This window comes from Ctenopharyngodon idella, chromosome 22, assembly GCF_019924925.1.
Source record: "Ctenopharyngodon idella isolate HZGC_01 chromosome 22, HZGC01, whole genome shotgun sequence".
Classification (NCBI taxonomy): domain Eukaryota; kingdom Metazoa; phylum Chordata; class Actinopteri; order Cypriniformes; family Xenocyprididae; genus Ctenopharyngodon; species Ctenopharyngodon idella.
The window spans coordinates 25,773,237-25,906,562 of record NC_067241.1 but is presented as its reverse complement, the minus strand read 5'-3'; the positions used below and the strand labels follow the sequence as shown (position 1 = coordinate 25,906,562).

Sequence of the window (133,326 nt, the reverse complement as noted above, 5' to 3'; positions counted from 1 at the left end):
TTTTTTAAGGTTTGTTTTTGGTTAGCCAGGAAGGTTTTCTTATCGGAAATAGAACGTTAAGAAATAGAACGGAATTTTTTATTTTTTTTTTTTCAACCAACGGCTCAGCACCGTGTTCACCCCACCCTTTCGAAGCACTATAGAGAAGCTACGGTGGCCGACACAAAGACAAAAATGTTGTTGTCTGAGACAGCAGATAGCCAGGCAAGCAGTGAGGTATCTTCTTAATTCTAACAAAGAACGGTCTCTGCTTCTGATAAACCAGATGGCTACTACTGCTACTACTACTACTGTTGCTGCTACTACTACTACTACTACTTCTTCATACGTATTCAACGTAGTGACAATGCAAGCTGCCTCTAAAAACACCAATGAACATAGAGACGAAACACGCTCAGTAGAGCAGTTTGTCCGTTTAGGGCTACTGTAGAAACACGCCGGTGCAAAATGACAACTTGACATGGAGGGGGACCCGCGGTGTATGTAGATAGAAATGGCCCATTCTAAGGTAATACATAATGGTTCATTATATAAGGTCTTTATACACCACTGAAAACATAGTTATGTATATTATATTGCATTTCTGTCAATAAATCCTCCTACATTTTACACATGGCACCTTTAAAGGTACGGTATGTGAGAATGACAGCTAGTGGTTGAAATAGGTACTGTAGTCCAAATTCAAAATATTGTTTGCCCCGCTCCCTCCTCCTCAGACTTGACGCTCACGCGTGTTGCCAGTTTGAAGACACGCAACAGGAGCGAGCTCAATTGACATTGGAAGGCAAGAAGACTTATACACTGTAAGTTGATGAGTTGATTTATGATGAGTTGATATCGTGTTTTAATATGTTCCTGTTTTTAGATTTTTAGATGGATGCTGAGGCTTTTTAGGTCGAGTAGAGTCTGCGATCTCTGACCCAGTTTGTTCGCTGGCTTCCATGGCTACAATTTGCTGCATGTGTTTTCCGCCAACTGGCAACCCGGGGTGGCGAAATACTATTGGGTAAATTGGCAACGCGCGGTCTTGCACAGAGCAAAACAAAAACAGATATTCTGACACGCACATTTCAAAGTAAAATAACTGGCTGTAGCAGAAACAAGTAAGTGAACTCAGCATGTTTCCTAAATATCTGCAAACATATTATGGTATTTTTTTTCTGCTTTAGTACAGTCAAAAACTTACATACAGCACCTTTAACCTTACAAACATTTTTACACATTTTTTACACATTTTTTTAACTGGTAGTATGTTATTTATTTATTTAGTTTCCTATTTTACAGCACTTTATAAATAAACTTGGCTTTGCTTGACATGATATCCTCCAACACTCGCAGTCTAAGCAGTGGATACCACTCCAGCACTTAAACTGAGGTACTCTCAGTTAGTTCCACTCATTTCCACAGCTTTTCACACTCATTATTACTATAGCTGCAGCCAGTCAGGTCCCTCTGAGTGCTCACTTAAAGCCATTTAAACCAAGTCTATTTAAACTGCAGGGTCTGCGGGACACCAGTGAGTGCACAGCTGAAAAGTGCTTATCCCACTGGCTCAGAATTCAGAGGCCTTAATGTGTTTGTGCACCTATGTTAGAGATTTTATGCTCATTTTTGCAGGCAGGGTGCGGAGGTGCTGTTCACCTTTCACGAGATGTGTAATTTACTTTGCTTACCCAGGCTGAACATAAACTAGCAGAGGTCAACATTATGAGGGTTTCCAAGTGTTTCTCAGTATTCCCTGAATTACCTTTAAAAGTGAATATGAATGACCTTAGAGTGTCAGGAACCACTAATCAGAGTTAAAAATGAACTCTATTATACGTAACATGCTGTAATTGCTTTTTAATCTTGGTTCAGGAGGGCAGTTAATGTCCAGCCATGCACATAATTGGTCCTTCTGCTTTCCCTTAGTTATTACATGCAATGGCTGGACAGCTCTGTTGGAATTTTATCACAAAAAAATGTTGTGATTCATAATGTGCAATTACAGTACTTTACTGGATGATCCGCTTCAGTATAACCCTAAATGTATTCATGTAAAGTTTTTCCTCATATTTGGTAAGTATTGATTGAAAGCTGAAAGTCAGTTTGGAAAAAAAAAGTGTTTGTCATTGTTGTGAAATCTCATTTTGGTTCTACATGCTAACTAGTTTTGATGAATGAATCTATTGCTGATATATTGTATTGTGGATTTTTACATTGTTTTTTTTTTTTTTTAAATACAAACCATATGGTAATGATGTTTATTTTCATACTGTGAAACAATGCAGATATTTAAGTGACTTAGTAAGTCACTTAGTATTTTCTGTCCGCTGGAGATCGCTAGAGGCCTATTCAAAACAAAGGTGTAGCTTGATGACGCCAAGTTTGACCGCGGAAACATGTGGTCTTCACCTCAGCGGCCGGTGGAAAAGAATTTGGATAGGACTCGGGAAGAAATCATGTTCATGGATGCGATTATTAACGTTACTGTAGTATGAAGCAGAGCAGGACCGAGTGTTGTGGGAGCTGAACGAGGCCGCTGGAGCGATTGCGCAACACACGCCTCACGAGCAGCGGAACTTTTATTATGTCACAGTCGCCGGCGCCACTTCTGCTTTTCTGGTCATGAGTATGAGGTAACACAGCTCTGTTTATCATTTGAGTGTGTTGAAAATGTTATAACGTTACTCTGTGCGTTCACTCGGCGGCTGCTGCGAGACACTGTTGCACACTGCAGTAAGATAGATCGATTATAGAATATCAGATTAATAAATGCTGGATGGCTTGTGTTGATAAATGGCATGCAATTAATTTTAGAACGTATGATGGAGAAAATGCTGTATTACTGTTACTAAAAATAAAGCTGCATCTGATTATGCTATGTTAGCTACTTCACAAAATAGTGTTTTTCTCGGAGGCATGGTAAAGCATGGTACTCGCAAAAAATCATTTAAACAAGACTAAACGTGTTGAGCTGTATAACAATAATTAGTTTTCTGTCTATAAATATATCAAAACAGTTGTTCCCTTGCCTATTAAAACATGTAAATATTAAAGAGTCTTTGGTGTTTCCATGGTTTCTACAAAATAAAACCGGAAACCGAGGGTAACGCGGGTACAACGCAATTGACAGGCGACTACTCACACGTCCCGGAGCCTTGGTTAAAATTGCAATTTTCTCACGATTTACAAATAGTTGCAAACATTTGGGATATTGTAAGTACTCAAGTGAACAAAATATATAACACTGGCCTAGTGGTTTTTGGATATTTTACTGCAAAATTCTTACATATTGCACCTTTAACTAACTAATGAAACCTTATTGTAAAGTGTTACCTAATTATTATATTTTATCTGCGTGACCCCTCAGGATCTAACGGAGCCCTTAAAAGGGTCATAGTAATGGTAAAAATAATAAATAAATAATTAGTTGAAAAAAAAAATTAAAATGCTTTTGTTTACTCTCGCAAAAAAAGAAACTGCGTTTGTTTGCAAAAAAAAATTGTGGTGGAAATAATGAGCAGAGAGGGAAACAATATTTCAGTGCTTTTGAGAGCGAATGCAAAGTTTTGCAAATGTTTTGCAAGTAAATGTATAGTTTCCTTGGGGCAAAGCAATACTTTAATCAATCAATCAATAAGATTAATAAGAAAGGAAAAGAAATAAAAGATACATGATTTGGTTGGACAATTCACTCTTTTCCAAGCATTGCTAGGAAAGAAAATGTCCCCTTATTCCACCCACCACCAAAAAATTCTACCCCTGTAATTATGGATAATGCAAATGTGTTTCTCTCTTTTGTGTTTTGTATGGCAGGCTGGGGTTTAGACCCCCTCGTTGCGGATTATGGTGTGGAAAGACAATTTTGCATTAGAAGGATCAGAGTGCACACGAGGGACGTTCTGAAACCTCATTCACTGCCTAGGACACTATTGTCCTAAAAGATGCCTTTTTTGTTGTCATGGTGATGTTGACTCTGTGAAATGCACAAAGTCACTTAATGAGCTGCGCCGCTGGTCTCATTCCATTGTAAATCATGTCTGATGTCTGTATTTTAAACTGGCACTCGGACAAATATAGATAGTAATTAAGACACATCAATCACAGCATTCGAAAAAAGGTCTCGATCTTCTACATTTAAGAAAAACCTCTTGTCTTTACATATTTCTGCATTTCGAATATCTCTCAGATGTTGCAGCAAGACTGACAAGGACTGTTTTGCATTTCTTTGAACTTAGACCTTGAGTGGGCCACTTTGCCTATCTTTTAGTAAAGAACAAAGAGTGACAGCTAGTCAAAGGTGCAGTCAAGTTTCAACAGTAAATGGAATGGGAAAAAATAGCTGTTTTCATTTTATTTTGTTCATTTAAATGAAAATGTTTGAGCTTTACTCACCCTCCAGCCATCCTAGGTGTATATGAAATTGCATGAAAGGTAGTCAATGACGTCCTGGAAAGAAAGGAGGTATGCGTTTAAGGGTTTAAAAAGACACAAAAGTATCACAGAATGATCCCATGTGATACATGTCAGATATTCCAAGTGTTCTGGGGTATACAATATGAAATTTAGTGTATTATTTAACGAAAATCCCAACCTTGGCCATTGGTCTTCTGTGCACAGATACGCAACGTGCGCTTTTGTGAGACTCAGTTCACTCCGTCTTGTCCAGAAAAGGCACAGAAGTTGTGAGAAATCAAGATTTAAAAAGAATGTACCTTCTTCTCTGAGGTGAATATATCCATTGTGTTCGTCATAAGAAGTTATAGCGTTCACATCTGTCAACTGTCATTCTGGCTGTCATCAGACAAATCTTGATTTATCTTGATTTCTCACAACTTACAGAGTGAACTGTGGCACTAATAGAGTCTCACAAACACACACATCACATAGCAATACACTAAAGACCAATGGCCAAGGTTGGGATTTTCGTTAAAGGTGCAATATGTAAGAATTTTGCAGTAAAATATCCAAAAACCACTAGGCCAGTGTCATATATTTTGTTCACTTGAGTACTTACAATATCCCAAATGTTTGCAACTATTTGTAAATCATGAGAAAATTGCAATTTTAACCAAGGCTCCGGGACGTGTAAGCCATTCAAGGACGTGCCTGTCAATTGCGTCATACTCGCGTTACCCTCAGTTTCCGGTTTTATTTTTTAGAAACCATGGAAACACCAAAGACGCTTTAATATATTACATGTTTTAATAGACAAGGGAACAACTGTTTGGTTACATTTATAGACAGAAAACTAATTGTTGTTATATAGCTCAACACGTTTAGTCTTATTGTTTAAATCTAATTTTCTTGATTTTTTTGTGAGTACCATGCTTTACCATGCCTCAGAGAAAAACACTATTTTGTAAAGTAGCTAACATAGCATAATCAGATGCAGCTTTATTTTTAGTAACAGTAATACAGAATTTTCTCCATCATACAATACGTTTTAAAATCAATTGTATGCCATTTATCAACACAAGCCATCCAGCATTTAATATGATATTCTAAAATCGATCTAGCTTACTGCAGTGTGCAACAAGTGTCTCACAGCAGCCGCCGAGCGAACGCACATAGTAACATTATAACATCATTTTCAACACACTCAAATGTATCTAATATGTTAAACAGAGCTGCGTTACCTCATACTCATGACCGGAAAAGCAGAAGTGGCGGCAGCGACTAATAAAAGTTCCGCTGCTTGTGAGGCGTGTGTTGTGCAATCGCTTCAGCGGCCTCGTTCAGCTCCCACAACACTCGGTCCTGCTCTGCTTCATACTACAGTAACATTAATAATCGCATCCATGAACATGATTTCTTCCCAAGTCCTATCCCAATTATTTCCACCGGCTGTGATGTGAAGACCAAATGTCCCAAGATTCCGCGCTCAAACTTGCCGTCATCAAGCTACACCTTTGTTTTGAATAGGCCTCTAGCAACCTCTAGCGGACAGAAAATCTTACATATTGCACCTTTAAATAATACATTAAATTTTCATATTGTATACCCCCAAAACACTTGGAATATATAACACATGTTGCATGGGATCATTTTGTGATACTTTTGCATATTTTTTAAAAAGACTGAATCTGGTCACTATTCACTGCTATTATATGGATGAGCGCAAGCGAGACATTCTTTAAAAATTCTCCTTTTGTGGTCCATAAAAGAAAGAAGGGCATATGGCATTAACAACACCAGGGTGAGTAATTCATGACTAAATATTTCATTTTAGGGTGAACTATCCCTTTAAATAACATAATTCAAACTGTAAAATAATTATGAAACACAAAACAATTCAAACAATAGCAAAAATGTTAGGTAAAAAGCTAAGTTGAGCTAAGATCATTTGTAATTAAAAAAAAAAAAAAAAAAAGTTATTTTGACAATTTTATTTTGACAATGTGCCCTAACAAAATGTGACTTGTCCCAACATAATATTAATAATTAAAAAAAAAAAAACAATAGGCTACTCATCTTGAGAACTCACTTCTATTAGAAGTGTGTTCTCGTGATGAGTTGATTGTTTAGTTTTGTTGTTGTTGTTGTTGTTGTTGTTGTTTTCCCCCTTATTATATAGTTGACCTTTGCCTGAATATTTGCTCAGAAGCCAATATTAAGCTCAGTAGTCTCAAACATTAATTTAGAAATCTTAATGACATGCTTTGCCTCCAGTGATATAGTACTGCCCTCTAGTGTAAGTGTAAGAAACAAACCAAGCGGCATGGGAGCACTTGAGCATGTACAGCACATCCTGGACGCAGCACTTCCATTCAGTATCAACAATCACACCCGCCTCCAACATACTAGAACTGCTCAAGGCTTTAGTAAGAGCAGGCTGTTGTTAGAGATAACGCAGTCAGGAGACTCGCGATGCCTGCAGTGTCTCTGATGGTGGTTGGCACGTCTCACTCACTCATGTAGAGAGGGACAGAGAGCTGAATGTGTGTTTATACAAGGCTGTTGAAGCTTTTGAAACCTCAAGCACTGAGATGAGGCAGTGAGGGGAGGCACAGCATTGGAAAACAGTACAAACAAGGTAATATTAAAAATGTACTCGAGTCATTTTCCTTAATGATAGTAGGCCTTTCTGATTTTTTTTTTTTTTTTTAAATAATGTACACTCATGTGAGATGAAGACTGCATGGTAAATTTGTTACTGGACACTTTAGCTCTCAGAATAAATTAATCATATTTGAACTTTTGCATGATGCTGCATACAAGCTAATAGGTGTCAATATTTATTTTTAATGTAAGAGCAGGTGCAGCCATTTGTAACTTCATGTGTTGAGGTGTAATGGACATAGGCTGGTAAGAGCTATGCATATAAACCTCACTCCCCTGATCTCAAGAGGCACTCTAGCAACTGACACTAGAAACTGTGGTCTTTAGCCTCCTTGTTAGAGCGTCTGACTCCCATTCTGGCAGACCTGGGTTCAAGTCCCGCTCAGAGTGGGTGGTTCAAAGAGGAGGATTTAAAGAGGCTTCTGGTCTCATCTGCTTCCAGTTATTTTCGCTGTACAAAAATTGTCTGTTATGCAGATTGATGTTGCAAACTGTTGTTATCATGCTATTTTAATTTACTATTGTAATCATAAACAGACTGGTTTGTACTGCATATTATTTTACCATTTACTCAGGGCTCACAACTTTTGAGTTCACCTTGGAGTGAGAATTATTCCTGCTGGGGAATAATTATTCATAAGAATGTGATTACATATCGCTTCATTAGGACATACATACTGTATAGTACATGTTAATTTAATTTAAAAATCTAATGTTGTAAACTATACAGGGAACCCTGCTCTTATAGGTTAAATTTCACAACTGATTTGTATACAATTGCACATAGTATCGTAATAATAACATTATAGCTAATACTAACTTTTTAATTATGTAAAAGTAAATATATAATATGTTTTCAGACAGCACCAATGACAATATGATTTTCTCTTTTCTGTATTATTCTTACTGTTGCTCTGTCAACTTTTGTGGCACCGCAAAGCTCAGCCAGTCCTCCAGCCCTACCACTGCTGGATGTCTACCGCCCTGCGGCGTCTCCGGGAAGTCCCTGTTACGTCGAGCCGCAGGTCATGCACCCACCTGCAGCGCCCGTGCGAGAGGATCCTGTGGCTCCGCCTTCTGCCTCTGACCTCTTCGCTCCATCTCAGCCTGTTGACCTGACGGCTCCGCCTTGACTCCTCCTACCCTCGACTCAATCGGAGACCCTCGTCCTTGCAACTCCACCGGGTTCCCTTGTCCCACCAGCTCCCCCTTGGTCTATTGTCTCTCTACTTCTGCCATAGACCTACAGGCCGTTTGCTGCACTCCGTCCCTCCACCTCTACATCTGCAGTGGTTTCCTCCTTCCCCTCGGTTTCGCCTCTGTCCTCAGTCAGAGATCTCCAGAGCCAGCGATGTTGATTGAGTCCATCGGCTCTCCGTCTGCACCTATAGATCCATTTGCTGAGTCTCTGTCGGTCGTCCCCAGATATCGTCAGTCACCACTACACCATCTTGGCTCCTCCCCTCCTCGACTCCACCGTGGGCCGTTGGCACTGGTGAGCTCTGAGTCTGCGCCACCAGGCATCCTACATCTGCGCCTCAGGGACTTTGTCGTCATCCCTTCACTATCCCGTCACTTCAACCTCTCACCATTACTTTGCCATCTCTGCGTCCACCTCCAAAACCCCCTCCAGACCTCCCTTTGTTGTTTCGTTATGGCGCGAGGCCGCGCCTTGCCCCGAGGGGATGTATAGTACTGTCACAGTCACCTTTGGTTTGTCTTAGTTTTCGTGGTTACCTCGGTTACCATCATTATTAATTCATTCGTTTCAGCTGTGTTTGATTAATTATCTTGAGTTTGTTATATTATTGTACCTTTTCCTGCACTCTTTGTCCAGTCACGTTTATGCATATGTGTGTGTTAGTCTGCAACCTGTATAGATCGCTACCAGTTTGGATTAATATAAGTAAACTTTGTGTTGGAACCTTACTCTTCTGTGTCTTCATCTGCCTGCCTGCACACACCGTAACAGATGACTGGACCAAACATGGATTATGCGGCGAAGTTTCATGCTGAGGCTCAGATGAACCACAACCTTATGGATTTTACCCAGTACGACGACAAAACCCTGAAGTCACTGTTCTGGATCGGGGTGAATTACCATCACCCCGTGGACCTCCCGGACCCAACTGGACTAAACTGGAAAGAAGCTATCATCTGGTATCTGGAGAGCGTTGTGTCCTGGTCCAGAACACAGCCAGACCTAGAGCCTGAATCAATGGAGCACTCGTGTGAGCCCCCGCAGACGGCTAATAAACTTCAAAGTGGAAGTATCAACTCCCACCCTGTCCCACCCGGTACCTTCATCATCGCTGTTTTCAGACAGCACCAATGACAATATGAACTATGATTTCCTCTTTTCTGTATTATTCTTACTGTTGCTCTGTCAACTTTTGTGGCACTGCAAAGCTCAGCCAGTCCTCCAGCCCCACCGCTGCTGGATGTCTACAGCCCTGCACCATCTCCGGGGAGTCCCTGTGATGTCGAGCCGCAGGTCTTGTACCCACCTGCAACACCCGTGCAAGAGGATCCTGTGGCTCCGCCTTCTGCCTCTGATCTCTTCAGTCCATCTCAGCCTGTCGACCTGACGGCTTCGCCTTGGCTCCTCCCACCTTTGGCTCCACCAGAAACCCTCTGCCTTGCAGTTCCACCAGGTTCCCTCGTCCCAACAGCTCCCTCTTGGTCTATCGTCACTCTAAATCCGCAACGGACCTACAGGCTGTCTGCTGTGGTCTGTCCCTCCACCCTACATCTGCAGTAGGTTCCTCCTTCCCCTCAACATCGCCTCTGTCCTCAGTCAGAGATCTCCAGAGCCAGCGTTGTCGCTTGAGTCCATCGGCTCTCCGTCTGCGCCTATAGATCCATCTGACGAGTCTCTGTCGGTCGTCCCCAGATACCATCAGTCACCACTACACCATCTTGACTCCTACCCTCCTCGACTCCGCTGTCGGCACTGGTGAGCTCTGAGTCTGCACCACCAGGAATCCTACATCTGCGCCTCAGGGACTTTGTCGGCATCCCTTCACCATCCCGTCTCTTTAACCTCTCACCATCACTTTGCCATCTCCTCGTCCACCTCCAAAACCCCCTCTTTTTTGCTAGAGTTTATGGACAATGAATGGCTTTTCTGAGGTAAATGTAATGCTACGTGGCATATTGTTTACAAGTTGTTTTATTGACGATGCTCCAATTAGATGCTCTAATTAGCATGTTTGTGATGTCATCACATCGTATTTGCATTATGCCTAATGTCGGTACGTTCCATCTGTTTTCTCTCCTAATCTGAGTCCGAAACTAATAAAGCTGCTCTTATTTACATATTTTCTGTCAGACAGCTAGGTGTTTTTTTTGTTTGTTTGTTTTTTTTCACTAAATTTAGCGACAAAGTGGCAACATTGGCTAATGTGATACTGAATTATGATTGGCCTGAATGGTTACCCTTGATAATGATTGGCTATATATGCAGAAAGAGCCAAATATTTCTATTTTTCCCTATTGTGACATATAGTCTATCTGAGTGAAACGGCTTCTTAAACAAGAAAAAATGTAGGGCAGAACTTGATTTTGTCTATCGGAATTGATTGGATGGTTGTGGTTTGCTATTGGTGGAACTCATGTGAGTGACAGGTTGCCCTGCCCTCACTCCAGTAAACATGTCATCAGAGAAGAGAAGAGATGTCACTGCAAGAGGGAGGGGAAGTTGTTTTGATTAAAGATTATGAGGGCACATGAATAATATGAGCAGATAAATCATTTATAATAAACACTGCAATATTTCATTAAGTGAAAAGGTTTTGATTTCATGGTGACTTTAGGTGTTATCTTTCTTCTAGTCATAGCGAATTTAGTGCGGCAGTAAGCACAGAGTGCAGTGAACACTTCTATATCCTTCTTCTCTCTGTTCCAGTGAAATCACAAAATAAAGTACAACTATATACTGCACCATTTTTGATATACATATACAGTACACTGATATACAGATGCAATTTTGACTGGTTCATTTATAAAAACTGCCAACATTTTTCTCTTAAAAAAACTGATGTCTTTCTCCATGCCAGTGGTTATAAAGGAAGTAGAGAGGTGTAAGTGATAAGGGTTGAATGGAACAGAAACAAAAATTAAGCAATCAAATTCAAGTAACCAAGACAGCTTTACTTAGAGCTGTCTGCTGTCTTTAACTGTCATTTATCTCCGTCTTTGACACATGCTGCAGAAGGTTCACAGCTAAATTTAATTCCAGGCAATGTGTTTGTGAATTCCGAGCTGTCAGTAACGCAGAACTCGACACAGGCGCCAAAGGCAAAGATATTGCACACTAGAGGGCACTCATTTGCTTTGAGTTGGTCTTTGACAGTCTTATCCCTATGCTTAGTTGAGAGGATACTGCATACTTTGGTTTTCTATTCTTTTTTATTTTTGTAAACTATTAGATATTTAAGAAAAAACTATTATCTAAGTTAATTTTGTTACTCAATACATGTCCAGCTTAAAATGGTGGTCTTGATCTTCTTGTCTATCCAACCTTAAAATTTCAAGACTCACAAGTAACAATTATTGTTGTTACTACAGCATGGTGGAAAGTAAATATTTTTCTATTTTCTCAATATTTAAAAAGATTGTTCATATACTCAACCCTGTTACAGAATACAAATATGATATTTTCTTTTGATCCTAAATGTTTTTTTTATTTATTTAACTTTAACTTTTTTTATTTTGTAACGTAATGTCCACTGAAGGCAAGTTGAGGTTGAGAACCCATGTGCAGTTTTATTGACAAACAGTGAACCAGATGCACAACAAACAAGGAAGAGGAAGAGGGCCTGGATTGTGGCCTTGATCATGGAGTGGAAGTGGGCTTGGATTGTGGCCTGGACTATGGAGCGGTGCCAGGTCTAGACAGTGGAAAAGTGGAGGGGCCTGGTCTGTGGAGCAGTGGACGAGACCATAGATTGTGGACCAGTGGCAGGCCTGGACCGTGGAGCAGTGGTGGGCCTGGTCCGTGGAGCAGAGGCGGGCTTGGTCCATGGAGAAGTGGAGGGGCCTGGACCGTGGAGTAGTGGCAGGCCTGGTCCGTGGAGCAGTGGCTGGCCTGGTCTATGGAGCAGTGGCAGGCCTTGTCCGTGGAGAAGTGGAGGGGCCTGGACCGTGGAGAAGTGGGTGAGACCATAGACCGTGGAGCAGTGGCAGGCCTGGACCATGGAGCAGTGGCAGGCCTGGACCATGGAGCAGTGGCAGGCCTGGTCCATGGAGCAGTGGCAGGCTTGGTCCGTGGAGAAGTGGCGGGCCTGGTCCGTGGAGCAGTGGTGGGCTTGGTCCGTGGAGCAGTGGTGGGCCTGGTCCGTGGAGCAGTGGCTGGCCTGGTCCGTGGAACAGTGCAAGGCTTGGTCCGTGGAGAAGTGGAGGGGCCTGGACCGTGGAGCAGTGGACGAGACCATAGAGTAGCAGGCCTGGACTATGGAGCAGTGGCAGGCCTGGTCCGTGGAACAGTGGCAGGCTTGGTCCGTGGAGAAGTGGACGAGACCATAGACCGTGGAGCAGTGGCAGGCCTGGTCTGTGGAGCAGTTGTGGGTTTGGTCCATGGAGAAGTGGACGAGACCATAGACTGTGGAGTAGTGGCAGGCCTGGACCGTGGAGCAGTGCATGAGAGCATGGTGGTCATGGTGGAGCCGGCAGTGACAGGGACCACCAGGGTGGAACTTCTGAAGGGGAGTACCACCTCAGTAGAGCCGGAGACCACCATAGTGGAGTTGGTGGATCAGGAATCCATGTCTGAGCAGAAACACGGATAGCCTCCATGGCCACGACAGAGCGGTCAGGAACAGCCCCTGTGGCCATGGCAGGGACGTTTGTGGACAGCCTCCGTAGCCGTGACAGAGCAGGCGTGGACGACCTCTGTGACCATGAAGGAGGCCCAGAAAGTCAATGAACGGCCTCTGTGACAGGGTGAGAAGACGCCTCAGGAGGAACAGTAATATACTCCACCGGCTCTGGTCTGGAGGAGAAGTGTGTGCGGCCCACACACACAACATAGCGCTTGCCATCAAAGGAAGTGGAGTCGACCAAAACCAAAAACAGATGTGACATTTAATTTTAGTCTATTTAATTATAATATTTATTTATTTATTTATTTATGTATTTATTTTTTAATGGTACAAAAATACAAAATTACCTTTTTCAGGTCCTATTTTGTCTTCCTTTTCATGCAATGTCTTTGCCATTGTGTGCTCACATAAATTCTTTGTTGCAATGTTAAGGATTTTGGGAAAAGGATGTTAAGGATCATGAAATACTGTTGTTAAAGAAAAAGCTCACATACTCATATAGAGCATGCAAGTATTTTAACTCAATAAGAGTTTTAGTTTTTGTTTTGTTAATCATTTACTTTAAAACTTTATTAATGTTAAAAAAAATATTTTATATTACTTGTGACTATAATGCATCTCAATTTTATTTTACTGTGCTGTATGTTATTCATGTTTATGTAAAATGTTCAAGAATGCATGCAAAAAACAAACAAACAAAAACAGTAGTATTATTCACCACACAGCAGGACACAGATATGAATCAGACAGAACCGTCAAGTTTAATAAGTTATTTAATGAAGGATTTTGTGAGTTAATAATTCATCTACAATTAAAGTACAGCAAATGAACATTCAAGCCAGCCATTGTGCAGACTTCAGCCCACTCCTTCTGCAAGGCACTGAAGCATTTAAGACTGGATAGAGAGCATTCTTATTAGCTGCATGCTGATGAAATAAAAGCACTCCCGGAGAGTGGTCTCTGATCTGCCTTTCCGCTATTGTGTTTTTGCTGAACAGGACCACCAATGCTGCTTGTAATTATTTTAACAACTGCTTAATTAATTTGTTCTATTGTTCTAATTTTAACCAATCAGTGGCCCGGAAATCATCAGTAATGATGGCAACACTCCATATCCCCTCAAATCTTCACCTGAAATATTCTTAACCCTCTCTGAAACAGAAAAGAGAATGATTGTCTTACTGATGAATTCTATTAGTGCTACAAATTCCGCTGGCACTTGTTCCGTCATTGTGCATTTGCAATTGAGTGTTTGTAACCTTAATATTTGCGGCAAATATAATGTTTGATCCAGGCCATCTGTTGCTTGAAAGACTTACAATTCAGTATTTGTTTAATTCAACCCTTAAGGGAAGAAACCATGGTAACAAGTGTTTAGGTGGCAAATATGATTATCTCGTCAGCCCTTATATACTATTCTTTGTGCACAAAGGGTTTCAGAGCTTGCTAGCATATATTAATCAATAATTTCTTCTCACTAATGCATTGTTACACTGGATAAAGCATGTTTACATTCGGTCATTGCAAATTATAGTTTTTTTATTTTCTCTAGATGGCTTTCATAAACTGATTTACATGAGGATTTGAGAATTGGTGGTGCTTGTTTGTCGAATAAGAGTGTTTCAGTGACTTAACAACCAGCGCAAGAAAGCAAACAACTGCATTGAGGAGGCCATTCATGATCTTATGTGACCGTTCATTGTCGCTGTCAAAAAGCTTTTAGTGTCAACCCTTTGGTATATGGCAAATGAAGCTGCTCTGTACTGAACATGTAGGCTAAGTGTGTGGCAGGATGATTGACAGCTCTCTGGCTGCCTTGTAACCTCAATTTGATGATCAGTGGCTCCAGCATGTAGGAAATAGATCATGTTTACCCTTTTTGATATTGGAGTCTTTTCAGAAGAAAACTACTTTCATGTCAAGTGGGTTGGACGAGACTTAAATATCTTGAACAAAAGGAATAGAGATTTGTTACATAAAAATAACTTAAAGTATGGAAAATTCCCTAACACTGGGTTTAAATAAGCCAGGGGTTCTCAATTCTGGCCCTTAAGATCCACTTTCCTGCAGAGTTTTTCTCCAACCTTGATTAAACTCACCTACCTGCAACTTTCTATAGGTGCGTCTGAAAGCTTAAAAATTCTGTATTCGGAGGACACATTCCAAGGTAGGAAGGCATCAAGGCACATCCGACTCCAGTGTTAGCTTTACTTCCTGTCTCCTGAGATATCTTCATCTGATATATTTTTGAAGGCAACATAGATGTATCCTTTGCTGCCTTTGATATCCCACAATCCTGCTTTCCATTCTGTGACAGTTGAGCTAAAAAATAAAGATGGTGTCTGAAAGTTGCAGTTGGTGGTCATTTTCTGTGTAAATGTACGTTTTTTTAACTAAGTTGTCCACTTTTGATGTAATTTCTAGTGAGAAATTACTATTGTTCTTAATAACCAAAGTTCACGCTATTTTATTGTAGATTATTAAACTGTTAAGGTCTTTGCACACTGAGTCCGAAATGTTCTTATGCGTTTTTTCATATTCGTCATCCTAAAAATCATCACGCATAGAAACCTTGCACGCCGAGTCCGATGCGTATTAATTAAAGGTGCACTATGTAGTTTTTCCATCCGCTAGGGGGCGTCTATTCAAAACAAAGGCGTAGCTTGATGACGCCAAGTTTGAGCCTGGAATCTTGGGACATGTGGTCTTCACCTCACAGCTGGTGGAAACAAATCGGGATAGGACTTGGGCAGAAATCATGTTCATGGATGCGATTATTAACGTTATTGTAGTATGAAGCAGAGCAGGACCGAGTGTTGTGAGAGCTGAACGAGGCCGCTGGAGCGATTGCACAACACACGCCTCACGAGCAGCGGAACTTTTATTATGCCACAGTCGCCGGCGCCACTTCCTCTTTTCCGGTCATGAGTATGAAGTAACGCAGCTCTGTTTATCATATTAGATACATTTTAGTGTGTTGAAAATGATGTTATAACGTTACCCTGAGCGTTCGCTCGGTGGCTGCTGCGAGACACACTGCAGTAAACTAGATCGATTTTAGAATATCATATTAAATGCTGGATGGCTTATGTTGATAAATGGCATACAATTGATTTTAAAACGTATTGTATGATGGAGAAAATGCTGTATTACTGTTAATAAAAATAAAGCTGCATCTGATTATGCTAAAAAGAGAATATTGGGTCCATCCAATCTTGAAATCGCGTAGAGAGGAAGGAGAGTTCCACCTCCTTATCAAGGAGCTGCGGGATTATCCCGAGCAATTCAAAGTTTACTTCAGGATGTCAGTGGCTCAGTTTGATGCTTTACTAGCGCACTTTGTTTGTCATAGAGTCGCCTTGTGCTGCGAGACTAAGTGGATCAACTTGTCAGACACCATTCTGGATTTTGGCGTTCGCTTGTACGTTGGCTCTGAATTGTCAAAACACCTCTCAAAATGCTTGCTATGGATGCGAAAAATGTAAAAAATTGAACCCGATCTGAATTTTTTTTATGACGGACGAAAGTTTTCAGACAATTTCGAATGCAGCGTGAATCATTTTTAGTGTCTTGCTGGGGTGGTTGCTAGGGTGTTCTGGGTGGTTCAAAAGAGCCCAAGTCTATTAGATAAAAAATATCAAATATATTTCCAGGATGTTTCACACAATTATAAAATGTAACAGGAGGACCTTGCATTGTGACAGCAGAGATATTGTTTTTGGAGAGCTTTCCAGAACAGTCCGTTCACCACACATAAGAAAATAATAAAACTATTTTTGAGAAATAGACGCAATACAGTCTTTCTTTATGCAAGCCTCAAGCTGCTCAATGCTTGCACCAATATCCCAACCTTGCACCTCTCACTGAGCCCTGGGGTCATTTAATATGGAGATTATTCACGTAATTAATCTCGACTAGAATTTAATCGTGTGTATATCAGGTTACTCAAAGTTGCATCACACTAAAATTGCGGGCGATAGACTTTTACACGAGACAATATACAATTTCCAGCTGTGAATGCTTTTATGAAACAAAAACTCCAAAGCTAGATTTAGCTCCAGTGAATGCAGTCTGTGAGGCCTGTTTTTGTTGTAACACATTAGCATATCGATCCTATGGTCTCAACACTTTGTGCTCTAGCCTCATTGTTTCGCTCTTTAGAAATGCATCCACAAACATCCTGCCTCAGCAGTGAAGCGGGGAAAAGAGCACTCTGTTGAAAAATAAGTGCTGAAATATTTATCCATGATGCATATTCAGCTTTTTTGACCACAGTTTGACTGTGATCCATCTCCATGAGCAGGTGGATTAATAATTGAGCCCTAGTTAAATAACTGACAAATGAGATGGCCATGTGAACAAGGAAAGATATTATGGAGGATGAGGTGAGACTAGACAAGAGAAAGAGAAAAGCTGATTTTAAAACATGAGGAGCAATATAACAGCCAAAATTGGTTGCATCCAAACCGAACCAGCATTTATACCACCAAAATGTGTTTTTAACACTTTTTTTTTTTTTTTTTTAAATGCGACAGAAGCATCCCAATTGCAGAATTTTTGTTGGTTTAATCTCCCATGCTGACTTAATGCAATTTAACCTGTCATTCTTAACACGCAAATGAGAAGCGTATTGTTGCAAAGGCTGAATATTTTCTGGTTTTAATGAAAATGCTGGTTTTATATATGGGGTTGGTAAGATTTTTTAATGTTTTTGACAAAAGTCTCTTACTGTATGCTCACAAAAACTGCAGTTGTTTGATCAAAATTACAGTAAAAACAGTCATTTTTGTTAGATATTATTACAGTTTACTCTCTTCTGTATTACAGTCACAGTATTCAATATCACATGATTCTTCAGAAATCATTCTAATATATGCTGATTTGGTACTCAAGGAAAATTACTTTTTATTTTTAATGTTAAAAACATTATACTTTTTTGATTAATAGAAAGTTTAAAAGAACAGCCTTTATTTAAATCAGAAAGCTTTCACATCATTCAAAATGTTATAACTGTCACTTTTACTCAGTTTAATCAAAGTCCCTTTCAGACGACATTTCACTCGACAGCCAACTTTGAAATGCCTCTTGGGCATGCAAGTGCAGCTCCTATCTCTTTGAATGGGGAAACATCAAATTCCCCAAAGCTGTTCGCCAAGCTTTCGATTAAATTTCATATTTGAAATCACCAATGAAATCTGACAACTGTCTCATTAATTTTGTTTCTAAATGCTCGAATCATGAAAAAAACAGTATTTTTCAGGCTGGATCAGAGCGCGTCTCTATATAGGGTATGCATAGATGTCACTTTCCTGCTGGAACGTGTTCCCTCAGCTGGATTGAGTGGCAAAAGAACCTGCTGCATGACTGGATTTAATAGGGGAAACTGCGAAAACACAAGTAAAACAAACGATTATACTAAAGGTTGGGCTAGAAAATGTTCATTATGACATGTCAAAGAAACCTAATCCAAGGATATTGACATGCAGCCAGGAATCGTGTTTCCTTACATTTATATGTGCCTGATTTCGACGCCGGGGAAATATATAAAGCAAATCTGCCTGTGAACACTTTACATAACTACAAGGTAGGTCTAAATTGGAGTGATCACTTATATCAATGTTACATATATCGTCATATCATCATGTATAGTTTTTGTCAGTGTTTATTTAAAAACACCCAGTTATGCAGAATATAAGATGGTAAATATTAAAATTGATGAGCTGTCAATACAATATATAACAATAAAATATATAGGGTATGATTTTACCTCAAAATCCAACATTTTGACATAAAATGATAACTGAAAATCCATGTTTCTCTACCTGGAGTCCAGTTGTTTCTGTGAATTGCAGCAATCCATTTGCTTCTTTTTTCTATAGCTTTCGGCAGTCTGTAAAAATATTTCTCAGATTTTGTGTCAAAGCTGTTTGTACAGTCAATCGCAAAGCTCTTTCCCATTTTAGATGTGTTTTGTGTGTTTTTCGCTGCATTCACGCTGAAAACCAATGCTGTCTTTTTGCCACTCAGTGGGCGTAACCGCAGTCATAACGGTCGACAGTGACGTCACGTCCAACCCTCTATAGGAAGCGTGCATCTGACTGTTTCTATAGGAACCAGAGCTTCTAACGGCCGCTGCAGTGATGCGATGACTTTACCAATCAGCGATTGCCTCTTATTAAGAAGGCAGGACTTTTTCCGCCATATTGCGAGTTGCACTTTTTCCCATTCAAAACAATTCTATAGTCTTTGATTTAATGCGCCTTTGTAAAATAAAAGTATTTCTTTCTATTTCGTCCCAAAAAGTATTATATTATATTACATATTGACAGTTTAGGCTTGACTGACAACTTAACAGATTTACAATGATGTGTTTCTGCTTTCTAACCATGTTTTACCATTGTTTTACTATGTAAAAAACAAAGCACTTCGAGCAATTACTGTAGAAAACAACTCTGGTCTCTGTGTTTTGTCACAAAACCACGACACCAGGTCTGACTTAAACAGTGTTTGGAGAAAAGATTTCAATTAAGAGCGGTTTGATTAAATCTCAATTTACTGGAGTCAACGAAGCTTTGCCTGACTCCCAATCATGTTGTGCCGTGAATCTCAAGGCCAGATTGACATTTGGAAGTGTTTAGACCCGCCACCTGCTCCCTTCTCATTTCCCTTCTCATAACTGGAACTCAGGCACAGACAGAGCCGCGGTCTGTCTGGGATAAGTTATCGTTGTCATGTGCCTCCGCGGGCCACGTGGTCCGACTGTCATCCCGCATCCCACCAACTCCACGGACCAACTGAATAAGGATTTATGTCTAGGATGCTGTCCTCTCATTAAAGTCCACGATGGACTCTCTTGGAGAAGGTAAATTCAACCTGCTCAGGCGTAATAGACCCCTCCACCATTGCATGGCACTGCGCAATGAAAGGCAGAGAGGGCCATTAGTCTTATGCGGCCCGACTAGCAGCAGGCAGGATAATGAACTAAGGAGAGGGTTAGGGCACCCAGAGGAAATAAGGCTCACACTGCAGAAGTAAATTCTCCATAAGAGACAAATACTGTGAGGAGAGTGGGCCTCAAACTGACAAGGAGGAACATAAAAAGTTTTTCAGTGCTTATTGAGTGGGAATATATTTTCACATATTTATTTATTTGTTTGCTTATTCCTTCATTTAGGGGAATTTCAGATGTTTTACCAGTGAAAAAGCCTCGTCTTGAGAGCATATTTTCATTTAAGAGCGTAGCCTTAAGGCAAGGCAAAGGCAAAGTGCTGTGACAGGAGATTTAAATTGCAACACGTCTACAGTGTGTAAAGTGTCTTGCTCGGTTTGTTTATGAATGTGTATTATATCGGCACTTAAAGCCAAAAGTTGTCCCTATGACGTTTTTTACGCATTTGGGAACGTTATTAAATTGCTGTCATTTTTAATAGGGTAGGAAGTGATATGTGAGCGCTCATCCGGTTTCTTCAGGTTGAATGCATATTACGCCCCAAGAAAATGAGCTACATCTTTTTCTGTGAAAATAAAGAACAGTGATAAAGCAAGAGACTGGAATTTAGGAATATATTCAGACTGTACTAAATATGATGCATGATGTTTTCCATTAGGCAAACCTGTCTGAGGAACGAATACGACTACAGTCAAACAGCAATTCAAAACACAAATTACCATCCAAAACCATTTTCAGAATACATATCCGCCTTTGGCGAGTACAAATAGATAGTTTCCATGGTGCTTTGTGGGTTCCACAAGAAATTGTCCTCCTGTGGTCATAACCTAAGAGGCGAAGAACAAAAATGAGATGTATGGTCAGTATTGTACAGTGATGACCTTAGGTGCATTTTCTTTAGTGATGCTGAGTAAGCTTTGCCTGGAGCGCGGAGGTTTCTCTCTATTCCTTCCAAACTGGATGAAGACCAAGTCCCTGTCTGCGTTTGTTTTTGTCACCCTGTTCTCTACGCCAGATGGTTTGACAGTCTTGCCAGGAGCTGTTATTGCCTTCATAGATATGCTTCTCTTGACAGCACGTAAGTAAACTTAAGCTAAAGGCAAGAGAGGGTAATTACACATAGACTAAGCTGAGCTCCATTCCAGTGATTATGGCACTTGGCACGCATTGATGCGAACTGGATTTGATGGGATTGAACTACAGAATGTTGCAGTTGTTGTTATATTTTGTAGCGATGCCATTTGTTATGGTTGTGTATGGTATGTGTATGTTTTTTCATTTCTTACTTGAGGTGCACCTCATAAATCCACACTATTCTACCACATTTTGTAGTATAAGCATAATTTTTGCTTATTACTTTATTCCATCATTTCAATGGGAATCTACGCAATCTGGAATTCCGAGAGGGAAAAATTTTCCCGTGCCGATTTCGCAATGGGTTGATGTTGGTTGCGTGTATTCACTGTGTTGACCAATATTAAGCTGCTTGGTTTAAAAGTTTGAAACTGTAAATCTCTACACTATTGACAATAGACAATAAATCTTTTTCCCCTCAAAATTTTGCTGATATGACTGCACCTTACCTCGATTTAATTTGTATGTATATCTTAATTAAGTGGTCACATGAGCAAGAACGCTGTTGTTCTTAATATCAGATATCTAAAATTCAGAACATCATAATTGCAACTGAGATATTTCTTTAACAATTAAGTTAAAAAAAGAAGTTCATACTGATTAACTTACATTTTGACCCACGATATGACCTGTTACTTTTTGCTCCACCAAAGGAAACAGTTACAAACAAAGTCAATGCAGATTGTTGCGTCTCTGAGAAACACGCTCAAAGGATGCTCTCTGTAGTCCAGAAAGGAGCACAGAGAGATCCCAGGAGAGGATGAGACACGGTCTGGGAGGATTTAACCTCCTAATGCCTCGTGGGAACCTGATGTCCAGTTCATGCTTTCCTAGTGACTTACCATCAGGGAGTAAAAGAGCGGGTAGTGGGAGGAATCCCCGAATCGACTCTAGATAAGCTGGACCACCTGGGGATGGAGTCCTTACTCCCGTGCTATCGTAAGAGTGCGTCGGTCAGAGTGACCTGAGCCACTGCTGACTCCACAGGAGGAGATGGTGGGCGAGTTGTGACATGCGACGTGAGCGTACACCGCCTTGGCGGTTAATACACGCAACCATTGCAGTGTCATCCATCCTGACCAACACTTGCTTGCCCTGAAGCAATGGCCGAAACCAACACAGGGTGAGCAGCACTGCCATCAACTCTAGGTAACTGATATGCCACTGCAGTCAAGGTCCTGTCCAGGAGGGAGAGGCTGCCCGTTGCATACAGTGCCCCAGCCCATTCTGGAGGCATCTGTTGTAACAACAATGTGCCTGGACACTTGTTCTAAGGGCACTCCGTCCCTTAGAAATGCAAGGTCTGATCAACGGGTTCAAAGATCGGTGTAATGGTCACACGGAGTATGCCACAGCACCATGCCTATTTCGGGACTCGGCTGTGTAGCTAGTGCTGTAGCGCTCTCATATGCATCAATCTGAGCAGCATGACCGTGGCTGCGGATGCCATATGCAGCCAGGAGCCTCTGAGTCTGCATTGCCTTCCTGCGGGAGGCTCAACGTTGTGGCCGAGGTGTTGCTTCTGTCTGCGCCAGAGCAGGTGTAGAAGCCAGGGCTGCCATCTTACAGGCCTTGGACGGGAGACGTGGACGGTTCCGCCAGGTACTTTTCTGGCGGCACTTTGCGGGCACAAGTGCTCTGCAATTGCAGATTCCACCTGGGGAATCTCCACATACCCCCTGGCGTCCCCACCATTGAGGGTAGCGAGAGTGGAGGAGGCTGTGAAGCGGCATCGGGCAGTAAAAGGTGAACCTTTTACTTCTGAACCTCCTCTTGCACTTCCAGAAAGAAAGGCACTGAACCGTGCACCACACCCAGGAACCAGTCATCCAACCGTGAGCGCTCAGGACAAGGTGGATGGTTCTACCTGAGTCCGATGCTCACGGTGGCCCGGGCAAGCATGGTCATCAACTCTGAATCCAACTCAGCCTCATCTTCCTCTCCAGAGGACAACAGCCCACTCTCCGATGCAGCTATTAACATCTGATCCTCACCCAGAGCGCCGAATGACATGCTGGGTCCCTGTGAGAAAGACCGGCACCATCACCTGGCAGCTCAATGGCACACACCACCCTAGAGGAGTGAGAGGTCCGTGGGGACTGGCCCGGTAAAACGCTCCCACTGTAACCCTCAGGTCTCCCAGTGTGTTAACCATATTCGCGGCTCTGCTTTGTGCAGAGGCAGTGGGCTGGGTAACAGCAGAGGGGACTCGCAACCGCAGTGTCGACATGGTCATGTTCTCACAGTGAGGACTTGAACCATTCACGAATGCTGTCTCAGCATGCTCTTGGCCCAGACATGTGAGACAGCGATCATGGCCATCAGATGAGGACAGAAACACACGGAGGGAAAGGCATCTTTAAAAAGACGCTTGTCGTCTGTTTTGCTGTTTTAGGAAAACTGCTCTTTATGTTGAAGCGTCCAGGGGGGAATCGCTGCACTTATCCGTGCAAACCTGAATGTGCCGTAAACCACCAGCAAGAGGGCTTCCTTGTTGTAGAGGTGACAGGTAGAGCAATCATTCAGTAGAACAACCACTCGGCTCTGAACCAAAAATGCATGCCGCTATTTTATATACCCGTATGTATGGGGGAGTGGCTCAGCATGCAAATTCCACTTGCAATTCCATTGGCCGTTTTTCTAAAACTGGTGATTGGGGCTCCCAAGTTAGACCCCATTTGTCAGTCTTCAACATAACATTGAACGTGACTGATAGAAAAGGAACTGAAAATCCCCAAAATTATGAAATCAAATTCGAGGACTAGAATTAACTGCTGTAAAGGTAGCCTACTTATACATGTTTTCTGTAAAACACTTTGATTTAAAAGGGTGCTATATGACAATAGTGAAGACAATAAAGTTACATTTATTATTATTAATAATAATCAAAGAAAAATCTGCTAAGTAGTGTACATTATCTAGCTGTAGGCTGTTGACAAGTAACATCAACACTGAACTAAGTGCATTAAAGGGGACCTATTATGCAAAATTTACTTTTGCATGGTGTTTGGCTATAAATGTGTGTTGACAGTGTGTGTACACAACCACCCTATAATGATACAAATCCAACCACTTCTTTTTTTTTAATCCCCATAAATCATAAGCAGTGTCTCAGAACAAGCCGTTTCCAGATCGCTGGCAGTATGACGTCACATTAGCCATAGGCCCCGCCCACAAATGTTGACAGACACTGCCTTTTTAACATACAACCGCCCTGAACGAGTTCACAGCGAGTTGTACAGTCCGCCATTGCTGCACTGACGAGAATGTCTCCCAAGCATTTTAGGTGTTCTGTAGCTGGATGGATTAATCCACATAGCTCTCTCCATTTACTCCCTAAATCTGAGCCGCTGAAGACGAGGTGGATTAATTTTGCTTTTGAAGAAAATGTTCCCTCAACTCTACCGAAATTCGTTTATGTCTGCGCAAATCATTTCACACCGGACTGCTTTGTGAACGAATGTCAATACAAAGGGACAATTCAAAACAAAGGTTGAGCTAAAAATTTGTTACTCAAGGATAGATCAGTAAACTGTTCGTGATCCAGCTTAAAGTCTCCAGAGTGATACTGGATACGGCAGTAATGAAGGTGAGAGCACTTTATTACAGTTCATCGGAGTTGATTTACGGATATAAAGTTTACCAGTTTATTAAGCACTCGAAAAGGCATAAGGTCTTTATATATTTGTTTACTGTTAGTTGTAACGAGTGTTTCTGTGTACTTCGCTGTGTATGTTGATGATAATGCAAGGGAGAGAGAGAGAGTTTACGGATAATATTTTAATGTTTTATTAAGCTCTTACAGTGATTTTCTAGACTGAAAACGGACACTTCATCTTTTGTGTGAAGTACAATAAATGTCATAAAACTCATCGGTAAAGGGGTCCGGTACAACAGGCTTGTACTAATATAGTGGATAAAAACAAGAAGACAATGTAAGTTATAACTGTAATTAAACTAAACTGTACCTGTTCTATCTCCATGCAGCATATATTTGCAGTTTTTGACATTGTAGTGCGTCCCGACTGACTCCTGACACCGGAGAATCAGCTCTTGAAGCTCCACCCTCTTAGGCTGAGTGCAGCAGCTCATTTGCATTTAAAGGGCACACACTGAAACGGCACACTTTTGCTCAACCCCAAAAAGTGGCAATTTTAACATGCTATAAAAAAAGTATCTGTGGGGTATTTTTAGCTAAAACTTCACATACACATTCTGGGGACATCAGAGACTTATTTTACATCTTGTAAAATGGGGCATAATAGGTCCCCTTTAATATAAAACATAAGTGTAAATGAATGCATGAACTGGTGATGTTTACTTTGAATGCAGTGTAAGTCTCTTTGGATAAAAGCATCTGCCAAACTGTGTTATTTTAGTATTATTTCAATATTATTATAGTTTTTATTAATATTTGAATTAGCTTTTATTTTTATACTTGTGGTTTTCATTTTTATTTTAGTTATATTATTAGAAATGTATGTATTTTTCATCTAATATTTATATTTTAAAATGAAATGTTTTAATAGTTTTAGTTTTAGTCACTGGTAATAAACCTGCTGCTAAATGCATACATGTAAATCTGAATGTAAATTCAGTCACCATTGCTTCTACTGCACAAAGGCTGTGTGGTTATAACCAAGAATGAAAACCTAACAAACTAAACGTACGGCAAAAATGACCTCCCAGTCACACAGATATAATTCTCAAAATATTTCTGACACGGTAACAATCTCAAACCTGTTTCAATTGGCACGTGTAAATCGGGGGCCTAATGGCTTCCCGGCTTAACACGCACAAATAGCAGTCATGCCTCCCAGCTTCCTCATTAGCATAGTTAATCCTGTGTCTTGAAGAGGCTTGAGTAAAATATTCCTCGCAGGCAGCTTCGCACAACAAGCGCCACTGATACAGTACATGAATAAATTACGGAGATAATTAAAGGAAATGTCAACGCGGGACTGGATGGAGCGTTATTAATGATGGCTGGGCTGTGTTAAAGTATCCTGAGCTGAAGTAAGCATGATTAATGTGTGTTTAATGGCAGTGGGGAAGAACATGGCTTCGGCTTTAATAAAGAGAGCTTATTTTACAGGGGTTTGTCTCTGGAATTGACCTGTTCTCAACACCCGGAGGAGCGCGTTCGACCTTTCCAAAGATCATCTAATCTTCCAGTCTTGTTCAGAGATTTATTTCCAACAACAATTATAATGGGGTGATGTGGATGGATATGTCTGGGAAGTGCTAATAAAACGGCATGTTTTTTGTGAGCGAACGTGGGTGTGTTTTACACTCCACTGCAGGCCGGTGGGGTCTATGCTGATAGACAGTGATGATTTTATAGACGTTCTTGACTCGTGCGCAAACGAAACACAGAAAGTAGCCTACTAAAGGCTAAATTCAAGTCGCTCTCCTCCTTGAATTATAGGTTTGTGCGCGTGCTGAAGTGAAGGGGCTCGTTTATTGCCGAGACCTGAATAACGTCTGCTGGTAAAAATTGTTAACCATGGGGAGCAAAGTTCAAGCAAAAGTGACACTCTTGACACCATCAGGTCCAACTGCACTTGTGGCACACACAGACTAGTCTTGTTTCAAGGTCAATTTGAGCACACTCAGATATGTAATCTTTCTCAAGGCATTGAGCATAACTGCAAGCCTGTCATGTTTCACATAACAAGTGCAGTACGTTTTGTGCTGCAGGTTTCAGAGATAAAGCATGTCACTCAGTTTTTTTATGTAAATGAAAGTTTCTTGACGAGATCAGCATATTCAGTGCAATAAAAATGTCTTGGTACAAATCCAAATAAATAATTATTTGCCAATGGGGAAAGAAATACACCGATCAGGCATAACATTATGACCACCTTCCTAATATTGTCTTGGTCCCCTTTTTGCTGCCAAAACAGCCCTGACCCGTCGAGGCATGGACTCTACTAGACCCCGGAAGGTGTGCTGTGGTATCTGGCACCAAGATACTTTGCAGCAGATCCTTTAAGTCCTGTAAGTTGTGAGGTGGATCCTCCATGGATCGGACTTGTTTTTTCAGCACATCTCACAGATGCTCGATGGGATTGAGATCTGGGGAATTTGGAGGCCAAGTCAACACCTCAAACTCATTGTTGTGCTCCTCAAACCATTCCTGAACCATTTTTGCTTTGTGGCAGGGCACATTATCCTGCTGAAAGAGGCCACAGCCACCAGGGAATACCGTTTCCATGAAAGGGTGTACATGGTCTGCAACAATGCTTAGGTAGGTGGTACGTGTCAAAGTAACATCCACATGGATGGCAGGACCCAAGGTTTCCCAGCAGAACATTGCCCAAAGCATCACACTGCCTCCGCTGGCTTGCCTTCTTCCCATAGTGCATCCTGGTGCCATGTGTTCCCCAGGTAAGTGACGCACTTGCTGCCTAATATATCTCGCCCACTAACAGGTGCCTTGATGAAGAGATAATCAGTGTTATTCACTTCACCTGTCAGTGGGAATGGGAAATACAAAAAACACAAATACAAATCAGCCACTGTGCAGAAAAAAAGTGCACTGCAATGAAGGGGGGACACTCTAAAATGTCAAGAGTGCAAAATAGACATAACAATATGGTAAAATGGGTGTAACAATATGGTAAAATTGAGCCAAAAGACTCAATTAAGCGGTTGAAATCAGATCAGACCCAGATTTATTAAGTTGTGATAAAATATACCTGTTCATTTTTGTTACATTTGTATTGAATTTGGCTGTTATGTGTAACAAAATGTCCACCTCTGTGTTCAGGTTTGACTGTAGTAAAATTAATGCAAAAACTGACACTTTAAATTAACATTTCAAACAAACAACAACAACAACAAAATCTAAACCTTGACAAAAAGTAGTCTTTGAGAATGTCTAAGTATAAATCCAAATCCACAACTCGATAAAAATAAGTATTTATGTCTAAAATCACTAGATAATTTATAAGCCATTTTATATAGAACTATATAGGAATCTAGTCCTTACAACATGGCATTACAAAAGTTTTTCTTTTTTTACTTCGACCAGATGTCACTAATCTACCTTCAAAAAATTTGATTTTAAATGCCATGTCTCTGTTTTAACATGGAACACTGCTTTAATCGAAAAAATAAAAAATAAAAAAAATAGAAAAAAATTGTGTATTATTTTCAATGGGGAAAAATAGCTAATAAAAATTGTATAAATATTGCATAATATCATTTTTATCATTTTTGCATAATATCAATTTTTGACCGTGAAGAAGCCAATTACTCCTAAACGAAGAGGACCAGAGCTCGTTAAGGGGAATCTAAAACTGTTAAAATTCCTCATGATTCCCTTCTGTAGTCATAACGGCGAGTTGTACGATTCGGTCGGAAGGTGGCGCTGTTGTTCATAAAGTGTCTCACTCCAGTCTTTCGCTATCATTCTGCTGATTTGCTGGACCCAGCGCTGGCTGGACACGCTGAATGTAAATCTGGCCGCAAACAGCGTCTCTCTCTCTTTCTCTGTATGGCTGTGAATCCAGCGAGGTGAGCTTGGCACAGGAGGAGGACTGTCTGGGTTTGAGCTCAGTTTGCAGACACATCGCGAGGGAGCCGTGCTGGAATATATTCAGGGGTGAAGAACCGAAGGAGAAAGGGCGAAACCCTCATACATCCTGAGCTTTTCTTCTGTCTCTATCTCTCTTTCTCTCTCTCTCTCTGGACACAGACTTGGGCAAAATGGTTTTTCCGAAATCTCAGTGACTGCGATGTCAGCATCTCTCATCTACCGCTTGTGGAACACAGACTGAAGAAATACACTGAGGAGCAAAAAGAAAACACGTTTTTCGGGTAAAGTAGAAATTTCTGATATCAGAATTTAGTGTTTTGTTATTATAATTATTGTCTGCTCATTTCACCTTGCATGGTTTTCAGGTGCAGCCGTATGTTTTCATTACATTTATTGCTGCATTAGAATTCACAACGAATCAGTGCTGATTGAACCAGCAGATGCTTTAATCAGCAGGTCAAATATTGGTTCATCCATCAGCTCGTGTTGGTTTACTGTTAAAGAGTGTGTGCTGAATGATGGTGATTGACAGGGTTTGATTTGACAGATTCGGAAATAAGAGCTCTGCAGCAGTGAAGTTCAGGTAGCTTTAACTGCGCATCTCCTGCAGAAATGCACAGGTGCTCTGCTGGTGTGTCAGGAAAGCCCCTGGAGAGAGTCTGACATTCAGAAAGAAGAAAAAAATGGGTAACACTTTACATTACAATGTCCTTGTTACAACAAATTGCATATATATATACCACAGAGCTGCTTGTAAATATTACATTTGCTGTATATATATATATATATATATATCTATGTATATATATATATATATATATATATATATATCTATGTATATATATATATATATATACACACACACACACACACACATAAAGGTATATAAAGGTAGGCCTATTTTATTTGTTAGTAAATTAACAGCCCTTCTAATTTTCAGAAAGGAGGTTAAAATGAACATTGTAGCTTTGTGAAGTTCTTGGAAAGAAGGCTAAATGAGTAAGAAACAGAGGAAGAAAAGCATTTTTTTTTTTTTTTTTCCCAAAATAAATTTCTGAATCATGTACACATTTGTCTGATGTAGTGTTGTATTTACAAGTAGCTCCATAGTAAGTAACTATATCCACAAAAGTACATGTTGGTTACTTATTATAATCATGTAACATGAATACTGTAATGTAAAGAGTATCTTGAATGTGCCCAAAATGCCTGTTTGTGTTTCCTGAAAGTGTGGTGATATTATATCAGCGAGGCATTTCATATTTTTCATACTTCTCATATGATGTAACATTTCACCATGCTCTGTGGTTGAACCGATATCATGCTCTCTTCGAGCATAACCACTTCCTCCAGGAATGATACTTGTAATATGGCTTTGCATTTTTAATGTGAACTTTTGGTTTTTAATTTCACTTGAATTATTCATCTGAAGTATGCATGCAATATGAGATGCTCATGGAATCACATGGAGTCAAGAGAAGTCAAGAAATGTCCCTCACTTTTCACACCGCTTAGAAGTGCCAAGTGTCCTTTCATCTCGCAGCCACAGATTTAATATGAATCTGCGATAAAATTCAGCTGAGGACTCCATGCATTCTGTATTGCATGTGAGGAAGCGCTTCGATTTAATGCAGCATTTTGCTCATTTCATTCCATATGTGTGGTGTAAAAATTCTTTGGACCTCTAATAATATTGAAGCTGCGAAATGAAGTCATTCATCGCCACAGTTACAGCCACAGACAACTCGCGTAAAATTCACACCTTGGAGAATCTTCAAATGACCTGCTTTATATATGTGCGCTCCCCTCAATTTATTCATGCCAAGAACTAAATTGCATTTCTAAATAATCTCTTGCGGAGTCTATATGGCACAAAAACAAGTAATTCAAGGTATCTGTTAGCGTAAGTACCCTTGTGGGTTGACATTTTTAAAAACGGTGTTGTTCTGAAAAATCCTCATGCACTGGGAGCAGCCATGATGAGACTTATTAGTCGTCTAGTCATGTAGGAGTTGGAAGAATTCTGTGTCCTGAGACCTCTTTCCAAAGCTGCCATTCGTTATCCTAATGAGTGTCTCTGACTTTGGGATTAAGGGAGCAAATAAATTAAGGACAAACGCATGCCTACTCTAATTACAACAGATCAGCACTTAACAACACAATGTGACAGAAAAATCCTGAAAGACACTTTTTTTTTCCCATGGAACGTTTTTTAAAAAAAACTAAAGATTTTATCATGTGCAAAGTATAGGTGATTATACCATTAAAAGTATTTAGTTTGTTAGTGAAACCAATTTAATAGTCCGTCTAATCTCCAGAAAGGAGGTCAAAATGGACATTATAAAACGAATAGTTCCGGTCCTTGATTCTGATTTGTTGAGCCACGTTCGAAGCAGTTGTAAATTACTCTGCCAACATATACCTGTAAAAAATATTTTAATAAATATGTTTATGGATTAACAGTTTTATAAATGCAATAAGCCCCATGAAGCCATTCAGCTGTTCTAAATTCACTGTAAACCATGGATTCACGGGGCTTATTGCTTTATTGTAGCTTTGTGAAGTAAAAAAAAAAGGCTACTGTAAATGAGGTCTGTACTTAAGAAAGAAGGAGAGGAAGAAAAAAACATAATAGCTATAGAAAGAATGGCATGTTTGCATTTGTCAGATGTAGACTTGTCTATTTTACATGAATGAAAAGGAAGAAAACCTTAACCCTAGTTAAGGTTAACCCTGTAAAGCCTTACATATGAAATGAAAAAATGCAACCGTTATGTGCAACACTTTATTTAACAGAAGTGTGTTGTTATATTTGACACATCAGGCTTTTATTGCTTATATAATATGATATTGGAGGATATGCAGCTCAAACTCAAGGAGGAAAAACACCTTGATATTACTCAGAGGCCCAAACTGAGAAAAAACATGTAATGTGGTGCAGTTGCTAATGTTTTTTTTATATCCAAAAAGTGAGAATTTCTGATATACTAAGATCTATTTAACAGTATAACAGATTATGTTCATAAAAAGCATATAATTTCATTTGTCACTCTGTATCTCCCAATGATATCTCTTATAAGTATGATATTTAAATGCTTAAGTTTTATGATCAGAACACTTTTTATTCTGGGGGACAAAGCAGATAATGCAATTTAACTGAGAAATGAACAAATAAACATTCCTCAAAGCCTGTTGAATTGTATCATTCACAGTGTTGGGGGTAACGCATTACAAGTAACCTGAGTTACGTAATCAGATTACTTTTTCAAGTAACTAGTAAAGTAACGCATTACTTTTTCAGTTTACAACAAATTATCCAAGTTACTTTTTCAAATTTATTGACTGACAGCTCTGCTGTCCTCATGTTGAGTGAAAAAAAAGTGCAGAGGTGTTGTGTGTGCTGTGTGAACATGATGGTTATTGTAGTTCTAGACTAAATGTGAACATGCATTTACTCATCTCACTTCCTCAAAAACATTCAGTATTCCTCAAAATGAATAAAAACAGTGTAATGCAATCTCAGAATTTTACGCAAACCTGTAATTAACTATATTAAATATACTTTATGTATTTAATCTCACTTTATTAACCAATGTCTTTGCTGCTGACCTTTAACCAAACTTATAAGCAAAAATGACTTTAGATTAGATTTAGAAATAAGAGTGTTGAACTTCCTTCTCCTGTATCCTATTCTTCTTTAATCCAATGGCAGCACAGCTGAAAGGTTTGTTTGAGCTGCGCCCTCTGCTGTACAAGTGTAAATATGCCAAAACATTTGCCAAAAAAAATAGAACTTTTTATTTTGTTGTTATTAAAAAACAAACAAGCAAGCCCAGCCCAGGTGAGAAAAAGTAACGCAAAAGTAATGTAACACACTTTTCATAAAAAGTAACTAAGTAATGCAATTAGTTACTTTTTTAGGGAGTAACACAATATTGTAATGCATTACTTTTAAAAGTAACTATCACCAACACTGATTATACGTAAATACATTTTAACATGATTTTTCTAAAAAATGATGTATGGATAAACCAAAGTTGCTTCAGTCCAGTAAATGTTCATCTTGACATATTACTAACAATATGAAAGTTATTCTTACGTTTACGGTTTAAAAATCAGTTAAGATTTCAGAGAGAAAAGACACGCGTACCATGACCTGAAGGGAGACATTTTTACAATTATACTAAAAACATATAAACTATAAATCAGATGACAGAAGGCATGTAGTAGATTGTGTACAAGTTTTTTCAGCAACATTTTGATCATGTTGATAATTTAGAGGCCTTAGAAATTCATGTATCAAATCAGGTTTTTTTAATCTCATGCTGACTGAAGTCCATGAAAATAAAATCTATTGAATCTCTATTCTTTTGTAATTTGTATGGTTTTGTGTTTTCCCTAGAAACGGGTTGCATTCATCGGCCTTCTCTCAGTTGCTATATTGGTCATCTCACCTATTGCTAAATACAGTCCAGCTGTTCATCAAGCTGTTCATCAAACATTTATTCATAATTTAAAAAAAAAAGAAAAGAAAAAACACACACCACATAGTGTTCACCGTTACAGTAATGCAATAATGTGCCGCAGACTGCACATTTATCCCAAATCTCACTTGTATCAGCGTTGGCACACAGCAGTTTCTCCGTCGGGAATGGTTTTGATAAGCTGTCTTCTATGCATTTGCTTAAACTAACATGTCACTATGAGATGCAGTTGTCATTTGTTTTGATGTAAAGTGCCTACAGGCAAAGGGACAGAGTGAATGATGATTATCACAAATCTCGCGCCTCTGTGTACTGGTTCCCTCGCCGCTGCCGCCAGCCTCATTTGCTATTTTGATGATGTGCTCCGGTACCCGTAGAGGCCACTCTTTGGTTTGAGAGAGAGAAAGCAATTGATAGGCTGTTATTAATGGCTTTGTGTTTCAGAGACAAAGCTTCACTCGTCACCACCTGAGATTAATGTTGTGAGGTCCACTACAACTGTGCCTCAAATCGGGCCTTGCTCATCACTGTATCTCAATATATGTTGGTGACAGTTGGTGCTAGTAGGTCAGTAGGACTGATATTTTTTTTTAGCGATGGATGCATGGATGGATGGATGAATTGATTGATTGATTGATTGATTCCTCAATTCAATTAAATTCCAAATCAGCTTTCTGTGGTTTGTAGCCACAGAAAATGCCATTTTTGCTACTGATGTTTCAAGTTCCAAGACAAATGAAGGATCTCTTAAAGTCCCCATGTAGTCAATAATTTTATCCTTTAAAACTCATCTTTGATCACCAAAATTACATATTAAAATGTTTTTTTCCTGTTGTTTTGCGTTAAAATAGCTTGAATGTAACTCTACACCCTTGCCTCATTTATTATACGCATATCTATGAATATGATAATTAGCCCCGCCTCCACTCACTTGCACAAGCTCAGAGATCCACTCCGTCAACTTACTGAGGTAAACACTGCACATTGGTATTGCTTTTTACAACGTCGGACACATAACGGTAATTAATAGTATTAGCCTTTTGCTTGACTATGTTATCAAACAGCTAATAATGTGTTGCTAATGTTACACAAACCATGTTCCCGTTCTTCATCTCAGAGTCAGACAGCTGCCTTCTAACAATCAATATCCTTAGAAACACTTTTAACAACTTAGAACATCAGGGGAGAACGGCACATAGTTCATCATAACATCATAATATACATTATACACCAGCTATATTGCTAAATCTACATGATTTTTCATATCAACAGAAAAATATACCAGGATAACTTGGCTTCTTTTGAGACTCCCTTGCGCAGTCAGTTAATGATATGTTAAAGCCCGCCGGCACTTTGACGTGATTGGTTACAATGTAGTTTGTGACATCACAAACACCAGCGATTTCAAACCGCGGGTTTGAGACCGTCTTTACATCACTGCAGTTTTAAAGAGAAAATACTCAGCAATGGTGTTGACTTATGTATTTGTCTTAAAGCATATTAAATACACCACATAGACATATAAACAAGATTAAAAACTTGATTTTCACCACAGGGGGGCTTTAATGCAAGACACCATAGTGTAAAAAAATGAACTAATAGTTAATATCACCATATTTCCCCAGTCGATTGATTACATTAAGAATTGTAAACATTTTGTATTACAAGTTTTCTGAAATGTTGTTTAAATATGCAAATCAGGCATTATCTAGTTAAATATGCTCTAATTTACATACATTTATAGAACAAAAATCTGAACATTGGATGAAGTCAGGTTCAAAATTCTTGTTTCATTTTTTTTTTTTTTTTTAAATATTGAGTAAAAGGTTATTACAGAGTGGATTTTGGATATCTCTTTTTATCACTCCATAAATCAGAAAATACTGTCAACAGCCAGAAAAAAAAATAAAAAATAAAAATTAGGAATAAAATGTATAAAATCAGGCAAGTTATATATGAACAAACCCCTCTGTAAAAACCTTCAGAATATACAGTGCACAACATAAATGAGTACACTGAAAAGTAACAAATTTAGCAATTTCTCTTTACTTAGAAGACATGTTAGGGTTAGGGAAGACTTAGCCCACTGACTCATTCTCAGACTTAATGCTGACAACAATGGAACCACTTGGGAGAGAACTGTCAGGAGACTTATGTCTTAGCACAAAAGAGGACAGTGGTACAAGAGGATTACCAAATCATTGTTTTAAGTGTGAAAATATAGCAAAAGTGACGCAGAAATTAAAAAACAATGGACTTGACAAGGCCCCTGAAATAACTAGGCCTTCATTTTTTAAGCTTTCATTTAGTGATGAGTGATTTTTTTTTTGCTAGACAAAGAGCAGGAGAAATACCAAGTGTCTCAAAATCAGCAAAAGCTATGAAAAGAGTGACTGTTTATCTCACAGAGTAAGATGCAGCCTGCAGAAATGACATGCATGGTTGTTGTTCTCACTGGAACTACCTACTGTAGCCAAAGCACAGTAAAGTCGATTAGCCTTATCAAAAACTCATATTTACAAAATATAGACTTCTGGGAATACATACTCTGGTCTCATGAGACCAAATCAATCATTTTGGATCTAACAGCATCCAAAATGTTATGATGTTGCTAGAGGAGGAGTACAGTGAGAAGTGCCTGGTTCCCACAGTGAAGGTCAGTGATAGTAAAGCTCTTATATACTGTAGGGATGTATGAGTGCTAAAGGTGTGAGGGAGGTGTGCTTTATTAATGCTGTTATGAACTCACACACCACTTTGTGATGTAATACACAAACCTGAAACAGAAGATGCTACTCTCTCCTCATTCCCTGCATTGATGGGCATTTTTTCAACATGACAATGAGGGTATGCATTCTCCCAAGGTGAAAAACCTTCTGTGGACATGTATTGCACTCAATTTTAACACTCTTGAGCACCTGTGGGGTATTCTGTAGAGACGAGTTGAGCAACACTCCCCATTAAAGATCAGGGCATTTAAGGAGCTCATCATCCAGGAGTTAAATAGGACAGATGTGACAACTTGTCATGAACTTGTACACTCCGGGCCAAGGAGGGTCAGAGCAGTATACCTAAAATTATGACATAATAAGTACTAGAATATTATACATTTGTTGAATTAAATCTAGGGTGTACTCATTTCTGCAATCCTTAATTTAAACAAAATTGGCTAATTTACTTATTTTATGGATATTAATGACATATATTTCTCAGTTTTTATTAAGTATATGTTTAATACATTTCAGTTTTGCCATCTTTCCATGATTTGTATTAGGAATCATTAAGAAAATACATCTTTTGTATTTGTTCAGAGGGGGTGTATTAATTTATGCTGTGCACTGTAGTTAGGAATAAAACTGTAAAGATTGGTTTATGTAAGTTCTGCTGAAGTAGAGATTTCTGGTTCAGTGTAGGAGAAGAAACTAATTTTGAGAAGACGGCCTTGAAAACAGAAAACAGACGCAAATAGATACAGTGCTATAAAACATACACTTAAAAGTGTATTTTGGAATTTTTTCTTTCCACTAGTCTGAAAAAAAAAAAAAAAAAACCTTTATGAAAAGCCCAAAATCCCAAAATTGACAGATGTATCAAAAGACAATGTTTTTGCCTGTAGTGTCTCACCTTAACTAGTGTTATGACATAGGAAAAATAGTTACCAAATAAAAAGTTATAATATATACACTATATTGCCAAAAGTTTTGGGACGTCTGCCTTTACGTGCACATGAACTTTAATTACATTCCATTCTTAATCCGTAGGGTTTAATATGGAGTTGGCCCACCCTTTGCAGCCATAACAGCTTCAACTCTTCTGGGAAGGCTTTCCACAAGGTTTAGGAGTGTGTTTATGGGAATTTTTGACCATTCTTCTAGAAGCGCATTTGTGAGGTCAGGCAGTGATGTTGGACGAGAAGGCCTGGCTCGCAGTCTCCGCTCTAATTCATCCCAAAGGTGTTCTGTCGGGTTGAGGTCAGGACTCTGTGCAGGCCAGCCAAGTTCCTCCACACCAAACGCGCTCATCCATGTCTTTATAGACCTTGCTTTGTGCACTGGTGTGCAGTCATGTTGGAACAGGAAGGGGACATCCCCAAACTGTTCCCACAAAGTTGGGAGCATGAAATTGTCCAAAATGTCTTGGTATGCTTAAGCATTAAGAGTTCCTTTCACTGGAACTAAGGGGCCAAGCCCAACCCCTGAAAAACAACCCCACACCATAATCCCTCCTCCACCAAACTTTACACTTGGCACAATGCAGTCAGGCAAGTACCGTTCTCCTGGCAACCACCAAACCCAGACTCGTCCATCGGATTGCCAGACAGAGAAGCGTGATTCGTCACTCCAGAGAACACGTCTCCACTGCTCTAGAGTCCAGTGGCGGCGTGCTTTACACCACTGTTTTGCATTGCACTTGGTGATGTAAGGCTTGGATGCAGCTGCTCGGCCATGGAAACCCATTCCATGAAGCTCTCTACACACTGTTCTTCAGCTAATCTGAAGGCCACACAAAGTTTGGAGGTCTGTAGCTATTGACTCTGTAGAAAGTTGGCGACTTCTGCGCACTGTGCGCCTCAGCATGTGCTGACTCCGCTCTGTGATTTTACGTAGCTTATACCACTTCGTAGCTGAGTTGCTGTTTTTCCAAATTGCTCCCACTTTGTAATAATACCACTAACAGTTGATTGTGGAATATTTAGTAGTGAGGAAATTTCACGAATGGACTTATTGCATAGGTGGAAACCTATCACTGTACCACGCTTGAATTCACTGAGCTCCTGAGAGAGACCCATTCTTTCACAAATGTTTGTAGAAGCAGTCTCCATGCCTAGGTGCTTGATTTTATACACCTGTGGCCATGGAAGTGATTGGAACACCTGAATTCTATTCCAATAATTTTGGAAATATAGTTTATCTTTAATATTCAATCCATAGCTTAGCCCTATATGTCAGTTATTATGTGCTGTATGTGTGTTTACATGCAGACAGTGAAAACTATTAAAAATTAGCTCATTCTCAACAACACAAAAAAGATTGACATGCAATTCTATCTGGATATTCTTGGTTATGACATCAAAACCATGAACCGAAATGTGAATTAGTCATGCACACACTGAATTAAACACCAAAACACAAGTGTTTACATGAAGAGTAAAATCAAAGCAAAAATCTATGCATACTGGTTTTTGTTTTAAACGGTAATGAGTAACATAACAGTTTTACATGACCTTACATGCTGTCAGGTTATTAAGCATAATCAGTGTAGGATTGGGCATGTCAACACACTTGACTTTAACATTAATATTAGAGATTATAGATTGATTTATTATTTCATTCAGCTTCTAATATTAAAATCAACATCTAAATAATGATATATTGCAGTTTGATGTCGGTCTAACTAAACCAGTCAATTTTTCAGCATTACAGCAGCTTTTTTTTCTTTCCATAAATCTTTGGATAAGTCACACCTGATGCCATTTATATGTGTCCTTACGTAAGGGACATTATAGATATTCATCTCTATTTCAGCCTTATTTCACGTGTCATCCACCCTGTAAAATAATGAAATAAATGAATACAAATATAACATCTGTCCCACTAAACTGCGCTCAACAGCTTCGTAATTGAGAAAATCAGTCAGGCCGGCCAGGGACACAGTAATCCCTCTTAGACCCCGCAGAGGATCATCAAAACATAAACCAGTAAGATCTCACCGACATATTATATGGAATAAAGTGCTGTGCCATGAAGACGTCAGTTAACTAACCTATAAATGCAATGTTACGGGACAGTAACAGATTTATTTGTCATAAATGGACTGTCTGTCTGAGTGTGTTGCTTATCAGAATGCTTCCTTTTGCCTTAATGTCTTTGAAATTTCAGTTTTCTGAAGCACTTGAGGGCATCGTAATACAGTTTGTTACAACTGCTATTGACAGAATATTGTCCTCAGGAGAAAAGAATACTTACAAGTCAATTTACGGCTACACTTGAACATTTTTCCATTACATTTGACATCTCACCAACATCTGCTGCACGGGTTTGACGGTTGCAGTTTGGTAAAGGTCTGGACGCATATACATGTTTTTGTATTGACCCTGATTATGTTGATCGAGGAACAAAGAAACATAATCAAAGGATCAGTAATGGAGTGGAGATGGCACTTTGAAACAGTCTTCGCTTCAGAGGGTTCGAACATTAAGCATCATTGATGCGGTTTTACATCTTCAGGGTGTTTTATTTTGAGGGATGTTGAATTGTTTGTATAAAAGGCATTAAATTAGGCTGGAAATAACAGAGCCCCTAATTACACAGCGCACACTTTCATTAATGGAAAAGAACTAGACGGTTCAGTGTGATGAGAAGGTCTCACAGGCTCACTGCCGTTGAGGATTTCGCTTCAAGTCTGCTTAGCAAGACAGAACATGACATGCAGTGTTCTTCGCACAAAATCCAGAGTATTTAAATCCCATTTTACACACTTACTCCTGCTAAAACCAGCCTAAAACTTGAAAGATGAGGAGAATCCTTCCTGAGGCGCCATGCTCTGACAACTACACGAGATGGCAATAATTATCATTCTTGGAGTGCCCTTATAAGTCTTCAGTGGCCTGGATATTACTCGGCTTTGTGCAAGTGTGTGTGTTTTGTGCGTCAGTGAATTGTGTGAACCGCTCCTCTGAAGTGTATTATGAGAAATTGACGTTGAGCATCTTAAAGCAGTGGTTCTTAACTGGTTGGCCACATCCCAAAAATGGGTCACAGGTCTGTTCTGATCAAATTCTGCGGTATGTGGGCGCAAATTAATCTGCCATTTCGTTGAAACTCGTCAAATAAGGCAGATATGCCAACATGGACAGATTGTGTGACTTGCTCTTATCCTTGAAAACCATGAACAAAACTATACAAGGTTAAAAAAATATGACCAGCACAACATTAAATATGCAGTGCAGCTAGGATAAACATGACTTGGTGCCATCCAGAACACTGAATGATTTGATTCTGTGAAACCATCAAAATTGAGGAAATTTAGATAGTTACCAAAAAGTAACCATAATGAATTCTATGGATGCTTGTTTCTGCCACCGATTAAAATGTAACGAAGGTAACTGCGACTTTTGATTTCAAAATTCTGACTTTTTTTTCCTCACTGTGCGTTCACACCGCCGCCGTCGAGAGCATCAAAATTCACCTTTGCTGCCCTGCCAACAACGCTGTACTGTGCATTCAAAACGCCGCCGACGGGAGGGTCAAAGTAAATGACAAGTTGTGGCAACCAATCGGAATCCTCTAAAGCGAGGACCTCTACATTCTGATTGGTTGCCGCTGAACCGCGTCATAGCTCATTACCATAAAGTTGACCTGACTTCAACTCTCCTCGACGCTCTCACCATCCAAGACGCGCCGTTCTCGCCGGAGCTCGCCGGTAGCTCGCCGCCGGCTCACATTGAAAATGAATGACTTCCTGTCACTTTGACGCTCTCGCTGGTGGCGGTGTGAACGCACGGTCACAATTGCGAGTTTATGTCTCAAAATGTTGACTTTTTTTCTCACAATTGTGAGTTATAAAGTCCGAATTGCGAGATAAAAATGTGCAATTCTGAGAAATAGTTGCAATTCTGAGAAATGAAGTCAGTATTGCAAGATATGAACTTGCAACTCTGAGAAATGGTCACAATTCTGACTTTTTTTTTCTCACAATTGCGGGTAATAAAGTCTGTATTGCGAGATACAAACTCGCAATTCTGAGAAATAGTTGCAATTCTGACTTTTTGTCTGAATTGCGAGTTTATATCTCACAATACTGATTTTTGATCAGAATTGCAAGATATAGTCACAACTGCAAGAAAAAAGTCAGAATGTGAGATATAAACTCGCAATTGCGAGTTACAGAGAAATAAACTCACAATTCTGACTTTTCTCGCTATTCTAAAATTATTTCTCAGAATTGCGAGTTTGCGCAATTCAGACAAAAAAAAAGTCAGAATTGTGAGATAAAAAGCTGCAATTACCTTTTGTATTATTTTTTTTTTTTTCAGTGGCGGGAACAAGCTTCCATAGGATAATCCTGTTCAGTTTAAAAATGTAAATGCTAAATGTAAAATGTATATGAACATTTAATATTTCATTCATATTAATTATATGTATAGTCAGTAAGATTTTTTTTTTTTTTTTCAAAAGAAATTAATAGTTCTATTCAGCAAGGAGACATTAAATTGATCGAAAGGGACAATTAAGATTTCTACATTGTTAGAAAAAAACGATCTAAAATTATATATTGCAGTCTCTCTGTTCTCACATCAACAGCACTATCTCCTTCCTTTTCTCTTGTTTTCTCTGTCTTTGGCTCTATAAATTGATTTAAAATGTTGCTTGGCAGATTGACATTGTAGAAATAATCGACTGAACACCATCCAAACCCCATAACTCACTGGCTGTTGTGAATAGTGTGTCATTTTTACAAAACAAGCACACCCTTCTGACCATCGTACTTGTAATGTGTACATCCTCTGACTCAATCAGAAGGTGATGGCCAATTGGCTTAGGTGAGGACATTACCATACAACTGGACTGAGTCTTCAGACTTTTTAACATTTTCGTGATTGATTAAATGGTTTTAAACACTTAAATAGAGTTCAGTAGATTGTACTTTTATTGATAACTGAAGGCATGAAGCCTGTTTCACACTTTTGTGCCTGTCACTGCATGCTTAACTTCTTTTAGCTTCTCTAACACCTTTTTAGGTGGGTGAGAAGTTGCTTCATAAAAAAGTAGTTGCTTTTAGTTGTTTCATGATAGCCTACATTAGCAAAAGATTGTTTTGGTTTAAAAACAACATTTCGGGTCTTAGAATTTGATAGGCTAAGCGAAATTCGCAATTTAGCTTCAGAAATGCAGTGGTTGATTTTGGTGTGGCTTTGTTTGAAACTGTTTTCATTGGAGGAGCAGACATAGTAACTGACCATATTTTGTCTGAAATGTAAATTAATCAATATTAACCTCTTAATTCATTAAACTTGTTGATCACACTCGCAGTCATGCTTTATAGGCTACGTCGCTCACACTGTCAGTGTTTGGGACTGACAACCATTTACTCTCAAAATGTCCCTTTCACACAGCAGCTTATAAAAGAAGCTCGAATGCTGTCTGTATAAATGGGCAACCTTATGCTGGGTGCACACCACAAGATAATCGGGCTGATTTTGGGCCGATTTCTCCCCTTCCGACAATCCTAGTAATGTCCCAATTATCTTGATGGTTCTACAGATTATCTTATCAGATTTTCTTGTGATGTGAGGTGTGTTAAGAGTGACTGAATATTTATGATCAGAAATCCTGATGTTTGGGGGAACTTCGAGGACAAAAGCGCGTATGCTCTGGAGATTATCACGTGAAACGAAGCAATATCCAATCAGAAAGTGAGCTGACAGAAGACAGCATAACAAACGCACTCATGGTACAGCACAAAGTTAAATGGATTTGGACAGCAGAGATGGAGGATCAGTTTGTCACAGTTTTGTGGCAACAGCACCTGTAAAACATAGCAAAATCATTCCAAACATTATCATCGCAATTTCTCCCTATCGTCCGCCGTGTTTATTCTGAAGTCTCGAGAGATTTTGCAAGGTTTCCTCGTGTTCACAGTCGGGACTCTGGTTGAAAATCTGTTCGTGTGTGGTGTGCTGTCTTTGTCACATCACGGCACACCACACACTATAGGAGCAAAATGGTTAAATCTAAGATTTTTTGTCCTCATGTTTGTGGTCTCTCACATTTTGAAAATCTTAAAAGATTTTAAAAATCTTTTAGTGTGTACCCAGCATAAGTCATGTTCGTATTTGAGTCTCATGCTAGCATGAATATCACCAGTAACCAAAGTAAAAGTAAATATTAAAGATAGTGGCATCTATAAACGTAAAATTGTTATCAAAATTGGCTAGGGCCGCAACAACTAATCGATAAAATCGATAAGTATCGATAATGAAAATCATCGACAATGAATGTCATTATCGATTAGTCGCGTCTACCCACCGTGCACAGAAAACTTCCGCCAGTCGCATCAAATTACAGCACTGAATAACGCATTTCTGTGGATAACATGCATCTAAAAGTAGTGGAGGAAACAGTGTGAACTGCTGCGGGAAAGGTACATGATCCAAGCTGCCCAAAACATGAGAATTATTTATTTTAAGTGTCAAGCTAATGCATTAGCGTAATGTTTGACATGGCTTGCCCTGTCAGGTGCTTTGACAGATGCGTGTGCTGTTTAATGTGTGATTAGTTTCCTAAAGTGCAAAACTTTAATTTTACGGTTATATCCTTATCTGCAAGTGTTACAAATTTACGCAAGTATTTCCACTTTGCATGATGGCTCAGAATGAGCACCGGCGCACGCATGCACGCCAAACAGAAGGGACGCAGAAAGGGAGGCAATTAATATTCAGCGCAAAAATATTAATTTTGATGATATATCATCTGTTGTCGGACGTTAAAGTTTAAAAGTAAACATGTAATTCAAGTATTTTATGAGAGTGGTAACTGTAGGGATAACATCTTACTGTGTCCAGAGTTCCTGCAGAACATTCCTCTTATCTGTTAACACTGATTATTTTTCTTTATTATCTTTATTATTGTCTTAATTTTTAATGTAAGTATTTAAACTGTTTTGCTTTATAGCTCTTTTGCACATAGCATAGATGTATTCACTATGTTTTCATTGCATTTAGTTGGCACATTTGTTTGAAGGACAGCATTGTCCTTTTTTTAAATAATTTAAAAAGGAAATTGAGCTTTTTTTTAATCCGATTAATCGAAGACATAATCGGCCAACTAATCGATTATCAAAATAATCATTAGTTGCAGCCCTAAAATTGGCACAGTGTGAGTTCATCCGTCAAGTCTTAAAGGGGTTGTGAAATGCACCATTGAAGTAGACGTTGAAAATACTTTTTTTCCAGTCAGGTTATAATCAATAAACATGGCAATAATTGTCACAGAGCTGCTTTATAGCTGAATTGAACTCATTTCATAATTGATGTACTTAACACAGTTATCGAACCGAAATGAATCAACACTGATCTGATTTCAACTGAATGTTTACTATTGTCTTTTTAGAGCTGCTTTATATCAGAATTGAAGTCTGTTTGCATCATTAAATCGTTATTTTTCCTGTTTATCACTGTAAAGCTGCTTTGAAACAATTGGTATAATTGTATAAAGCGCTATATAAATATAGGTGTCTTGACTTGATGTGAAACCTATGAATTGTAGTGTATTTTCAATGTGTTTTATTTTTTTCTTTTTGTTGTACATCTGTTCAGCAAAGTGTTTTACATATTTTGATATACAAGTGCCATGTTTATTGATTTAATCTGACTGGCAAAAAAAAAAAAAAAAGTATTTTCAACATGCCTACTTCAGTGGTGAAACTGTTTGCAGCAATATTTTTTTATAAAATCTGTGGAGCTTTCTGCAGATTTTTGATGATATAGAGATTCCTTAAAATTGTCAAAATCTACTTTAGTTACTCCAATAGATTATTTACATAAAATGTAATCTATCCGATCAATAGAGCTGGGCAACTTGCTTGCAAAATGTAATACATTATATATTACTAGTTACTGTCATTTGAAAGTAATTAGTTACATTACAATATTACTGTCTCTGACTTGTAATGCGTTACACTACTTTTGCGTTACTTTCACCAAAATAACCACAAAAGTATGACAGGATAAAATGTTAAAATGTAGTTTATTGTTGGTGTTGGTGCCTAAATACTTGACAAATGCGTTCACAACCATGCAACTATGTTATTGAATTTTAATACATAAAGTAATACTGTCAGGTTGTGTAGCAGGAAGACGAAGACAAACAGGTCAATATCAAAATACACCAAGTTTAATGAATACAATCTAAACAGGCAGACAGGCAGGAACAACACAACTTAGTATAACGGTGATCGGACAAAGAACACAAATTGGAACTGATATACACAAAGGGAGGTTAACTAATGACGTGCAGCTGTGATGGTGGTTAGTGTCCATGGTGATAGATGAGTGGCGGGAACATGGAAGCACGTGTGACGACAGAACCAAAACAAACAGGGTGACTGAGGGTGACTGTGACAAATACATCCTTTACATTCAACTTTTGGCCCTCAACAATAGAATAATAAATAATAACTATTTCAGTCAAAAATAATTCCAGTTGTCCTTGTGTTCTCTGGTATACTTTCCTGAAATCGTATTTAAGACGTGTTTAAAGTTGTTTTGTGTACACAGAAGCCCCTGCTATGTTTCCATTAAATTATATTTAAAACAATTTAAAAACTGAAAATTACAAAAAGTAATATATGTTTCACATTCTTTCTGGGAAAAGAAAGCATCACTACAACTTTAGTCATCAGTGTTATAGCATTCAAGTAGGAAATAAAGAAACCGCATAATCAAATGTAACACTAAAACAGCGTACTCACATTAATTAAATATACATTTTCATAAGATTCATAATAAACTAAAGTTAGAAAAGTTATTCAGTCAAGAGCAGTGAGCGATTTTCTCAGTTTCTTTTGTTGTTCGGCAGACAGCAGCAGGTTTACTGTATTAGGCTCACTTTAAGACCTAATTCACGGATCCTATTGGCACGCATCCGAAATATTTCCCAACTGTTAAATTTAAGACATAACTCACTGTTTACATAAATACTCGTCAAGACAGACATTTTGACATAACTGTCTGTGTGTGTATTTAACCGTTCGAGTATAATAAGGCGCGAAAGAGAACTGAAGGGATCACGCGCTGTCAGAGGGACGGCTTGTGCGCGCACATCCGGCAGATAGCGCGAGACGCGATTAAAGAAAGCAAAAGCCGAATCCCGGGCATTTTGGGCGATTTAGAAATCCCGGCCAGACACATTTTTTTTTAGGTCCAAAAAGAGGACATGTCCGGGAAAAAGAGGACGTATGGTCAGCCTACTCAAAACACCCAACCGCATCAGTAACGCCCCGGGTTACTTCACTGTAACCCTGTTACCTGAAAAGTCGTGAACGAGAAGCTGCGCTTAATTCAGCGCTATGGGAACATCTTTAGTCGTGACCAGCTGTGAATATATGTGTAAAACAACGTCAATGAAATTGACCTATATTTATAGCCTGCGTGACGTCATCAGAATGCGCCGATGCAAGGCTATAATTAGATGAACCGCAGGTGCGTCTGCAGATATTTTGTCTGAAGAGCAGTCCTGGGACATCCCAGTGCGGCAATGAAGCGCAGCTTCTCGTTCCCGCCTTTTCAGGGAACAGGGTTACAGTGAAGTAACCCGGGGCGTTCCCTTTCAAAGGCTACACTCGAGCTGCGCTTAATTCAGCGCTATGGGAACGAGAATACTCACGCCGCCGCACTGTGTGTCCGGACCCCCAGGCTGTGAAGTGTGTCACAAGCGCAGAGAGTCTCAGACACTAGCTTGTGATGTTGACTCAAGGACGCAAGATGAACATCCAAACTATAAAACTTTATGAATGTGTGCGGAGAGGACCAACCTGCCGCATCACAAACATTTTGTAAGGGGGCGCCCCCTAAGCTCTAGAAGAGGCAACCCCCCTGGTGGAATGAACCCTGATGCCTGTTGGTGAAGTATGACCACGTGCCTCATAGGCAAGGGCAATAGCATCTCTCACCCAAAGCAACATAGTCTGTTTTGTGGCGGCCGCAGCTCTGTTACGACCGCCGTGACAAACAAACAGGTGCTGTGACTTATGCCACTGGCTAGTGCAGTGGACGTAGGTCTGAAGAGGACGGACTGGACACAGTCTGTGAAGTCTCTCCTGCTCCGGTGTAGTGAACGACGGAGGGCAGAAAGCTTCGAGAGTGACCGGATGCAAGTTCGAGAAAGGAACCATAGGCAGATAGTCAGGATGAGGATGCAAAATAGCTTTCACCATTCCTGGGGCAAAGTCTAAGCAGGATGGCACAATGGACAAAGCCTGCAAGTCCCCAATTCTCTTTAGAGAAGTTATAGCCATTAGGAAAACCGTTTTCAGAGTTAACAGCTTGTCAGAAACTGACTCTGACGGTTCAGCCAGGCCCTCTAGGACTATTGCTAGGTCCCATGAAGGGATCCTGGTTCTAGAAGGAAGCTTAAGCTGCTCCTCGAACGAAGCGAGAAAGCGAAGCGAAAGAGCGGCCACATAAACCCTGAGAGTGGCGGGGCATGTGCCTGTTCATAATTTTCCTTGCAGAAATCCAGAACTGTAGTAATCTGCCAGTTAACCGGATCTGCGTTGTGTGCAATACACCATCTGTCAAAGACACCCCATTTGTTGGTATAACTTTATCTAGTGAAGGTAGCCCTAGCATTTAAAATGGTCTCAATAACATCAGGTGAAAGCCCTGTGTCCCTCAGTTGGTTCCCCTCAGGGGCCAAACATGAAGGTTTCCACATCTTCGGCAGGGGATGAAATATTGTCGACCTGTACCTGAGACAGAAGGTCCCTCCTCTTCGTTATCGCCAATGGCAAGTCGTCGAGGAGAGATTTTATCTCCGAAAACCATATTCCATTCAGCCAACGCGGCGCAATCAGTAAGAGGCAAGTCTCTTGTTGGCGAACTTTGGCTAGAACTCCTGGGAGCATAGAAACCGGAGGAAACGCATACAGGCGCATTCTGGGCCACATATGCGCATCACATCCAGACCCAGGGGAAGCTGGGTGACTCAGAAAGAAGTAGAGTGGACATTGGGCTGCCTGTTGGGGGGCGAAGAGGTCCATCTGTTTCATAAAATCTTTACCAGACTTGTTTCACTACCTCGGGTGGAGTTTCTACTCCCCCGTCGGTATGCTCTGTCTGGACGGTAGATCTGCTCCCACATTGAGATATCTTGGGATATAAATCGCCCTGAGGGACAGGAACAAGTTCCGAAGCACTCAGCGTGTGCCCTTGCCCTTATTTGCCGTGGGGAATTGCTTGGACAAAATCTACCGGCTCTGAGCCACAACTGAAACGGTCTCATATGCAAAAGGCCCATAGGAATCACAGAGGACGCTGACGCCATGAGACCTAACATTTCTTGATACTGCAAAACAGTGCAATCTTGGCCTTGTGCCCACATCATGGCCGAATCCCATATGACCCCTAAATATGTCGTTCTCTGGGTAGGACAGAGAACACTTTTCTTCTCGTTAGTCTCAACCCTAGAGATACTAGGTGAGCTAGTACGACATCTGTGTTGTAACGCCATCTCTTGTGACTGTGCTAGTATTAGCCACTCGTCTATGTAATTAAAAATGCAAATGCCCTGGAGTCACAATGGAGCCCGTGCTGCATCCATGCATTTTGTGTATGTGCGGGGTGATAGGGCTAGGCCGAATGGAAGAACCCGATATTGGTAAGCTTCGCCCCCGAAAGCAAACCTCAGGAACCTCCTGTGTTGTGGCAATATTTCTATGTGAAAATATGCGTCATTGAGATGGATGGTGACGAACCAATCGTGATGTTGGATTGTAACACGATCATCTTTACGGTTAACATCTTGAACTTGAGAGCTTTGACTCAATGTTTTAAGCCTCGAAGATCTAAGATTGGATGCAGCCCCTTGTCCTTTTTGGGAACTAAAAAGTATCTGCTGTAGTAACCTGACTCTCTCTCTAGAGGGGAAACATGCTCTATGGCCCCTTTCTCCAGAAGAGATTGCAGCTCTTGTGACAGTAAAGTCGCTTGCCCCGGCTTCACGGTAGTGGAGACCACGCCGCTGAATTGCGGAGGGCGATGAATAAATTGGATTCTGTATCCTTTTTCTACTGTCTTTAGAACCCACGCAGAAATCCCTGGCAGTAGTTTCCACGCTGCCAAGTTCTCTGAAATAGGCACTAATTTTGATACTTCCCTTTGAGGGGATGTTAGATGTTCCGCATCCTGGTGTGTTACAGGAATCAACGGAACACCTAACATTTCACTGAAAACCGCTGCCCCCTGAAGCACCAGAGGTGGTGGGGAAGGAGGGTTTATGTGAAGATATTGAGAAGGGGCAGGTGTTAGATATTATGAGGCTGCTGAGCTTGACGAGCTGGTCCCCAGTTTTTACGAGGGGAAGCGCAACTCGCCACAGTAGTCAGCCTGGTCCACCTGCAACACTGCCATAGTGTGCAGAGCAGAACCAGTCTGACACACTGATCGAAACGCCTTCCCACCAGTATGGATGTTATAATGCATAGCTTGGTGGGGAGTGCTGTCTCTTTAAGTAACTATGAGCTCCAGAGAAGAGATAGCTTGCAAGCCTCTCTTCGAACTGGAGCATCATCGTATAATCACACGCCCTTGCACCCACGATAGTCGAATAAGTTGACATTGAGGGCACAAAGGCACACGAAAAATAAGGTGGTTTTCTTTTTTTTTTAACTCGTTTTATTGATTATAATCTGACTGGCAAAAAAAAAGAAAGTATTCTCAACTACTTCAGTGGTGAAACTATTTTCAGCAATATTTTTGTGGAGCTTTCTGCAGATTCTTAATGATATAGAGATTCCTTAAAATTGTCAAAATCTACTTTAGTTACTTCAATAGATTATTTACATAAAATGTAATCTATCCGATCAATATCAGTTTGCATGATGGAAAGAGTATTTGTTCTGAGTGCAGGAGATCTTCTCACTTGTGATCTTTTAAGCCACATTAGCTGCATTAGTGCTGTAATTTTTGCCCTATAATGTGTATTGTAAGCACACAGCAGCCACCGCTCATTACCTCATGGCTTTCTTTTGCATAAAAAACACATTTTTGGAGTTAATTGAGAAAAATGGACTGTACTATAATAAAGTATTTCTAATTTGTCTCATAATCTGGTCCTCAACAGGTCAGGTGTTTTTCTCTCTGGAGAGCAGCCGTTCATCCACGGCGCACTGGATTCAAGTAACACTCGCCCCTGGCAGCTGAAGATGACGTTACTATGGAAACAGTTTTTGCTGCTATCAATCATGGAGTATCTTGCAGGTAAAATGAATTGGTAATTCCTTCCCTGTGTGGCTCTTGTGGCGTATTCACAACTGTGTCTCTATCAACTTTAACATAATCATTTTATAGGTAGACTATAGCGATGTATTGAAGCTCCTCAAAGAAAGCTTTACGGCCACAGACCACTGCATCCGATGTTCTCCTCTAGTTCACAGAAGCATTATGTATGTGGTCACCATGTCTGTTCATTTATTGTTTTGGTGTGAACCCACAGCAGACAGGAACAAATGTGTTGTTGCTATCAGCCCATATCTTGATTATGAGCGGAAGACAGTAATAGACCCTGACGCACAGAATCAGGCTTACAGGAACAGGACGTGTTTTGGATGTGGTGGAAGAGCTTTCAATTAAGCTGTGCAGTCACTTTGAAAATGAATTGCGTTGTGTCATAGAAGGTTTTGGAGGCTTCGATACAATATGTCACAATTTATGGCTCCACTCCCTACAGATGTGGGAGGGGAAATTATTTCTCTGAATATGAAATCGCTGGAAATTTTCAGACTTATATATACCAAATCATTCTTAGAGTTTAAGCTCTTAACGGGATAGTTCACCTAAAGATAAATAATTCTGTCATCATTTACTCACCCTACTCATGTCATTCCAAATCTATGATTTTCTTTCTTCTGTGAAACACAAATGAAGTTATTTTGAATAATTGTACTGGTCGCTCTTTTCCCCACTGGGTCTTTTAAGCTTCAACAGGGTGTTAAAGCACCAGAAAAGTGGTCTGTACAACATGTGTGCTGTATTATAAGTCTTCTAAAGACATACGATAGCTTTGTGTGAGGAACAGATTGAAATTTGAGTCATTCTTCACCTCCTGTGAGATGTTAATGGCTGTGACGGGATCATTGAGTCTGTGAGTTGAACTCGAGAACCAATTTGATTTATGAATGAATCATTCAGAATGGTTTTGCGAACTGAATCAACTGATTCTTTGAAAAGATCCAAATTAAAAATGATCTAATCATCTAAGTCATATTGAATCCATAAGTTATCCTTTGTTAACTATAACTGTGGTAATTCCAAGTACTTACACTTTATGTATGGCTGAATTTCACCGGTTGCCATTTTTCAACATCAGAAGTTTTCAAAACAACTCCACACACCTAATTGCGGAGACATTAAAAATGATGTTAATATGCAAAACTGTTACCCGAACACAGCAAATACTTTTATTAATAAATCAGTGTGTAATAATTTATTAAACACACATCACATTCAGTTAGTTTTTGCTTTATTTCTACAAAATAAACATTTACAAATGTATGTAAATCTTATATAAATCTTAAACACTAAATATGCTCTTTTCCACTGTATGTTCTTTTGCAATGTTAATTCTGTTCTTTTTTTAATATTAAACCCTTTAAATGTTAAATGATACCCATCCTTAATCAATACATCGGTAACATACAATAAGGTTTATTAGTTAACATTAGTTAACTACATTAGTTAACATGAACTAATAATGAACTGCACTTATACAACATTTATTAATCTTTGTTAATGTTAATTTCAGCATTTACTAATACATTATTAAAATCTTGTTAACATTAGTTAATGCACTGTGAACTAATATGAACAAACAATGAACAACTGTATTTTCAATTAACTAATGTTAACGAAGATTAGTAAATACAGTAACAAATGTATTGCTCATGGTTAGTTCATGTTAGTTAGTACATTAACTAATGTTTAACTAATGAACCTTCTTGTAAAGTGTTACCAATACATCATATCATCACATTCGGCCTGCTCCTTACGCAAACTTTTGTATTATTGTAATATAGCTCAAAATTTGGACTGCTTTTGTGGTCCTTTTATGTCCTTTTTGAAGCTTGACAGCTCCAATCCACAATTTTTGTAATTGCATGGACCAGTAACCAACACATTCTTCAAAATTTCTAGCTTTCTATTCCATTGTCAAATGACAAAATAATTCTTTAAAAGCAAAATAAAACTGAATGGAGACATTCAGATTAGCTGTTCATTTCAGTTAAGTTGAGGAGAGGATAAGAAACAGAAAGACACTGTATTGTTATGTATAACTTTACTGTGCATAATGTAAATGTCATTTGAGAGCGCCTTAGTTCTAATTTCTAAACAAATATGACACTTAAATGTGAGGATTTCTGTGATTTTGCCGCTTTGAAACCATCTTAAGTAGAAATTGAGTGATGTGAGCGTAGCAGTTGATTAGAATCCACACACCTGGTGTGATCTCACACATATGGTCTCTCTTTCTGCACTCTGTGTATGTGCATTGCTGTAAGAGTTCTGTCATTGCAGAATATATTCCCTCAAATTTTTTTAAAAAGACTTGAAGTCACCATGAAATCAAAAATGACGTTTCTTAATTTTTTTACAGAATGTTGCATTGTTTATTATAAACGATTTATCTGCGCACATCTTTTTTATTATTATTATTGATACGCCCATGTAATCTTTCATCAAAAACATTAACCTCCACTTCTCCTCGAAACTGCATCTGTTCTGTTTCATGACGTATGTCTCGGCGGAGGTGGGACTATATTAGAGATGTCTCGGATGTCTATGTCTCGGCGGAGGTGGGACTATATTAGAGATGTGCGGATCAGCTCAAACATCACAAGTATCTGCTGTTAAAAATAAACCATCCACCCGCCACCCACCTGAACCTATGATTTTCTCTGATTTAGATATCCGCACCCGATCGTCACATTACAATTATTCTAATTCTCAATTTATATTGTCACTGTTTCTGTCACTGCAACTTCCAGAACACACACAAGAAATAAAATACGTTCCGCCCAATCAAATGATGGATATAGGCTTTATTAGTTTATTGTCATGTACATACATCGCTTCACAGCCGTTACATATCACACTGGTAACCACGGTCCTGGTTAACTATTTCACCAAAACGCTCCCACATTTGTTTTGTTTCAGTTATCCTTTTTAAATTTATCTTGGATCTGTTTTGCCTCTATATTGCTGCTTAAACAACTGGACCCCAGTCTGCAAATCAGTGCCTCTAAACACGTTAATATTTCCATCATTATGTTGGAAAACACTCTAATCAGAATAATTTCTGTTTAGCTTTTGTATGTTTTTTTTTAGTAAAATGACCACTGGGAGGTGCTCTAGGCATATGTTTATCTTGATTGGTTTTTCCTGAAAGTGTTGTCTGCCTTCATTTAGTTAGCAACACCCAACTTCCTACAATCCAATCACTTCCCGAGGACGAAATCAAGTCCCGCCCTGTATTATTTTTTTAATTCGGATATACATCACAATAAGGAAGAAAAGACTATCGCAACTTTCATTTCATGCTGACTTTAAAGGGATAGTTCCCCTAACTAGGGCTGCCCGATTTATCGCACGATATGAAAAATAACATTGAATTTAAATGCGATTATCGCTTAAACTTGATTCTTAGTGCGATTATGAAATCGCAGAGGCTGCGATTTTTTTTTTTTTTATGCGCAGTTTGTCAGTGAAGTATGGCTCCAAATGCTAATCCATCTGAAAGCACTGGGAGTTTGAGTCGCTTATAATGTGCATTTGAAAAAGCAACACGCATCAAACATCTTTCCAGGGGCTCATTACAAGGGCTCATGAATAAAAAAAAAAATGGAGTACACAGATAAATCCTGCAATATCCTAAATATAAACAGATAACACAGATAAACCCTGCAATATTCTGAAAAAAAAAAAAAGAATTGTCAATTTTGAATTTATGTTGACTTATAGCGACTTATATTCCCCCATCAGTCATTGGTCAGACAAATTAACAGACATTCGTCCCACCATCTAACCCCACCAACAAACTCACACCACTGGTTGAGCCAGTGTCAATGTCAATGGCTGCTGGGGTTACTCAAGCAAACAGATCAATGTTTTGAAAGCATCACAGAGCCACAGTGTTTACATCTTTCAAAGGAATAAACCTACAGTATGGCTTACATATAATTGTCTCTCCTTATTAAAGGGATTGCCTGTATTGTACTGTTTATTTTTGGGTGAACTATTCCATTAAGATGAGATAGGAAAAAGTATTTTAACATCGAAAAACTGACACACTTCAGCTTAAACTGTGCATTAAGATACAAATATAAAATTGTACTCTGTTGTTTGCTCTCAGAGTGTCTGGATTATAAGTCTTTTAATGGCCCGAAATGGCGAATGGAGCCCAGTGACCTGACAGTGGGCTCACTGGAGGAAGAGGCTACACTGACCTGTGATGCAAAGGGCATTCCTCCCCCTCAGTACAGGTATGGGCCTGTTTGTTTTTCTTGCTCTTTAACTCTGTTCCTTTGCTTTCTAACACCTTCATATTCCATGTTGCCAATGATTCCATGCTCTAATAAACATAAAGCTACATCTTCAAATTTAGGGCCAGATTTACTAAACAGGGCAAATTAGCGTGAGAGCGCAATCCTGTAAAAGCATAGACAGGAGTGGAAAGTTCTGTGTGTGGTTTACTGACAATGCACACATTAAAGTACACGGACGGAGCCGGATCATTTCCATAATGACCAGCGCAATCTACCAAGAGCAGCTTAAATTAGCATCTGATTTAAGACATGCATTTTTGGGGCGTTAAATAATGGCGCAAATACCAGTAAATTGACTAGCGCAAACCTTAGTAAACCACCTTGCGTGATTCATGTAAATACTCTCCTCCAATAAATTTTGCGTCTGAAAGGGAAACTCCTACAAATGCATATGCAATAAGGTCAGCCGCACAAATAACCCTGTCCACGCCTTTTCAGTTCAAATTTTTTCAGTAGTCAGGATTGAGGGTTTGCGCTGGTGCAAACTGTTAGTAAATCTGGCCCATAGTGTGAAATATCCAATTTTATTAGTTGATTAATTTAGTGTCAATACTTGGTTTTTAATGGATAATATTTTTGTAGTTGACTCTTACAATCTTTATGCCCGCCATCTTGGGTGTATTTTCTTAACAGAGCTCATCGCATTATTACATTAGCTTTTCTGTGAAGAAATAACAAAGAAGCTGCTTTAAAATTTGGCCAAATTAAAGTAACTGAACGGAAAAATAAATGCTGCCTACCATTTGGAGCGGTCTTTGCACCTAGATCATGCCCATAACACCTTAATGCTGCCTACAGCTCACTTAGTTTAGGAACATTTTTCATCCTCTCAGTAATTTAAATGATTCTGCAACACCAATCATGCATGATGTTATGTTTATTCATGCAGCACTGTATGATATTATTAGAATTTAATGACCAAGATGTACAGAATTCACAATTTTCACTCCCTCGCAATGGTGAGAGTTGCCCGTGACAACAAAATGATCTTTCATTTTGGTATGTCTTAACAGTCCATTAATTTTTGCTGTATGTTCAGATTAGATATATGCTGGGGAGCAGCGTGTCACTTTTTGACATCTGCATTATCTGATGGCAATGGTTAGTCAGGAGTGCGCCTGTAATTTAATGGATTATGGATTTCACATCTCCAGGCTGTACCTCATAGTGTCATCCTGGGCTCCATATCAACAGAAGAGCCATAAAACTGCAATATTTACACCGGCTTCATGCTGGCAGGGCTCAGTGAATGCATTGACACATGCACATCAATTAAACATGTGGCACATGTTGTGTGCCATGCGTCATTCAACTTATATGATCTCTTGAATGCAACATGTACATCTTTTATTCAAAAGTGTATTTTGAATACTTGCTTGAAACAAGCTTCCTGTTCGCAGTCTGTTTCTTAAAATCTGAAAATAGCTGATCAAAAATGCTCTTCTCCCTGGTCAACAATGACTGAGATTTTGAGTTTGCAGGTTACTGTGCTGTGCTGTCACTAGTAGGCATTCCTGTCTCTTCCTAATCCTAACCAGACAAGATGTGATAAGATTACAGCAACAAGCAAATCACAGCCAATCAGAAGAGTGTGGGTAGAGCTCTCTCTGCAAGTACACTGCTGTCTCGCACTCCCAACAAAATGGAAAAGAACATAATCAACTTAATATTTTTTTTAAACAGTATTCAAAATACAAATGCAGTGACTGATACAATTTGTCCTTTAATTTTCTTTAAGGGGGGGTATCACACACAGTTTCTGCCAATCTCATGTTAATCTTGAGTAGCTATAGAGTAGTATTGCATCCTTCATATCTCCGAAAAGTGTTTAGTTTTATCATATTTATAAAAAATGCATATGCTTTACCAAGTCTTTCCAAAAAAAGCTGAGCTCCTGGAGGCGTGCCTGCCATCACTGCCACGGGCAGAGCTAAAGAGTCACGAGCGCACACAGCTTTTGCGTAGAGACCGCCTGCAAGCTGTGACATCATTATAAATAAAAGGGGAACAAAAACGTTCGTGTTGTTTACATTATATGTGCGCCGATTGCCAACAAAACACAGACATCTGACGCAGCTTTACTCACCTCCCGCAATCTGCAAATCCAGCGCCGAACTGGGAATTGTTTACAAAGCATGCAAAATCCCGGGAACAAACAAACATACCTGTGCAACCGGAAAAACAAACTTCACCCACCGTTGACTTAACGCTGGGTTCTTTGGGAAGCTGAAAAAGGTAATCTTTCCCTCACAACCAAAAAAACACTCCTTTGGTGACAGGAGCTGCGTCTCAGTCAGCTCCATAGCTCCCTAGGTCATGAATTAGTATATCGTGAAAATGAATGTGGCCGACTCCCTGATCAGTGCCCTGACTACTGAATTAGGGAGCTGATTGAGACGCACCCATTGTTGAAAAATCTCTCGGCTTTCGTATCCCGATCGAAGCGTGTTGATGGGCGTGCTCTTGCTCTGGGTGGTGTGTGTGCGCGCTTATCAGGGTGAAGTGCCTATACAAGGAATTCTGCCCTTTATTACGTGATAAATCATACTCGGCCATACTCGAAAAAAAAACGGCGAGACATGTCCACAACCGGAAGTTGTATATTTGGCACAGAAAAACTCTGTCATACGTCCAACTCGTGTTTTGAAACTTTGGCAATGTTTAGCATGAGAATGCAACTCTTTAACAGTGTAAATAAGTCAGAATGCATGAAATAGCATTATACCCCCCCTTTAAATGAATTTTCAAAATCTCTATTGTCGCATTCATTATCTATTGAAGACATGCACGATATATGAACTCAAATTAAATGATTTTAATGATGTCTTATTAACAAAGGCGGAACCAGAAGGTTGTAGTACTTGAGACTCAGACTCGGTCTTGAACTCGGTCTCGAGACCATATTGTAATGGTCTTGGTCTTGTCATGGACTCATGTGCATTTTGACTCGGAAATTGACTCGTACTCGAACATATTAGGAATCAGACTCATTCCCGAGTCCACTCGAGTCCCATTCAAAATATTTCATGATTATTGTATGTTATTATCTCTGTAAATTGATGTTTGGTTGACACGTCCAATGATTGGTGATTTTCTTGTGCGCAACTGCGCATGACTTGAGACTAACGTTAGTGCAAAGGAAGCAGGACTCAGGTAGTAGCGGGAAGTTCGGATGATTTTACTGACTCGGATCTTTGAATCTCGTTCAGCAAAATGAACAAATCTTTTTTCAAGTCATTTCGTTCATTTCAGCAGAATATAATTGAAATGTTACATTTTATATTCCCCAACACATACTACTTGCGCAAACATTTATCACATTTGTAATAAAAAAACTATAGGCCAATACAGCCACGAAAGCCAAATTATGAGTAAAAAATTATTGATTAATTAATTACTTAGCAGGTTTTGAGGCTATGCAGTCTGTTAGTTCACCTCACCTCCAGATCAGAGTCGTTCTTTCTTTTGTCACCTCACATTTATCACGTCTGTTCCCCAGAAAGATTAGATCTCGTGTTTAGAACTCAAAACTATCTGGTCTCGGACTTGACTCGGACTCAACATACTCTGGTCTTCGGTCTTGACTTGGACTTAACATACTCTGGTCTTGACTCGGACTCAACATACTCTGGTCTCGGTCTTGACTTGGACTCAACATACTCTGGTCTCGGTCTTGACTCGGACTCAACATACTCTGAAGTTGGTCTTGACTCGGACTCAACATACTCTGGTCTCGGTCTTGACTCGGACTCAACATACTCTGGTCTCGGTCTTGACTCGGACTCAACATACTCTGGTCTCGGTCTTGACTCGGACTCAACATACTCTGAACTCGGTCTTGACTCGGACTCAACATACTCTGGTCTCGGTCTTGACTCGGACTCAACATACTCTGAACTCAGTCTTAAGTCGGACTCGAATGAGCTGGTCTCGACTACAACACTGGGAGGAACACCTTCAAATGATGATCTTTCAGCACAAGAGGAGGCCTATAGATAAACACATATATATATATATATATATATATATATCCCTCCGACCACAAAGTCTCTTAAATAGAAAGCATCACATAAATAGCGGCATCACGTCCTCACTAGTTAGGACATGGTGTTAATGTTGTTGGTGCTCTGCCTACATTTTGAAAATCTTGTTAGTGCAAAAATATATAATTCTTTCTCAATGAATCAGTTCTCTTACTGCAAAAATGTTTACATAACAAATGACTCAAATGAACAACTCTAGTGAATCAAAAACAAACAGTGCAGTCTTTGTAGTCCGATTCCCATACCAATGAATCTTTGAATAAGTTCTTTTTAAGGCCAGTTCACACTGCACCGACAGATGCCAGCAGACGGCAACAGACACTTTGTCGAGTTTTGTCGGATCAGTGTGTTACCCTTGTCGGATTCTGTTGCTGCTGGCCGGAACTTGTTTTTGCTGATTGAATATGTTGAGTCTGTGTTTGTCGGGTCGTGGAATGTCTGAGAAGTGATGTACTTGTCGTCTGTTGGTTTGGTGTGAATTGGCCTTTAGTGAATCAAATGCATACAGCGATTCCGATTCCCAAACTAATGATCCTACTAAGCCAATTCATTTTTAGTGAATCAAACACATGTAGTTTACAACTAATAGTGAGACTTAAATCAATGAAGTTACTGACTGGGTATTCATTTGACTGTATGTAGTTAAAGAAGCACATTATGCATTTTGTCAATAGTATTTTATAATTGTTAATGAATGATACCACATAGTATTGTTGTGGCCAAATATTGGATTGCATTTGTGTCACCTCTAAAAAACTTTGAAGAGCCAAGGTCTGTGTAAACACATTTTTTAGAAGATGTTTTTTTTGCATTTTTTATATTGAATTGTTTTACTTTTTATGAACTTAAAGTATCTTATTTGGAATTGCATTTCTTTACCAAATGTATTTCCTTTAAAGTACTAAAAGAATTGTTAACGAAACTGTTAATGAACTGGAATGTTTAAAAGGAATCATCAAATTCTTATGATTCACATCCCTAATCTCACAGGAGATGGATCACATGATCTTCACTGTCTTTGCTCCTGTTGGTTACTACTCATTTGCATAAAGTTCTCAACTTTGTTCAATTGCAGCCCAGTGGTCTCAGTCACTCATGTCGCCGGAAAGCAGCAACGTCAGGTCTTTTTGTCGCTGCAGAGTGCTTTATATGACATATACAGCGATTTATTTTGACTTATTTTTTATTAAGAATATCTTTCCGGATGATTTTGGATATCTTAGAGACACAAATATTTAATCTCCATCTAAAGTGGCTGCTGTGCCCACCTCTGTTAAAGAGCAGATTCCATCCCACTGATTGAAAGCGCACAGGTGATGTTTAGCCTTAGTGTCGTGCGTTCCTCACTTTCTTCTAATCATCTTTTTGCTCTTTCTTTTGCTGAGCCGAGTGTCACGCAGAGCGGTGCCTGAGCCTTAACCTGCACACCTCTCTTGATGTGCAAATAGGGCTGAAGCACTTCTGCTCTGGCTCCTTCCTGCTATTGAGCAGGGAAGCTGAGTTGTCAACTCTCTAGAATAAATTGCCCAGCTACAACTGTGAGGTTCATAAAAACTGAAGGTAGATGCACTTTTAAATTACTCTTCCACTATCTCACCGGCCGGTGCTTGAACAGTGCAGCACTTGCTCCCCTAACTGTCAAAATATCATTTTTACCACCCAAGTTCCTGACACCTTGGCAAAAAATATTGACAAAGCAACTCCAAAGAATAAAGATTTGACAAACTTTATCAAATCCCAGTGCTTACTGGCAGCATGAGATATTAACGATGAATTGATTTAATCCATATAAATTCTTCATTGAACTGTGATTTGAAGACCAAAAACATGTTTTTGAAGTGAGTCAGACTGCGGAGTTTAAATGAAGCGGGTTCTAAAAAGATTTGTGCAAACGACAAGGTAATTGGCTGAAAAGATGCATCAAACCCTGAGTTCAAAATATCCCGTCTTTCAAAGTTATATTAGAAATCCCAAACTCCTATCCTGCTGAGGCTTGCATGAGAAATGAGTGTCTTTAATGTATCCTTCCTCAGTGAATACAAATACTGCTAAATGCCACAGTAAAGACCAAATAATTTTTTTAACTTTAAGCATTTAGAACAAAAATCCATTAGGTTTGGTGAATACTAGGGTTAAGTGATATAGCTTACTACAATATATTTCTGTGCTTGGACAATATTCAGTAGGCTATAAATCTGGATTAGAGGAGACATCATTTCAACTAAAAAGCATAAGTATCATTTACAGTTGGAAGTTTTGCAATTTGTCCCTCCACTTATTGAAATAGCTTGCAGTGATAATGTTTCTAATAACAAGGAAGCAATTTCAGTTATTGATCAGAATTTTTGATTAGTGCGTGTGATAATGATTGGGGATCTGGTGCTGGAATATTTTGCTGGGTGCTCCTTGTGGTTCAGTGGTGGTGGGAAGTGTTTCTTTATTTTTGTGGCCACAATATATTCCAGTGAAACTGCTAAAAAAACAAAAAAGGAAAGTTCTGATTTACATCCACTGAACAAAGTTGATTTTATTAGGATGGATTACAACTTGGATTCCAAATTTATATTTAAAGATAAAACAACCAACAAGTGACATTTTTTTAGGGGTTACGCCATGTCCTAACCAGATGCTAGGGGTGGGAATCTTTAGTCACCTCACGATCTGATCCAATTCTGGGAGTCACAATCCGATTCCAAAATGATTTTTGATCTACTTTTTTTTTTAAAATGATCAATTAATTAGTTTACCAACTTGAAAATCTTAAAATCCTTACATTTACATATCATTACATAAGTTATTAGAAGTACTTTTTAAAATAATTACGAATTGAAAAAATTTAATTAAAACAATTGTATGTAAAGAATTTTAAACTAATATAACTCCAAAACATAGAAGCAAGTAGCAAAAAAATTCTCGAATTGGAGAGAGAATCGCGATGCATCAATGGATCGATTTTTTTTTTTTTTTTTTCCTTCCACCCCTACCAGACGCGATGCGATAGATTCCAGTGACAAACAATTTGTCTGTCCACACCAGATGCAGCGCGACTATGAGACTCGATAAAGTCAATCAAAAATCAGAAGAGCGCGTGGGCGGGCTCTCTCGGCAAGCTTCCGGCACTCGCAACGAAATGGATAAAGGTGCGGTCACACTGCACTTTTCGTCCCATTGACTTCCATTCATACACATGCAAATGTGTCAGAACGGAAATGCAAGCTTGTGCGCAAAGTTTCACATTTCGCTGTGTTCAAGCAATGCAAGCTTTTCACGGATTAATTGCTAAGTTTCAAATATTAATTCAAACCTCAGAATCAACTTTGCGCTGCTACCCGTGATTGCGTTCAAATTTGCACATGCATCTTGAAAAGCGGATGTTTAGGAAAGTGCTGCGGCAACTTTTTGTGCCATATAGTGGTTTAGAGGAAAATAAAATCAAAGGCGCCTTTAGCCTTGTTGTACCCTACTAATAGCACACTTGAATAAATTTATTTTTTGTAAGGGTACTATATAGTGATTTTCAAGCTGAATTAGAGTTGGGTCCTCTGTGATTCAAATAATGGAAATCATTGGGTGGCGTCACTTTGAGACACAAAAAAACATATGCAGATAAAACAAATTTAATACCCGCGGCTGCTGATGATACATTGAGGTCTTTAGAAGTGAAACACTCTTTCTTTGCTGAGGCTGTGGATTACAGGTAATCATGCTGTAAATAATGACCAATTCTTGCATAGACTGATCGTTTCACTTCTTAAGACCTCAATGTATTGTCAGAAGCCGGGTATTAAATTTGTTTTGTCTACAAATGTTTGTTTTGGTTTTTTTTGTTTTTTATCTCAAAGTGACGGCACCCATTGACTTCCATTATATGAATCACAGTGGACCATGGTTTCAGCTAAAAATCTTCTTTACTGTTCTACTGAAGGAAAAAAAAAAAGTCACCTACATCTTGGATGGCCTGAGGGTGAGTAAATTAACTGCAAATCTTCATTTTTGGGTGAACTGTCCCTTTAGTTTTTCAAAACTAATCCAATCTAAACACAATCTGAGGTTGCATAATTTTATATCATCAGCATAATCATAATGAATATATTGGTATTATTCAATATATCACTCAGCTCTAGTGTATACAGTTCATAATTTTTTTTTTTTTTTTTTGGTTTTATTTGGAAAATCCAAAAAGTATTGAGACCAGCTGGCCTGCATTGCTGGCCCACAAAGTGTGTGTGTGTGTGTGTGTGTGTGTGTGTGTGTGTGTGTGTGTGTGTGTGTGTGTGTATGTGGAGGCAGAGATTGCTCCCCTGGAACATACGCTGGCCGTCACAGCCAGAGACTGGTCTCCAGAGTGGTCCACAGGTGTTGAAGGTCTCAGCACCATGAGGAGAGCAGAGAGATGAGCAGATGAGCCTGGTGCTTTGGAGCCCATACCAGCAGTCATATCAATGATGCTGCCCCCCCTCATACAAAATTGATATGAACAGCAGGGTCGACTCAAGTTCAACCTTAGCCACACTGGAGAAACAGCACTTTCCAGAAAACCCCTGAGGCGAACGTAACCCCACTTCACACCTCCATTCACTTGATCTCCGTTTTCTCCTGCTATCACATCCTGCACGGATGTGTCACCTATTTGCCGCTGTGTGTCAAGTGCCCTTGATCGGGCCTCACTTGCCTCGCTACTATTTTTACCCAACTGAAAACCACGTATTGACGTCGAACGACTCTTATTTGCTCGTGAAAGGCCTCGCATTAGAAGATGCTGATTATTTGAACAGAGCGGGAAAGCTATTACATTCTGAGATGTCAAGAGCATTTTGTTCTTGGCCCTTACCCTGATCCCTGCTATGTTCCTGACACATACAGCTGCTCTTTGAGATAAACATGGTGAAAAGAAAAGATAATAAATATACATGGGTGAAAGCGTTAAGAAGCTGTGACTGGAACCAATGCATCAAGTCAAGTAATATTCTGTCATATTTGCTCAGTTATGGATGTATGGTTAACCTGTTGTGCCATCCACTAAAGCTGCACTTGACAGTAAATGTGTATTCTTAAGAATAAATTTGTGAATTTCGCAGTGTGGGTGGTGGAAACCAGCTCATGTCCTTCCTTGTCAGTAATTTTCCCTCTAAACTGCGCCTCTTGTTTCTCCCATGAAAAAAAATCAGTGTGGAAGACTCAAAAACGGTTTCCATCTGAATATTAGTTGTTGCTGTTGCTTTGCTTCTTTTTTTTTTTTTTTTTTTTTTTCATTTAGCACTGCCCTCCAGAAGATATAGAAGATACATGTTTCCCAGAAGACAAAAAAGTACAATTTACCTTCATCATCTAATTAAAAAAATGTACACCCCCCAGATCTTAAAGGGTTAGTTCACCCAAAAATGAAAATTCTGCCATTAATTACTCACCCTTGTGTTGTTTTACACCCGTAAGACCTTTGTTCATCTTCAGAACACAAATTAAGATATTTTTCATAAAATCCGATGGCTCTCTATTGATAGCAAGATAATTAACACTTTCAAATGCCCAGAAAGCAACTAAAGACACATTTAAAACAGTTCATGTGACTACAGTGGTTCAACCTTAATGTTATGAAGCAACGAGAATACTTTTTGTGCGCCAAAAAAACAAAATAACGACTTTATTCAACAATATCTAGTGATGGGTGATTTCAAAACACTGCTTCATGAAGCTTCGAAGCTTTACGAATCTTTTGTTTCGAATCAGTGGTTCGGAGCGTGTATCAAACTGCCAAAATCACGTGAATCATTGAAATTCAAAACGTTTCAAAACACTTATGATGTAACGAAGCCTCGTTTACTGAAATCGCGTGACTTTGGCAGTTTGATACACCCTCCGAACCACTGATTCAAAACAAAAGATTCGTAAAGCTTCGAAGCTTCATGAAGCAGTGTTTTGAAATCACCCATCACTAGATATTGTTGAATAAAGTTGTTATTTTGTTTTTTTGGTGCACAAAAAGTATTCTCATCGCTTCATAACATTAAGGTTGAACCACTGTAGTCACATGAACTGTTTTAAATGTGTCTTTAGTAGCTTTCTGGGCATTGAAAGTGTTAATTGTCTTGCTGGCAGTGCAGGTCTCACTGAGCCATCAGATTTTATCAAAAATATCTTAATTTGTGTTCTGAAGATGAATGAAGGTCTTACGGGTGTGGAACGACATAATTAATGACAGAATTTTCATTTTTGGGTGAACTAAACCTTTAATGCATCATGTTGCCTTCTTGAGCATCAGAGAATGCGTCATCTAAATATATTTTTTACAATCCTTATCCAGTAAATCGTGAATACCTGGAAAATGTATGGGGCCTTCAAATATTGTTTTTAGCTTCTTTGCATCCACTGCTCTTGCTAGTGAATTAACACATAGCATTTGGCCCTTTTTCTCTCAGCATCTGTTCCTGGGGTGTGCAGACACATGGGAGCTCAACCCAGCTGACGCCCTGTCAGAGTAAATGACTAGCGAGGCCTCAGGATCCTCAAATGATCTTGCGCCCTTTGAAAATCTGTCCGTATTAGTGGGCTGGCCTCTGAAATGCGTGCTAGTGGTTAGAGCCTCAGGTGGGCTTGGGTCTTAATGATAGGCGTAGATGAGGTGTGAGGAAGTGGAATTGATGATACTCTCCGGCGCTAATCATCACACAATGAAAAGGACAGCAAAAGGAGCTGCGGGAAACCGTTTAACATAAAAAGTCAACACAAATCGCGATTTGCAAATCATTTTACCTCTGTAATATAATGCATTTCCTAGTGTAATATAATGCATTTCCTAGAAACAGGACATTCAATGAGAAAAATGTAGATGGGCTTTACTATACCACAATGCAGCCGGATTTTCATAGGCAGTTCAGGTTTTGAAATATTTCTTTTCTTATTGAAATGAATCAGGAATGAAGTGTAATACCAATCTGATTCAGCTTTGTAATGATACATTGATATTCCACATGACATTTGTACATCCAAAACAAAATCAATTTCAAAGGTTATCGTGAAAAATCACTCAATATCAGCCATTATCATAACACATTGAGCTGTGTGCACTATTATCTGTCTGTTTGTGTGTCTGTAGGTGGTCTCTGAACGGCACATTGATTAATCTCAGTACTGATTCCCGTCGGCGGCTATCCGGGGGGAATTTGGTCATTAGGAGTCTGGACCGGGCCCAGGATGGAGGAATATACCAGTGCACTGCCTTCAACCCAGAGGGAGCAATTCTTAGCAGAAGAGCTAGCCTCCAGTTTGCATGTGAGTCATCGACTGTGCGTTAGCATGCTGTATTAGCACTTCAGCCATTCAATGCAGGGTGACAGGTGTTAAAGTGGATGCTGCCAATATTGGACTAGCTTAAAGAATGAGTAAAATGGGTTATCAACATCTTAATGCAGCTAATGCGTATAGCTCCTACAGGAAAATAAATGATTATGAAGATAAATGATTGTATTGTTATATGTATTATATCTATAGCTCTAGTGCACATATATTTTTGTATGTTTGTATAGACATTATTAACAAAAATACATTATTAACATACGTACAGTATAAACAACTTTAGAAATGTTAAAAATATTGAATTTGTGTTATAAATTGGTTGATTTCTATTGCATTTAATGACTGACAATAACTAAATACGTTCAATACATTTAACTCGTTTAACTAATTTGACTCAAAATAAAACAGTATATGTAATATTATATTGAAACTAAAATTGTCGTGTACATTTTAGTTCATGTCATTCGCCAACGAGATGTGCTTCCTATTCCATCCAGCCACATATATTCTTACTCTATCCTGCGATTGCCTTGCTGCAAGATTATGAAAATGTCTGTTTACCGCTCCTCCTCCCCAGCTCCACCTGTAGAGATCTGCTGTGGGGGGATTTAATAGATTTTTCAGCAGCATGCCATTTATCCATGTTATTTTAACTAAGCTGAACAAATTCTTGTGTTTGCTCAGCAGCAGCTGCTGCGTAGCAGATCTTGTCTGCCGAAAATCGAGCATTCCATGCCCCATGCCATTAAATGCTGGTTAAATAACTCACTTCGAGAGCTGTCATGATTGAACTAATAATAATAAAAATAATCAACAACAAATGCAAACGCTGTGCATGGACAACCTTTCATTTTACAGCAGTGAATAATTCATTTTAATGGATAAAATGTATCTGAAAAATAGTGCAGGTCACAGTGTGAGCAATGTGCGGGAAAAATGCACAATCCAAGCTGCCCGAAACATGAAGATGCGTCATGTTAAGTGTTACATTAAGCGCTTTAAACAAACACTTTAAGCATATAGTTTGTACGTGGCTTGCCCTGGAAAGTGCTTTGACAGATGTTTGTACTGTTTAATGCATTTTCAGACCAGCGAATACCTTACATTTGTTGTCTCCCATGTACCTTTACAATTTACCCTGGTATAGTTTTTTGTTTTGTTTTGTTTTCCAAACCTGTAAAGTATGAAAAGGTGTGAAAATTATCCTTGTTCTGAGAAAACCTTTCATTTAAACTCTACCTTCATTTTTATAGTTGCCTGAATGTGTTCAGTTGTTATGAAAAAATGTTTTATTTTAGCAGGGGAGGCTCTAGAAGAATTTCAGAGGGTCATAACAGCAGAAGTTAAGATGGGATAACAGTATTCACTGACTTCTATTGATAATAGTCGTTTTGGCTATTTCAGCAGTTCAGATGATTAGAGTCCAGTTGAGATCAATAATGGGGCCTTCCACATTAGTTTATTTTTTAATCGCCCCTACAGTCTCATTTTTTCTTGTTGACTTTGATAATGAAACGCTTATAAACCAATATGTGATTAATGTAGAGCTTGTTGGCGAGGACTCTACGAATACGCTTTCCACATCTCTTAGGACGTGACCTCAATGGTTTCGTCCACCATTTGTGTGTAAGATCAATCCCCAGACACCTGGTGCTCAACACAACCCATTGGTCTCCATGCTGACCTGTATTTCAGATGTCTGTTCCTTCACTTTGTATGTGTCACCCCTTGCATTTTATCATTTGTATATTGATAATAACCCACCGGAAACACATAAGGAGAACAGATTATGAACAATCTGAACCATCTCACCAGGTCAACAACAGTGAGATCAGACCAGAATACCTGCTGACCAAAGCAGGTTGAGATGAGATAGGGCATTGAAAGAAAAAGAAAGACTTCTGGCAGGTTAGAAGGCAGAAAATGGAAAATGAAGAGATCAAACCATCTCTCTGATTCTGATTCTTCAAGTGATTCCCTCAGCTCAATGTTTTCTCCTCCAGCATCACTGGAGAAACATCCAGAGATGATGAACAGCCTGGATCTTCTCACAGAGGCAACAGTGAAGTCAGATCTGGAGGATCCAGAACACCTGCTGACCTTTCTCCTCCATTACTTGGAGAAACATCCAGAGATGATGACCATCCTGGACCTTCTCACAGAGACAACAGTGAGGTCAGAGCAGCCGAGCAGCAGAAAGACTTCAGAAACCCAGAAACTCAAAGCAAAAAAGAAGATCAGACCAGAGACGACTGATAAATAACATTTCAGACCAAAACATAGCGATGATAAGTGACAAAGTTAATAAAAATCTGGTTGGTCTGTTATGCTGCGGAAGGCATTTTGCTGGCATGGTTTGCATTCACTTGTCCCCTTGGAGGGAACTTTATCCTATGATGAACCATTTCTATCCTCATGGAAGTGGCCTCTTCCAGGATGGTCCCCATCCATAGGGCTTGAGTGGTGACAGAATGTTTTGATAAGCATGAAAATGGTGTGAATCATATGGCCATTGCAGTCACCGTATCTCAACCCAATTGAACACCTTGGACCAACGTGTTAGACAGCACTCTCCACCACCAATGTCAAAACACCAAATAAGGGAATATCTTTTTGAAGAATGGTGCTCCATCCCTCCAGCAGAGTTCCAGACACTTGTAGAATCAATGCTAAGGTGTATTGAAGCTGTTCTGGCAGAACATGGTTGTCATATTATGTGGATGTTTCCTTTATTTTGTCACCCTCTCTATCTTACATTTGACAGTTGGATCCTGATCTGTAAATATTAAAAATGGTTTACTGCTTTACAAATGGTTTACTTATAGTTGTCTTTTCATGTTAAGCTGAGATAGAAGAAATCAGCTCCTAGGTATTTTCATTTTCATGCTCACGTCTAGCACTGCTGTATCTTCTGACTGTTTTTTCATACCTTTCAGACTTGAATTTAAAAACTCAAACAAAAAGCGCTGTCTCTGTGCGAGAAGGCCAGGGGGTAGTTTTACTTTGTGGTACACCATCATATGCTGGAGGTAAGGCTTTTATACTATATACTTTTTTGATTTAAAGGTCAGTCTAGCATAAATATGCTGTACACATATGTGAAATAAAATATCTTGTGGTCTCTAAAAATGTTTACAAATTTGCAGGACTTCAAGTAAGTGTGCAAGTTCATCTCATTTAATCTTTGTGTCTACGCACCTGACACCTATTGGGTCCAAGTGTATATATATATATATATATATATATATATATATATATTATCTCTCACAGAAGTGAGTACACCCCTCACATTTTTGTAAATATTTTATTATATCTTTTATTGTGACAACACTGAAGAAATGACACTTTGCTACAGCTTGTATAACAGTGTAAATTTGCTGTCCCCTCAAAATAACTCAACACAAAGCCATTAATGTCTAAACCGCTGGCCACAAAAGTGAGTACACCCCTAAGTGAAAATGTCCAAATTGGGCCCAAAGTGCCAATATTTTGTGTGGCCACCATTATTTTCCAGCACTGCCTTAACCCTCTTGGGCATGGAGTTCACCAGAGCTTCACAGGTTGCCACTGGAGTCCTCTTCCACTCCTCCATGACGACATCACGGAGCTGGTGGATGTTAGAGAGCTTGCGCTCTTCCACCTTCCATTTGAGGATGCCCCACAGATGCTCAATAGGGTTTAGGTCTGGAGACATGCTTGGCCAGTCCATCTCCTTTACCCTCAGCTTCTTTAGCAAGGCAGTGGTCGTCTTGGAGCTGTGTTTGGGGTCATTATCATGTTGCAATACTGCCCTGCGGCCCAGTCTCCGAAGGGAGGGGATCATGCTCTGTTGGCATTCATGGTTCCCTCAATGAACTGTAGCTCCCGAGTGCCGGCAGCACTCATGCAGCCCCCAGACCATGACACTCCCACCACCATGCTTGACTGTAGGCAAGACACACTTGTCTTTGTACTCCTCACCTGGTTGCTGCCACACACACTTGACACCATCTGAACCAAATAAGTTTATCTTGGTCTCATCAGACCACAGGAAATAATTTCTTAGTCTGCTTGTCTTCAGCAAACTGTTTGCGGCCTTTCTTGTGCATCATCTTTAGAAGAGGCTTCCTTCTGGGACGACAGCCATGCAGACCAATTTGATGCAGTGTGCGGCATATGGTCTGAGCACTGACAGGCTGACCCCCCATGCCTTCAACCTCTGCAGCAATGCTGGCAGCACTCATAAGTCTATTTACCAAACACAACCTTTGGATATGATGCTGAGCAGGTGCACTCAACTTCTTTGGTCGACCATGGCGAGGCCTGTTCTGAGTGGAACCTGTCCTGTTAAACTGCTGTATGGTCTTGGCCACCGTGCTGCAGCTCAGTTTCAGCGTCTTGGCAATCTACGCCATCTTTATGTAGAGCAACAATTCTTTTTTTCAGATCTTCAGAGAGTTCTTTGCTATGAGGTGCCATGTTGAACTTCCAGTGACCAGTATGAGAGTGTGAGAGTGATAACACCAAATTTAACACACCTGCTCCCCATTCACACCTGAGACCTTGTAACCCTAAAGGGTCACATGACACCGGGGAGAGAAAATGGCTAATTGGGCCCAATTTGGACATTTTCACTTAGGGGTGTACTCACTTTTGTGGCCAGCGGTTTAGACATTAATGGCTGTGTGTTGAGTTATTTTGAGGGGACAGCAAATTTACACTGTTATACAAGCTGTACACTCAATACTTTACATTGTAGCAAAGTGTCATTTCTTCAGTGTTGTCACATGAAAAGATATAATAAAATATTTACAAAAATGTGAGGGGTGTACTCACTTCTGTGAGATACTGTATATACAGTACTTCTACTGTGTAGAACCATCTCAAGGATGATCAGAAGAAATGGAAGTTAAATATATGTGTCACAGCAAAGGGTCTGAATACTTAGGACCATATGATATTTCAGTTTTTCTTTTTTAATAAATCTGCAAAAATGTCAACAATTCTGTGTTTGTCTGTCAATATGGGGTGCTGTGTGTACATTAATGAGGAAAAAAAAATGAACTTAAATGATTTTAGCAAATGGCTGCAATATAACAAAGAGTGAAAAATTTAAGGGGGTCTAAATACTTTCCGTACCCCCTGTATATATATATATATAGAGAGAGAGTTTGGCTTGGACATTCTTTGTTGTGTTTTATAAGGATGTCTTAGGCTTCTAATACCATGGGTCAGATTTCAGAAGTGCTACTGGGAAAGAAAAGTGGGATTGGTGCCCAAATGATAATACCAAAAAGAAAAAAAAGATTTTTTCATTTAAGCTCCCAAGAATGTTTGGCTAGCTTAGTTCATTTGTTTTGAATTATATATGTTCTGTGTCTCATCTCCTTTCCAGATCTCTCATTTGCATGGGTCTTCAACGAGTACCCTTACTTTGTTCAGCAAGACAATCGTCGCTTTGTCTCTCAGGAGACTGGAAACCTTTACATCGCCAAAGTGGAGCCTTCGGATGTGGGTAACTACACGTGCGTGGTGGTAAACCGCATCACTAAAGGCAAAGTCCTCAGCTCCCCGACCCCTCTGGTACTACGAACGGATGGTAAATATCAACTTTTTTTTTTCAGTGCGCAATTTAGTAGGCAGAAGCTGAATCATAATAGGGTTTGGTTGACCTGTTGATGCAGTTGGCATCAGATTTGTTTGAATTGTGTCAGAGCACTCATTCCAGCTCCATCTTCCACCCCGTAAATATAAAATTAAATAAATCAACCACTTTAATGTAGTGTATTTCACAAGTTCACACCTACAAATAATCAGACAGAGTAAGAGAGTATGCGTGTTTGGTGTGCTGTTCGAGGGGAGGCTCCGAACTCGGAATTTGGCCCAAACCCAGAGTACTCCCCTCGTATCCCTGGTTAGGATAGGAACTAGCCAATAGTGAGGAATCGGGGCGGCAGAGGGATGCTGAAAACTGTCTAGGAACATAGGTGAGTCGTCTATGTATATATATATATATATATATATATATATATATATAGGCCTCCTCTCATGCTGATTGGATAGATCACTTGAGCGTGTTCCTCCCGACCTTTGTTAATAAAACATCATCAAGTGAAAATAATATAATTAAAACTTCATTAACACAACCCTGCTCAAGTAATATTAAATATTAGAAAACATCAAGAGCTCACACTAACTAAATTATTAACACGTTCTTATGCAACATTAGAAACAAGCAGTATCTAGTTGGGCTTACAGCAGAAGTTTTTTTGGACATGGGTTTCATTCCCATGGTGGAATAAACAAATATATGTTTTTTGTAATAAATCAAGTAGAGGGATAATTTACAGTAGTGGGAATTCATTTGGTTCCATATTAGATTTCATTGATTCAATTAGCTTGACTTCAAAGCATTGATGAACACCCCACCCCATTCCGTTTAAGCACTGACTAAAAAGGTCCTGTTTCCATCTGGTATTAAGATCACAAGTAGATGAGGGAGACATTCCCATTTACACCTGGTGTTTTAACCCATCTCTTTTGTACACTTTCGACCACTTTTGTCCTGATTTCTTCGAGGGGAGGGTCTATGTGTGGCTAAATGTATGGGCTTTTTCAGATATGTTGATCTAATGGACGAAATAAGCTTGCACAATTTACATATGAATGGGACCGGAGACTACGGAAAAACATACGGAGAGAAGTAGCTTTCGTTTCTGCTCTGATAGCTGCAAGACAACGGCGAACACTGTGAGTGCTTGTTAGAAATCAGGAATGGTGGAGAACATTGTGCTTGGTACATTTTTCGTCTTCAAACCTTTAAACTTGGGTCTTTAGCCGACAAAGTTTAAATCTCGTCTGGCTAGCGCACTTCTCATAATGTTTACGTATTAAGTCAGTATAGGCAGAGAGTAGGCGGTCTTCTGCAGCTGTTCGAATGCATTCGACCACATAACAGTTTCCACTACGAAAGCAATCCCGTCAATTGCGTTTTTTTACTTCCTCTGGAAGTGGTCGAAAGTGGACAAGCTTAAAGTATTTTAGATCCCATTTACATCTGTATTTAGCGTCGTCCACTTTAATTGGATTGACGAAAATGCTTCTTAATACTAGGTGTAAACAGGGTATAAAACAAAAAAGATTTTTGAAAAACTGAGATGCTGACAAAAATATTGCAAAGTATGTGGAACTACTACATTATTGAATCATTTTTTGTAAATTTTTGTAACATCGAGCAATCATTACATTATTGAATATTCTGTGTCTGTCTGGGAGAAGATATCCCACCTGCGGCTGGCAATATTGTGTGAGATGCCATGAAGGTTACTGATACCAAGGGGTCAAAGTTTGGCTTGTTAGCTTTAGCAGTTAGCCCTGCTTTCACACCGGAGGAACCTGTTCATAGTTCCTAGAACTATTGACTGAAGTACCCAGATTTTGCCATTTTCGCACTGCAGGAACTAGGAACAATTTTAGTTCTATATAGGAACTCCTTTTGGGGGAACTAAATCAGCTTCTACTTCAGAGTAGAGTCTAAACCAGCACTATAGGAACTATCAATGACGTAAGTGTACGTTGATTGGTCAAACACATGTCAAACACCGGCACCCGGCATTTTTAAAAAGCCATGTAAACATATTTACTTCACGAACATGGAAAACAGTGATAACAGCATTTACTTGTCTGCATGGTTGTGTTCTTTTCTCTGCATCGATGATATGTAATACTGTAAGTTGTTATTGGAGATTTCATCTCTTAACTTTTTGCTCTTTCAGTCGTGTAAATTATGCGTTTACATTCCATCTCTGTTATCACGAAACCCACGACACGATTCAATAGCATATTTGAAAATAGCATTCAAATCAACAAAAACAGCAATGCATCTGTCTTTGTATTTAGAATTTAAATATAACACTAATTTATATTGCTTAGGATTTGATAGCAACACCGAGAACACTTTCTTTGGTGTCGACTTGACAGCATGCAAACACTTTTTTTTTTTTTTTTTACAAAAACAGTGTAAATTAGTTTTATAGCAGCCAAACGCTTTCACAGTCCTAAATATACTTTGCCATAAAGTAAACATAAACAATGGCTGGATAAAATATTTACAGACACTGTAAAAACTGCAGCAAACACCACACGTCTCTGCGTAGTGTCAGACTCCAGATTGGTATGAATTATTTGTTGCCTTTGTTTTAGCTGCTTGTTCTCAGAAGAAGCCAGCGTTCACCTAATAACAATGTTTCGTATTTAACATATAATGCATTCTCTATTATTATACATAATCAGTGAATGAATCATGAATGGAAAAATAACAGAAAGTTTTTTCCCTCATAGGCGTAATGGGCGAATATGAGCCGAAAATAGAGGTTCATTTCTCTGACATGGTTCCGGCTGCAAAGGGATCAGTTGTGACACTGGAGTGTTTTGCTTTGGGGAAGTAAGTGGAATTCTTCACCCTTTTGTAGTTACTGATGCCCGACTTTTAATGGTACTCTGTCACTGAGCTTAATGTGTTTTTCAACTTGGCCCTTTTCCACCTCTTCTCACCACCTTTTAAACATGCTTGTCAAAGTCTGTTTGGGAAATACAGTATAACAGTCTAGTTTTTGCCTTGAGGCAATTTTTCTGTCTCAATTGATCCCATTAGTGGATGAGCCATATACGTTTTCCTTGCAAAAAGAAATGAGATGGTGTCTTATGAGGAAATGTATCTCATTTAGAATGTTAGAGCTGAGATATGAGTAGGAATGACAGTAATCTACAAAATAATGAAATTATACGAAATTTCCATTCTTTATCTTCATCTTTTGTGTTCCCCTATCTCTTTTCCTTTTTTCTTCTCTTTGTAGCTTTTTCATTGTTCGCTTTTGCAAGATTACTACTCATCATAGTTTTTTTCATATGTTCAGCCCAGTTCCAGAGATAACGTGGAGGAGAGCAAATGGAGTGCCGTTTCCCAGCAAGGTGAAGATGAAGAACTCAAATGTAGTACTGGAGATTCCCAGTTTCCAGCAGGAGGACGCCGGAGGCTATGAATGTGTGGCAGAGAATAAGATGGGAAAGAACACTGTGCAAGGACGACTGTCTTTCCACGGTATAATTATTTGACTCATAGTATATACTGCTGTAATATACTACTGTATATTTAGTGCACATGGTATTATCAGTTTTTTCTATAACAATGACCAGGATTTTGCAATGAAATATTGTATTTAGAATTTTACAAATATTCCAATGCAAGCTAGATCATTTTCTGCCGTGGCACAACAATACCACTCCACTGTGGTATAATAACATAAATGGTTTTATCATTATGGTGACATTGTACAAATACTACTGTAAAAATGGCTGAAAGAATGGCAATGAGTTGCCAGGAATATATCATAAGTACAGACTGTAAATATGGAAAAAATGTACAGTGTATCCATGGTCCTACTGTACATGTAGTTTGTTTTGCTTGTTTTATCCATTGTACTAATCCATTGTATTGTTTTATAGTATTGTTACACACTGACTGGATAATAGTAGCAGTTATAGAAGCTGGTTGTCTTTGCCATATTGTTTCTTAAAGGTTTAGTTCACCCAAAAATGAAAATTCTGTCATTAATTACTCACCCTCATGTCATTTCACACCCGTAAGATCTTCGTTCATCTTCAGAACACAAATTAAGATATTTTTGATAAAATCCGCTGGCTCAGTGAGGCCTCTATTGCCAGCAAGATAATTAACACTTTCAGTGCCCAGAAAGGTACTAAAGACATATTTAAAACAGGTCATGTGACTACAGTGGTTCAACCTTAATGTTATGAAGCGACGAGAATACTTTTTGTGCGCCAAATAAACGAAATAACGAATTTATTCAACAATATCTAGTGATGGGCGATTTCAAAACACTGCTTCATGAAGCTTCAAAGCTTTATGAATCCTTTGTTTCGAATCAGTGGTTCGGAGCGTGTATCAAACTGTCAAAGTCACGTGATTTTAGTAAATGAGGCTTCGTCACGTCATAAGTGTTTCGAAACATTTAGAAAATTCAATGGTTCACGTGGCTTTGGCAGTTTGATACACACTCCGAACCACTGATTCGAAACAAAAGCTACGAAGCTTCATGAAGCAGTGTTTTGAAATCGCCCATCACTAGACATTGTTGAATAAATTCCTTTTGGGTTTTTTTTGCGCACAAAAAGTATTCTCGTCGCTTCATAACATTAAGGTTGAACCAGTGTAGTCACATGAACTGTTTTAATTCATTTTAATTTAAGTGTTAATTATCTTGCTGTCTTATAATGCAGGCCTCACTGAGCCATCGGATTTCATCAAAAATATCTTAATTTGTGTTCTGAAGATGAACGAAGGTCTTATGAGTGTGGAACAACATGAGGGTGAGTAATAATGACTGAATTTTCATTTTTGGGTGAACTAACCCTATAATGCTTGCTGATAATTTAAAACATATTTAATGTATAATATTGTTGTAATAACCATTCAAATTCTTGCCAGCGCTTACCATAAGGAACCCTGCCAGTTCAGTCATTTCACAATTGCAGTGAATTACTTCCTGATAACTTTCTGCCCTGTCTGGACTTTCTTATATTTTCCATAACTGCATAGTAAAGACCAAAATAAACTGAGCTCACGTAATGGATTTGGCAGAGTAATGTTGAATCGTGCCAAGACTCAGCAGTGCTAAATGCTATCATTTGAGAAACTTTCGTTGATCCAGAAAGGTGTCAGATGGCAATAGTTACAGTTTTATAGAGCCAAATCATAGATAGATAGATAGATAGATAGATAGATAGAGAGTTATTTGCTTTATAATGGATGGATGGATGGATGGATGTTCAGTTAGATATCAAACATTCATGAAGAACTCAACTCACCTCTGGTGTGTTATTCATTATCATTATATTTTAGTTAATTATGGTACTTGTTATTAGCAACTCAGATGCTGCAATTAGGTCGACTCTAATTATAAAGCCATTTTACTCTCCAATTTATTCATTATTTTACCTCAGTTTTATAAGATCTAGCTTCAGTTCTAAATCTAACACCAAAATCTGTTTCAAAGAGATTCAATATGGACAAAATGTAAGTCTATCTGGAACTCAAGCACTCATTGTCCCATTTTTGGAGACAAGATATGACTCAATGGATTATTAGGCGCTAGAAACAAGCATATGAGAATCATTACCTGCCATTTTCCATCGATAGAACAGCTACTTGATATCTCATAGGTATGGGAACCTTTCGCATGTGGTGTGTTATTGATTCAAATAAAATGGATATATATACAAAGAAGGAAAATCCTATTAGTGAAATACGATACAAACAAAACTCTGGTGCAAATCAGCATAGGTCTATTGCATTTGACTGCTGGGATTTCAAAGGTGTTCTTTCCACTGACATCTGTGTACACAACACTTCTAAGCTCAGTTCCCTGATGAAATTTTGTAATCGTGAATGTGAGTTCAAGGTTTATATATGACTTACTGAGAAGATTGGAGGGGCAGGTGCAGCTCTGGCCTTCTTCTGAAAAGACCTGGCCTCCACGAACGATACAAAACTCAAAAGCTTTTCTTCACAGTGCTGTCAGAGTGCAAGCGTCCTTGTATAATTCAGATTCTTTGAAAAAGGCCAAAACACAGAAAAAAGAATTGACAACAGTTGCAAGGTTGGTCAGCTGCTTGTGTTTAATTAATTCTTGGGAAAGCTGATAAGTTTTCTTGATGAGTCAATCACTATGTGACTGCGATCAATCAATTAAGTGCTTAGTTGCCACAAAATCTGCAAGCGATGTTAGCAGGAATAGTAATTGATGGTTAATCTATAGGCATGCTTACATGGACCTTGTGTGATTGGTGGGAATCTACAACACAACATGAGAAGAGTATCACATTATAGAACCGTGTGATGGTTCAATCATGAATTCAGACAGGACTGTTACAGAAATGGGGGCATGAATGGAAACCTGTCACCTTTTCCATTGGCAGGAAGACAGATAGATCAAGTAATTATTGACATTTTGTGCTTTCAATTAATCAGATAAAAGAGTGTCCATGCCTCAGCAAGGCCAAACTCCGAAATCATTGTATATTTAGGTGGTTGCTAGATCAAATCAACACAACCCCGAGTCTCTATGATATTAAAGTCCCTATATATAAATAAGAACTTGACAGTAAATTAAATTCATGACAATAAAGACATTTATGATGTTACAAAAGATTCTATTTCAAGTAAACGCTGTTCTTTTGAACTTCTGTTTTCAACATTGATAGTAATAATAAATGTTTCTTGAGCAGCAAATCAGCATATTAGAATGATTTCTGAAGGATCATGTGACACTGAAGATTGGAGTAATGATGCTGAAAATTCAGCTTTGACATCAGAGAAATAAATTACATTTTAAAATATATTCAAATACAAAACAGTTATTTTAAATTTGTAATAATATTTTAAAATATTACAATATTTTTGATCAAACAAATGCAGTCTTGGTGAGCATAAGAGACTTTCAAAAGCATAAAAAAATTGCACTGACCAGTAGTGTGTAAATATAGTATAAAAATATTAAAGGGGACAAATCATGAAAATCTGACTTTTTTCATGTTTAAGTGCTATGATTGGGTCCCTGGTGCATCTACCAACCCAAAAAATGTGAAAAAGGACAACCCAGATTTCGCTCCCTTTGTGACGTAGGAAGGGGATCAGAATATTACCGTACCTTAATCTGCATGTTTCCACTCACATCACCGCCATTTTGTTTTCACAAGTGACAATGGTGTACCAGTTCTAACGCCATGGCAAAAGTTGGAGCAAAGCATGCTAACTGGTCTATCGCTGGCTGCACACATGAGCACAAAACACTATTTAGAGTCTCATTAGCTTGGATAGCCTGCAAGTTGACCCTGGAAAGCTCGATTGCTAAAAAAGGAGCGTTTCTGGAGATATTTTGGAAAAAAAAAAAAAAATTAGACCATTAGACATCATTTTGGCTGCGTGAGATTCTCCAGCTTTGTTGTTGTTGAGCAACCCGCAGCGCAAGCTGTTAAAGCTCCACCCTTTTCTGGAAAGGGGGCCGGGAGCAGAAGCTCATTTGCATTTAAAGGGACACACACAAAAACGGTGTGCTTTTGCTCACACCCAAATAGGGGCAAATTTGACAAGCTATAATAAATGATCTGTGGGGTGTTTTGAGCTGAAACTTCACAGACACATTCTGGAGACACCAGAGACTTATATTACATCTTGTAAAAGGGGCATAATAGGTCTCCTTTAAAATATGCAATTAAAATTATTTACTTTTGTTTTTTTTAGCAAAACCTCAGTGGGTTCAGACGATGCGAGACAACGCTTTGTCAATTGAAGAGAGATTGTTTTGGGAGTGTAAGGCCAATGGCAAGCCCAAGCCTTCATACAGCTGGCTGAAGAATGGAGAACTGCTGGCAGCCGAGGTAAAATTCAGCATATTAGATCTGGGTTGACAGTGCAATGATTCTCAGATCAGATCCTCAGCAGGAGAGCTCTGTTAAATGTATATAACACAGTTTTATTGATTATATAATGACTAAACTTCAGTCTTTGTTGTTTAAGTTGAATGCACAGCTATTTTAAAATGCTTTTCATTGCTGTTCTTCTGTGTCACAGGACAGGATACAGATAGAGAACGGAGCCCTGACAATCAGCTCTGTAAACCTCTCAGATGCTGGCATGTATCAGTGTGTCGCTGAGAACAAACATGGAATCATTTATTTTGGTGCTGAGCTGGTGGTGTTAGGTAAGAGAGCTGCTGTACCTTCTCATTTCCAATTATCTTCTGCCTTTGTTCACTTTGCAGCTCCATCCCTGCAAACACAAAACATTTTTACAACATTTCACAACATTGCTTTTTAGTTGCAGTTGCAGTACAATGTTTTAAAAACGTTCTAGAAACAGCATCTAAAATAAAAAAATTAATAAATATAAAATGATTATATTTTATTTATTTACTTATTGATTTTGATCATGATCATGACCGCCATTAATTTCCCTTAAATAAATTGTGATTTTTCAAAATATTGTTTCAACAATTTAAGGGACTGTTTGAAATAAGCCACACATTTCTCAGAATATAAATTATGTTTTACATTTCTAAATCTTATTTATGTGTTGGTTACCTGTTTAAGACTAGAGTAGATAGAGTAAATTAAGATGTGGCAGATGTGCTGCTATTTGTTCTGCTTTGTGCTGTTATTTTAAGATAGACAAAACAGTTGGCAAAATATTAAAATTGTATTCTATTTTATCACGACTGCCATTCATTTCCCTTATAGGGGCTACATGTAAGAATTTTTATGTATTAATCGCTTTTTTATTGCCAATCGCTTTTTTTTATTGCCACTTTCCCCCACTTTTGAGGTTGTCTATTAAAGCCTGTAAACTGATTTTTATATGAACGGGTGTGACAGTTACGCTTTCAATAACACATTAAACAAATGCTTATACAATGTTCAGCATAATGCCAAAAGAGCTATTCTGTACTGTAATGTCAATGTGTCATTCAAAGAAAAGGGATTAATTCAAACTATAGTCTCACATAGCCAGATCTATACAGTCTATAGTCTCAAACTTTACAGTTGCAAGAAAAAGTATGTGAACCACTTGCAGAATCTGTGAAAATGTTAATAATTTTAACAAAATAAGGGAGATAATACAAAATGCATGTTGTTTTTTATTTAGTACTGTCCTGAGTAAGATATTTTACATAAAAGATGTTTACATATAATCCACAAGACCAAAAAAAAAAAAATAGCTGAATTTATTAAAATAACCCCATTCATAAGTATGTGAACCATTGATTCTTAATACTGTGTGTGGTTACCTGAATGACTGTTTTTTTGTTTTGTGATGGTTGTTCATGAGTCCCTTGTTTGTTCTGAGCAGTTAAACTGAGCTCTGTTCTTCAGAAAAAATCTCCAGGTCCTGCAGATTCTTCAGTTTTCCAGCATTTTTTGCATATTTGAACCCTTTACAGCAGTGACTGAATGATTTTGAGATCCGTCTTTTCACACTGAGGACAACTGAGGGACTCAAACACAACTTTTTATAAAGGTTCAAACATTCACTGATGCTCCAGAAAAAAACATGATGCATTAATAGATGGGGGGTGAAAACTTTTGGAATTTGAAGATCAAGGTAAATTGTATTTAATTTGTCTTCCGGGAAACATGCAAGTATCTTCTGTTGCTTCCGAAGTGCAGTACTAAATGAAAAAAAAATGATATTCAAGCGAAATAAGAAAAATTTGGACCTCTTCATCCTGTTCAAAAGTTTTCACCCCCCGACTCTTAATGCATCGTGTTTCCTTCTGAAGCATCAGTGAATGTTTGAACCTTTTTTAATAGTTGTGTTTGAGTCCCTCAGTTGTCCTCCATGTGAAAAGATGGATCTCAAAATCATTCAGTCACTGTTGTAAAGGGTTCAAATATGCAAAAGATGGTGGAAAACTGAAGAATTTTTGGGACCTGGAGATTTTTTCTGAAGAACAGAGCTCAGTTTAACTGTTCAGAACAAACAAGGGACTCATGAACAACCATCACAAAACAAAAAAACAGTCGTAGATCATCCAGGTAACCACACACAGTATTAAGAATCAATTCACAAACTTTTGAACTGGGTCATTTTAATAAATTCAGCTATTTTTTTGTCTTATGGATTATATGTAAACATCTTTTATGTAAAATATCTTACTCAGGACAGTACTAAATAAAAAATAACATGCATTTTGTATGATCTCTCTTATTTTGTTAAAATTTTGCACATTTTCACAGATTCTGCAAGTGGTTCACATACTTTTTCTTGCACCTGTATATTCAAATTGTCATAACAGTGTAATTTTAATTACCTCATCTGTCAACATGATGTTTATTTTGTTATTGAGATGAAAGTACACAGCACATATTTACATATTAATCTAAATGACAATCTCAGCAGCGTGGACGGCGTCTGAATGTTCGTTAACGGTAAATTGCTGCAAAGGTATTTCCAACTTGTTTTTTACTTCTAAGCAAAGAACGAAAAAGAACTTTGCCGTGAGTATATTAGGGCATGGAATCATGTTCAAGCTCAAATTATACGTCGGCCGTCCGCGTCCGCACACCGTCCGTATGACGTCATTTTCAACATCAGGAGGGTCCGTGGAGGACTGCACACCCCGTCCGCATGCAGCCCAACTTTTGAGACCCTGCGGACGGTCCACGTACAACAGCGCATTTGTGCGAGTGACTTAAGCTCTTGAAAACAAAATCCACTAGATAGTGTGTGCGCCAAACGCATCTTTCCGCACTCATGGCCAAAGGAGTACACTTTGAAAGATGTACTCATCCTCAAGCCATCCTAGGTGTATTTGATCTTCTTCTTTCTGATGAACACGATCGGAGTTATATTAATAAATATCTTGACGCATCCAAGCTTTATAATGGCAGTGAATGGTACCAACGAGTATGAAGCTCAAGAAAGTGCATCCATTCATCATAAACATACTCTGCACATCTCTGGGGGGTTAATAAAGTCCTTCTGAAGTGAAACGATGTGTTTCTGTAAGAAAAATATCCATACCAAACCAGATCACCTTCCGTATTCAACTTGAAGAAAGTGTAACGCCTCTTGCAGTTCAAAACGCTTACACTGCGTCCTATGCCTTCCGTATTCAACTTACAAAAAAGGCTTTCTTCCTAAGTTGAATACGGAAAGCGATCTGGCAGAAGCTAGATATTTTATAACTAGCTAGATACTTTATAACTTGTTAAATATGGATATTTTTCTTACACAAACGCATCGCTTCACTTTAGAAGGCCTTTATTAACCTCCTGGAGCCACGTGGAGTACGTTTTGCTTTGGATGGATGCACTTTCTTGAGCTTCATACTCGTTGGTCCCATTCACTGCCATTATAAAGCATGGACGCGTCAGGATATTTATTAATATAACTCCAATTATGTTCATCAGAAAGAAGAAAGTCAAATACACCTAGGATTGCTTGAGGGTGAGTAAATCTTGGGGTAATTTTCATTTGAAAGTGAACTAATCCTTTAAGTGGTGGTTACATATTTAAGATTAGCGGAGATAGAGTAAAATAAGACTAGAGTTTTACAAAAGAAATGTACTTGATTTTTTTTTTTAGTTATTGTGAGCAGACTTTGAGTCAGAACTTTTTTATGTAGCTCTGAGTCACTGGTTAAGATGGCACTACAAAGAAGTGAGTACTGCAGTTTGAAAAAAGAAAAAAGTTCAAACTGAAGTATGGTTCATTATGAATATCAGAACACCAGAGCTGCTCTGAGGTTTTTACAGGCAACTAAACTCTTGAAATGGACTCGCACACCAAGGAGCTGCCCTCTTTTCAACATTTCCCATAAGAACATTGATTTTGCAGCATTTGGAGTGGAGTGGCGTGGCACTGTGACTTTTAGTAATGTTAATCCACTATTGATTGGCTGGTGGGAGATGTGGCCGCTCTGTTGACAACATGACAAAGCCACGACTGAGGGGTTCACTGGTGGAAAAACATTGAAGTAGACAGTGACAAAGACCAGAGAAAGATCTTAGTCATCAGCTCATACAGACACACAGAGGGAGATGGTGGAAGGTGGGTAGAGGTCATTAAGGACACCTCTGTTTTCTGACTGCAGCCAATTCCTTCACTGGTCTTCTCTAATGATGTTTGTGTAGGAGCCAGCAACCCTCCACGGGCTAATTAGGTAATAGAGATGCTATTTAACAATGCTTTAGGCCACAGCATGTTCGCTATGACAGCGCATAAGCAGCTTTCCCATTCGCAGCATTGGATAAACGCTGCTTCTCGGCAGAGAAGATACATTAGACCCAATTAGTGCTAGTCTCTTAGTGTTACGTCAGTGTTATCGGAAAATGTCTTTCATATAAGGGCTACTTTAAAAGCTGGATAACTTATATAAACACTGGTGTCATCTGTCTGTGAAGTACCAGCATGGCTTGATGTTATTTCTTATTTAAACAGGTTTAGGGGACTTTTATACCAAACCCATCTATTTTTAATGGGATAGTTCACACAGAATTTAAAACAAAGAAAAACGTTTTAGCAAGTTAACTTGTTTTTAATGTTTTTGGAGAAAGTATTGTATGCTCACCAAGGCTACATTTATTTGATCAAAAATACAGTAAAAACAGTAATATTGTGAAATATTATTACAGTTTAAAATAACTGTTTTCTATTGTAATAGAACAGCATTGATTTGGGATAAAAATCCTTTGTAACAGTATTTTCACTTTTTATCAATTTAATCCTGTGTATATATTACAGTCATGTGAAAAAGAAAGGACACCCTATTTAATTCTATGGTTTTATGTATCAGGACATAATAAAAAATTATGTCCTGATACATAAATCTGGTCCTTGGCAGGTCTTAAAGGGAACCCCTGGTGTTAAGACTTGTATGGATTAATATAACGTAAATTATGTCTCTTACTGAAATATGTAGCAGAAAACCCATGAAAGATTTACGTTATTTAAAAAATTCATAACATATTTGGACAATGGGCGGCACCATTTTGCAAATGGTTGCACTCTGTCAGCTTCTTACATTGCTTTATGGCTATTTTTACCGCAACACAACTCGAAATATAATATCCGATGGCACACTGTGCAGTTTTTGGTTGTAATTTCCAGTCGATGAGCCAAGAGAAGCGAAGTCTTTACTGCTTTACTAGCGATAAGAGGAGAAAAGAATGGGAAGTTGTGCAGAATGTGGACGAATAAAATTTCCTAAAGAACCACATCTTTGGGCCTGTTTACACTTGGTCACTTCATGCGTTTTCTCTGATCGGATAGCTATCCGATCGTGAAAACACCAGGTCTAAATGCCCCCCGAAACGCACTCGAGACGGATTTAAATCCGATCACTCAAACCACTTCAGGAGGTGGTCTGGGACGCATTCCAGTCAAAACTGAACAGGTCTAAATGCATCTGGTTGTTGAAACCACATACTCCTCCCAAAAATACTAAAAAAATAAACGTGTGAGAGCGTTATAGGTTAAATAATGTTGCAGCTGATTTTCTATTCAGCAAGACAACATGCAAACTGCCGCAAATCAAACTGAAAGTAAGTCGCAGGCGCTCACAACACAATCATCTTCATTAAAAGTAATGAGACTAAATGATCTTACCAGTGCTGTTGCCGTGCTCTCTCCGATTGCTGTCTTGATTTTGAAATTAGCTGATGACCAATAAAATGCAGCTCATATTTGTTACTTTCGGTGACGTGACTTTGGGGCAACGGTAATCTAGTATAGGCTACAGGTCTTAATATCTGCGGGGTTCCTTTTAAAACACGATCAGCCTTTTACTGATCACAGATATCTCGTGCATCACGGCGCACATGAGCTTTGAGGCAATCTGTCTCAATCCAGATAGGCTTACCTTCGTCAGTCTCCACGACAGGTGCGGCATTTGGTTAAAGCATACACTTATATCCATCGGCAACTGTAAGCTCTTTCAGCTGTGGTCTACTAAAAGCCTCAAAGTCATCAGGGCTAAAGTGAAGAGAACAAAGACGCGATCTTTAGGAAGTTTTATTCGTCCACATTCTTCACAACGTCCCATTCTTTTCTCCTCTTATTGCTAGTAAAGCAGTAGAGACTTGCATCGCTTCTCTTGGCTCATCGACTGAAAATTACAACCAAAAACTGCACAATGTGGCATCGTATATTATATTCCGAGTTGTGTTGCGGTAAAAATAGCCATAGAGTAATGTAAGAAGCTGACAGTGCAACCATTTGACGTCATTGACATAGAACGCAAACAAAATGGCGCCGCCCATTGTCCAAATCGGTCCAAATATGTAATGAATTTTTTAAATAACGTAAATCTTTCATGGGTTTTCTACTACATATTTCAGTAAAAGATATCATTTACATTATATTAAGCCATACAAGTCTTAACACCAGGGGTTCCCTTTAAAATTAGGTAAATACAACCTTAGATGAACAAAAACACATGACATATTAAACTGTCATTATTTATTTAACAAAAACTAGGCTATAATGGAAAAGCCATGGGTGACAAACTAAGGACACCCTTACTGTTAACATAGGAAATAAGAGGGTAAGTAGCAGTCAGGCGCTACTAATCAAATGTCTTTGATAATTGATCATCAGCAAGCGTGAGCACCTCTATAAAAAAAACAGAAGTTTTGGCAGTTTGCTGGCCTGGAGCCTTCAGGTGTGTTAACACAATGCCAAGGAAGAAAGACATCCGCATCAATCTGAGAAGGGTTATACGGCCATTTCCAAACATTTTGAAGTCCAACCTTTTACAGTGAGGAATTATTAACAATTTACGTCCCAGCAAATTCACCCCAAGGTCAGACCGTGTAATACTCAGAGAAATCGCAAAACACTCAAGAACTACACCTCAGACTCTACAGGTCACAGTTAACATCTTAAATGTTAAAGTTCATGGCAGTACGATTAGAAAAAGATGGGACAAGTATGGCATGCTCGGAAGAGTTGCCACGAGAAAGCCTCTTCTCTCTAAAAAGAACACGGCAGCACGGCTTAGGTTTGCAAAGTTGCATCTGAACAAACCTCCAGACTTCTTAAATAATGTACTTTGGACAGACGAGACCAAAGTGGAGATGTTTGACCATAATGCACAGCGCCAAGTTAGGCGAAAACCAAACACAGCATATCAGCACAAACGCCCCATACCAACTGTCCATCACACTGGTGGAGGGTTGTTGATTTTTGGCTTGTTTTGCAGCCACAGGTCCTGGGCACCTCACAGCCATTAAATCGACCATGAACTCCTCTGTATATCAAAGTATTCTAGAGCCAAATGTGAAAACATCTGTCTAACAGCTAAAGCTTGTCCAATATTGAATCATGCAACAAGACAATGATCGTAAGAACACCAGCAAATCTACACCAGAATGGCTGTAAAAGAAAAGAATCACAGTGTTTCAATGACCCAGTCAAAGTCCAGACCTCAACCCAACTGAAATGCTTTGGTGTGAATTTAAGAGAGCTTTGCATAAACACATGCCCGCAAACCTCAATGAACTGAAGCAAAGTTGTAAAGAAGAGTGGGCCAAATTCCTCCAGAACGATGCGAGAGACTGATAAATTCATACAGAAAACGATTCCTTCAACTTATTGCTGCTAAAAATAGCTCTACAAGCAATTGAATCATAGGGTGTCCTTAGTTTGTCACCCATGGCTTTTCCATTTTGGCTTTATTTTTGTTAAATAAATAATGATACTGTGTAATATGTCATGTGTTGTTGTTTATCTGAAGTTGTATTTACCTAATTTTAAGACCTGCTAAAGACCAGATGTTCTGATACGTAAAACCATAACATTCTAAAGGGTGTCCTTTCTTCTTCACATGACTGTGTGTGTATATATATATATATATATATATATGAAGAGTTTGGTTCCAAAACGCGATAAAATCCATTTTCAAAGAAATTGAGTTTCCGCCAAAATCGGTATTGAAAAGTCATTTATTAATTTTGTGCACAATTCCACATCTGTCGTGTTATTCTGTCATGTTTTCTCCCTTTCTTTCCAAAACGCGACAAACGCCACTCTCCTTTCTCTGCAGAATGCGATATATCCGCTCAACCAATCACAACGCACCATTCCACGCACTGTAAACAGTAATTTGTACTGCTTTGTACTTTGTGATCAACAAAAACAGAAAAATGAATAATTTTGACAGCAAAGCCATTTTTAATACCAATGTACTCTGTAAATGTGTTTATTTTAACCGTGCGGTGGCGCCAGATACTGAATAATCGGTAATGACAAACGGAGACATAATTCATTTATAACATTAATAAGATGACTCGTTGAATGGATTTTGGGAGCGATGACTAAATGTATGTTTAGTAAAATGCCTGTATATAAGATTAGTATTGACAAAGTTCAGAGGCTGTCATATGTGTGAATCAACTTTGTTGTATATTTTCAATATGAAAAATAACTTTTATATTGATGGATTAATTGCATTTAAAAAAAAAAAAAAAAGTGGATTTATTGCATTTTGGGAAAAAAAATAATCCGTTTTTATAATAAGCCTTTTAAAATTAAGATTTAGATTTTAATTTTTAATGTTTTTATAACCAAAAGATGCTATGTGAAAGTTTGAAACAGAAAAGAATGGTTTTCATCTTGCCACTTTCTTGGAAAAGAAAACACCTTTTTACTCAAATGAATCAAAATGGAGTTATAGTGTTTTGGAATCAAACTCTTCATATATATATATATATATATATATATATATATACATATAAATTTATATACAGTGCTCAGCGTAAATGAGTACACCCCCTTTGAAAAGTAACATTTTAAACAATATCTCAATGAACACAAAAACAATTTCCAAAATGTTGACAAAACTAAGTTTTATATAACATCTGTTTAACTTATAACTTTAAAGTAAGGTTAATAATATAACTTAGAGAACAACATATTCAGTTTTACTCAAATTAGGGTGATGCAAAAATGAGTACACCCCACTGAAAGTCTCTATAGGATTTTAGACTACAAATGTCTAATTTAACAAGAATTCAACCACAGTTCATTACACAGGTGTCCAGCAGACAGTTGACTATAAAAGGGTGTTAAAACCCCTTCCCATTCCATGCTGTCAGCAATGGCACCACATGAAAGAGAAATGTCACAAGACCTGAGAAAGAAAATAATTTCTTTACACCAGACAGGTGAAGGCTACAAGAAGATCAGCAAAGCTTTACTTATCAGTCAGAATATTGTAGCAAAAGTGGTACAAAAATTTTAAAAAGATGGAACTGCAACCATCTCACAGAGACGTCCAGGTCGTCCACGGAGGTTAACACCTCGACAGGAGCATCTTCTGATGAGAAGCGTTGAAGAAAATCGGCATGCAAGTTCACTGCAGTTATCTAAAGAAGTAGAAAGCCAAACTGGGGTGACTATTTCCTGTGACACGGGAAGAAGCCTCTCCTAAAGCCCAGGCACAAAAAAGCCCGCCTAGAGTTTGCCAGAGCCCATGCAGACAAAGATGAAGACTACTGGGACTCTATACTCTGGAGTGATGAGACCAAGATAAATGTTTTTGGAACTGATGGCTTCAAAACTGTATATACTGAGGAATACAAAGAAAAATGCATGGTGCCTACAGTGAAACATGGTGGTGGCAGTGTCCTTATGTGGGACTGCATGAGTGCTGCTGGTGTCGGGGAGCTGCATTTCATTGATGGCATCATGAATTCACAGATGTACTGCTCTATACTGAAAGAGAAGATGCTACCATCACTCCGTGCTCTTGTTATAAGTTAAACAGATGTTATATGAAACAGTCTTGTCAACATTTTGGAAATTGTTTTTGTGTTCATTGAGATGTTGTTTAAAATGTTACTTTTCAAAGGGGGTGTACTCATTTATGCTGAGCACTATATATAAATTATGTTGATAATAGCAGCAGTGATTCATCAAATACACCAACTTTGTTCAGTGGAAGACACAATAATTGAATTCCACTTCATAAAGACACAATGCAAAATAAAATGTATGGTTAATCCTAAAAAATGTCAAATAATGGGAAATATTGTATCCCAAAAGTTAGATTTTTGCATATTTTTTGGACTGTCCCAATAAGGAATTGGCCAGATTGTGGGGAAAAAAAACTAGAGCTCAGAACCACACAGCATAATGAGGAACTGCACCATGCAAATTGCATTCATCACTAATTTTCTTAGCTGATTTGCATAATTCCTTTAGTGAATCGCTAAAACAACACAGGGAGCGTGCAGGCGAAGTCCCTCCAGAATTTTCATTGAACTGTTTCTTGAAGAGAAAATGCTAAAGTGGTCCTAGATCAGCAGGACACACACACACACACACACACACACACACACAACACTGCTTTCGGCCGTGCTGTCCATTTACAGTCATGTGCACAGGGCACCCATGCCTGAGGCGGCAGTTTGACTCTCTTGGCCCTGTGTTTTTCCACAGCCTCGCCCCCAGACTTTTCCAGAAGCCCTCTCAGAGCTCTGCTTAAAGCCAAGACAGGCAGCACAGTCACCATGGAGTGCAGGCCGCAGGCCTTTCCCACAGCTGTCAGCCTGTGGAGGAAAGGCAACGAACCGCTGCAGAGCACTGAGAGGTACGGATACAATCTTTTTTTCTCCTTTTTCTTGTCCTTAATTCCTCATATCCCTTCCTTCTGACCATCTATTCATACAAGGCTTCACCCCAGGGGCCCTGCTATGTTCACACTATCTCTGCGCAGGCTGCAACTTAACAGTTATCAAAAGGAAGCTGCATTGCCAATTGTGGTAGCTCACTGACCATAACACTCATGAATTATGAAGCAGACCATTAAGCCTGGCCGGCAGGAGGTCGCTCTGCATTTTGGGTTGAGTCTGTCAAGTATGAAATGATTCCTGGTAGGAGGCCACTTGAGGAAGCGCAGCGGATCGCAAGCTTGGCTCTTTTTATAATGAAGTTGGATTAAATAGTATGGGGTGAATCCTGTGAAGGGTGGAGAACTATTGTCAGAAAACAATAGATTTGCATTAAGCCACAGTTGTTTGTTTTGAGAGCATTCTGTGACACATCCGCAGTCCAATTTAACTGTAAGCGCATTGCCGGGGAATTGTGCATTAGGACATTAACATTCCAGTACTGGGTTACCAGCATTTGCTGTCTGCTACTTCGGAGGATGTATTGCGAACCACTGTTGATGGATAGGGGAGAACAGGGGCAATTGTAAAATCTTTTACATGTTTTTCTTCAGAAATCACACACTGCTATACATCTACGTGCCATCAGTAATGAGTACCATTACATTTTTACATTGAGAAAGCTTTGAGCACAATTTTTTTTTTAAATTTAATACAAGAAGTTCACATTACGGGGATGATTGTTACATTAGAAAAATGCTGGGAAACTAGAGAAACGTAATAGCACTCATCATAGTAATATTTTAAAAAGTATATATTACAATTGCTTATTTGTTTTTGTTTTTTTATGCGTATGGTGATAATTCCTTTAGCTCTCTGGAATAATATTCACTCGTTCAAAATGTTGGGGTCTGTACGATTTTTTTCTTTTTTTTTGAAAGAAATTAATACTTTTCTTAAGCAAAGATGCGATAAATTGATCAAAAGTGACAATAAATACTTTTACATATACATTAGATTTATATTTCAAATAATGCTGTTTTTTTGGACGCTCTTTTCATCAAAGAAAAAAAAGAAAAAAACTGTATCACGATTTCCACAAAAATATTAGGCCACACAATTGCTTTCAACATTGGTAATAATAATAAATGTTTCTTGAGCAGCAAATAATCATATTAGAATGATTTCTGAAGGATCATGTGACACTGAAGACTGGAGTAATGATGCTGAGTAATGAAGTTCTTTTAAATTGTAATCATATTTCATAATATTACTGTTTTACTGTATATTTAATCAAATAAATGCAGCCTTTGTGAGCAGAAGAGACTAAAAACATAATGTTACCGACCCCAAAATTTTGACTGGTAGTGTATGTTGAAGTCAAATTGGAACCTACGATATACTTATTTGAAATAAGTTACAGCCTTTTCTATCAAAATATATTGATCAGCTGATGAGCCAAAATCTGTATTCAACTAGATAGTTTAATGAATGTCCATTACATATATATAAAAAAAAAAAAAATCATTCTTCTATTTCAGTCATGAAATTTTGTTTTATTACTAGTTTAACTATATATACATCAATATATATATATATATATATATATATATATATACCTTGAAATCATTATTAAATCAATATTGATGTTGTTTTGTAAATATTAATGTGTAGATGTAAACTACACATTATACATAGTTCTTGTAAAGGGTTAAAGTGCCATAGATGGCACTTACAGGCAAATAGCAATAAAACTGAAAGCACTTCAAATGATAGGCACTTAACATGCGCATGATGAAAATAAGGTTTGTATTTTTTTTTAAGATTAAGAGTATGTTAAAATTGTAGAAATAGTCATGAAGGGTTGAAAGGAAATCTAATTCAAATAATGGGGCGGTAGATTGAGCGATGCAGCCCGCTGTTATAACTCGTCGGCTTTTACGTTTGAATGACTGTTTCGTGTGAACACACATTCTTCAGCTTCATCGGCTCTCGGGCAGCTGTATGCACAGAGCCATAGAGATTGTCCAATGTGCAAAGATTTATGTTCCATTCAAAAGAAACACATTATGTTTTGTTTTTTTAAACACATTTCTACTGTTCCCGAAAGATAAAACACATTTATACTCGGAATGTAGCTCCATTATGAGTTAACCAAGTTTCAATTTGATTTGAGAGGATTGTGGTTCTCTCCTTTAGGATAACTTTTCTCCCTGATGGAACACTTAGAATTACAAATGTGACCAAGATGGACGGGGGAAACTATGCATGCTTGGCTAGAAACCAGTTTGGTGCAGCCAGCACTACAGGAAGACTGCTGGTCACAGGTAAGGATTACTGTAACAGTATTACGGTTTGGGCTTCATCCTTGCTTTTCCTGCGGATACAAGTCATTTTGGAGTGTCATTCAGCTGTGGGAATGTTATGTGGGAAGTGGTGATTTGTCTGCAAACTCTGGAGGCTTCACAGTTTCAGGCAACTGTGTTCTTGGTATGGCTGCACAATTAATCAAAACCATGACAGTTTCTTAAAGGGATATTTCACATAGAAATGAAAATTCTGTCATCATTTACTCATCCTCTTGTTGTTGCAAATGTTGCATTCTGTATAGTGGGTTCAGGGCTTGACATTAACAGCTGCCATTAACAGGTGGATTTCTATAGTGGTGCGTAACTCAGCCACTTCCACTAGCCACTTATATATACATTTTTATATATATATATTTCAATTGTAGTATTTTAAAAAAGCATCTGAAATAATAAACTAGGTGAAATGTGGTGTTGTCAAAAATATAGATTTTTTTTTCTATACATATCGATACTGAAATATCCGAAACGCTTCCAATGCTCATTTTCTGCAGAACAGATACACAATATCAGCTGCGCTTTCTCTCTCTCATCTCTCCAACAGCGAGTTGACACACAAACCCGCCTCCCCTCACTCACTTATTTCATTTGCTCCGAATGAATATTGTTGCTGTTACAAGGCTTGAATTTCAGTTTGGGATTGCGCGTATTGCGCATAATTTTATTAATTCCCGCAGATTTTGTGCTCACACCCAAAGTACGCACACATAAAGCTGCCTTTCAATACTAAATTTAATTGTGCTTAAAAAGTCAAATATACACAAAATAATGTCAAAATGCATGTTATGTTTTAAGTGAACATAAAGAGTTAAGAAAGAAAGCGCATATGTAACAGTATTATGGATCCATGCGTCAGGTCTTAAAGGGATAGTTCACCCAAAAATGAAAATTTGATGTTTATCTGCTTACCCCCAGGGCATCCAAGATGTAGGTGACTTTGTTTCTTCAGTAGAACACAAATGATGATTTTTAACTCCAAAAATCATACGGTCTGTCAGTCGTATAATGCATGTCAATGGGAACTCCATCTATAAGAGTCAAAAAAACACGCACAGACAAATCCAAATGAAACCCTGCGGCTTGTGACAACACATTGATGTCCTAAGACACGCAAACGATCGGTTTATGTGAGAAACCGAACAGTATTTGTATCATTTTTTTACCTCTAATACACCACTATGTCCAACTGCCTTGGGCATCCGGTTGGTGAGGTCTGAAAACGCGCTCTGATGACTGAAGTGCCGGAAGTGATCGCTCGCACTCATTGACATATACACGTGAGAGCGATCACTTCCGGCATCAGAGTGCATTCAGTTGGACATAGTGGTGTATTAGAGGTAAAAAATGATATAAATACTGTTCGGTTTCTCGCACAAACCAATCGTTTTGTGTCTTAAGACATCAATGTGTCGTCACGAGCCGCAGGGTTTAATTTGGATTTGTCTGTGCATGTTTTTTTGACTCTATAGATGGAATTCCCATTGACATGCATTATACGAATGACAGACTGCAACAGTTGGAGTTAAAAATCATCATTTGTGTTCTACTGAAGAAACAAAGTCACCTACATCTTGGATGCCCTGGGGGTAAGCAGATAAACATCAAATTTTCATTTTTGGGTGAACTATCCCTTTAAAGTGACAGCAGCCTAATATACCTAAAATTATGAGGTAATATTAAAAATATCTATATGGCAGTTCTCCCCCTTGGTATCGATGTCAAAATTGTGGCCAGTGAAAATGTTGAATGGCTAGTAACTTTGGAAAAACACTAGCCACTGTGGCTGGTGAGCAAAAAGGTTAAAGGAGACCTATTATGCAAAATTCACTTTTGCATGGTGTTTGGCTATAAATGTGTGTTGGCAGTGTGTGTACACAACCACCCTATAATGCTAAAAATCCAACCACTCCTTTTTTTTTTTAATCCCCATAAATCATAAGTAGTGTCTCTGAACAAGCCGTTTGCAGGTTCCTGGCAATGTGACGTCACATTAGTCACAGGCCCCGCCCACGAATGTTGACAGACACTGCCGTTTTAGCATAGAACCGCCCTGAGCGAGTCCACAGCGAGTTGTACACAGTCCGCCATTGCTGCACTGACGAGAATGTCTCCCAAGCGTTTTAGGTGTTCTGTAGCTGGATGTAGCACATAGCTCTCTCCATTTACTCCTGAAATCTGAGCCGCTGAAGACGAGGTGGATTCATTTTGTTTTCGAAGAAAATGCTCCCTCAACTCTGCCGAAATTCATTTATGTCTGCGCAAATCATTTCACACTGGACTTTGTGAACGAATGTCAATACAAAGGGACAATACAAAACAGAGGTTGAGCTAAAAATGTGTTACTCAAGGATAGATCAGTAAACTGTTCGTGATCCAGCTTACAGTCTCCAGAGTGATTCTGGATACAGCAGTAATGAAGGTGAGAGCACTTTATTACAGTTCATCAGAGTTGATTTACGGATATAAAGTTTACCAGTTTTTTAAGCACCACCCGAAAAGGCATAAGGTCTTTATATATTTGTTTACGGTTAGTTGTAATGAGTGTTTCTTTGTACTTCGCTGTGTATGTTGATGATAATGCAAGGGAGAAAGAGAGAGTTTATGGATAATATTTTAATGCACACTTGCACTGTTTTATTAAGCTCTACAGTGATTTTCTAGAGTGAAAACAGACGCTTCATATTTTGTGTTAAGTACAATAAATGTTATAAAACTCATCGGTAAACAGGCTTGTACTAATATAGTGGATAAAAACAAGAAGACAATATAAGTTATAACCATAATTAAACTAAACTATACCTCTTCTATCTCCATGCAGCATATATTCGCAGTTTCTGACATTATAGTGCGTCCTGACTGACTCCTGACACCGGAGAATCAGCTCTTGAAGCTCCGCCCTCTTAGGCCAAGCGCAGCAGCTCATTTGCATTTAAAGGGCACACACTGAAACGGCACATTTTTGCTTACCCCCAAAAAGTGGCAATTTTAACATGCTATAAAAAATGATCTGTGGGGTATTTTGAGCTAAAACTTCACATACACACTCTGGGGACATCAGAGACTACATCTTGTAAAAGGGGGCATAATAGGTCCCCTTTAATATCAAGCCCTGAGTAGGTGCTACATTTGTTTTGAAACTTTCTTCTCAACCGTTAGGTCACTGTCTTGTGACCTACGGCATCAGTTATGTAGCTTCACTGCCATTCAGAACTCCTCTCCCGTGGCCTCATAGGATGGTAAAGTGTCCAGTGAATTGACACTTCAGAATCTCACCGAAAGCAGTAGGTCATACAGGTACTTTTCACCTACTATTTTATGAGTACTATAAATTCGGACATACTACTTCTGGCTACTTCTGAGCATACTGGCTCACATACTTTTTGCCTACTATATAGTATGGAAGTAGACATATTCAAACACATGGAATCATTTAGTATGATAAACAGAGTGAAATTTAAGTGGTTGTTTACTTCCATGTCAATTTTTTGTTCGAAGACGTCATCATGTTCAGTCATGTGACTTGCAGGTTTCATGTTATTGAAGTGATGCCATATTTGATTTGGATCCTGTATACATGAATTGATCAATGAATAATTTGAACCAATATCCTACTAATATGCATGCTAATAAGCAACTAGTTAATAGTGAGAACTGGACCCTGAACTTAAGTGTTACCAAAACTTAAAAACACTGGAGTTGTATGGATTACTTTTACACTAACTTTATGTTCTTTTTGGAGCTTGAAAGTGTTGGACCCCATTGACTTGCATTGTATGAGCAAAAACATTCGACAAAATGTGATGGAATAAAGAAAATCATACGGGTTTGGGACAAGATGAGGGTAAATGATGAATGGATTTTCATTTTTTGGGTGAACTATCCTATCCTGTCCTATCCTAACCTGGCATTTACCCCAGAACAGCAAATAGATTCAGCTGAAAGAGTGAATACAAATGTGTCCTGCACATGGACTTCTGTTTCATGTAGTTTGTTCTGTTTTTATAATGCATTCTGACAGAAAAGTTGTTTGATTGTTTTCTGGGGCTTACATGCTCCTCTAGAATAATGCAATGGGTTGAACGGTTCAGCTCTCCAACCAGCAGGGTTTTTTTCCTTCTCAGCTCAACTCAACAGGGATGGGATACAGTGGCTTTTTGTGTGTTGTTGTAATTACCCATTTTCACGCTCCGCTTATGGCATTGCAATTACCCTGGATTACACTAATGGAGTGTGTGAGGGTGTAGGTTATAGGTTGAGCGTGCACAATTTAGAGAGAAAAATATAGAATGCTGCATTTGCACTCTGGGTTTTGCTGAGATTACTACATCCGAGTCTTTTACAACAAACTCCACCCCAGCATATTTGAATATGAATCTGAAAGGAAGCAATTGTGCACTTGTAAAAAACATTGATGTAGTTAAAGGGGTTATATCAATTAAATAGAAATTAAATTTTGCTTAATTGTTTGAAATAAGAGTTCATCATGCTATAAAGACATTTTAATTGAGCAGTGAGTGATTTTTTTTCTTTGTCTTTTGTTGTTTGATTAACATTAAAAACTATGGTGGCCGAGAGAGCTCAACACTGCAACTGAAGAAAACACATGCACACAGAAAAAACACCAGCAAATAAAGAAAACATCTTCATCAGTTTGACAACACATGTGCTGCAAAAGTTCACAACGCACCCAAATACAAAAACGCGCTGCAAATAGTCACAATGCACATACGACCGGGTGTTCAAATAAACAACAACAACAACAACAAAAAAACCCTCACCTTTCAGGCCATTGCTACACCGCTGAAGAGTAAACACTGAAAAATAAGCGGTCCCAGCCAGGTTCGTCACTTGTTGGTGTCCCCATAAAACATTTTCGTTGTGGTCTGTACCAGTCCCGGAGCTCTACTTCAACATGTTATGATAACGGTATAACCTTATTTTCTTAATATTTCTCTTGTGGTCCATACGTAGTGAAAAAAAAGAGAATAAAGGCTATTTCGTGTTAAACAAGTTGTTTTTTAATGAGGAGTTAGCTAATAACTTTGTAATAATTTTGTAATTGATTGTGTTGTGAACTTTTGCAGCGCGCTTTTGTATTTGGGTGTGTTGTGAACTTTTGCAGTACGTATGTTGTCAAAATGATGAAGATGCTTTCTTTATTTGCTGTTTTTTTTTTTCTATTTGCATGTGTTTTCTTCATTTGCAGTGAAAAAAAACACAGACAGCAGCAGGAATATTAGGCTGCTGTCACTTTAAGACCTAATACACGGATCTAATATACTGACACTGTACACATGCTTTTACTTTCTCAACTGTTTACGTTCTCTTAAGACATAACCGACTATGTTTACTAGGATGCTGGCTATTTTTTATCATAATTTTTTGTCAATTTGTCCACTCAAGTGCAAGAACACGTGAAGGAGAACTCAATTCAGTACTCACGCCCTGTCTGAGACACAGCTTTCAGGATGCGCACTTCAGAAGTGTGCATGAGGTTTTTTTTACTTTATTTTACCTTATTTAAAAGGTCACCAATAAAAATAAAACATATACATTATCCAAAATTCTCAGAAAATGACAAATTTTCACCAAAAACAGTACATATTTTTCCATCAAAACTCCAAATCTCTTTAAAACCCTCTATATTAACCATAAATCTATAATATTTATACTCTAAAAATATTCTAGCTCTGACAATGCATTTAAAAAATACAAGAGCATCAATATTGTTGTTTTCAATTTTCCTTGTTCGTGTTTAGTTATCTTTTTGCTTCTGCCATGGTATATTAAAAAAAGTCTACTTCAAAAACAGAGAGTGAGAGACTAGTAAGCACAGTAAAACAGTAGATAAAACTTTAGCGTCCTACCTGGTGGGTGAGAGTAAAAATCCCATTAACTTTCTTCATAGAGAAATGGGTTTTTAGCAATAATGTATAAACCTTTCAAGACCTACAATGAGCTGTTAATATGCTTCTGCAGAAGTACATCGCAATGCTTCCTCATGGGATTAGTAGTTCATTCACTGATAAGGACACAGTCTACTACCTTTGTCTGTTTCGCATTTTCAAATACTATCTTTAATGTGAATCTTTGAGTTGGTTGGTTTGGTTCCAGGCTCAGAACTCTTGTACATAGAGCAACGTATTTCAGGTTTTGCAAAAATGTTTTCCTTATGAGATTAATATTCATTTAAATGAATCAACCTTATGACTGGCCACTGAGTAAAGCTGAGTGTGATTTTGAGCAGATCCCACACAAATCACCCAGGGTCCAGTGGACATGGAGATCATCGTCGGGGAGAGCATTGTACTGCCCTGCCAGATCTCCTGTGACCCTGCTCTGGATGTTTCATTCTCCTGGGCCTTCAATGGGCAGCTTCTCAATAAACTGGACCAACATTATGAGCATGTGGGTGGGGTAAGTCATATTTTATTAGATATACTCTCTGTCTGTATTCCAATGTTTAATGTTTCATAAAACTGTGGAAAGATTTTCAACAAATATCAAGCATTTGAGCCTCACCAAACAGTTTCTTAAAGGTGCACTAAGTAATTTTTTGGTTTATGTTGTTGTTTTTGTTTATGGCAGCTGTCTTGGACTAATTTTAATTCAAAGTCAGCATGAAATGGAATTTGCAATAGTCTTTTCTTCCCTCTTGTGACATATATTTGAGTGAATAATGTAGGATGGGACTTGATTTTGTCTGTTAGGATTGATTGGATGGTTGTGGTTTGCTATTGGTCGATCTCATGTGAGTGACAGGTTGTCCTGACACGTCATCAGAGAAGAGATGAGATGTCGCTGCAAGAGAGAGGGAAAGTTATTTTGCTTGCAAGGGCATATGTATTAAAAAATATATATGTGTACAGATAAATCATTTATATTAAATACTGCAATATTCCATAATTGATGGATGCAGTAATGACTGGAGTCTGCATCATACTCTATGTGAATGCACATGATTTTAAACAGATTTATCAAAAGTACTATTTCATTTCTTTGTGTAAAACCTTAATAATGAGGAGAAATACTGAGTGCACCTTTAATGTCTTGGTACCATACAACGAATGAATTTATTATACTCTTTATACTCAACAAAAGTCTGATTCTGAACAGATACATCCCGTAGTTTACTGTATAATGCTTCCATTGTGCTATGAGCAAGACATACTGTTAAAAATGTGGAAGAGTTGGCAGGGATCAATTTATCACTCTCTTTTTGAGTTTTTAGCTGCTGCTTCCACTGCTTAGCAGCCCACTTCGTTGACTTTGTGCTTCTTTTCCATCCTCTTCACAGAATAAAAATCAATCCATCAAAGTTTTGCCTTCAAGGATCTCAAGTGTAATATTCTCATAAGGCTTTTGAATGGTCAGATCTCACATTGCTTTTCTCTGGGATGTAATGACGCCTTTCTGGAAATAGTAATGACTGAGAGAATGCCCTAATGAGGACTGACTGGTCAATATTGGATGTGCATGACTCAACTGAGCAATCCTTAAACAGATTCATTAATCACCACCCCCAAAGCCATCAAAAAGATGATTTCTTTCTCATATTTTAGGGAATTAAATGAGTTTGTTTTCTGCATTGTGGAAGCAGCAGTAAAATAATATTATTTTTGACTTTTATATAATTATGAAAATGATAAATCTAAACAGAAAATGTGAAGGTTTTTGACATTTGAACACACACATACTGTAGGAAACGCACTCATCTTCATTTAAGCCAGTGATTCTTCTCAGTAATTATATTCCAGTTCTTATGAATTCTCTGATGCCACCCGTCTTGTAGAATTATCAGCATGAAGTCCACAGCTTGGATGAACTCATTTCCATAATGAAACTAAATTTGTAGCCTAATGTCCTTACTGCTGAAATTGCAGATTTACCTCTTGTTTGCCAACCACAATCTCACCCCTAGATAAGAGCACACATCTTATCTCATGTAATTTAATTGATTTGAAATCTAAGCACTTTTTATTAAATTAGTAAAGTTGTCCGTGCCAAAGACTTTAGCGCAGCACAGACAATCAACATCTAAGTGAATCAGTGTCAATGAACAATAGCAAAAAAGAATCCATTCTATTAAACTGAAGATTTATGACAGATGGGGGAATAAAGTAGGAATTAACTCTTAAACGCTTGAATGTTTCACCAGTCATTATTACATATTTGGTGAATCGGATCTATATCTAACACGTATGGCTCTTTAACTGCTGCAATAGTATAAAACTCTTGTGATATTTTAATAACATTTACGTAAGAATTATATAAAGCATATTTTGGAACTTGTAAGGGTTCAGTTTGAGCAGATGCTTTTTACCATCAGAGCTCATTTCCCCAGTACATTCAGCATCTGGCTCATATTCGCGATCTCAACCATTTTCTCAAAACTATCATTTTTAACGCCTTCAAAGTCAATATTTCTATCGCTGACAGCTTCTTCATCAGATCCACCATCATGTGACAGTGACACTCATATTTGATTGCGTTCAGTACTTGCTCTGCAGCAAATCGCTGAGCCATTTCAAGTTTTGCTGATGATACTTGGGTATTTAGTTTTATGCCTGCTGTAATTATGGGTCACCGTGATTTTGCCAAGTAAGACATGTTCCTGGATCAACATATTTTGCTTTATTTTCCTGTCTGAAAATGTAGTCCTATCCCTAACCCTACCCATAAGTTATCCCTAAAAATCAGAGGGGAATGATACTGTAGGTCAGGGCTATTCAACCGGTGGCCTGCGGGCCAAATCCGGCCCGCGGGCACCCACACCACTAATCCTACTCAAGACTACCAAGCATATTATATGCACGCCAAAACTCATTTTGGCATATATTTTCTATGAGATTACACGCACGTACTATTGATACGCATTCTCATGTGATCGGGTTGGGTGGCCGCAGTGGCGCCTGCAGCTGCGCTGTTCGTCCAATGCACACTCCTCCGAAACATTTTCCGTGCGAATATTTCAGCAGTTATTATGTGTGTCCTGTATTTCTGTCGACTGAACCAGGGATACCAGTAATTCGTGAATTAATCATTCTTTTTGATTCTTTCTTTTCCGTGAATTGGCCAAACGTGCTTGCATAACTATCTGAAACGATTTGGATTCGTTCGGACCGCTCTGTCACTGAATCATCTGTAGTTGTTTCTCGGTCAGTAACAACAAATACAGAACAAATAGCACTGTTTTCAGGCACTTCACTAGTTTACTTTGAACTACGCAGCACGGCCCAGTGGATAACGGAACGAAAGCTTAAAGGAGTTGCGTTTATTCCCAGTCACCATTATTAAACAGCGTTGCGACATCCAGTAAGAAACGTTTCAATTCGATACACACCTCTCGGTTACAAACACGCAAAACAATATTTTAATTTAAGCCTATATTAATTATAGATAAAATAATTCTTACCAATAAGAATCCCCACCCCCAACTGTAAATTCATCCCGTTGAATGCCTAACACACAAAGCAAATTTAATGTTGTTAAACCATATAGCAAACCAAGAGTTTGGGGTTGGTAAGACTTTTTAAAATGTTTTTGAAAGACGTCTCTTATGCTCATCAAGGCTGCATTTATTTGACCAAAAATACAGTAAAACATGAATATTGTGAAATATTATTATAATTTAAAATAACTGTTTTCTATTTGAATATATTTTAAATGTAATTTATTCCTGTGATGCAAATCTGAATTTTCAGCATCATTACTCCAGTCTTCAGTGTCACATGATCCTTCAGAAATCATTCTAATATACCGATTTGCTGCTCAATAAACATTTCTAATTATTATCAATGTTGAAAATGTTCAATTAATTAAAATTTACATTTTAAAAGAACAGCATTTATTTGAAATAGAAATCTTTTGTAATTTTATCAATATCTTTACTGTCAAATTTGATGCATCTTTGCTGGATAAAAATATTAATTTATAAAACATAAACCCAATTCTGAACCCAACTTTTTTTAAATGGCAGAACAAGTCACATAAGTGTGTTTATCTTTTATGGCAGTATAGCACGTTAATTGAACGAGTGAATAAATGAATGAATTCCTACATTCAAAAACATCTAAATGTTAATGAAGAGCAATGGAGTGGAATAAAATGCTGGAGTCTTGAGTTTTTAAAAGTTCTCTGTTCTTTTAAATTAGTCTATTCAGTGCTTTCGTATTCCACAATGGAATTGACTTGTTTTCTTTGGATACAGATACATGCAGTTAATCAGCATATCAGTTAATGTGATTCAAAGTTTTAATCAACTGACCGCCCTAGTTTTATTATTAAGAATAAAAGTTAGTTTATCAGAGAGTACTTTACATTAATAAAGGCGCTCATTATGATTATAACTTTATAATGTATGAGAATTCCGACGCTCTTTTTATTTGATAATTACATGTATCATTATAAGTGGAAATATCTTTATTACTTTACCTGTTTTCACAGTACTTCATCTGTTCACTTGATTGAGTACTTTTAAAGTTCACATCCACTCTTATGAACAACTTTCTTCATCTTTATTAGATTAACAAAGGCATTTAATTGTCTTGTGTGGATTTAGTATTCATCACTCGCACAGTTTCGTATCACAGGGTTTCGGCACACTGAATCCAATCACACTACCTCTTAAATGTGATTAAGCTCTAATTAGCCAATTAGCTAGTGAGTTTGGTAGCTGGATTCTGTGCGGTGCCGAAGGAGCCTAAGGGTTGGCCGGAGGGAATGTTTGTCCATGACGGACGTTTCAAATGTAGCAGCAAACAGCCTTTGCCAAGAGTCATCCATTAGCTGTGGAGTTGGGCCACATTTTCATTCCCAAACCCAGCAGGGTGTCTACACTTACTGAATCACTTGCCGAGGAATATAGCAAACAACTCACCCATCTTCCTGTCACTTTAAAGTCTCAGCTGATAGAGTGGATAGTAATGCGTATGTGTGTGTTGTTTATATCTCTAGATTACATCTGGAGATTTGATGATACGGAATATACAGCTGAAACATGCCGGAAAATACGTCTGTGTGGTCGACACGGATGTCGAGAGTTTATCGGCTGCAGCTATTTTAATCGTGAAAGGTAAGAGAACGACGGCCAGGGATTTGGAGGAGCTTCAAATGTAGGGTTGGGATTTGGAAGGAAAATCTGATAGAAAGACAGAAATGCTGTCCTTGGTTTGCCAAGGAAATGTATCTGTCTGTTGAATTGATCCATTATTACATGTTCCATTAGAGGTAATTAGAGGAACATATCAAAGCTGTTTATCAAAGGTCACAAATGAGTTTTAGCCGGATCAATATCTTTCAATTGAAATTAGATTGACATGCCAACTTTTACTGCCAGAGCCTATAATAATGCTTTATAATAGCATAACAGGGTGTAAAATGAACAGTCGCTGCAAGCACAAAACGCAAGTAAAAACTGGCTGTAGTGAGCAAATGAAATCAGTTGGTTTAAATCAGTGGTCCACTAAAGGGCCTCACTTAAAATGGTTTAAATTATGGCAAGCATTAATATCAGCTAAAAAAAAAAAAACTAAAAATTAAGATATATCTTATTTTAATTCACCCCCTCAACAACTTTGAAAAACCAGGGTTCCTACTGTCTTGAAAATCCTGAATAGATGAGGAGCCAAATTATAAATGTGATTTCTAGATTTGAAAAAGTCATGTAAATTAATAAAATCATAATACTCAATGGAAATTTTTATAATAGATACACATTTTTCTAGTTATGCCAAGCTCTTAAATATTTTATTGTGTATAGAAATTGTGAGTATTCTTAAAAATCATTAACCCTAATCTTTATCCAGTAAATCATGAACAACTGGAAAAGTCTGGTTAAAAGAGTGGTAAGCCTGAAGAGCATTCAGCTACGGAAACTTCTGAAATTCTGCTGTTAAATTGCAGAAACTAGGAGTGACTGGCTTTCCAATATTGTTATGGACAATGGAGGGTTAAGATTCACTGGTTTAAATTGTGTAAATGTTAGTCCAAAAGCAAAAATGAAGAAAAAATTATACTTTGTCTTCATGTTTTTGTGACGGGTGCCTTTTAAGTGAGAAACAAAGATTGATCTCATAAGCGATGCTACGAGTGACACAATGACCTGGCTGACAAAACATTTTGCTTCATTTCCTTATATTTTCCCCCAAAAGAGTGTGAATTTGACAAAGCAAGACAATTCTCTGCACATTTTAATTGGAAGAACCAATTAAAGATGTGCAGAGAAATGCCTGCTTGCAGCTTTTCAAAGAAGACATGCTGTAGCTGTTAAGAAAACAGCTCCGAACGCTCAAGCCTCTGAAAAGCTTTGCTATGATTTTGAAGAGATCTAGTGTTCCCACAAAAGCAACAGCTTAAAATGTAATAACACCTTTTAGAGACTGGCCTTATATCACAGAGCTTAGTGAGGCGATAAGAGGAGAGCTTCCTGGCAGGGGGTGAGTAAGGTTAGATGTCAGTGAAGGTAACTTCATTTCTAATTGCTAATTCACTGCTAATTGTCTGATTGAATCAGGTCCCCCAGGAGCTCCAGATGGTGTAACAGTGGAGGAGATCACGGACAGCACGGCTCAGCTTTCTTGGAGACCCGGCCAGGATAATGGCAGCCCCATCACAAGCTATATCATCCAGGCCAAGACAGCTTTCACAGTGGGCTGGCAAGCGGTGAACACGGGTAACAATATAGGATTAGCTAAAGCTAGTCAAGCGGAGCATCAATTCAGCGAGAGGCTGAAATTACCATAGCACGTCTCATGTGCTTTTTAGAAAGAAGCTTATGCTCGCTTTGAGTACATATAAGGGCCTCTAAGTACTAATGCAAGACTACTTAATCTGGTCTTTTGCCCTGCTGCTCGAATTCGAATTTATTGAAACAACATCCCACCCATAAAGAGACATGGAACAGAACAAGTTTTTATGTTTCGTGACATTTCTGGCTTACTGTAAACATTGGCTCAAAATTGGGCTCCTGTTGTTGACTTTTCGGTGCTGTGTAATCCAGGTCTTTACGGTTAAAGCGGGGCTTTTCTGTTTGCTCAGTTCCGGAGGTGATTGATGGCAACACTTTGACGGCAACGGTGGTGGATCTGAACGCATGGGTGGAGTACGAATTCAGAGTGCTGGCCAGAAACAGCGTCGGCGTGGGGGAACCGAGTCCTGCATCTCTTAAAACAAGAACTGAAGATGCAGGTGAGTCACCAACAGTGTTCATTTATACGCATTTTTTCATTAAAGTCATATGAGAAAATTACCTTTAAAGGGATAGTTCACCCAAAAATGAAAATGATCCCATGATTTACTCACTCTCAAGCCATGCTAAGTGTATATGACTATCTTCTTTCAGAAAAAAACAATCTGAGATATATTTATAAATATCCTGGCTCTCCCAAGCTTTATAATGGCAGCGAATGGGGGGAGGTGTTTTGAATTCCAAAAAAAATGCATCCATCCATCATAAAAATAATCCATACGGCTCCAGAGGGTTAATAAAGGCTTTCTTTTATTAACTATAATAACTTTATTAACTATAATAGCTTCCAGCAGACGGCCGTATGCATCGATTTGCGGCGGAAGAGTAACCCCTGACCCGACGCATAACGCAATGGTGAACATGGAAGCATGGAGGATAGAGCAAAACAAAACACCGGTCTAAAATGAGAAATTTTAAACAGAAATTTCAGAGGATTTCAATATAAGAGAAGAGGAGCGTGAGTTTGTTGCACAGCCCTATTTGTTTGAATAGTGAGAGGCATCTAAGCTTACGATACCCCTATGGTCCTACGTCATACATCGCGTCAGGGGGTTTCTCATTTGGCACAAGTCAAGTTGCGCAGTATGCGTACGGTCGTCTGGCGGAAGCTAGTTATTTTAGTTTATAAAGTTTTAAATATGTGTATTTTTCTTATAAATACCCATCGCTTTGCTTCAGAAGGCCTTTATTAACCCCCTGGAGCCGTATGGATTATATTTATGATGGATGGATTTAAAACACGCCCCCCATTCACTGCCATTATAAAGCTTGGAAGAGCCAGGATATTTTTAAATATATTATATATCCAAAAAAGAAGGAGACCTATAATGGCTTGAGGGTGAGTTAATCATGGGATAATTTTCATTTTTGGGTGAACTATCCCTTTAAATTGTTTTTGTCATGTCGTATTCATTCATTTTAGGCAAAATAATAGCAAATTTTCAAACATTTTTATATATCAAATTAAACATCAACATTTAAACTGCATGTGAAACTGGCCTTGTTGTGTTAATCTGATCTACTGAAATAACATTGTAATGAGTACACTATAATTGTAATACAGTGTTGTGAATTCTTTATGGTTTAGTTATTTGTTGTCTGAGTTTTAGTGCATTGTTACAGAAAGAGCACATTCTGACTAGCATGTAACTGCATTCAAATCATTACGGCAGATACAGTTTGTAACATTACTTTTAGTTTGGGGTTGGTGAGGTTTTTTAATGTTTTTAAAAGAAGTTTATTATGCTCAAAAATGCTGCAAAAATACATTAAAATAGTACTATTGTGAAATATTAGCATCATTACTCCAGTCTCTCCAAATAAATCATTATAAAATGCTGAATTTGATGCTCAAGAAACATTTCTTAATTTTATTAAAGTTGAAAATGTTTGTGTTGCTTAATATTTTGTGGAAACCATGATAAAACTTTAATCAAAACAACTAACGTTTTTGGTAGTAATTTTGTTGTCAAATTAACAAAGTGGTCAGAAGCAAAGTCATCATGAAATCAAAATTGACAATTCTTATTTATGGAATACCGTAGTGTTTATTGTAAATGATATATCCATGCACATTATTTTCATTATCCTTAATCAAAATAACTTCCCCTCCCACTTGCAGCACCATCTCATCTCTTCTCTGATGACGTGTTTACCGTTTCACCCGACTTTAAGTACAGACTATTTCACAGACATAACTGGCAGTATTCTTGATTGGATATAATGCCACTAAGATGGCAAACTTTGGCAAGTCCAGTGATAATTTCATCCTCAAAAGCTATAAATTCCCCATCAGATTAGTCAGCCAATCAGAACAGAGCTTGCCAGATCGAGAAAGCACAATCCAGTTTTGTATGAAGTATGTATCAGATGGTCAGTGAGCAAGTGTAGGCGGCCCATGGGTGTGCTGTCTGAGGTTGAATCCCCCAATGTTTTTTAGTGCCCGTATTCTTCAAATGTCCATTCCTCAAGTGCCTCTTTGTATAACATAGAATGAATTCTGTGAGCGTTATTGTTGAGAGACTCTTGGCAAATGCTGAAATTCACTAAAAACAAAGCCAGTTAACTCAGACGTTGCCCACAGAATCTTTTAAAAGCAGTTGCTAAGGGACCGGAGCTTTGTTTCGTTTGATACTTGATAATGAGGCTTTGAGTATAAGAAAAAGAAAAGAAACAATGAGGAAGGCTGCATCTATCTGCTGTACTGAAAACATGGCGGTTTTCTCTTTATTCTCCTGTACGCAGTTCCTGACACGGCCCCAACCGATGTCGGAGGTGGGGGTGGTTCCAAGTCAGAGTTGGTAATAACATGGGAGGTAAGTCATCTGTCTATATTATCACTCCCTCTGTGCGAGGTAATAGTTTTGGCTAATTAAATGGAATTGAATGGGGGTGTTTATTACCTCAGTCAAAGCCAAGCCTGTTTTCCATCTGGGCCCTTTACTCCCGTAATGGCATTCAATTCAGATTTGGTTGTATATTAGAAAGCGGTTCATTTGCGCTCTCGAGAGGTTGCGTCACTTTGCAGAAGCTGTGTGGGATTTGGAAAGGCACTGGGTGTGAACCTGAGGCAGAATCTGGTCTGTATGTTTTAATATCACTATAGTTTTTTGTTTCCCTCCCAGCCTGTGCCTGAAGACCTACAAAATGGAGATGGTTTTGGCTACATCATCGCTTTCCGGCCACTGGGGGAAGTCAACTGGACGCACGCCGTCACGTCCGTACCGGCTCAGTCCCGTTACGTGTACCGGAATGAGAGCATCCTGCCCTTTTCTCCATTTAGCGTCAAAGTGGGTGCCTACAACACCAAAGGCCAAGGACCTTTCAGCCCCGTTACCATTGTGTTCTCAGCTGAGAATGGTGAGACTGTCAGTCGCATTATGAGCAGCATACAAATACCTTTTTCTGTAATTTCCAGCTTTTTTAATGGATTTTTCTCTTTGCTGTCCTTCTATACTTATCTGTCTTTTGTAAGGAGCATAAAACTTTCAAAGAATAAAAGCTGGAATTGATTCCTTTACCACAAGCACTATATTATGTGCAGCACTGAAAGAACAGTAATTTGTAACAAATGGTCAAGGCAAAGAGAGATAGGCTAAAGATTTAGATTATATAATGCTGTATAATTTTATTGGTTTCTCCAACACTATTGGTGGCAATTTTCTGTTCTTTTAGCAATAATTTACCATTTCTTAACAGGAAGTATATTTGGTATTTTGCAAACTGGCAATTTTCTTTTTGCAGTAACTACAAAGTAAAGCATGTATTATAATGGCTGTACATAATGTTCTGTTGTAAATGTCAGGTGATTCTAGCTCTGAAACCTTTAAATAGCTTGCTCAGCATTTGAAGCAACAGTGTGGGAATCTTTGAACTGGTTAGGATCTGTTTTAGATGAGCTATTATAGCGTGGAGTGATGGGAAGACATTGGTGTGTCAGGAAGCTACAGCATTAATTGAATTCCTGTACAGATAATATTCCTTCGTGTCACTCAACTATCGTGTTAAAATAAAGACCAGTAATTTACAGTTTTAGAGACAAAAGATTTTGCATCAGGCATTTACAAATGATTTTCATCAGCCTCTGATTTATGCGCTGACGATTGTGCTTCTCTTCTCATCTGGACTTGTCTCTCCTCTCATCCCTTCTCTTCTAGTCTTGTCGTTTCAGCTTCCTCCTTGTATCCTGGTTCTTCTCCTCTCCTCTAGTCTCTTCCCTTCTCTTGATCTCGTCTTTTCTAGTCTTGTCTCCTCTGGTTTTATCTCATCTCATCTCTTTAAGTTTTCTCTCTTCATTGCATCCTCTTCTCTTCTCTATTCTTTCACTCTTGTCTCATTTTGGTCTTCTTGTCTCACCTCGTTTCATTTAATTTAATCTTGTCTTTTCTCTTTCTTTCTTGTCTCGTTTCATCTTATTTTTGCTCTTCTTTTTCAGTCTCATTTTGGCTTCTCTCCTTGTTGGAACCTAGTTCTTCTCTTTTCGTCTCCTCTAGTCTCTTTCCTTCTCTTGATCTCGTCTTTTCTCATTTTGTCTCCTCTGGTTTTATCTTATCTCATCAATTTCAGTTTTGTCTCGTTTACATCTCTCTTCATTGCATCCTCTTCTCTTCTCATCTCTATTCTTTCAATGTTGTCTCGTTTTGGTCTTGTCTCACCTCGTCTCGGTGAAACGCATTTTCTGTTACTTTCTTGTCTCTTTTCATCTTATTTTTTGCTCTTCCCTTCTCTTTCAGCCCCGTTTTGGCTTCTCTCTTTGTTGCATCCTATGTTCTTCTCTTTTCGTCTCCTCTAGTCTCTTCTCTTTTCTTGATCTCGTCTCTTTCAGTTTTGTCTCGTTTACATCTCTCTTCATTGCATCCTCTTCTCATCTCTATTCTTTCACTCTTGTCTCGTTTTGGTCTTCTTGTCTCACCTCGTCTCGGTGAAACACCTTTTCTGTTTTTTTTCTTGTCTCATTTCATCTTATTTTTTGCTCTTCTCTTTCAGCCCCGTTTTGGCTTCTCTCTTTGTTGCATCCTAGTTCTTCTCTTTTTGTCGCCTCTAGTCTCTTCTCTTTTCTTGATCTCATCTTTTCTCATTTTGTCACTCTGGTTTTATCTTATCTCATCAATTTCAGTTTTGTCTCGTTTACATCTCTCTTCATTGCATCATCTTCTATTCTCATCTCTATTCTTTCAGTCATGTCTCGTTTTGGTCTTCTTGTCTCACCTCGCCTCGTTTCATCTCGTCTTTTCTCTTTCTTTCTTGCCTCATTTCATACTATTCTTGCTCTAGTCTTCTCTTTCAGTCCCGTTTCGGCTTCTCTCCTTGTTGCATCCTAGTTCTTCTCTCCTCTAGTCTCTTCCCTTCTCTTGATCTCATCTTTTCACATCTTGTCTCCTCTCGTTTGATCTCATCTCTTTCAATTTTGTCTCATTTACATTTCTCTTCATTGCATCTTCTTCTCGCCTTGTCTTGTTTCATCCTGTCTTTTCTCTTTCTGACTTGTCTCGTTTAATCTTACATTTTCTCTTCTCTTTCAGCCCCGTTTTGGCCTCTTCTTGTTGCATCCTAGTTCTTCTCTTTTCATCTCCGTTTTTCATCTCCGTTTTTTCTCCGCTCTTTTTATCTCTTTCAGTTTTGCCTCATTTTCATCTCTCTTCATTGTCCTCTTCCCTTTTCTTTTTGTCTATTCTTTTCCTGTCTCATTTCATCTCGTCTCTTCTCTTTCACTCTTGTCTCATTTTCTCTTCTCATCTCTTTCTGTCTCAATTCAGCTTCTCTCCATGTTCCATCATAGTTCTTCTCGCCTCCATTAGTCTCTTCACTTCTCTTGAGCTCATTTTATCTCATCTCATCTCTTTCAGTTTTGTCTCATTTTCATCTCTCTTCATTGTGTCCCTTTTGTTTTTGTCTATTCTTTTCCTGTCTAATTTCATCGTCTCTTCTCTTTCACTCTTGTCTCATTTTCTCTTCTCATCTCTGTCTCATTTCAGCTTATCTCCATGTTCCATCATAGTTCTTCTCGCCTCCATTAGTCTCTTCACTTCTCATGAGTTCATCTTGTCTTCTCTCATTTGATCTCTTTTCTTTCAGTTTTGTCTCTTTTACATCTCCCTTTGTTGCATCCTCTTCTCTTGTCTTTTTTCTTTTAGTCTCATCTCATTTTGGACTGCTCTCCTCCATTCCATCTCCTTTCATCTTGTTTTTTTTTTTTTTTTTTTAAGTCTTATATCATTTTCACTTTTCTTTTTTTCCTCTTCTTTTCTCTTCTGTTCTCTTTCCTTTCAGTCTCGTTTTGGCTTCTCTCTTCCTAGTTCTTTTCTTTTTCGTCTCCTCTAATCTCTTCCCTTCTTTTGATTTTGTATTTTCTCATCTTGTCTTCTCTTGGTTTATCTCATCGCATCTCTTTTAGTTTTGTCTCATTTACTTCTCTCTTTAATGCACCCTGTTCTCTTGTTTCTTCTCTTTCAGTCTTTTCTCATTTTGGTCTTCTCTCCTCGTAGCTTTTTCTATACTGTCTTGTCCTGTCTCTTCTCGTCTCTCCTCTCCTCTCCTGTCTTCTTTTTACTTCTCGTCACGTCTCTGCTCATCTCAGCTCTTCTCCTCTCTTCTCGATTCTTCTCGTCTCTTCTCTGCTTGTCTCTTCTCATCTTGTCTCGTCTCTGCTCATTTCTTTTCTCCTCGTCTTGTCTCGTCACTGCTTGTCTCCTCTTGTCTCATTTCTGCTCGTTTCTTCTCATCTCTTGTCTTATTTTTGTCTTGTTTACATCTCTCTTCATTGCATTCTCTACTCTTTTCTTTTAGTCTATTCTCTTTCTGTCAAGTCTTGTTTCATTTTCTCATTTCTCCTCTTCTGTCTTTATGTATTCATCTTTTTCTCTTTCCTCTCAGAGCCCAGTGGCATTCCAGACGGCGTGTGGGCCAGGAGCATTTCTGCCACTGAAATTGAAGTGAGCTGGCACATTCTCAGCGCTTCCCCAGAAAGAGTGTTGGGCTATGAGGTGCGTCCCTTCTTCTAAATGGAAATGACTCTCTGTCCGGTTTTGAAATGCACCGTGGGTTCTGTCAGAGCCTGTCATCTCCCACGCTGCACCTCAAAGTTCCCTCTGTACCCATGGAAACGCTCCATTTGAAAATAAGAATAGGGCACCCTGTTCTTACTGTATGCATTGGGCGCCCTCTCTGCAGCATGGGCAAAATGGCTTTTCTTCATCTTTTTTGAGGACAGAGAACACATTACACATTCCTCTTTGAAACTCTTCATCCATGTCACCCCAAACCCAATGTGAAATACTCCTGTATAATCATTCTACTGCACTGAACTTAATGGCACCAAAGCATTATATCCTTGAATCTTTAGATTCTACAGGCTGTGCTTTCTCTCCATTGCTCTTGAAATCAGGTGGTGTACTGGGAGGATGATACAAAACCAGAGACCATGGGCAAAGTCAGAGTGTCTGCCAATCAGAACAAGGTTAACATCAGTAATCTGAGAGGATACACTCAGTATTTCCTGACAGTGAGCGCTTTCAACACGGCGGGCACTGGCCCTCTCTCTCCTACTATCAATGTGACCACCAAAAAGTCCCGTGAGTATACACTTGTTCAATTATCCATTCATTTAGGCCTCGCCTCTATAATAAAATTATTATTGTAGAATTGTCTACAATTGTAGAATTATTGTAAATGTAGAATTGTCAATTTTATTGTTTAAACAAGATAAAGAAACCTGTCTGACATACTACTGTTCAAAGTGTTTGGGGTTGGTACGTTTTAAAAAAAAAAAAAAAATGTTTTTGAGTGTCATCCACTTCCACCTCACCCTGACTAAGGCTGCATTTAATGGATCATAAATACAGAAAAAACTGTAATATTGTCAAATATTGTTACACTTTAAAAGAACTGTTTTTACATTTTAATATATTTTGATTTATTTATTTCTGTGATGGCAAAGCTGAATTTTTAGCATCATTACTCCAGTCCTCAATGTCACATGATCCTTCAGAAATCATCCTAATATGATGATTTGATGCGCAAGAATCAAACATGGAAACTGTGATGCATTTTTTCAGGGTTACGTGATGAATAGAAAGCTCAAAAGAACAACATTTAGTTGAAATAGAATCTTTTGTAACATTGTAAATGTCTTTACTGCCACTTTTAATCAATTTAATGAATCCTTGCTGAATAAAAGTATTCATTTCTTTCAAAACACTCTTACTGATCCCACACTTTTGAACGGTAGTCTATATATTTAAAGGATTATTGGTTAAAACATTCTGTCATCATTCATTCGCCCTCATGTCGATCCAAACCTTTATGACTTTTTTTTTTCTTTATGGAAAACACAAATAGATATTTAAACAAATGTTCACGCTGCTTTTTCTCATACAACTAAAGAATACAGTGACCAGCAAAAGTACTGTTAAGGTACCTTTAAAGCAGTTCTTAAAGGGATAGTTCACCCAAAAATGAAAATTATCCCATGATTTACTCTCCCTCAAGCCATTTTAGGTGTATATGACTATCTATTTTTTTTTTTTTTAGACGAGCACAATCGGAGTCATATTAAAATATATCCTGGCTCTTCCAAGCTTTATAATGCTAGTGAATGGGGCGCTGTATTTGGAAGCTCAAAAAAGTGCATCCAACTTGTGTGCTATTTATTCATATGACCTCAAAAGACTTGTGATAGAACATACAAATCATATGGACAACTTGGTGTACGAGAGTCTTTTTTTTTGTTTGTTTGTTTTTTTGAAGTTTGAAATGATAGAATTGTCATTTTTAGTGGAACTATCCATATAAGAAAAGGACATAATGAACGAACAAACAGACAGCCAGGCACCTCTCTCATGTCTTTCTCAGTGATGTCATCACATGGACAGTAAGTAATGGCTGTGTTTCCCCTCAGCACCCGGGCAGCCACCTTTGAACGTGGAGTGGAACCTGATTGGCTCTAAGCTCACTGTTCATTGGGAGCCTGTCATTTCTCTGGAGATGGAGTCAGATGTTACTGGGTATCAGGTAAGTGCTTCCCAGCAATGTAAACCTCAAAGCCAAACTGTAAGGCATTATTTTCACATAATCCTATTAGCTTGTTCTATTCCGGTGAGCATTTAGGAAACAACGATATTAAAGTGCTTATATTATTTCTCTTGTTGGACCAATACCCACCTTAGTGGTAACGGAAATTAAAAATAAAACTAATTTCTAACGCATATCTACAACGTATATGCCGTACGGTATAGCAAAAACACCAGGTGTGCTAATAAACACTGCGGTTCCCCACAGTGTATGATAATTTGATTTCACTTCCTTTATCGACTAAAATAGCTTGTGCTGAATAAATCTAAGTGGTTGTTAGCACCTCTCTCATTTGGTCTCTCCAGGTGACTTACAGAAGGAACCGGCATAAAGAAATTAACTCAATAACAACAAATCTGACCTCAGTGGAGCTCACTCTACCTGCAGATGATGATTACGTCATTCAGATACGAGCGCTGAGCGACGGAGGGGAAGGCATACCGACCGAATCCATCAACATACATAAACTTAGTAAGACATTTTTTCAGACACCTTGAACATTTCATTAATTATTGCAGTTTATGCATTATAGTTTAAAAAAATGGTAATAAAAAATGACAAGATCTCAGAGTTAAACTGCGTCAGAAAACATTAATCTTAATTATGTCAGATAACACTTGAACAAAACATGGTCAGGTCAAAGTATCTGAATAATTTTTGGTCCCAAATTTTTATCAATTTTACTGGTAGTCTACTGTATGAAGAATTTTTGGGTATAATATGTCACAGTTTACTTTATTTTGCTATTCTCACTTATATAAATGAACTATAGTATCCTGCACCTACTAGTAAAAATATATCAAAAATATAAAAAATGTCTGAATAATTTTTGGTTTGACTATATTTGAGTAATTCTGAAATGAGATGTTATTTTATTTATTTATTGTTTTGTTTTTTTGTTTTTTTTTGTAGTCCTATGTACACTACGGTTCAAAATTTTCGGGATCTATATAGTTGTTGTTTTTTTTTTTTTGAAAGAAATTAATACTTTTATTCGATAAGGACGCATTTAATTGATCAAAAGTGACAGTAAAACCATTTAGGCCCCATTTACACCTGTGCGTTTTCGTTTTAAAACGCATAACTTTTGCTAGTTACGCCTGTCGTTTACACTACTCCGGCGTATTTGAACCTCAAAAATGGAGACTTTCGAAAACGCTGCAGAGCCCGTTTTAGTTTGAAAACACCAGGGTTGTGTTTCAGTGTAAATGGACCAAAATGGAGACTTTTGAAAATGATGGCATGGCTGCCCACGTTCGCTCTGCGACTGCGTATCCTTGGCGACCGTGTAAACAATAACATGGAGACTGAACTGTAATCTTTGCTGGCACTTTTAGCAGCCATTGTGCAGTTAAACTCTGCATTTTTTTAATACTGCAGCTGCCTGCATGACCAAGAGGCAACTTTCACTCATAATAAGAAATCATTGTACATGGAGAATTGGGTTCAGCACAACATTTTAATTGTAAACCAGATTATTGACAAGAATTGGCAATTATATACATACCCTAATTTTATTTCTTTTTTTTTTTTTTTGTGAATGAAAAAGAATTTAACAAAGTAATTAAGGCTGTCCCCAATGGCATAATAATGTTATCTAAATTCATAGATTTAGATATTAATAATAAAACCTTACAAAATTTTTGTAAATGGTCTCCTTTTTTGATAAATGTTTTAATAACAATTTTATAAGAAATTCCTTTACTGTCGGATCCATTCCTCCATGTAAATCAAATGGCTTAAACCTCATTTTATATCTTGGCACAGCATTTGGACATTACCATATAAATATATTATTTCTAATAAAGTAAAAGAAATCATATACAAAATTATTCATAGATATTATCCTGTAAATGCAGCCATTAGTAGATATATCCATACTGACTGTGTTAAATGTACTTTTTGTAACACATCATTTGAAGATATTGATATATATATATTTTTTTTTTTGCCCTTTTTCTATTTCTTTTTGGACTGACTTTAAAATAGACAAGACCATAAAATGAAAAAAAAAAAAAAAAACCTTAATTTAGAACTTAATTTAGAACCCCATGACATTTTACTTTGTTTTCAAAACCCATATTTTTCTGAAAAGCGAAATGATGTTATTAATCTTTTAATTATTTTGACAAAGTTTTATATTCATAAGACAAAAATAACTCAAAAGAAACCCTCATATATTACCTTTTATAACACCGATCTCACAATATATTTTGAAACTCTTTCAAACAATCACAAAACAAAAAGCTTATAAAAACAATACAAATTTTAAAGCTTTTCAAATTCATCCAACTGCCCTAATAATATATAGCACTTTTTATTCATTTTTTTTGCTATTTGTTTTTATTATTATTATTTTTATTTTTTTTATATACAGTACGTTCATTTTATATTTTAGTTGTTGTTGTTACTTTTTGTTTTATATACTCTGTATATAAAACGTCTCGGTTACGTATGTAACCCTCGTTCCCTGAAGGAGGGAACGGAGACGTACGTCAGTAGTGACCGACGAATTGGGATATCGCTAGAGAGCCCTATCAGCTTCGAGTGAACTACAACAGGCCAATGAAGTTGGCGTGCGATATTTGCATAATGCGCACCGCCCCCGCCAGGTGGTATAAATAGGGGAGCAGATGCAATCGCACTCTGTTTTTCGCTGAGGAGACAACCTAGTCTGCACTACAGCGAGGGTACAGCAACTGTGGCGATGGGACGTACGTCTCCGTTCCCTCCTTCAGGGAACGAGGGTTACATACGTAACTGAGACGTTCCCTTTCAGTCGGTCACGTTCGACGTACGTCAGTAGTGACCGACGAATTGGGATCCCAAATAAAGCGCCACAGTATGAACCCCTTCCAGTGCCCAGCGCAAGCTCTAGCCACCCGGCGCACCAGTGGGACGGGGAAGGGGGCGAGCTTACGCCGAGAGAGTCTACTGCTGTTCCGATATACCCACTAAGTAAACTAGACTACACTGGGGAAGCGAACCCGTAGGGGACGCTGCGGAGACCACTACCCACCTGTAGGGGAGGAATTTACGTGGAGAGTACACATATGGACTGGCCGTGGGCAGTACGCATATGGAGTCCCTGGGATGGCTCCACCTGGGTAGGGGGAGACTCATCTGACAGGTGACAGCAGAGCTGGCTCTGCTAGGGAAAGACACGGGCTCGCCGTAGGGAGTTGACCGTGGACAAATACACACATGGGACCGCTCACGTGGAGGGGTCACGACATGTGGAACCCAGCCAAACGTCAACGTCGGTGACGGAGGTTTGGCCTGGCATCAGACACTCCGCAATGTCCGAGCCGAAGGGGGAGGCGGAGGAACTCGACGGGGTTCGCCAAGCGGGGAACTCGACTGGAGTAAAAAGGATGCACGTATCCGGCCCAGGGGGCGGGAGTGGCATTGCAAGCCGACACTAGAACGGGCTCTTCGCGTCTACCGGCTGGTGGAAGCGAGTACACGGGAAGATACCGGTTCTACACGAAGGCTATAGAATCTAGCGAACGTGTTAGGTGTCGCCCAGCCCGCAGCTCTACAGATATCTGTCAGCGAGGCGCCGTGCGCCAGCGCCCAGGAAGAGGCCACTCCTCTGGTGTAGTGGGCTCTCAACCTGAGCGGGCAAGGCACGCCCTGGGACTCATACGCCAGGGCGATGGCGTCCACTATTCAGTGGGCCATCCTCTGCTTGGAGACAGCCTTTCCCTTCTGCTGGCCTCCGTAACAGACAAAGAGCTGATCTGAGGTCCTAAAGCTTCGCGTTCTGTCCACGTACAGGCGCAGAGCGCGGACGGGACAGAGCAAAGCTAGGGCTGGGTCTGCCTCCTCCGAAGGCAGCGCTTGCAGGTTCACTACCTGATCTCGAAAGGGAGTGGTAGGAACCTTGGGCACATATCCAGGCCGGGGTCTCAGGATAACGTGAGAGTCACCGGGCCCGAATTCCAGGCACGATTCGTCAACCGAAAATGCGTGCAGGTCCCCTACCCTCTTGAGCGAGGCCAATGCAACCAGGAGGACGGTCTTCAGGGACAGTACTTTTAACTCGACTGATTGCAAAGGCTCGAAGGGATGACCCCGGAGAGATGTAAGAACCAGGGTCAGATCCCAAGAGGGTACAGAGGGGGGCCGGGGAGGATTAGTCTCCTCGCCCCCCTCAAGAACCTGACGATCAGATCGTGCTTCCCTAGCGATTTACCATCAACTGCATAGTGATGTGCGGCGACAGCGGCAACATACACCTTGAGGGTGGAGGGAGACAGCCTTCGCTCCAGGCCCTCTTGCAGAAAGGAAAGCACGGTTCTGACCGAACATAATCGGGGGTCCTCTTGCTCTGGTTGAGAGGAACACCATTCGACGAATAGGTTCCACTTCAGCGCATAGAGGTTCCTCGTAGAAGGAGCTCTAGCAGAAGTGATGGTGTCTGCGACCGCTTGCGGGAGATCACTCAGAACCTCCGCGTCCCGTCCAGGGACCACACATGGAGTTTCCACAGGTGGGGACGCGGGTGCCAGAGGGTGCCCCGTCTCTGAGTCAGGAGGTCCTTCCTCAGAGGAATGGGCCAGGGAGGTGCTGTCGCGAGGAGCGTGAGGTCCGAGAACCAGGTCCGAGTGGGCCAGTATGGAGCCACTAACAAGACCTGCTCCTTGTCCTCCCTGACTTTGCACAGGAGCTGTGCGAGAAGGCTCACTGGGGGAAACGCATATTTGCGTAGGCCCCGGGGCCAGCTGATTGCCAGGGCATCCATGCCGAGCGTGCCGCCGGTCAGGGAATAGAACTGGCAGTGGGCAGTCTCCGGGAGGCGAACAGATCTATCTGTGCCTCGCCAAAGCGCTGCCAGATCAGCTGGACCACCTGGGGATGGAGTCGCCATTCGCCCGGAAGCGGAGGCTGCCGTGAGAGCTCGTCGGCTGCACGGTTGAGCACGCCTGGGGCGTGAATGGCACGAAGCGACCTCAGATGCTTCTGACTCCATAGCAAGAGATGGCGGGCGAGTTGCGACATACGGCGGGAGCGTAGACCACCCTGATGGTTGATGTACGCAACGGCCGCAGTGCTGTCCGAGCGGACCAGTACGTGCTTGTCTGTCAACAGCTCCTGGAAGCGGCCCAGTGCAAGACGTACTGCTAGCAACTCGAGGCAATTGATATGCCAATGCAGTTGGGGCCCCGTCCACAGACCCGATGCTGCATGCCCGTTGTACGTGGCCCCCCACACCGTGGCAGAGGCATCTGTGTGGACCACAGCATGCCTGGACACTTGTTCGAGGGGAACTCCAGCCCGCAGGAACGAAGAGTCTGACCACTTGGTGAGGGTGCGACGGCAGTTCGGTGTCACGGGGACACGGAACGTACCGCGCTGCCACGCCCATCTCGGGACCCGGCCGCGGAGCCAGTGTTGGAGCGGCCTCATATGAAGCAATCCGAGCGGCATGACTGCGGCTGCGGATGCCATATGCCCCAGGAGCCTCTGAAAGAGTTTCAGTGGGGCCGCCGTCCTGCGCTTGAGCGTACTCAGGCAGGTCAACACTGACTGGACGCACTCCTCAGAGAGGTGCGCGGTCCAGGCGACCGAATCCAGTTCCCTACTGAGATAAGAGATCCTCTGCCCGGGGGAGAGTTTGCTCTTGTCCCAGTTGACCCGAAGACCCAACCGACTGAGGTGAGCTAACACCATGTCCCTGTGTTCGCACAACTGCTCCCGCGAGCTGGCCAGGATGAGCCAGTCGTCGAGGTAGTTGAGATGCGAACGCCCTGTTCCTTGAGCGGAACAATGGCCGCCTCCGCAACCTTCGTAAAGACGCGGGGCGACAGGGCCAGCCCGAAGGGTAGGACTTTGTACTGATATGCCCGACCCTCGAACGCAAACCGTAGGAGTCTGTGACGAGGCAGAATCGAGACATGAAAGTACGCGTCCTTCAGGTCGATCGCTGCAAACCAATCCTGGGGACGGATGCATTTGAAAATGCACTTCTGCGTAAGCATCTTGAACGGCAGCCTGAGAAGGGACCGATTCAGGACACGCAGATCCAGGATTGGCCGTAGCCCACCGCCCTTCTTGGGTACAATGAAGTAGGGGCTGGAGAACCCTGACTTCAAATCGGCTGGAGGGACCGGCTCGACTGCATCCTTCGCCAGGAGGACAGCAATCTCCGCCCAGAGAACAGGTGCATTGTCCAGGGACACACGAGTGTAATGGACACCCCTGAACACCGGGGGACGCCGGGCGAACTGAATCGCATAGCCGAGTCTGATGGTACAAATGAGCCAGCGGGACGGGCTGGAAAGCGCTAGCCAGGCTTCCAGACACCGAACCAGCGGGACCAAATGGACCACAGACGTACCGGGCGTGGGGCAGCGAGGTAGAGTGCTGGACCCGACTCGGACGGCATAGCGGCCCGTAGTGTGGTCAGACTCTGCAAGGTGGCAGTGTGAATGGGAGACGGCACATGGGAGGCGGCCTCGACCAACACACTGGGACCTGCTGGCGAAGTGAGAGGGGGCTGAGAGTGGCGAGGTGGGGCCTCGCGCACTGCCAGCCGCGCCCTCTTGGGACCTGGAGGGTCAGAAAACAGTTCTACTCCGTGGGCACCGCTGGTCTCCGGAGAGCCAGCGGCGGAACAAACCAAAATTCTCCACCCGGCCCTCCTCCGGGGAGGGAGCGATGCGGGCATCGTCTCCCGAAGAACTGTTTACCTCAGCTCCAGGTCACCAGTTTCTCCAGGACCGCTTCTCGCTAGCCAAGTGGCTTGGCTGCGGGCTGAGCGGGCTGGATTTTAGGCCAGCTTGTGAGATGAGCGTCGAGAAAGCGTACTTAGACGATGACACACCTCTGCAAGGCTAGCCAGGGGTGTTTCCGGACCACCATGGTAGACATTGTCTGGCCAGGGGCCTGCGCTATGACTTGCATCATGCGTAGCTCAACCCCGACTCAGAACTACCCAAATGCAATGAGTGCTTTGGCCTTCCACAGACTTGCCGGGGGCCAAGACCCATGCAGGGCAGAGGTGGTGTGCCCGTAGCACTGCCACCCCACCACAGAGGGTAGTGAGAGAGAAAAAAAACTTTTAATGCAGATATGACCCTTTTGGTGTTCCATATTTGACACCAAAAAAGGCTTCCAAACTGCCAAGTTTTTCATGCACGTCCGGGCTAAGACAGGGGGCGGGGCAAGGCGAGTACGCGTCACACCACGCCCCCAGGGGCCCGGGAAAGCATGGTCGTTAACTCTGAATCTGATTCAGCATGAGCACATCACAACCGTGGGACGCTCAGCCTCATCTTCATGTCCAGAGCCCAACAACCCTCTCTCCAATGTAGCAGTCGACATCTGATCCTCTGCTGGAGCCCTGACTAAGATGTTAGGTCCCCCATGAGAAGGACCAGCAATCCACCCAGAAGCTACCAGCCATGTGAGAGAGTGAACGTGGTCGTCTAACTGAACGACACACGGCGCTGAGCGCCGACGTGGCCATGTTTTTACCAAACATAAACCACCCACGAACACAGTCACAGCATGTTTGCGATGCGCTAGAGGAGTGGGGGGCCCACGGAGATTGGCTCGGCAGGTAATGCCCCACTGTGATCCTCTGGTCACCCTGGCTTATTCACCAAAAGTAGTACTTTTCTGATTCAGAAAGAGAAACTAGATCGGGGAATAGGTGAGGGGACTCCACCTCATTTGAGGCACTCGAGTCTCGACCACGCATCTAGAGCGCCGAACAACGCGCTAGGTTGCCATGGCAACGCGCGCTGTCAGCCGGCAGCTCGACGGCACACGGCGCGCTGAGCGCTCAAGCCCTTACGAGAAAGGCAAGACGAACAACGCGCCGACGTGGGCATGCTCTCTTTTTTTACAAGAGAATATGAACCACCCACAAACACAGTCTCAGCACGCTAAGCAGACATGAGAGAAAGTGATTGTGGCCGTCAGTGAGGATAGGAAACGACCGCCTCCAGAAACGCACAGACAGAATGACGTCTTGAAAAAGACGCAGTGTCTGTCTGTGAAGCTCTTTTAGAAGCTCTTGTTCTTTGTGCCGAAGCACACAGGGAACAGCCGCGATGTGACTGCAGGTACACTTTTCACTCCCTGAGTCACACACACAGAGGAACCGGCCCAAATCGCAAACCAACGGGGCAAATAATGCTGTGAAAACAGCAGTTGAGAGCTGTATAACAGCTCGAGAAGCTCACTCTGGGAAAGCTCGCGGCCTCGCTGTAAGGTGCCATAAAGCCAGCACTGTAGAACAAAAGCTCTTCAAAGGCTTGCGAAGTCACTCTCAGACTAACAGCAGGAACACACAGGTTGGCTCCGAAGCGAAAGACAGAGTGCGATTGCATCTGCTCCCCTATTTATACCACCTGGCGGGGGCGGTGCGCATTATGCAAATATCGCACGCCAACTTCATTGGCCTGTTGTAGTTCACTCGAAGCTGATAGGGCTCTCTAGCGATATCCCAATTCGTCGGTCACTACTGACGTACGTCGAACGTGACCGACTGAAAGGGAACTGTATTACAATGCCCTATATTTGTCTTGTACTTTTTGCATTGTACTTGTCTGTAATTGAATAAAAAAAGATAGAGAGAGAGAGAGCAGTACTAAAACAATACTACCAAAAAAAAAACTGTTTACACTTACGTGCGCATGCCCAGTGTGCATGAACGGTCATGTGACGTGTTTTTGGTCGTGTGGTATAGACAGAGATCGTTTCTGAAATGCTGTGGAAATGCCAGTGTAGACGACGTTTTAAAATGAAAATGCACTAGTGTAAACGGGGCCTTATAGTGTTACAAAAATCTATTTTAAATGTTGTTCTTTTGAACATTCTATTCATTAAATGATGCTGAAAATTCAGCTTTGATCACAGGAATAAATTACATTTTAAATTGTATTCAAATAGAAAACATTTTTTAAAATTGTAATAATATTTTAAAATATTACTGTTTTTTGATAAAATAAATGCAGCCTTACCAACCCCAAACATTTGAACAGTAGTGCAAATTAATGTTTCACTTAGACAGTTTCCGGTTTATAGGAAATAACAGAACTACTATATTCCCAATGGATCAAATTAAGTCCCACCCTTCTTTTTTTTTTTTTTCCTAGTCAAATATCCTATTTCACTCTGAAAATTTAACAGATCTAAAAACAGCCTGACTCACAGATCTTTCTGAATCAGATGTGAACAAAAGTTGTGAGGTCTAAGTGGCTGAATAGTTTACTCAATGTTTATGCCATCCATTTCTTATTGTTGACGGATTATGAACATGATAGGTGGGCATTAGGACACCGTGATTTTGCCAAGTAAGACATGGAACAACATTCCTGTCTGAAAATTTAGTCCTATCCCTACCCCTAAACCTAACCCTACCCATAACTTATTTCTAAAATCAGAGGGAAATGATAGGTGAATGTAGAAGCACCTAACCCTGGTTGTAAGCCTAAACTTGACATAAACTGTAAACTTGTCCCTCAAATCTGATTGGTTGATTAAAATGTTGTTCCAGGATCAACAAAGATGTTGTACTTGGTGAATTGACATTCACCCTCCCTCACATTCAGGGTTTTCTATAATATGAAAATGCAACAAGCTCAAAGGGAAAAAAACGCTGCCTTCCTGGTGTCCCTGGTGGACAGTATTACTTTAGAAAAATGAGTGATTTATGAATTCGATTGTATCAGTTGTTTATATTTCGGCTCATTTATTTCACGTCTGCATCCTTACACAATATTACATTTGCGTGCATGAGTTAAACCTGCGGGCGTGAGGAAAGCACATCCACTGCCCTCCGCTTTCAAGGCCCATGATGTAAAAGATAAATATTCAATGCCAAAGGGATATTAAACACACAGGCCCCTATAAAATAAACAATGCACAGTTGACCTCATAATGTTCTCCTCCTGTTCCCCCGAGTGAACAGCGCAGGTGCAGTCTGCAGCATAGACGCTCTGTTACTGCAGCCCACAGAGTTTAATGCGCCTCTCTAAATGAGTTCTCACTGATTTGATGCGTCCTCTTTGTACACCTTTTATTCTCCACTGGGCTAAGCAGTCTGATCTTTATTAACTAGCCCAAGCTCTCGCCATCTATCTTTGCCCGTTCGTCTCCGCTCCCCCATGGATATAACGTCACAGACTGATGCAACTGCAAGGAGCGACTGTTCTCTGTGGCTTATTGTTCACATTTTTCATTTAATGGCCTGCAATGTCTTGTTTTCATGAAGAAGCCCTGGCTTTTACGGTTGTTAATGTTGGAAATTATTAGCTGTGCCAATAGCAAGGTTTTCCAACCTGCTTTAGCATTAATTAGTTAGTAATTTAAAAACTGCTCAGTGAGCGTCTACTAGAAGTCGATGTAAATCCGCTCAGAGCACAAGACTGTCCACCACCAGATTTACAGCTAAACACTGATAAAGCTATAATTTCATCCTTCAATTCCCAACAATTAGGGCTTGATTCTTACTTTTTTCCTAAGGAGAACATGTGCTCTAAGTTGAAAAATGTAAACTTTTGGGGCACAATGAAACTTAATAACTTAATGACTTTTTTCCTTAATAAAGGTATACAAGGAGACATTTACAAGCAAAATTTATTAGAATTCAAAAAGTACACTAGATTTGTATTTGAAGGGATAGTTCAGCCAAAAATGAAAATTCGATCATCATTTACTCACCCTCAACCTGTATGAGTTTTTTTCTTCTGTTGAACACAAAAGAAGATATTTTGAAGAATGACGGTAACCAAACAGCTGACGGTAGCCATTGACTTCCATAGTATTATGGTAGTAGTGAGTAAATGATGACAGAGTTTTCATTTTTGGGTGAACTATCCCTTTATCTGTTAGTGTCCCAGTAGCAGTACGCTTGGCACGCTTTTTTATTGCCTTTTTTCCCAATCACATATTTTAGAAATCATCATAATTTAGGTATCATTCGAAAGCTTAAACCATACCATGGAAACTGTACTTTAAAACCTTATTAGTAACCTAAATGTTTGTCTCATCAACTTCAAATTTGGAACACAACTTGGTTAGACATATGGTAAAATATATATTTTGATATATACTTCTATAGAGTTCATTTTTTGCTTTCACTTCATAATCTGCTGAGTGTCTTCTTTAAAAAGAGACCAACCTTAGATCTGTATTCCAAAGCATTTATGAATTCCAACCATTTACATTTTTTCTCAATCAATTTGACACATTTCTCCAAAGTAATATAACTGCTCTCAAAACAGTCAACACAGTGATCTAAACACACTCTTATCTTAGCCAAACAGTTCATCTTTAACACTAACGAATATATATATATATGCAATATATACAGTGCCTTCTATAAGTATTGGGACAGTAAAGACAAAATTGCTCTGTTAGCTGTGGTGTCAAGACATATATAAATATGATTAAAAGATTAATATGAGGCAGAAGTACAGAATGTCACATTTTATTATTGACTGTTTCAACACAAAATGTTTTACCAACTAAGAAGTACAGCACTTTTAGAGTTTCATCCCTTTGCCTAATGTGAGCATAAGTATTAGGATGGTTTAACTGAAAGTAAATGTAAATGTGTAAAAAGTGTCGAAACAGTCAATAATAAAATGTGACATTCTGTACTTCTGCCTCATATTAATCTTTCAATCATATTTATAGATATCTTGACACCACAACTAACAGAGCAATTTTGTCTTTACTGTCCCTATACTTATAGATGGCACTGTATAAATATATTTTGAGTCATGAACTATGTGTAAACAAGTTTCAGTTGTCACATAACATTTCAAAGTGTTTAAATTGTTTGTTTTTTTTTGTTTTTTTTTGTCAGGTGGTACAACCAAATATTTGTGAATGTATATCTACCCACACTTGAAATTAGCTGTTTTTATCAGTATTTGAGAGATATCTACAACCCTTTTCACTCTGTCACAATAATCTATTGGGTCTTCTGGATGTTGCATTACAGTATCAGCCTTAACGTTATTACCTTGTCAGTTGATAATAAAATATTTGCAGTTGTGCCACCCTGACATTTGAGAATATAGAAATTGCCGGGCAAAAAAAAAAAGAAAAAAAAAAGGTAGGGGCTGAATCCAGAATCCCCCATACCCTCAGATAGGGCTCACAGGGTCCAGGATTAGGAAACACTGAATTAGGGTAATTCTGATTTCATTTGAAATCCACCTCTCCTCCGAACCCTTCTACCCTGAAAAATTCCAGAATTTTGTTTGTTGTGTTTGGACAAATGGTACACAAAAGTTTGTGATTTGTGTAAAGCCAATAAAAATAGCTGTGATTGTTTTTTTCCTGATATATTAAAGTTTTGGTTGGATGTATGAACTATTATGAAAACATCTGAGAATATTGTGCGTAGTGTTTTGAGAAAATGGTTCACATGATTTGCAATTTGTGTGAAATGAATAAAAACTTACATTCTGTTTAGGACAATTACAAAGTGTTCAGATCACTGTGTTAACTGTTTTGAGAACAGTGATCCGAGTTTGGAGAAATGTGTCAGATCGATTGAGAAAAACCGTAAGCTCAGATCTAAGCTCAAAAGGTGGGTGGGTGGAGGGGTTGACAGTGAACAGGTTAAATACTGTATTTCTGCTTTAATCTGTATTTGATTTATAGGCCAATTTTATAAACACACACACACTTGGAATAGTTTTTGCATGTTATTTAATATGTTAATGTATTTGGTTTTGGCGGACTAGATCTGCTGATGCTGTTGATTATTGCTGCTGCTGCAGAGCAAGTATGGACTTGCTACTGCTAATAGATACAAAGACACACTGCTGTGAGCATGTAAGATATGCTGCTGCATAAATAGACATACATCAATCCCTTAGCACAGTGGTCTAAAACTGCCAGCCCGCGGGCCATTTGCGGCCCCCCTCCCCCTCCACCCGGCCCGCAACTGATCTCAAAAATAAAACATAATCCGGCAAGCTAACTTACTATTATTATTATTATTATTATTATTCTCTAGTTGTCTCATACCATATTCCATATGCAAAGAAAAAGTTGCCGTTATAAGGGGCCATTCACATATCGCGTCACATAAGCGGCCACAGAATTATTCCACAGAAAGTGAGACAGGTAAATGGCTTTTTCTCTAGACATCAGTATGGCTGAAATAACATGCTAACGTTTATTGTTGTAATTAAGACCCCATCAATTAAATTATTGACTATTTGACATTTAAGGTCAAATTGTAAAATTTAAGACATTTTAAGACTAAAAAACTGCAAGAAAACAGACAATGCTTCAGCAAAGGTGTTTATCAAAGTTTAATAAACATTGAAAAATGTTTCACTGACTATATATATTTAAAAATATTTCACATTAAAAATATTTAAATTACTTCAACTATGTAACAACTCCGTTTTTACCAACAATGTAAAATTTAACATTTCATCTCACTTAATCTAGTATTACTCCACTCCACTTTAATCCAGTATGCCATAGTGTAGAGCTTTATAGCTATACAGTAATTCAAGTACACGGGATGGATCAAGGTTAAAACATAACCTAATATATACATAACTTTCCCTCGTATGATAATGACATGACTGGAGTAAAGCAAATAGACTACAAAATCCGGACCTATCCTTTTAATAGTGTTGCTGGCTAACGTTAGCGTGGTGGCTAACTGAAAATAACTCCTCAGCAATCAGATAAAACAAAACACACAAAAAGACTAATTCCCTGGAATTTGGGCTGCTGTCATTGACAAGATCATAAATAAAACAGTCGATCATGAGGTTTCTAATAAACATCGCGTTGTGTGGAATTATTTAGTCTTCTCTTCACCGATTTAGCGTTTTTCTGGGCTCACTTCCGCTATCGCGGCAACATGACAAAGAACGATGATCCTGATTGGTCCTCGTGTGTGCATTCGAAGTGCTGATTGGCTCACGCAGATAGAACCTTTTTGTTTTCTAAAAAAAAAGTACAAAAATGTACACAACTTAAAAAAAAAGAAACATCACATAATGTAAATAAGTTGACACAGAATATAATTATGTGAATAACTCAATTTTGACAAAAATGTCAGATAGAACCTTATAATTCCAAGGGGACGATTTATGGAGATGACAAATAAAAACCTGCCCTGTACAGCTATGATCAGCTGTTTGGCTGAGCTTTCGGTGTTGTTACAGAAAGGCCGAAGCTCATCGGTTGGTCCTTGTCACATGACCTGCGGTGCGCTTGCGGCATTCTGAAAAGTTGAGATGTTTTCATCTCGCCGCGGCATAGGCACGCCTGGAAAAACGAGTGCGCTGCACCGCATGCGCGTCGCGACCGCGTCGCTTCTATTATGAGCGTGCTTGCCTAAATTACAGTAAAAGCACTCGCGCAAGTCGCGAGCGTCGATTTAAACCACTGAAACGCATCCGATGCTACCAATAAACGTTACCGATGCTCAAACGGCATCTTAGACAAATGTGGAAAGAAATAGAATAGTGTACAAATGTATTCAGGGATTGCATTTGTTCAGTACAGTGTTGTTCAGTGCAAGATTTTCATGTTATTTAAGCTAAAATAAAGGGGAAATATTTGCACTAACTGTTAAAAACTAATACTGTATGTAACAATGATAGAGACACTGCTGTTTACATTTTTTGTTAAGTATGGCAAAAAATATTTTAGTAATGAAATTTGATGTAAATGAGAAATAATGCAAAGGAAAGTAAATTTTCAGAAATTTTGTGCTTTCTTGTGCTTGAATGTTAAAATGGGCCTCATATGAGGTGTCAATCACAGCAATGGCCCCCAGCCAATTTGAGTTTGAGACCCTTGCCCTAGCAGATCTAGGCAGGTGGAGCTGGGGAGGTGGATGGTTTCAAAGGAACGCTGATAGCGCACTGCAGGGCTAGCCTACAATAAACAATGAACCAGACTATTTACATGTCGAGCAAATAATCTCATTGGCTGCAGGATCAGCAGATTCCAATTAGCTTGTCCCATGTGGTAATGATGTGATTGCTTGCAGATTATCAGCCTGTGCCCTCTGGAGTTTCATCAACTAAATTATTGTGGTAGTAAAATCAGTATTGAATGTGGATTAAATAATGTTCTTAGTCTTTCCTTCCTGTTGCAGGGCACCCCAGACAAAAACATTGTCATAATTCATCATTAACAGTAGATCATAAGCAATCTATTGGCATAAATGTGCATTATTCATTGATTGTGAGCTGCTCTGAAAGCACAAACTTTCAGAATGTGCATCAGCACCACATTGCTACATTGAAACATGCAGCACTCATGTTTATTTATAAAATCAAGGTAATCATCTTCAGAGCCTTAAAGACTGTTTTCCATGTTCCAGGTATGAGTGTACGAGGGTCCAGAGCCTGGCGACCCAACACCATCCCCGCCTCCTTGCTTTCTATCATCGCATTATCGACACTGCGACCGGCTTTGTGTTAACGGTCTGAAGGATCGAACGTCCTCTGACCGGTTTGATTGCCCCTGCTCTTTCTCGCAGTGGAACCGTTGAAGAAGTGCACTGAAACGCTTCTGAGGCAAGATTATCGATCCATCTCTCCGTAGTTATCTGAGGCAATACCCGGCGTTTGAGGAGCATAACGGGAAAACGTCAGTGTGTACTGTGTATCATTGTCTCCTTGCAAGTGATCCGAGACCCTAACAAGGTTTCAGCCGAAGGTTTTTGCAGCATACTGGTGTACGAGGAGGGATGAGTCATAATACTGCACTAAGATTCCATCTTCTCATTGATCCCTCAGAACAAATGCCTTACTTCCATGTACATGCCAAAGTAGTTAACATCTTTTAGTAGTTAGCAAGCTTCTGTTTGTTAAAATTGTGATTGTTTTGTAATTATCACATCATTAATTGAAGGATTAGTTGACCCAAAAATCATTTACTCACTCTCATGTTGTTGCCGTGTGACTTTCGTTTTTCTGTGGGTGCTGGGCGCTCATTCCCATGAAATTATAATGAATGGAGACATAAAAACTCCATAAAAATCTTAAAAGTGGTCCATACAACTTGCATGCTATATGGCAACCCTTTCAAAGTCACACAAGAAATTTCCATGTGAAACAAGACAAAATGTAAGTTATCATTCACTACACTATTTAAAATAAAGGTTCCAAAAAGTTCTAGTTCCGGCAGAAGAGTGACTTCTGACCCGCCGCAGGCCATATTGACGAACGCGGAGGCGCAGAGGATAGAACAAAACAAAATACCAGTCAGGAATTAGAAGTCTAAAATGAGAAATGTTGGAGGATTTCAATATAAGAGAAGAGGAGATGTGTTTGTTGCACAGCCCTATTTGTTTAAACCGCGAGAGGCGTCTAAGCTTACGCTACTCCTACATCCTATGTCATACGTCAGGTCAGAGGTCACTCTTCCGCCAGAACTCGACTTGTGTACAGCCGTTGATGGAAGCCAGTTATTATAGTTAATAAAGTTTTAAATATGGATATTTCTCTTACAAAAACCCATCGCTTCCTTTCAGAAGGCCTGTATTAAACCCTTGGAGCCTTGTGGGTTACTTTTAAGATGGATGGATTCACTTTTTTTGGGCTTCAAAATCATATTTTGGGCTTCAAAGGATATTTTTTAAATATATCTCCGATGTGTTCATCTGAAAGAAGATAACATTATATACACCTAGGATGGCTTGAGGCTGAGTAAATCGTGGGATAATTTTCATTTTTGGGTGAACTATCCCTTTAAATAACATCTTATGTTACAGTATTAAACAGAGCAGCCAGTATATTCTTTAAAAATTCATCTTTTATGTTCCACAGAAGAAAGTAAGTCATTTGGAACAACATAAGAGCGAGTAAATGACGACAGAAGGCGTGAACGGTCCCTTTAAGCTGCTGTTTGTTATACTCGTGATTGTTTTGTACTCACATCATTAATTAATATTTAGCCTTTGCTTACCAGTTCAGTTATTTGTTCAAGAGTTGTCTCTGTGCCTTATCTATGTTTTAGCACACACACAAGGCTTGTATTTGTTTGCTCCAGGCACCATGTTGCAGCTACAAGCCTCTGGTATTCTTGTCACAATATTGTCACAGTGCTACAGTCACAGGTTTTGTGATATTTGATCTGATTTGATCTGCGTTAACACTAGGAGAGGTTATGGGTACATTTGTCTACACTCACAACAATATAGTAATTATATCATAAGATAATGAATTGAGGGAACTTAATGGGCTTTTATAAATATGCCAGAGATGTTCAAAATTTTATTAAGCCTTTAGACACTTAAGACTTAAATGCAGTCATAATGATTTGGTTCAATCAAGAAACACCATCATTTTTTATTATCAGAAATGCACTTTTAGTAATAGGTGTGTGAAAATGTAATTCTGAGATGAGCAATTAATTATTACATTATTACAATATGAGCGTTATTAGAGTTTCTTTCCACACTAACAGACATTCTGGAGTGATAAAGCCACATTTCAACAACCCATTTTTCACTATTATAACTTTATCATCCCTTGTAAAAAAAAAAAAAGAAGTAGACTTAATTGTATTGAATATGCTTTTGTAGTGTACTTCAGAGTATATTAAAAAAAAAAAAAAAACTGTACTTTAGTAATAATGATATTATAATATTATAATAATAATGAAATTAAAGGCCACTTAAGTGTACTTTAAGGATAGTTCACCCAAAAATGATTTACTCACCCTCAGGTTATTCCAAACCTGTATGAGTTTTTTTCTTCTGCTGAACACAAAAGAAGATTTATTGAAGAATGTCGGTGACCAAACAGTTGATGGTCCCCACTGACTTCCATGTGTTTTTTCCCCCCCATACTATAGAAGTCAATGAAGTCCATCAACTGTTTGGTTACCGACATTCTTTGGTGTTCAACAGAAGAAAAAAAAATTGCCCTTCTGAAACCTAAAATAACAAATGGGACACCCTACGGTCTCATGGACTTCACAATCACACGTATGTGGTGGCCATTTTAACTTTAAAGTGTATTTTAACTGTTTAAATAATATTTTGTCGTGCTTTAAAGAAGTACACTTATTTTGATGTGTTGACTAACATACTAAAGCGCATGTAAAGTACTTGATTATCATTTTAACTGTAGTGTGTTGTTCAATATTACACTTAAAGGTAATATATTTTAAATGTACTAAATTGCAACTTCATCATTACAAATATGTGTTTACAAATATATTTAAATACATGACATACAAGTTTCAATAGAAATGACATTAAAATATATTTTAATTTATCATAAATGCTTGTCAGTTCAGTCGGCAGTACACTTTAACTATATTTCAAGACAACAGAAGTAATTGTGAAATATCATTTTAAAGTATATTATTTCCATAATAATTAGTCTTTTTTTAAAAGCATGCTTAAAGGGATAGTTCACCCAAAAATGAAAATTCTGTCATCATTTACTCACCCTCAAGTTGTTCCAAATCTGTATAAATTTCTTTGTTCTGCTGAACACAAAAGAAGATATTTTGTTTGTAACCAGGCCGCTTTGGGGCACCAAGGACTTACATAGTAGGGGGAAAAAAAATACTATGGAAGTCAGTGGTGCCCCAAAACTGTTCAGTTTCCCACATTCTTCAAAATATCTTCCTTTGTGTTCAACAGAACAAAGAAATTAATACAGGTTTGGAACAACTTTTTGGGTGAACTATCCCTTTAACTTAAGTGTACTTCTTTTCCACAAGGGATAACTCAAGTATTATACATTTTGTCGTGCCATTTTTAAAAAATATATATATTGGTAACACTTTACAATAAGGTTCATTTGTTAACATTAGTTAATGTATTAACTAACATGATCTAACAATGAGCAATACATTTGTTACACTATTTATTAATCTTTGTTAATGTTAGTTAATAAAAACACAAATGTTCATAGATTGTTCATGTTAGCTCACAGTGCGTTAACAAATACAACTTTTGATTTTAATAATATATTAGTACATGATAAAATTAACATTACAAGGTTAGTTCACCCAAAAATGAAAATTCTGTCATTAATTACTCACCCTTCGTTGATCTTCGCAACACAAATTAAGATATTTTTGTTTAAATCCGATGGCTCCGTGAGGCCTACATAGGGAGCAATGACATTTCCTCTCTCAAGATCCATTAATGTACTAAAAACATATTTAAATCAGTTCATGTGAATACAGTGGTTCAATATTAATATTATAAAGCGACGAGAATATTTTTGGTGCGCCAAAAAAGACAAAATAACGACTTATTTAGTGATGGCCGATTTCAAAACACTGCTTCAGGAAGATTCGGAGCGTAATGAATCAGCGTGTCGAATCATGATTCGGATCGCGTGTCAAACCGCCAAACTGCTGAAAT

General features: G+C 39.1%; 1 protein-coding gene across 1 annotated transcript; it reads left to right on the top strand.

Annotated features, from left to right (window-relative positions):
- Positions 1–27,808: 27,808 nt before the first annotated feature.
- cntn3a.2 (contactin 3a, tandem duplicate 2) lies at positions 27,809–133,052 on the top strand. The gene is made up of 23 exons (XM_051880688.1): positions 27,809–28,773; positions 49,818–49,954; positions 54,102–54,231; positions 65,431–65,606; positions 68,567–68,659; positions 71,005–71,208; positions 73,950–74,052; positions 74,525–74,709; positions 78,931–79,067; positions 79,261–79,390; positions 89,629–89,779; positions 91,998–92,125; positions 98,412–98,581; positions 103,121–103,238; positions 104,679–104,837; positions 105,203–105,352; positions 107,658–107,728; positions 108,038–108,272; positions 111,786–111,895; positions 112,297–112,483; positions 113,809–113,921; positions 114,287–114,452; positions 129,316–133,052. The coding sequence occupies exons 2-23, from the start codon at positions 49,900–49,902 to the stop codon at positions 129,414–129,416; spliced, it is 3,072 nt and encodes a 1,023-aa protein (XP_051736648.1). The 5' UTR covers positions 27,809–28,773; positions 49,818–49,899; the 3' UTR covers positions 129,417–133,052.
- The last annotated feature ends 274 nt before the right edge of the window (positions 133,053–133,326 follow it).

Excerpts from the sequence above, each read along its gene's own strand:
- cntn3a.2 (XM_051880688.1), top strand. The coding sequence starts at position 49,900 with ATGACGTTACTATGGAAACAGTTTTTGCTGCTATCAATCATGGAGTAT. Across the intron at positions 68,660-71,004 it reads TACACCATCATATGCTGGAG|ATCTCTCATTTGCATGGGTC; the intron begins GTAAGGCTTTTA and ends TCTCCTTTCCAG. Across the intron at positions 89,780-91,997 it reads CCGCTGCAGAGCACTGAGAG|GATAACTTTTCTCCCTGATG; the intron begins GTACGGATACAA and ends TCTCTCCTTTAG.